This window comes from Hippocampus bargibanti, linkage group LG03, assembly GCF_051943395.1.
Source record: "Hippocampus bargibanti isolate YZ-2025 linkage group LG03, ASM5194339v1, whole genome shotgun sequence".
In the NCBI taxonomy this organism is placed as follows: Eukaryota; Metazoa; Chordata; class Actinopteri; order Syngnathiformes; family Syngnathidae; genus Hippocampus; species Hippocampus bargibanti.
Window position 1 is genome coordinate 5,317,727 of NC_142736.1, and position 141,896 is coordinate 5,459,622.

Genomic DNA, 141,896 nt, shown 5'->3' on the forward strand with positions numbered 1-141,896 from the left:
TGCAGTCTTCACGTCCATTTGGTGTAGGGTGAGATCTTCTTGCACAGCCACCTGCATCAGTGCTCGAATGGAAGTCATATTAGCTGTCGGCAAAAATGTCTCTCTGTAGTCAATTCCTTCCACTTGACCAAATCCTTTTGCCACAAATATGGCTTTACAAGGCTCAGATCCATGTGGGTTTTCTTTCACCGTATACACCCAGCGACCTCCCACTGCCTGTTTGCCCTTCAGTAGCGGGGTCAGAGTGAAAGTCCTATTTTCTGTGAGGGATTCCATCTCCTCTTCCATTGCAGTAGCCCACATTTTTGACTTTTCAGATTGGATAGCCTCTTTAAAAGTCCTAGGTACACCATAAGTTACTTTGTAGAAATAGTCAATATTTTCGGTTTTGTCACCATCACACTTAGTTTTACATATGTACTCCTTTAAATATTCTGGAGCATTTTTTTTGTCATTTAGGACTTCCCTGTTCTGTCTGAATATTGCCTGTTTCTACTGTCTCTTCAGCACTCGGTTCTCTGCTTTTCTCAAGTTGATGGCATCAGCCATCCACTATGGCATTGTCTGCTGGTCAGGCAGCATCACCACCCGGGACAGAAAAAGACTGGAGCGCTTTGTCAAGCGGGCCAGTTCTGTCGTGGGCTGCTCGCTGGACTCTCTAGAGGAGGTGGGCAACAGACGGACGCTAGCTAAACTAAAAGCTATGACGGACAGCCCCTCCCACCCCCTCCTGCCCATCCTGACAGCTCTGGGTAGCTCCTTTAGCCAGAGACTATTACACCCGCGCTGCAAGAAGGAGAGGGACCGCCGCTCGTTCCTACCGACTGCTGTCAGGCTTCACAATTCCCAATGATCACATGTGAAAAAAAAAAAAAACTGGACACTTGTAAATATTGGTTGTTGCAATATATCTAAATGCATTTCTTGATTCTGCACTATGTACAGTCTTGTTTATAGAACGGTTTTTGCACATCTACATTTGCACAGTATACAGTTGACATTTTTATTTTGTTATGCTTAGAATATCTTGTTTTCTATCCTTTCACTCCCACACCAACCCCATCCCTCTTCAATTGCTGCTGTGGACTGCAAATTTCCCCATTGCGGGACGAATAAAGGTATTCTGATTCTGATTCTGATCTTGACTCTGATTTCCTTTAGGGGTACTTTACTGTAGCTCTGAATATCGTCCCATCAGTCATAACCCGTTTGAGTTTCACCATCTGTGTTGTTTTTCATTAAAAATTTCACCAGTCTATGTTTCAGGACTTTCCTTGTCTCGGGGTAGTACACATTATAGGCTGGACTATACTTATCATAGCCTACGAAAATCCCCTTCTCATAGCCGGAATCTAACTTCTTTTTGTCCTGTTTATAAACGTAACATTCACAGCCAAATATGTGCATGTTAGAGAGGTTGGGTACCTTTCCTGTAAAAGCCTGGTAAGATCTCTGCTGTAGCCGCTTATTGTAGCATCTGTTGTGAATTTGAGCGGCCGTTTGTACAGCATATGTCCATAGTTGCTTGGGAAGGTTACTTTCCAACAGCATGCATCTCGACATCTCAAATAGTGTTCGCCAACCTCTCTTGGCGGTACCATTCTGATGGGGCGAGTAGGGTGCACTCGTGTCATGCCTTATCCCATTTTTCTTAGTAAAGATTGAAACTTTTGCCCAGTGAACTCTGTGCCGTTGTCGGGTCGGATGCATTTTATTTTTCCATATGGGGCTACGTCGGCTATGAATTTTTCTGTAGCCTTTGTCGTGTCAGCCTTCGCCTTAATTGAATATGTAAAAATCATCCCACTGTGGTCATCAGTGAATGCTATTGAGTACCTGTAGCCAATTCTATCTGTCGGTTCAATAGGACCGCACAGGTCTGTGTGCACTAGCTGTAGCGCAGTTGCAGCTTTAGCATCTGCATGTCTGTTCCTGCTCTGTGTCAGCTTGCCGTGTGTGCATATTTCACAGTTTTGATTAGGCTCGTGTTTCCCTCTAATAGAAATTCCTTTAACCACTTTTTCTAATTTAGCAACATCTTCACAAAGTTACAATGACCCAGTATTTTGTGCCAAGTTTGGATATCATAACAACCATGCGCTTCATCTACATTTTTCTCTTGAACTGTGTTTAGGTAATACATTGTACCAAACACCTCCATTTTGAATTTTGTCCCATCCCTGTGGACTAACCAGTCATCACTGTCTTTGAAGCAGACCTTTTGGAATTCCACATTTAGAATTCAGATTTTGTAGTTGAGTGGTGACTTCACAGTGTGGAAGTCGTGAGTTTGGCCTCCCTGTGTGGCTTTTGCGTGTTCTCCCGTGTGGGTCTTCTCTGGGTTCTCTGGTTTCCTACCACATTCCAAAAACACGCTTGCTAGGCCGATTGAACATGACAGAAAATGAATGGATGGATGAATTGTGTTTTTTCCAAAAGGCGTTTATCATTTCAATTCTTCATGTCCTCAAACATTAAGCATGCAAATATGTTTTCCCCAAATTGTGCCTTCTTACTGTATGTCTTTTGAAGAAGAGTCTCTGGAAAATGCTGGAGCACAAAAGGAAGAACGTGAAGGCTTATCTCCACAGTGTTGTCTTTTATGCCTTGTCCAACTGTCCTTTCGAGTGAAGCTTTGACCACAAACAGAGCAAGAGAAAGGTTTTTCTCCAGTGTGTATTCTCCTGTGCACATTCAACTGCACCTTCTGTCCGAATCGAGTTCCACAAATGGAACAGGCAAAGAATGTTTCCTCAGTGTGCGTTCTCGTGTGTTTGTTCAATTCACCTTGTGAACGAAAACATTTATCACAACTTAAACAGGCATGAGGCTTTACCCCAGAGTGAGTCATTTTGTGGAGTGTTAACTCTTTTTCTGTATAGAATGGTTTACCACACACTGAACAGGCACATTTTTTTTCTCCAGTGTGTCTTATGGCGTGGTTTGTTAAATCTGATTTTTGAAAGAATCTTTTCCCACAAACTGAGCAGGCAAAAGGTTTTTCTCCAGAGTGCGTTCTTCTGTGCACATTCAAATGCCCCTTCTGTCTGAATCGAGTTCCGCAAATGGAACAGTCAAAGGGTTTTTCTCCGGTGTGCGTTCTTCTGTGCACCTCCAAATGTGACATTTGAATGAATCGAGCTTCGCAAATTGAACAGGCAAAGGATTTTTCCGCAGTGTGGGTTTTCGTGTGTTTATTCAATTCACGTTGTGAACGAAAACATTTATCACAACTTGAACAGGCATGAGGCTTTACCCCAGAGTGAGTCATTTTGTGGAGTGTTAACTCTTTTTCTGTATAGAATGCTTTACCACACACTGAACAGGCAAATTTTTTTTCTCCAGTGTGTCTTATGGCGTGCTTTGCTAAATCTGATTTCTGAAGGAATCTTTTCCCACAAACTGAGCAGGCAAAAGGTTTTTCTCCAGTGTGCGTTCTTCTGTGCACATTCAAATGTCCCTTCTGTCTGAATCTAGTTCCGCAAATTGAACATGCAAAGGGTTTTTCTCCGGTGTGCGTTCTTTTGTGCGCATTCAAATGCGACATTTGAATGAATCGAGCTTCGCAAATTGAACAGGCAAAGGATTTTTCCGCAGTGTGCGTTCTCATGTGTTTGTTCAAGTCACCTCGTGAACGAAAACATTTATCACAACTTGAACAGGCATGAGGCTTTTCCCCAGAGTGAGTCATTTTGTGGCTTGTTAACTCTTTATCTGTATTGAACGCTTTACCGCATGTTGAACAGGCAAAGACTTTTTCCGCAGTGTGCCTTCTCATGTGTTTGTTCAAGTCACCTTGTAAATGAAAACATTTATTGCAACTTGAACAGGCGTAAGATTTTAACCCGGAGTGAATTATTTTGTGTCTTGTTAACTCGTGATGGATATAGAATGCTTTACCGCATACTGAACAGGCAAATTTTTTTTCTCCGGTGTGTCTTATGGCGTGCTTTGCTAAAGTTGATTTCTGAAGGAATCTTTTCCCACAAACTGAGCAGGAAAAAGGATTTTCTCCAGTGTGCGTTCTTAAGTGCTTGTTCAAATACAACTTTTGAATGAATCGAGCTTTGCAAATTGAACAGGCAAATGGTTTTTCGCCAGTGTGTGTTCTCATGTGTTTGTTTAAGTCACTACGTGTAACATAACATTTATCACAACTTGAACAGGCATAAGGCTTTAGCTTGAAGTGAGTCATTATGTGGAGTGTTAACTCTTGATCTGTATAGAATGCTTTATCACATTCTGAACAGGCAAATTTTTTCTCTCCGGTGTGTCTTATGGCGTGCTTTGCTAAATTTGATTTGACAAGGAATCTTTTCCCACAAACTGAGCAGGAAAAAACGTTTTCTCCAGTGTGCATTCTATTGTGCCTGTTCAAATACGACTTTTGACTGAATCGAGCTTTGCAAATTGAACAGGAAAAGGGTTTTTCTTCAGAGTGCCATGTTATGTGCCTCTCTAAATCGGTCTTAGCATAAAACCGCTTCCTGCAAATTGAGCAGGCAAAAGGTTTCACCTCAGTATGTGTTCTAATGTGGCCTGTTAAAATTGAACGCAGAGAAAATCGTTTCCCACAAACTGAGCAGGCAAAGGGTCTCTCCCCAGTATGTGTTCTGATGTGGTTTGCTAAATCTGATTTCTGAAGAAATCTTTTCCCACAAACTGAGCAGGCAAAAGGTCTTTCCCCAGTATGTGTTCTGATGTGGTTTGTTAAAATTGACTTCCTACCAAATCGTTTCCCGCAAACTGAGCAAGCAAACTGTCTCTCCCCAGTATGTTCTCTGATGTGGTTTGTTAAAGTTGTCTTCCGAGAAAATTGTTTCCCACAAACTGAGCAGGCAAAGGGTTTCTGCCCCGTATGTGTCCTGGTGTGCCTCTTCAAATTTGACTTACTGGCAAAGGTTTTGCCACATTGGGAACATTTCGGACGTCCGTTGCCCGCACGACATGTTGGATCATCTTTGGACTGTTGCTCATCCTCCGTGTCAGAAGAATGCGAGGTGACTTCGTCATCGTCTTCGGAAAGTGGAGCGAAGAGGCCATCCAAATGGGATCCTCCTTCTTGTTCTCCATCTGCTTCTTCTTTCTTCACACTGACGCCAGTCAACGGAAACTTGCTAATTTCCTCCTCCCGCTCTTCTTCTTTCACGTGAGGACGCTTCCCTGCTTCCTCCTCTTGACTTTGGGGGGGTTCTCGATCCTGATGCTCGAACCCCGAATCTTCTTCTTTGAGGTCTGCGGGGGTAACATTTTTGTTCCATAAAACACAACAAAGTTTAAATAAGATGAAGCATTTGGTAATGTTGCTTTGTGTTTGATTTTCCGAGTTGGCGTTCGCCGCCATTCACTTTAAATTGGATGATAAGTATCAAAGCAACAGCGTTTCCTATTGGCAGGGCCAGTCCTCGAACGTGTTCTTTGACGCCCTTATTGTCTAAATGTGTTTGTGCTCGTTCACTAGATTTCTGTGCTTATTTTATATTTTTAAACCTTATCATGCATTGTTGCTATTATATTATACTCAATCCTGAATATTTAGGTGCAAATTTATGATTTAAGGCTCTTGAACCTAACTTGCTACGTAACTACAGTGGGCGGGCGGCTCTGACACATTCAAAAACATTGGGAATATTGACGTACACCAGCAGATAAAGCAGCGGTTCTTAACCTTTTTTCCTCAATTTCCTACATTCCAATTCGCCAAGTCCCTGTTCCCCACAACAACAATGGTAAGTGAAAAATACAGTTTTAATGAGACTTGCGCTTGTTTGTTAGCTACTAGGGCATCAATATTTGGTTCAACTGAAGAAATGGCACATCATTCCACACTTGGCCAACCTGCTATTTCCCACTAGTGGGGAATTCCCCACAAGTTAAGAACCACTGAGATAAAGACTTTGAAGTTCTGTTTGTGAAGTAATGTAGGGAAAGAGATGCCAATTTCAAAGTAAGATCAGAGCATTGTCATCAAATGGTGAGTATACTTTTTGCTTTTTTGAATGTTGCTGTGCCAACAGAGCTGTAGTCGAGGGTATACGTACCGGCGTATACCCACTTTTTGGTCGGCATTGCGTATACCCACGCCCCCCCCCGCACACCCCCCATGCGCACTATTCAGTAATAGCTAACTGTCAGACTTCCTTTCTTTCCCTTAAAGGACAACCGACGTGTCCGGACAAGTTGTGTCCATAATTTGTAAAATGGCTTCAAATGACTATTTTATTTTAAAAAGATTCCACCGCATGTAGATATATTTTACATTTTAAGACTCGCGCTGAATATTCAGGAAGTCCTGTTTTTGAGTTGGTGACGAGTCCGTACGTGACGTCACTAAAGGAACACCCCCTGACCGAAAAAAAGACATATTGTAGCAGTCCTTCCATCACGTCAATGTATTTTGCTGTATTGTTTGGTCTGAAAACCTTGTGTTGCACCCAAAAGCCGACAGAAGAGGGTGGCTAAGCTCCATATAAGGAATTTATCAGCCTGTGGAAACGGAGGTGGCCACAGGTGGTCGCCATTTTGTGCCTCTTTTCTGGTGATAGTTTCTCCCCTGGAGGTGTAACAAGAAAGCATATTCTCCGAATCTGAAGCCATTGTTTTGATTCTCAAGCAATGCAAGACATCTTGGCATGACGTCATAAACTGGAGGCGGGACTTTCTGAAAATGCCCAATTTGCAGCTCAATTTTTTGCAGATTTTGGACACTTTAAGTCATTTTTATTGGTGTCTTGCATTTGAATAAAAATATCATACTGCGTGTTTTGGGTATTTTAGATGCTATAAAACGTTCTGATGTCAGTTAAGAAACAAAAAAGTGACGTTGGTTGTCCTTTAAGGATGGTGAAGCCATGACCCACCCTCCTCTGCCTCTAATTGGCTGGTACTCACTGCCTTCACTGATTAAATTGGTTAACTTTGGGCATGGTGACTGATGAGCCAATCAGAAGCGGAATCATGGTGGTCATTCGCGCCGCTAACACACATTTCAGCAGAGCAGACAAACAGAAGAAGCAGCAACTTTTAGGTAAGTTTTACGGTGTTTTCTAAATGAATCATGGTTTTAAACGAATGGCAATAATAGGACTGCACATTTAGAGGAGAAGAGATTTTGCCGCCAATAGTAAAACTGTGTGAGTCGGCTAGCGTTATGAAACGTAAGGGTAAGCTAGCTAGATGCCACGAAAGTAGCCCTAGAAGCCGAACCGCGGCCTCTCCCCCGCAGCCAAAGCGGAGCTGCAGCCGCTCCATACACCGGCCATGACCGGACAGCCGGCTCGCGCGTTCATGGTCGCTGAAAGGACCGAGCTTGATTCCACTTGATGCCGCATGGCAGCAGCTCCGTTAATGTTCGATGAAGCTGATTATGTCTATGAAGCTTGTTATTTTAAAGGTCTTAATTACAACGTTGTAAAGCTCTTAATTACAACGTTAGACAAGTTACTTAGCCTTAATTAACCTACATGATCTAGTTTCATTTTATAATAGCTGATTTTTAACTAAGTTAAAATACAAGAATGCAGTGGCGGTTCGTGCATTTCACACCAAGGCCTTCAATGAAGTCCTGCTTAGTCCGACTTGAACAAATATCCCTCGTAATACCGTAATTTATGACACAACGGCTGGAGATATCATTTACAAAAGCACACGCACGCAGTACTGGCCGTGTCATCACCTTAATCGTCTACAACACAGGCTACTGCAAACACTTAAAAATAAAAGGAAATTTAAAATCATTTGTCCACAAAGTTTTATGAAGTCCACCAAGTATATGCAATCTTTAACAAGATTTTACGCTAAATTACAAAATGTCAGTTTAATGTAAGAAAAACAAGACGTTCACAAAACGAACTATTTGTTGAAAATAAAAGTAAACAAATCTTTTTCATTTGTTCTTGAGAATAGGCCTACCTACATGCGACAGCGAGTTGTCCTCTCCTTCAGCCATTGTGGGTTAAAAAATAAATACTTGGTTTTTCTGCTAAAGTTTCCGGGTCTGATCTGTTGTAGCTTGGTTGATTTGCATAGCGCTGCCTCCGCTGAGGGCTGAGGTAAAGTGAGTATCCAATCACAGGACGCGTACATGTCATTTTCAACGCGAGGCCCTCTAGCTGGCCTTACTGTGCCAACTCGTGATGTGATTGGCTATCACAACTATGTATCAACGACATGTGCCCGTTCATGTACAGCGCACAGATGCCCTCACTGTTGATTCTGAAGGCGTCGGTCATATTTCATACAGCCTGGCGACACAAGCTAGCTGAATTCTGATTGGATTAAAAACTGTGACCTAAAACTACAACACTGAAAGGAGCATAACCAAATGGATATAATATAACATCAAGAAAACAGTATGTAGAATAATTATATATATATTTAGAAAAAAAATACTTTTTTAATGAAATTGACTTTTATTATAATTATGATAATGATGTCTGATTATGTTAGGCCAGCAGAGAAGGCCTTGCTGGCTCTGACGGCCCACCACTGCAAGAATGAGAGTAATAGTTTGAGATTTAAGCGAAAACAACACCGTGGTCTAACCAGGCTGTCTTTTTTGCATAGGGACAGATAGCAATGAAAAGAAAGGGAAGCATAGCAGACTTTTTTTATAAAGAGGCCCAAATCAGGCCCAGGCAGACCCCAGCCCAAAAATGTCATGGTGTGAGGAGGGGGTGATGTTGAATATCTTTCCTGATAATGAGCAGGTGATGTACTAGTAACAAAATGATGCTACATAATTTGATTTCTGCAGAAATGGCCTGGAGATGCCATGGAGAATGTTATGCTGCCTGCAACATCATTCAGCATGACCGGTTTGGTGATGGGTCAGTGATGCTCTGGGTGCAGTGGGACCTGGGTTCCTCCTTAGGTCCATTCGGCGCCACCAGGTTGCTCCTCAGACTGTCCAGGAGCTCAGTGATGCCCTGGTCCAGATCTGGGAGGAGATCCCCCAGGACACTATCCGTCGTCGCATTAGAAGCATGCCCCGACGTTGTCAGGCATTCATACAAGCACGTGGGGGCCACACAAACTACTGAGAGTCATTTTGAGTTGCTATAATGACATTTTGGCAAACTGGACCAGTCTGCTGCATCATTTTTTCACTTTCATTTTTGGGGTGTCTTTCATTTCCCCCCTCTATAGGGTGATCATTTTAATTTCTATCAAATTATGTAGCATCATTTTGTTACTAGTACATCACCTGCTCATTATCAGGAAAGATATTCCAGATCATCCCCCCCCCCCATTTAGAGCTGATGGTTTTTCAAAGTGTTCCTCTAATTTTTTTAGAGCAGTGTATTTTGTTGAATTAATCTGTTCAGCTGTTGAGAACAAATGTATTTCAATTTTATGACAGTGCACTTTTAATTTCATTGATTGTTTTTGATGTTTGGAAGAGAATGATTTGTGTTGTATTTTATGATAAATATGAACAAGAATGCATTGTCTACTTCAGATTTAAAGTATTTTTATTTAAATAAATGCTAAAAAAACCAAAACTCCATGTTTGCCTCATGATAAATACATTTTACATTCATTTGTGTGACCAGTAGTAACTAAAAACTGCTCTGAATTAAGTCATGATAATTTCATAATAGTGAGCGAGTAGAAATGACAGAATTTTGGGTAAATAGAGTAGTCTTACATGTCACTGGTTCTAAAACTGTTTTTCTGTACTACTTTCTGTGAATTTTTGTGAAATTTTAGAGTATACCCACTTCTCAAGGGACCACGACACCACTGTGTGCCAATGACCATTTTGTGTTTGGGAGCCTTAAACTGAGCATCGTCATCTTTATTAAATTCATCGAGTTGCTTGTTCTGTAGCCACAAGGGGACACAAGCCAGTGTCTTCTTGTGCCGGTCCCAAGCCCGGATAAATACAGAGGGTTGTGTCAGGAAGGGCATCCAACGTAAAAGCTTGGCCAAAACAAACATGCCAATCAAACCTCTGATGATGGAGGACACTGATTCGCTGTGGCGACCCCTTGAAGGGAAAAGCCGAAACGAAAAGAAGATTTGTGAATTAGAAGTGAACCGACCCGCTCTTGGGAAGACGACTCGAGGTTCCAACTTGCAAAGGTAACGTTGGAGCTCCACGTCGTCCATGGTTGGACAAAGTTCCTCCGTGTACTCTGCCGTCGTTCTTTCACTCATCTCCAGCGATACAAAAAATACACTCACGAGATCTGTTCAGACTGACGTATCCCAAACAAACGTGCCTCTTTGCTAGTAAGCGAACTTCGCCAGAGGAGCTTCGGCGCTCAAGGCAAGTTTGCCGGCGTATAAAGCTCGAATTAGGTCAGTTGGAGTCCAGTAAGATCGCACTGATGTCCAGTGAACACGAAAAGAAGAACGTTTTATGAAAAGCGTTCCGGTGACAAAATCTGCGGATCGAGTTCGGAAGGACACGCTGAAGTGCGCATGCGCAACGGGTCGGCCATATTTGGTCGCTACGGCGACTCCACTAAGTAAAAAGACGTCTGCGGTGCCTCGTTGACGCAGTATTGTTTAGTTGCAATGAGATTAGCAATTAAAAAAGAACTTGACTCAATGCATAAACGTCAACGTATACGTTTTCCCCGTATTTTATTCGTTTTACCATTTCTTGCGTGAAGGATAAATCTCCTGGATGCACTGGGACACATAATCCGTGAATATACTGGATTCATTGGGTATTTATTCAATGACGCCCACCCATAAAAAATTGAAAAGAACGTACAGCGAAGGGATTTGGAAATCATCCAGAAACTAAAACATTTTTCATTCATTTTGGAATTCCACATTTAGAATTCAGATTTTGTTGTTGAGTGGTTAGCGCGCCAAATTTACAGTGTGGCCGGGTCCTCCCTGTGTGTCATTTGCATGTTCTCCCGCGTGGGTTTTCTCCAGGTCCTCCGGTTTCCTTCCACATTGCAAAAACACGCATGCTAGGCCGATTGAACACTGCAGAAAATGAATGGATGGACGAATTGTGTTTTTTTTCCAAAAGGCGTTTATCATTTCAATTCTTCGTTTCCTCACAAATTAAGCATGCAAATGTTTTCCCCAAATTGTGCCTTCTTACATTTTGTCCTTTATAGAAGAGTCTCTGACAAATACTGGAGCACAAACGGAAGAACATGAAGGCTTATCCCCAGAGTGTTGTCTTTTATGCCTTTTCGAACTTTCCTTTCGAGTGAAGCTATTACGATAAACAGCAAGAGAAAGGTTTTTGTCCAGTGTGTGCGTTCTTCTGTGCACATTCAACTGCCCCTTTTGTCTGAATCGAGTTCCGCAAATTGAACAGGCAAAGGATTTTTCCGCAGTGTGCGTTCTCGTGTGTTTGTTCAATTCACCTTTTGAACGAAAACATTTATCACAACATGAACAGGCATGTGGCTTTACCCCGGAGTGAGTCATTTTGTGGATTGTTAACTCTTTATATGTATTGAACACTTTACTGCATGTTGAACAGGCAAAGACTTTTTACGCAGTGTGCCTTCTCGTGTGTTTGTTCAAGTCACCTTGTGAGTAAAAACATTTATCAACTTGAACAGGCATAAGGTTTTACCCTGGAGTGAATCATTTTGTGTCTTGTTAACTCGCGATTGATGTCGAATGATTTACCGCATACTGAACAGGCAAAATTTTTTTCTCCGGTGTGTCTTATGGCGTGGTTTTCTAAATGATATTTCCGAAGGAATCTTTTCCCACAAACTGAGCAGGAAAAAGGTTTTTCTCCAGTGTGCGATCTTATGTGCTTGTTCAAATCCAACTTATGCCTGAATCGAGCTTTGCAAATTGAACAGGAAAAGGGTTTTTCTCCAGAGTGCCATGTTATGTGCCTCGCTAAATCGGGCTTAGCAGAAAACCGCTTCCCACAAATTGAGCAGGCAAAAGGTTTTACCCCAGTATGTGTTCTGATGTGGCTTGTTAAAATTGAACGCAGAGAAAATCGTTTCCCACAAACTGAGCAGGCAAAGGTTCTCTCCCCAGTATGTCCTATGGCGTGGTTTGCTAAATCTGATTTCTGAAAGAATCTTTTCCCACAAACTGAGCAGGCAAAAGGTCTTTCCCCAGTATGTCTTCTGATGTGGTTTGTTAAATTTGACTTCCAACCAAATCGTTTCCCGCAAATTGAGCAGGCAAAGGCTCTCTCCCCAGTATGTGTTCTGATGTGGTTTGCTAAATCTGATTTCTGAAGGAATCTTTTCCCACAAACTGAGCAGGCAAAAGGTCTTTCCCCAGTATGCGTTCTGATGTGGTTTGTTAAAGTTGACTTCCAACCAAATTGTTTCCCGCAAACTGAGCAGGCAAAAGGTCTTTCCCCAGTATGTGTTTTGATGTGGTTTGTTAAAGTTGACTTCCAACCAAATCGTTTCCCGCAAACTGAGCAGGAAAAAGGTCTCTCCCCAGTATGTTCTCTGTTGTGGCTTGTTAAACTTTCCTTCCGAGAAAATTGTTTCCCACAAACTGAGCAGGCAAAGGGTTTCTGCCCCGTGTGTGTCTGGATGTGCCTCTTCAAATGTGACTTACTCGTAAAAGTTTTGCCACATTGGGAACATTTCGGACGTCCGTTGCCCGCACGACATGTCAGATCACCTTTGGACTGTTGCTCATCCTCCGTGTCAGAAGAATGCGAGGTGACTTCATCATCGTCTTCGGAAAGTGGAGCTAAGAGGCCATCCAAGTGGGATCCACCTTGTTCTCCATCTGCTTCTTCTTTCTTCACACTGACGCCACTCAACGGAAACTGGCTGATTTCCTCCTCCCGCTCTTCTTCTTTCACGTGAGGGTGCTTCCCTGCTTCCTCCTCTTGACTTTGGGGGGGTTCTCGATCCTGATGCTCGAACCCTGAATCTTCTTCGAGCTCTGCAGGGGCACAATTTTTGTTCCATAAGACACAACAAAGTTTAAATAAGATGAAGCATTTGGTAATGTTGGTCGCCATTTTGTGTCTCTTTTCTGGTGATAGTTTCTCCCCAATGTTGCCTCAAAATGGCATGGAATAAATTCTTTAATCGATTGCAAACATGTATGCTTTCCTCTTCAGAACTATTTGAATCATATTCATAACTGGAGGTGTAACAAGAAAGCATATTCTCCGAATCTGAAGCCATTGTTTTGATTCTCAAGCAATGCAAGACATCTTGGCATGACGTCACAAACAGGGGGCGGGACTTTCTGAAAATGCCCAATTCGCAGCTCAATTTTTTTGCAGATGTTAGACACTTTAAGTCATTTTTATTGGTGTTTTGCATTTGAATAAAAATATCATAATGCGTGTTTTGGGTATTTTAGATGCTATAAAACGTTTTTCTGATGTCAGTTAACAAAACAAAAAAGTGACGTTGGTTGTCCTTTAAGGATGGTGAAGCCATGACCCACCCTCCTCTGCCTCTAATTGGCTGGTACTCACTGCCTTCACTGATTAAATTGGTTGACTTTGGGCATGGTGACTGATGAGCCAATCAGAAGCGGAATCAGGGCGATCATTCGCGCTGCTTAACATATTGCACTTCAGGTGCCTGTGTGCCACTTGACTTGACTGTGAACAGCAGCAGAGCAGACACACAGAAGAAGCAGCAACTTTGAGGTAAGTTTTACGGTGTTTTCAAAACGAATCATGGTTTTAAACGAATGGCAATAATAGGACTGCACATTTAAAGGAGAAGAGATTTCCGGCAATAGTAAAACCGTGTGAGTCGACTAGCGTTATGAAACGTTAGGGTAAGCTAGCTAGATGCCACGAAAGTAGCCCTAGAAGCCGAACCGCGGCCTCTCCCCCGCAGCCAAAGCGGAGCTGCAGCCGCTCCGTACACCGGCCATGACCGGACAGAGCCGCCAGCCATGACCGGACAGCCGTGACCGGACAGCCGGCTCGCGCGTTCATGGTCGCTGAAAGGACCGATCTTGATTCCACTTGATGCCGCATGGCAGCAGCTCCGTTAATGTTCGATGAAGCTGATTATGTCTATGAAGCTTGTTATTGTAGAGGTCTTCATTACAACGTTAGACAAGTTACTTAGCCTTAATTAACCTACATGATCTAGTTTCATTTTATAATAGGTAGGCTGGTAGTTGATTTTTAAGTACACAAGAATAAGACTAATTGTTTGAGATTTAGGCGAAAACAACACTGTGGTCTAACCAGGCTGTCTTTTTTTGTATAGGGACAGATAGCAATGAAAAGGGAAGCATAGCAGACTTTTTTTTATAAAGAGGCCCAAATCAAGCCCAGACCAGGCCCAGGCAGACCCCAGCCCAAAAATGTCCTAATGTGAGGGGGTTGATCTTGAATACCGTATTTTCACGACCAAAGGGCGCACCGTGTGAAAAGGCGCAGTCTCATTTATGTGTGCCATTTCTGTATTTAACTTACTTACACATTGAGCGCACCGGCTGATAGGGCGCAAATTTTACATACCGGTACATATCCTCTACTGCCATACGTACGTCCGCCTCACAACAACACACAGGCATACAAGTCTGCGTATTACAGAAAACAGATCGGGAGCAAAACTGAGTTTGGTAGTACTTTATTTATTAATTACAAAGTAATAACATTTTGGAATCATCACTCAATAGGCGTCGACATGGTAAAATAGAGAACATTACCGGTACCGACTTTTCCGAAAGCTCGAACCACCGTGCGAGCAGACACGTTAGCCCAAGCATCCACAATCCATTGGCAAACTGTGGCGTAACATCCAGCCCTTTTCGATGAGAAGGTTTCTTCAGCCGTCATCTGTACAAAAGTGAAGGTTTCGGACGTTTCGCCTCCTATCCAAGAGGCTTCGTCAGCGAACTAAAGTCTGACTGGTCGTATCGGCCCCATTTATATATCCCTAATGTCCAGACATGGTGGCGCCGGACACAGCTATGATAGGTCCCTACTCTCAGGTTGGGGGGGGGCAGGGGACCCCTCCCTGGTGGGGTGAGGTTCAATTTGGATCGTTCATACAATAGCCTGCTTAGGCAAAACAGGTTAGGCAACTTTCGCAATGCTGATGAGGGTCGTTATGCTGATGAGGTGATACCGGGGGGAGTGGGGGTAATAGTCCAGTCGTTAGTCAGGAATGTAGGAACAATCAGTGGGGCCACGGGGAGGGGTCCCCTGCCCCCCCAACCTGAGAGTAGGGACCTATCATAGCTGTGTCCGGCGCCACCATGTCCGGACATTAGGGATATATAAATGGGGCCGATACGACCAGTCAGACTTTAGTTCGCTGACGAAGCCTCTTGGATAGGAGGCGAAACGTCCGAAACCTTCACTTTTGTACAGATGACGGCTGAAGAAACCTTCTCATCGATGGACCACTCCTGTACGACTGAGAGCTTACACAGACATCCAGCCCTTTTCGTTTGCCTTAATAATGACGCCTTCTGGAAATGTCTCTTTAGGCAAAGTCTTTCTTTTAAAATATCACAATCGGGAGTTTCTCTCCGTTAGCATGGTAGCCAAGCACAACAGGAAACAAAGCATTTTCGTGAGCTTTTCAGAATAATTCCCCGGCTGTTGCTGCGCTACCGCAGGACTACGGTAGCCCGGCGAATTATTCTGAAAAGCTCGCATAATGCTTTGTTTCCGGATGCAAAAATGGCACAGTTTCATAAAACGCCAGCACCAAGACGGACCTCCTTGGAAATGTTCAATTTTTATCTAATACGTCCACACTACAGGGCGCACCGCACATTTTGAAAAAAATCTGAGACGTTTATATGCGCCTTATGGCCGTGAAAATACGGTATATTTCCTGATAATGAGCAGGTGATGTACGAGTAACAAAATGGTGCTACATAATTTGATTTCTGCAGAAAGGGCCGGGAGATGCCATGGAGAATGTTATGCTGCCTGCAACATCATTCAGCATGACCGGTTTGGTGTTGGGTCAGTGATGCTCTGGGTGCAGTGGAACCTGGGTTCCTCCTTAGGTCCATCCAGGAGCTCAGTGATGCCCTGGTCCAAATCTGGGAGGAGATCCCCCAGGACACTATCCGTCCTCTCATTAGAAGCATGCCCCGACGTTGTCAGGCATTCATACAAGCACGTGGGGGCCACACATACTACTGAGAGTCATTTTGAGTTGCTACAATGACATTTTGGTAAAATGGACCAGTCTGCTGCATCATTTTTTCACTTTTGGGGTGTCTTTCATTTCCCCCCTCTATAGGGTGATCATTTTAATTTCTATCAAATTATGTAGCATCATTTTGTTACTAGTACATCACCTGCTCATTATCAGGAAAGATATTCCAGATCATTCCCCCCTCCCATTTAGAGCTGATGGTTTTTCAAAGTGTTCCTCTAATTTTTTAGAGCAGTGTATTTTGTTGAATACATCTGTTCAGCTGTTGAGAACAAATGTATTTCAATTTTATGACAGTGCACTTTTAATGTAATTGATTGTTTTTGATGTTTGGAAGATGATTTGTGTGGTATTTTATGTTAAATATGAACAAGAATGCATTGTCAACTTCAGATTTAAAATATTTTTATTTAAATGAATGCTCAAAAAATAACCAAAACTCCATGTTTGCCTCATGATAAATACATTTTACATTCATTTGTGTGACCAGTAGAAACTAAAAACTGCTCCGAATTAAGTCATGGTAATTTCATAACAGATTTTTGGGTAAATAGAGTAGTCTTACATGTCACTGGTTCTAAAACCGTCTTTTTTTCTGGACTACTTTCTGTAAATTTTTGTGAAATTTTAGAGTATACCCACTTCTCAAGGGACCACGACACCACTGTGTGCCAATGACCATTTTGTTTTTGGGAGCCTTTAACTGAGCATCTTCAGCTTTAGTAAATTCATCGAGTTGCTTGTTCTGTAGCCACAAGCCAGTGTCTTCTTGTGCCGGTCTCAAGCCCGGATAAATACAGAGGGTTGTGTCAGGAAGGGCATCCGACGTAAAAGCTTGGCCATAACAAACATGCCAATCAAACCTCTGATGATGGAGGACACTGATTCGCTGTGGCGACCCCTTGAATGGAAAAGCCGAAAGAAAAGAAGATTTGTGAATTAGAAGTGAACCGACCTGCTTTTGGGAAGACGACTCGACGTTCCAACTTGCAAAAATGACGTTGGAGCTCCACGTCGTCCGAGGTTGGACAAAGTTCCTCCTTGTACTCTGTCGTCTTTCTTTCACTCATCTCCGGCGACACAAAAAAATACACTCACGAGATCTGTTCAGATTGACGTGTCCCAAACAAACGTGCGTCTTTGCTAGTAAGCGAACTTCGCCAGAGGAGCTTCGGCGTTCACCAAGGCAAGTTTCCCGGCGTATAAAGCTCAAATTAGGTCAGTTGGAGTCCGGTAAGATCGTACTGATGTCCGGTGAACACGAAAAGAAGAACGTTTTCATGAAACGCGTTTCGGTGACAAAATGTGCGGATCGAGTTCGGAACGACACAATGAAGTGCGCATGCGCAGCGGGTCGGCCATCTTTGGCCCTACGGCGACCCCACTAAATCAAAAGACGTCCACGGTGCCTCACTAAAATATAGTCGTCGCAGTATTGTTTAGTTGCAATGAGATTCCAATTTAAAAAAAAAAATGACTCAAACTGCATAAACGTCAACGTATACGTTTCCCCGTATTTTATTAGTTTTAGCATTTCTTGCGTGAAGGATATAATCTCCTGGATTCACTGGGACACATAATCCGTGATGTATCATGAATTTATTGGGTATTTCGGGTCTGGCAATATCAAACCCCCTCATCTAGGCGACCCAGCCGGGGTGGATTAAATCCCGGCTTTTGTACCAGTTGCAACCCAGGGATCTGCCCTCTTCAGACACAACCAGCTTGTGGCTTTTTTCTGCTGCTTCGCTGGCAGTCTGAATGACCCTCTTCTTGGCCAGCCCTGTGATTCCCAGGCAGCCAAAAACTCTACAGAGGGAGCGTCCCGCGAAGCCACGACAGCCGACAATAGCCTGCTTAGGCAAAACAGGTTAGGCAAGTTTCGTAATGCTGATGAGGGTCGTAATGATGATGAGGTGATACCGGGGGAAATAGGCCAGTCGTTAGTAGGAACAATCAGTGGGGCCACAGGGAGGGGTCCTCTGCCCCCCAAACCTGAGAGTAGGGACCTATCATAGCTGTGACCAGTCAGACTTTAGTTCGCTGACGAAGCCTCTTGGATAGGAGGTGAAACGTCCGAAACCTTCAAATTTGTACAGATGACGGCTGAAGAAACCTTCTCATCGATGGACCACTCCTGTACGACTGAGAGCTTACACAGACATTATTAATATGAAAAGCAAATTGGTGACAGCTGATCATCAGACCAGAGTAACCACAGGCAAAGTGAGTTAGTGGATGCTCTCTGTGCACATAATAATAATATATACAGTAAAGTCTCCTTATATCGATATTCTCGGGAGTCCGACAAAATATCGATATAACCGGGACTGTCGATATATCCGACCCTGCGCGCATGTAATTTTCTCCTTGCGTTCATAGAAATAGTATCGTAATAAGCGGTACTATCGATATAACCGATATCGATATAACGAGACTTTACTGTATAATAATAATAACAACAATAATAACAATAATAATAACAATAATAATCCTCATCATCATCATCATTGATAAGCACCTTTCAAAACCCTCAAGGTCACTTTTCAGTCACATGATAAGTTTTTCTGTGGGTAAGCAGCAGCAGCCAAACGCGCCAGCGTTAACTCAACCCGGAAGTAATTCAAACAGATAGATAGTTAGCCAGTTAGCCAATAAATAGCTAGTAGCTAGTCAGCCAGCTATATAGCTCCCTGTGTGTCTTTTGCATGTTCTCCCGCGTGTGTTTTCTCCGGGTTCTCCGGTTTCCTCCCACATTGCAAAAACATGCATGCTAGGCCGATTGAACACTTCAGAAAATGAATGTATGGATGGATTGTGTTTTTCCAAAAGGCGTTTATCATTTCAATTCTTCATTTCCTCAAAAATTAAGCATCCAAATGTTTTCCCCAAATTGTGCCTTCTTACATTTTGTCCTTTGAAGAATAGTCTCTGGCAAATACTGGAGCACAAACGGAAGAACGTGAAGGCTTATCTCCACAGTGTTGTCTTTTATGCCTTGTCAAACTTTCCTTTCGATTGAAGCTTTTCTCACAAACAGAGCAAGAGTAAGGTTTTTCTCCAGTGTGTATTCTTCTGTGCACGTTCAACTGCCACTTCTGTCTGAATCGAGTTCCGCAAATTGAACAGGCAAATGATTTTTCCGCAGTGTGTGTTCTCGTGTGTTTGTTCAATTCACCTTGTGAACGAAAACATTTATCACAACTTGAACAGGCATGAGGCTTTTCCCCAGAATGAGTCATTTTGTGGATTGTTAAGTCTTTATCTGTATAGAATGCTTTACCACACACTGAACAGGCACATTTTTTTTCTCCAGTGTGTCTTATGGCGTGCATTGCTAAATGTGATGTCTGAAGGAATCTTTTCCCACAAACTGAGCAGGCAAAAGGTTTTTCTCCAGTGTGCGTTCTTCTGTGCACATTCAAATGCCCCTTCTGTCTGAATCGAGTTCCGCAAATTGAACAGGCAAATGATTTTTCCGCAGTGTGTGTTCTCGTGTGTTTGTTCAATTCACCTTGTGAACGAAAACATTTATCACAACTTGAACAGGCATGAGGTTTTTCCCCAGAATGAGTCATTTTGTGGATTGTTAACTCTTTATCTGTATAGAATGCTTTACCACACACTGAACAGGTAAATTTTTTTTCTCCAGTGTGTCTTATGGCGTGCATTGCTAAATGTGATGTCTGAAGGAATCTTTTCCCACAAACTGAGCAGGCAAAAGGTTTTTCTCCAGTGTGCGTTCTTCTGTGCACATTCAAATGCCCCTTCTGTCTGAATCGAGTTCCACAAATTGAACAGGCAAAGGGTTTTTCTCCGGTGTGCGTTCTTTTGTGCACATTCAAATGCGACATTTGAATGAATCGAGCTTCGCAAATTGAACAGGCAAAGGATTTTTCCGCAGTGTGCATTCTCGTGTGTTTGTTCAAGTCACCTCGTGAACGAAAACATTTATCACAACTTGAACAGGCATAAGGCTTTTCCTCAGCGTGAGTCATTTTGTGGCTTGTTAACTCTTTATTTGTATTGAACGCTTTACCGCATGCTGAACAAGCAAAGACTTTTTCCGCAGTGTGCCTTCTCGTGTGTTTGTTCAAGTCACCTTGTGAATGAAAACATTTATCGCAACTTGAACAGGCATAAGGTTTTACCCCGGAGTGAATCATTTTGTGTCTTGTTAACTCGTGATTGATATAGAATGCTTTACCGCATACTGAACAGGCAAATTTTTTTTCTCCGGTGTGTCTTATAGCGTGCTTTGTTAAATTTGATTTCTGAAGGAATCTTTTCCCACAAACTGAGCAGGAAAAAGGTTTTTCTGCAGTGTGTGTTCTTCTGTGCTTGTTCAAATACAACTTTTGACTGAATCGAGCGTCGCAAATTGAACAGGCAAATGGTTTTTCGCCAGTGTGCGTTCTCATGTGTTTGTTTAAGTCACTATGTGTAACATAACATTTATCACAACTTGAACAGGCATAAGGCTTTTCCCCAGAGTGAGTCATTTTGTGGCTTGTTAGCTCTTTATTTGTATTGAACGCTTTACCGCATGCTGAACAAGCAAAGACTTTTTCCGCAGTGTGCCTTCTCGTGTGTTTGTTCAAGTCACCTTGTGAATGAAAACATTTATCGCAACTTGAACAGGCATAAGGTTTTACCCCGGAGTGAATCATTTTGTGTCTTGTTAACTCGTGATTGATATAGAATGCTTTACCGCATACTGAACAGGCAAATTTTTTTTCTCCGGTGTGTCTTATGGCGTGCTTTGTTAAATTTGATTTCTGAAGGAATCTTTTCCCACAAATTGAGCAGGAAAAAGGTTTTTCTCCAGTGTGTGTTCTTCTGTGCTTGTTCAAATACAACTTTTGACTGAATCTAGCGTCGCAAATTGAACAGGCAAATGGTTTTTCGCCAGTGTGCGTTCTCATGTGTTTGTTTAAGTCACTACGTGTAACATAACATTTATCACAACTTGAACAGGCGTAAGGCTTTAGCTTGAAGTGACTCATTATGTGGAGTGTTAACTCTTGATCTGTATAGAATGCTTTATCACATTCTGAACAGGCAAATTTTTTCTCTCCAGTGTGTCTTATGGCGTGCTTTGCTAAATTTGATTTGACAAGGAATCTTTTCCCACAAACTGAGCAGGAAAAAAGGTTTTCTCCAGTGTGCTTTCTATTGTGCCTGTCCAAATACAACTTTTGACTGAATCGAGCTTCGCAAATTGAACAGGAAAAGGGTTTTTCTCCAGAGTGCCATGTTATGTGCCGCGCTAAATTGGTCTTAGCATAAAACCGCTTCCCACAAATTGAGCAGGCAAAAGGTTTTACCCCAGTATGTGTTCTGATGTGACTTGTTAAAAGGGAACGCAGAGAAAAACGTTTCCCACAAACTGAGCAGGCAAAGGGTCTCTCCCCAGTATGTCCTATGGCATGCTTTGCTAAATCTGATTTCTGAAGGAATCTTTTCCCACAAACTGAGCAGGCAAAAGGTCTTTCCCCAGTATGTGTTCTGATGTGGTTTGTTAAAGTTGTCTTCCAAGAAAATCGTTTCCCGCAAACTGAGCAGGCAAAAGGTCTCTCCCCATTATGTTTTCTGATGTGGTTTGTTAACGTTGTCTTCCGAGAAAATTGTTTTCCACAAACTGAGCACGCAAAAGGTCTTTCCCCAGTATGTCTTCTGATGTGGTTTGTTAAATTTGACTTCCAACCAAATCGTTTCCCGCAAATTGAGCAGGCAAAGGGTCTCTCCCCAGTATGTGTTCTGATGTGGTTTGCTAAATCTGATTTCTGAAAGAAGCTTCTCCCACAAACTGAGCAGGCAAAATGTCTTTGCCCAGTATGTGTTCTGATGTGCTTTGTTAAATTTGACTTACAAACAAATTGTTTCCCGCAAACTGAGCAGGCAAAAGGTCTTTCCCCAGTATGTGTTCTGATGTGGTTTGTTAAAGTTGACTTCCAACCAAATTGTTTCCCACAAACTGAGCAGGCAAAGGGTTTCTGCCCCATGTGTGTCTGGATGTGCCTCTTCAAATTTGACTTACTGGTAAAAGTTTTGACACATTGGGGACATTTCAGACGTCCGTTGGCCGCACGACATGTCGGATCATCTTTGGACTGTTGCTCATCCTCCGTGTCAGAAGAATGCGAGGTGACTTCATCGTCGTCTTTGGAAAGCGGAGCTAAGAGGCCATCCAAGTGGGATCCTCCTTCTTGTTCTCCATCTGCTTCCTCTTTCTTCACACTGACGCCAGTCAATGGAAACTGGCTGATTTCCTCCTCCCGTTCTTCTTGTTTCACGTGAGGGTGCTTCCCTGCTTCCTCCTCTTGACTTTGGGGGGGTTCTCGATCCTGATGCTCGAACCCTGAATCTTCTTCGAGGTCTGTGGGGGCACAATTTTTGTTCCATAAGACACAACAAAGTTTAAATAAGATGAAGCATTTGGTAATGTTGCTTTGTGTTTGATTTTCCGAGTTGGCGTTCTCAGCCATTAAGGTTAAATTGGATGATAAGTATCAAAGCAACGGCATTTCCTATTGGCAGGTCCAGTCCTCGAACGTGTTCTTTGACACCCTTATTGTCTTTTGAAATGTGTTTTTGCTCATTCATTGGATTTCTGTGCTTATTTTAATTTTTTAAACCTTATCATGCATTGTTGATATTATATTATATTCAATCCTGAATTTTTAAGTACAAATTTATGATTGAAGGCTCTTGAACCTAAATGGCTATGTAACTACAGTGGGCGGGTCTGACACATTCAACAACAGTGGGAATATTGACGTACACCAGCAGATAAAGCAGCGGTTCCTAACCTTTTTTCCTCAATTGCCCACTTTCCAATTGGCCAAGTCCCGGTTGCCCACGACAACAATAAATCAAAAATACAGCTTTAATGAGACTTTTGCGCTTTTGCATTAGCTCCTAGGGCAGGGGTGGCCAATCAGTCAGAGACTAAGAGCCACATTGTTTACTATGTTACGGCAAAGAGCCACATCAAGATGGTGGCGCGTGAACACGCAGCGGCTCCCCTCTCTCTCCCGGCAAATTGGCGTTTTTGTGTTTATTATGTCATTATAAGTGCCTTGCACGCTGGGTCTAAGAGCACAGTAATTTCATCTGTGCTGTATGTCATGCATATGAGCATACAGTGGTACCTCGGTTCTCGAACGCCTCACAGTTCGAACAAATCGGAGTTCGAACAAAATATTCGAGATATTCTTGCTTCGGCGATCGAACACCAATCGGTGTTCGAACGCCAATACGACGCGTGAGTGCGTACGCGGGGGTGGGGTGCTGAGCGGCGTACGGGTGTATCGCTCTCTCCGTGACCAACTGTTGTCGCTGCGGACGTGCTGCGTTTTGCTCAAGCGTTTAACCCGTTTTTTCCTAGATTAAAATGTTTTTCCAATTATCATGACATTGAAATAATAGACTCATTATGATGTAATTAAACTAGTTATGAAGGAAAAACAATTTTATTCCGCGTCATTTCTGAGAAATCCGGTGGTACCATAAGGTACCACTAGGACAATATGAATACAAAAGTAATAATATTTCTTAAAACAATATTAAATCCGTTGCAACCTTTATTACAGTACAAAACATGAATAAAACATCTCAAAATACAAAATAAATAACATTATGATTATACTCCGAACTGACAAGCAAGGTGGGAGTTCTGCTCAAGTACTGAAAACGTTTTGAACAAGATTTGTACAACTAATATGAAATTATGAATTAATATTTATTATAAATTTCACTGGTACCGTATCGTACCGCGAGGAAAAAACGGCATAATATAGGTGTACGAAGAGTTTTAGCCCCTAATCATGTCTCCAAAGAAAGTAAGTGCTGCTAAGTGACAAAAGAAAAGTAGTGCGTACAACTATTGCATTGAAGAAATAAATAATCGCAAAATATGAAGGAGGTGTGCGAGTGTCTGATCTGGCTAGGGAATACAGCATGGCGAAATCTACGATCAGTACGACATTAAAGAATAAGGAATAAGGAGAATAAGGAAATCTAGTGATGTGGCTGTGGGAGTGAGAGCAAGTGTCATTGGATAGATATCTTAAGAGAAAAGAACATCCTGTAGCCGAGTCATCCGTAGCTGTCACGTTCCGAGCGAGAGTGACGGCAGCTGACTCGTCGGAACGTAGTGGAATGTTTGGGATCCCAAAGCAGGCGGCAGAGATGTACTACCCAAGCAGGATGTTTATTCACAAATAAAAGAAAACAGGGGGTGATCCGACCCGCTTACTACGCCAAAAAGCAAATGGCACACGAGGGTGCAAAATTACGCAATCCCGGAAGATGACAAATTTACGGGACGCGGGGAAAATACCTCAGACCGGATACACTCGTGCATCGAAGGAAGAGTCCAGGTACGGTGGCGAGTTGAGTCAATCATCCGGCATTGGCGAGGTGATCGCGAACCGTATAAATGCCTCGTGTCCGTGATTAGAGAATTGACAGAAGGTTGAGGGCGGCCGGGAGAGGCAGCCCCCCCTGCTGTTAACTCGCAAGTGACAGGAGCAAAGAGATTGTTTCGCTGTTCGAACAAATCGCTTTTCGAACAGGGTCCAGGAACGAATTATGGTTGAGAACCGAGGTATCACTGTATTCGACAATAACGCTGACTTTGATAAACATGGGCACACATGAACACTCCATCGCCCCATCCCTCACACACACAGACCTCTGCTCAGACAGATTTATTATAAGTACCACCTTTTAAATACAAAATCAACAAATATATCGGAAATTGAGTCCTAGAGTACTAAAACCACAGGCAACAAAGAACACTGTCTTTACACACACAAACTCAGTTCAACCAAGTCCACAAACAAAAATGTAATAATTTACAATAGTTTGCATGTTGCTTAGTGGGACTTCTGGCATTCTTTGTCTTGGACAATCCTCATTAAATCTGGCTTGCATTCAGTTGTTGCCACTCGAAGCAATTCTTTTACATGAGTGTCAGTCAGAACCATGTCACATGTTTCAGGGTAGAAAACACAGACTCGAAGACGTATGTTGACCCAAACATTGACAGTATCTTCAGCGCAGCCGGTTTGACATTGGGGTATTTTTCCATTTCACCATTCCACGCGTTTCCAGAACTCAATGGTCTTTTCCCTTAAAGCAGATTTCAATTGATCTTCCTCACAAAGATCGATCATGTCCAACTCAGCCGCAGCTTCATCTGTGACTAGCGGGGCTTTCAAACAGTCCGTCTCCGCATTAAACGGGTCGACTAGGAACGTAGACCACGGAATCGGGTCATAAAGTTTTCATGCAAGTTTTCAACCAGTGTTGCATGTCTGGCTCTGTGCTTATTCAGGGCGGCGCTGATGACTTGCCCGCTGGCTTTTAGCAGAGTGGAAAAATGTGTCAAATCTCCCTTTTGAATATGCGCCCTGAACAGCTTCAGTTTGTTGACAAACGCAAACACACTTTGCACCAAGTCAGCCCGAATTTTTGACTTACCCTGCAGGGTTCAGTTTGTCCAAGTGACACAGCATGTCGACCAAAAAAGCCAGATCCATAATCCACACGAGGTCCGAGAGCACGGGATAGTCCTTGTCTTTCTCTTCCATGAACAGTTTCATGGCATCCAACAGCTCAAAAAAGCAAGAAAGTAATTTGTCTTTTGACAGCCACCTCACAGTGCAGTGCAGCGGCAGGTCACCTGGAAGCCCTTGGTCCAGCTCAGCGATGAGATTCTTGAATTGTCTGTTGTGAAGCGCATGAGTGCGGATGTAGTTGACGATTTGCATCACAGGCTTCATGACATTCTCTAAATTTAATGATTTAGACATGAGTTGCTCCCTGTGGATGATGCAGTGGAAATTCCAAAACTCAGGAAATGTTTGGTCAGCTTTGCACAGCCCCACAAGCCCGTTCACAGATCCGATCATGGCAGGTGAGCCATCCGTGGCTATTGCAATCAGTTTCGGTATGGGCAGATTTGGTTTCGCAAATGCAGCCATCATTGTTTTCTTCACATCTATGCCACGGGTTCTATCTTTTCATGGCACAATATCAAGGAGTTCTTCTTTGATCACACAATCCTTTGTCACAGACCGTGCAAATATTGCCAACTGAGGCTTGTCTTGTATGTCATAACTTTCATCCAATGCGACACTAAAATACTCACATGCTTGAAGGTCAGAGTGCAGCTGTGATTCAATAGCGGTGCTAATGTCTGAAATTCTGCGTTCAACAGTGTGGCGGGACAGTTGGACATCTGCTACCATTTGTTTTAGTTTGTCGTTTTCAGGAGACAAGATATCAACAACGTCACTGAGGCATTTCTTAATAAACTCCCCTTCGTTGTATGGCTTTTTAGACTGTGCAATGTTCCAAGCCAGTTGGTATGATGCAAGCGTTACGGTCTATGGTTGCTTTGTAAATTTTCGGAAAAAAATTATCTGCTTTTCAGTCTGAGTTTTTAAAGTGACCAACTTGTGCTTGGAAAGTTCAGTCCCTTTGGGGAATTCTTGGTCGATGTTTGCGTGGAGTGAGCTGAAGTGGCGCTGAAGATTTGACGCTTTGAAATGCGCCAATGACGCCTGACATATAAGGCAGAATGGCTTGCCCTTACGCTCAACAAAAAAATATAAACTCTCCCACTCGTGTTCGTCTTCATATTATCGTTTTGCTGTGCATTTTTTCCCTGCCATTTTGAGAGCGAACTTGACGCAAATGAATTGTTTACGTCGTACACAATTTGTGTCGAGTCTGACTGGTTGGCCACCCGCGGTCTACGGCATAAATGATTGATTTTCATCTCACGCACATGCGTGTTAACGTCACATGGTCAGCTTGATACCGTAATTTCACGACTATCAGGGGCAATTAAAAGTCTTACATTTTCTCCAAAATGTGCAGCACGCGCGATGGTCGCGAAATTACGGTACTTACAGGATGAATGGCAGCGGTAAACTTTTTTTTACGCTTGTCATGTGGACGGCCCTTACGAGTCGGCCCCTTAAGAGCCGCATGAAATCAGCCAAAGAGGCGCATGCGGCTCGGGAACCGCAGGTTGGCCAGGCCTGTACTATAGCATCAATATTTGGTTCAACTTGGCAAACCTGCTATTTCCCACTAGTTGGGAATTCCCCACAAGTGAAGAACCACTGAGACAAAGACTTTGAAGTTCCGTTTGTGAAGTTAAAGAGTTTGATGGTTCTCTTTATTTGTAAGTAGGTTCGTTGTCAGGTCTCCCAGGCAGGTGACGCGCAGAGCTTGATCGTGGCGTGGAGTCGAGCAAGTCGTGCTGTGATGCCCGTCCGACGCCCGGCATGAGCCGGGCGTTCCTGTGCGGGTCTTTGCAAGTCTCTTTGAGACTAAGTCCGAGATGAGTCTGATTCTCTCTGTCCCGCGACAGCTCCTTTTATACCATTTTCAAGCGTGTGATATGCAGGGTGAGACGCACATCAAGGAGATCAAGGAATTGAAAGACATGAAAGGGTTGAAAGACGCACTTCAAAATCATACACATGTGTGAAGCCACAAAGTAATGGAGGAAAAGAGATGCCCATTTCAAGGTAAGATCAGAGCATTCTCATCAAATGGTGAGTATACTTTTTGCGTTTTTGAATGTTGCTGTGCCAATGACCATTTTGTGTTTGGGAGCATCCTCATCTTTATTAAGTTCATCGAGTTGCTTGCTCTGTAGCCACAAGGGGACACAAACCAGTGTCTTCTTGTGCCGGTCCCACGCCCAGATAAATAGGAATCAGGAATCAGATAAATCAGGAAGGGCATCCGACGTAAAAGCTTGGCCAAAACAAACATGCCAATCAAACCTCTGAAGATGGAGGACACTGATTCGCTGTGGCGACACCTTGAAGGGAAAAGCCGAAAGGAAAAAAATTGTGAATTAGAAGTGAACCGACCTGCTCTTGGGAAGACGACTCGAGGTTCCAACTTGCAAAGGTGACGTTGGAGCTCCACGTCGTCCATGGTTGGACACAATTCCTCCTTGTACTCTGCCGTCTTTCTTTCACACATTTCCAGCGACACAAAAATACACTCACGAGATCTGTTCAGACTGACGGGTCCCAAATAAACGTGCCTCTTTGCTCGCAAGCAAACTTCGCCAGAGGAGCTTCGGCGTCCACCAAGGCAAGTTTCCCGGCGTATAAAGCTCAAAGTAGCTCAGTTGGTGTCCAGTAAGATCGCACTGATGTCCGGTGAACACGAAAAGAAGAACGTTTTCATGAAACGCGCGACGATGACAAATTCTGCGGATCGAGTTCGGAACCACACCCTGAAGTGCGCATGCGCATCAGGTCGGCCATCTTTGGTCACTACAGCGTCTCCACGAAGTCAAAAGACGTCCACGGTGCCCATATAAAATATATTTGTCGCAGTATTTTTAGCGACAATAAGATCCATTGTTGAGTTTGCGTGTGAAAATGTGTGTGTGTGAGGCAAAAACATGATTGGTGTTTTCTGGCAGCAGTCCTTTAAACAGTTACCAAAATGGTAACTTTTCGTAGCGAAAAAAATGATGCCCAGCCGTGTGAAACATTGGTCTGGGAACTCGACTGTTGAGAAAGTTACATTGTATCCTCATTTTATGTAATGCTGTAATACTGAACTGATCTGGCAACCTAGCCACGACGCGACATCACGTGACTTGACAGCGATAAAAGCCAGTTTGTGTGTTTGACTTCTCGTACGACGATGAACGCAGTGGTTGCTGTCTGTGCTTCGGCAAATAAATATCCTACTTGTATGATCTAAACAAGAGGACCTTCTCGACTCTTTATTCTCCCAAATGCATCGCGAAAGCGCTGAAGATCTCAACAGGTTATGGGCCCAGGAGACGTTTGGGAGATAAAGTGAAGCCAGAAGTGTATCCAGACTTGAAAGAGCGGTGAGCAAACGAGGCTATCGCTAACCGGCTAAACAGCGGTCAAGATGGATCAAGGAAGGGCAAGCAGGCACCTTCGACTGGCATTCGACGGAGATGAAGATAAGTACGAGATATGGGAAACAAAAATGCTCGGACATTTTCATTTATTGGGACTAAAGAAGACCGTGCTAAGCGAGCCGGCGACGAGTTCCGATATGGCGACGGATGCAGAGAAAAATGCCGATGCGTATGCCGAATTGATAAATATGCTTGATGACAAGAGCCTCTCACTAATAATGAGAGATGCACCCGATGATGGAAGAAAATCTTTGAAGATATTGAGAGAATATTATGCCGGGAAAGGAAAACCGCGGATAATAAATCTGTACACCACGCTCACGTCGCTTCAAAAGAGGAACGATGAAAGTGTTACAGACTATATCATCAAAGCCGAAACCGCCATCACAGCACTCCGAAATGCAGGTGAAACTTTGGGAGATGGACTACTTGTTGCCATGGTGTTAAAAGGACTACCAGCAAGTTTCAAGCCATTTGCAATCCATGTAGCGCATTCAAATGATGAAATCAAGTTTGCAGATTTCAAGACGAAGCTACGGAGTTTCGAAGCCACTGAGAAATTGAACACTGAGTCAGGGGACAATGTGATGAAGACACAGAGTCTGAGTGGACGACAAACCACCAAAACCAACACCCGTGACCAGCACAGTGATGACACAAGCATAGTGTGTTTCAAGTGTGGGATCGAAGGCCACAAAGCAAGAGAATGTCGACAAAAGACATGGTGCAGTCATTGCAAAAGCAAGACACACAAAGATGCAACGTGCAGGCGTAAGGACAAGGACAGACGAGATGACGCCAGTAAAGCGTCAGAAGACGGCGACACCGACATCGTGCTCAAGATGAGGGACAGCAAGACCAGATCCAGGGAGCAGTTGGGTCACGACATCAGAGAGCGAGGATTGATGGTGGACACAGGAGCCACTTCGCATATCATCACTGATGTGAACATGTTCAAGAATTTCGACAGCACGTTCAAACCGGAAAGACACCGCGTGGAGCTGGCGGACGGCACACAATGCAGCGGAGTCGCACATAAAAGGGGAGATGCTGAGGTCTCTTTGAAAAGGGGAGATGCTGAGGTCTCTTTGATTGACATCAAAGGACAAAGACATAAAGCAACGCTGAGAGGTGCTTTATACATTCCTTCATACCCCCAAGACATTTTGTCTGTAAAGAAGGCAACCACCAACGGGGCAACAGTGATATTTAAAGAAGGTAAACATTCACTGATTACGAAAGGTGGGACAAAATATGGTATACATGTGTATGGAAAGTTGTACTATTTGCATATTGAGAAAGAGACACAGATAAATGAAACAGATGAAAACACATATTATGGCATGAGATTACAGCCTAAGACTAGTGAGGTCTTTCAGGAGCCTAATAAAAGAGCCCAAGAGTCATGTGTACAAGACAGGGATGCACGCAAAAGTGCAGTCACAGAACCAAATGAACATAACCTCACACGACAAAGTGACACAAATGATGAACCTGAAAATAGAAGGTATCCTACTAGGGAAAGAAAGAAACCTAGTCACTTTGATGATTTTGTGATTGAGTACAGCGATAACGATGGGGCACACACCACAGTAGACTACTGTTACAGAGCTGTGTGTGGTGTTCCGCAAACATATGCAGAGGCAATGAGATCAAATAATTCTCAAGAATGGGCAAAAGCCATGGATGAGGAAATTCAGTCATTAAATGACAACAACACATTTACTGTGACAACCCTACCTGCGGGCAAGAAAACAGTGGGGGGTAAATGGGTATATGCTATCAAACGTGATGTAGATGTCAGAGACAAATATAAAGCACGATTTGTAGCAAAGGGCAAGAGCCAGGTGGAAAACATAGACGATGGAGAGACATTTTCACCAACAGCCAATCAAACAGGTATAAGAGTGGTGCTTCAAAAAGCAGCTCTGGAAAATGGAGAAAAGGATGATGGTCTAGTTTACAAACTAGAAAAATCACTTTACGGTTTCAAGCTATCTGGCCGAAACGGGAACAAGGTCTTACATGATTATTTAACCGATAATGAGTATAAGCAAAACCCAGGTGATTATTGTATGTATGCCAAAGAGTCAAGAAGTGACAAGATAATCAAAATCATATGGGATGGTGATTTCATTATTGATGACTACCAAACAATTGTGTTTAAATGTGAAATGTGTAAGACAGAGTTCACATGTGTAAGACAGAGTTCACATTGTTCTGTTTATCTTGGTTTACATTACAGCAAACTGAGTATAAGTGGGGGTGTTGAGAAAGTTACATTGTATCCTCATTTTATGTAATGCTGTAATACTGAACTGATCTGGCAACCTAGCCACGACGCGACATCACGTGACTTGACAGCGATAAAAGCCAGTTTGTGTGTTTGACTTCTCGTACGACGATGAACGCAGTGGTTGCTGTCTGTGCTTCGGCAAATAAATATCCTACTTGTATGATCTAAACAAGAGGACCTTCTCGACTCTTTATTCTCCCAAATGCATCGCGAAAGCGCTGAAGATCTCAACAGACCAACATTTTATTCTGCGCATGCTCTTAAGGCTTTACAATTGTAAATGTAAATTTCTCCACTGTGAGACTAATAAAGGTAAATCCAAATCCGATTTCCGGGTATTGGAGGCACCGCTGGGATATTTGCGTTCCAGTGTTGTCTACTCGCCGTGGGTATAAGCTCGCTAGAACCCAGTCGGAGTGGCATCGGTTTAGTGGTTTTTTCTACATGTGCTCTGGTTGCATCTCTGTGCGTACATCCACCACTAGAGGGCACCGGAAGTCTATGAAGTGAATCCGGCCAGTAGAACTGCGTGTACCATCTAGAAACAGTGAGACCTCAACTTACGAACGCCTTATAATACGAACTTTTCATCATACGAACGTCAAATTTATGAAAATTAAGCCTTATAATAAGCACTATTTTCATAATACACACCCACCACGGCCGGTCCATCAAGCACACGACCTTCGGATCTGGCGAAAGTGATCTTCGGCGGAAGCACACGACCGAAAAGCGCTCCAGCCGGCGCTACTTTCCATACCCCTTCTCATTGAATGCACATGTCGATCGCCTACTTGGAGCTTTTTGCTGATAATTTTACTATTATGGGACCGGAAAATAAACACCACAGGCTCGTGTTCAGCCTCAGTTCAAATGTGGTGCGTTACTATGAATAAATTGAAGGAACTACCAGCCGTACACGTCTATTCCGCTCTATTTATTTGTCATCCAAGACTTGGGGTGCGCTCAGCAAAGCAAAATTTAGAAAGTTACCCCCCCCCCCCCTCCCAAGCGATGAAAAGAATGTACAGCAAAGGGATTCGGAAAGAATACTTTGGGAATTATTCACATGCAGAGTCTACAACAAGGCGAAAATTCATAAAGGAAAATAAACCTTTTTTCATTCATTTTGGAATTCCCCATTTAGTTTTGATGTATTTTTTCTAAAAGGCATTTATCATTAGAGTTCCCCTTTCCCCCCAAAAACGAAGGAAGGACGTTTTTCTTCAAATTGTGCCTTCTTACTGTATGTCCTTGGAAGAAGAGTCCTCTCTAGCAAATGCTGGAGCACAAGCGGAAAACGGAGAAGGCTTATCTCCAGAGTGTTCTCTTATATGCCTTGTCAAATTTTCCTTTCGAGCGAAGCTTTGACCACAAACCGAGCAAGAGAAAGGTTTTTCTCTAGTGTGCGTTCTTGTGTGTACGTTTAAGTCACCTTGTGAACAAAAACACTTATCACAACTTGAACAGGCGTAAGGCTTTTCCCCAGAATGAGTCGTGAAGTGTCTTGTTAACTCTTGATTTGTATAGAATGCTTTACCGCACACTGAACAGGCATTTTTTTTTTCTCCGGTGTGTCTTATGGCGTGCCTTGCTAAATTTGATTTGTCAAGGAATTTTCTCCCACAAACTGAGCAGGCAAACGGTTTTTCTCCAGTGTGCGTTCTTCTGTGCACATCCAAATACAACTTTTGACTGTATCGAGCTTCGCAAATTGAGCAGGCAAATGGTTTCTCCCCAGTGTGCGTTTTTCTGTGCACATTCAAATGTGACTTTTGACTGAATCTAGTTTCACATATTGAACAGGCAAATGGTTTTTCTCCAGTGTGCGTTCTCGTGTGTTTGTTTAAGTCTTCTTTTGTAAAAAAACATTTATCACAACTTGAACAGGCAAAAGGCTTTTCCCCGGAGTGAATAATTTTGTGGCTTGTTAACTCTGGATCTGTATAAAATGCTTTACCGCAGACTGAACAGGCAAAAAATTTTTCTCCGGTGTGTCTTATGGCGTGCCTTGCTAAACATGATTTTTGAATGAATCTTTTCCCACAAACTGAGCAGGCAAAAGGTTTTTCTCCAGTGTGCGTTCTTCTGTGCACATTCAAGTGTGACTTTTGACTGAATCGGGTTTCGCAAATTGAACAGGCAAAGGGTTTTTCCCCAGTGTGCCTTCTCGCGTGTACGTTTAAGTTACCTTGTGAACGAAAACATTTATCACAATTTGAACAGGCATAAGATTTTTCCCCGGAGTGAATAATTTTGTGACTTGTTAACTCTTGATCAGTATAGAATTCTATACCGCATACTGAACAGGCACATTTTTTTTCTCCCATGTGTCTTATGGCGTGCTTTGCTAAATTTGATTTGTCAACTAATTTTCTTCCACAAACCCAGCAGGAAAAAGGTTTTTCCCCAGTGTGCGTTCTTTTGTGCACATCCAAATTCGACTTTCGATTGAAACGAGTTTCGCAAATTGAACAGGCAAAGGGTTTTTCTCCAGTGTGAGTTTGTGTGTGCCTTGCTAATACTGTCTTGAGATAAAATCATTTTCCGCAAACAGAGCATGGAAAGGGTCTCTCCCCAGTATGTGTTTTGGTGTGGTTTGTTAAATTTATCTTCTGAATAAACGTTTTACCACGAACTGAGCAGGCAAAGTGTTTCTGCCCCGTGTGTGTCCTGGTGTGCCTCTTCAAAGTTGACTTACTTGAAAAGGTTTTGTCACATTGGAAACATTTCAGACATCCGACGCCCGCACGACATGATGGATCACGTTTGGACTGTTGGTCATCCTCCGTGTCAGAAGAATGCGAGGTGACTTCATCGTCGTCTTCGGAAAGTGGAGCAAAGAGGAAGTCCGAGTGGGATCCTCCTTGTTGTTCTCCATCAGCTTCTTCTTTCTTCACACTGACTCCAGTCAACGGAACGTCTTCTTTAACACGAGGACGCTTCCCTGCTTCCTCCTCTTGACTTTGGGGGGGTTCTAGATCCTGATGCTCGAACCCCGAATCTTCTTCTTTGAGGTCTGCAGGGACACATTTTTTTGTTCCATAACACACAAGAAAGTTGAAATAAGATGAAGCATTTGTGAGTTGCAAATGAACCAACCCGCTTTTGGGAAGACGACTCGAGGTTCCAACTTGCAAGGATGATGTTGGAGCTCCACGTCGTCCGTGGTTGGAAAAAGTTCCTCCTCGTACTCTGCCCTCTTTCTTTCACACATTTCCAGCGACACCCAAATAAAAATTACACTCACGAGATCTTTTCAGACTGACGTGTCCCAACCAAACGTGCCTCTTTGCTAGAAAGCGAACTTCGCCACAGGAGCTTCGACGTTCACCAAGGCGAGTTTCTCGGCGTGCAAAGCTCAAATTAGTTCAGTTGGAGTCCAATAATGTCGCCGTGATGGCCGGTGAAAATGAGAAGAACGTTGTCAAGAAACGCCTGTCAGTGACATCTGAGGATCGATTTCCGTACCACACAACGTGTAGTGCGCACGCGCAGCAGGTCTCCCATTTTTGGTCGCTACGGCGGCTCCATTAAGTCAAAACAAGTCCGCGGCGCCTATTTAATAAACTGTAAAGGAACTTAGAATGTATCCTCCTTTTGTGTAATGCTGTAATACTGAGCTGATCTGGCAACCCAGCCACGACGCGACATCACGTTACTTGACAGCAATAAAAGCCAGTGTATGTTTGTGTTTGACTTCATCGTACGACGATGGGCGTCGGCAAATAAATATCCTACTTTTATGATCTAAACAAGAGGACTATCTCGACTCTTTATTCTCCCAAATGAAGATCTCAACATAAACTATACCTATATAACCTATATTCCACCGCGATTTTTTCTGTCCAGTGAACCGAGCGCACGCTACTCGCAGTCGTATAACATTGCATATGTGAATTACGTAATTGTTTTTGGTGGTTATTTCCAAGCTATGCATCTTATGATGACGTATTACACGTTTCCCTCCAAGCTAGTTGAAATTTCCGAATGCAACAACGAGAAACGTGGGGGAAAATTGAAGTTTCCGCCCATTTGCGAACACTATAGTTGAAAAGGTGAGTAAGTTGTATTTTCATAACTCATAGAAGTGGCAGTATATTGTAACGTTCAGTGCTTGTGTTATGCATGTTTGGGGGCTGGGCTTGTTGGGGTCCCGTGACGACACACACGGAGAGAAGGGAGGACCCAAGAACTGGGGTTAGGCAGTATGCCTGAGGGATTGTCTGCGCGTGACTTGTGGCGTAACAACAGCTCCTGTTTGTGTGATAAAACTGCTAAATTTGTTAATAAAAGACCGACTCGCTATACTAGCGACTCTGCGCATCATTTGTCACGCTGAGGGGCATTACAATATATATATTTCCTCGATAACTGCCAAGTTTCAAGCAAAAAGAGGCATTAGATTTCTAAAGGCCGCAACTTTCTTTCCTAGTATTCAGTGACAGCCATTTTTTATTTGTGACAAAAATCTACCTGCATTCGATCGTTGATATTTGCTAATTTATATTTTGAATCTTTTTTGGGGTTTCTGTTACTGTTTAGATTTACAAAAGCTTCACAATGGTGCCTTACTCGTTAAGATCTGCCAAAAATTAAGTAAATTAGTTTAAACTGTAATTAAAAACTCGGTCACAGATTTTCATTGTTTTAACTGTCTAATTACAAGCACAAAATCCCCTAATATTTCGAAAATTAAAACATCCATTATTTCCTTATTATTTGTCATCGAACAATAATATATCCATCATTTGAAAGCTACTTAAATGCACTTAAATATGGTATTAGAAAATGTGTGATGAATTATTATTGAACATTTTTGTCAAATCCCGACTGTATACTGTCGTTGTCGAGATGTGATAATGGGGGATGACTAATTCCTTCCCATTCCGAAGACGACTGTTCACGCCGTTTACTTTATAACGTTAATGTGTAGTTAATCTGTGTGGCCGCTAGATGGTGAAATTACCCTGTCATTCAATTCCCTCACGTTTGTACTGACTCAACTTTCGAGTTGACATCAATATTCAACTTTAGATTCACATTCTGGAAGATAAAACATTTGAAAGGACTTTGAAGTTCTGTTTATGAAGTAATGTAGGGTAAGAGATGCCTGTTTTACGGTAAGACAGAGCATTATCATTAAATGGTGAGTATAGTTTAGCTTTTTTGAATGCTGCTGTGCTGATGGCCATTTTGTGTTTGGGATCTTCATCTTTATTAAATTCATCCAGTTGCTTGTTCTGTGCGGTTGCGTCAGGAAGGGCATCCGATGTAAAAGCTTGGCCATAACAAACATGCCAATCAAACCTCTGAAGATGGAGGACAGTGATTCGCTGTGGCAAAAAGCCCAAAGGAAAAGAAGTTAAAGTCAGCGTTATTGTCAAATATGCTAATATGCATGACATACAGCACATATGAAATTCCTGTCCTCTTGAACCCAGCGTGCAAGGCACTTATAATGACTTTGACAAATATAAAAAACACGAAAACGCCAATTTGGCAGGAGAGGAGCCGCTGCGTGTTCACGAGCCGCCATCATGGAGGAAAAAAATAACAAACCTGACAATACTACTACTAAATCAGTAATATGATAATACTACGATACATAGAATATGAAGATACTGTAGTTGTTCGCAATATAGTTTAATAGATACAATCAAATTTTTGATTAAAATCCCACATTAAAAAGAATTTGACTCCAATTGTCCAAATTTTAGCAAGTTTTGTGGCCATCAAGGCTTCATCTGGGGGACTTGACCTGCCATGTACGAGCTACATCATGAACGAAAGAAACTCTTGAGCCAAAGCAGCTTTATTCGTCTTGCACATTTTCAGACAGTTGGCAACTCAACTTGCTTGACACAATCAAAATCACAATTGAAAGCATTATCAAGCAAACCAATTTCAGATCTACTGAAGCAAAATTCAGAAAGAAAAAGCCCGCCCTTACAAACAGATAAGTTAATACATTTAAGTTCCTCTTTTCCCCAAAACATGAGGCAGGCACATGTTTTTTTTCTCCAAAGTGTGTTCTCGTGTGTTTGTTTAAGTCACCTTGTGAACGAAAACCTTTGTCACAACTTGAACAGGCATAAGCCTTTACCGCATACTGAAAAGGTATTTTTTTTTCACCGGTGTGTCTCATGGCGTGCTTTGCTAAGTGATTTCTGAAGGAATCTTTTCCCACAAACTGAGCAGGAAAAAGGTTTTTCTCCAGTGTGCGTTCTGTGCACATTCAAATGCGACTTTCGACTGAATCGAGTTTCGCAAATTGGACAGGCAAAGGGTTTTTCTCCAGTGTGCGTTCTCATGTGTTTGTTTAAGTTTTCTTTTGTCAAAAAACATTTATCACAACTTGAACAGGCATAAGGCTTTTCCCCGGAGTGAATCATTTTGTGGCTTGTTAACTCTGGACCTCTATAAAATGCTTTACCGCAGACTGCACAGGCAATTTTTTTTCTCTGGTGTGTCTTATGGCGTGCCTAGCGAAATCTGATTTTTGAATGAATCTTTTCCCACAAACTGAGCAGGAAAAATGTTTTTACCCAGTGTGCGTTCTTCTGTGCACATCCAAATTCATCATCAGTATCACATGATCAGCTCGCAGGTGAGATCAATCATGAAATTTCCCCAATCGTGTCTTTGCCTCACCCACACATTTACTCACACACACTCAACAATAACATTCTTAACAAATGCATTTACTGCCTGGCATCTAAAAATTACCATTTTAGAGGTGGACAAAAGAGCCCTGTTTTTAATAACACTTTAATTTCGTCATCATCTGCTGAATGTCATATTTATTCAATGACGCCCACCAATAAAAAGATGAAAAGAACGTACAGCGAAGGGATTTGGAAATCATCCAGAAACAAAAACATTTTTCATTCATTTTGGAATTCCACATTTAGAATTCAGATTTTGTAGTTGAGTGCTTAGCGCGCCGAATTTACAGTGTGGCCCCGTCCTCCCTGTGTGGCTCTTGCATGTTCTCCCGTGAGGGTTTTCTCTGGGTCCTCCGGTTTCCTCTCACATTGCAAAAACTAGAATGCTAGGCTGATTGAACACTGCAGAAAATGAATGGATGGATGAATTGTGTTTTTTCCAAAAGGCATTTATCATTTTAATTCTTCTTTTCCTCAAAAATTAAGCATGCAAATATGTTTTCCCCAAATTGTGCCTTCTTACATTTTGTCCTTTGAAAAAGAGTCTTTGGCAAATGCTGGAGCACAAAAGGAAGAACGTGAAGGCTTATCCCCACAGTGTTGTCTTTTATGCCTTGTCAAACTTTTCTTTCGAGTGAAGCTTTTACTACAAACAGCAAGAGAAAGGTTTTTGTCCAGTGTCTGTTCTTCTGTGCACATTCAACTGACCCTTCTGTCTGAATCGAGTTCCGCAAATTGATCAGGCAAAGGATGTTTCCGCAGTGTGCGTTCTCGTGTGTTTGTTTAATTCACTTTTTGAACGAAAACATTTATCACAACTTGAACAGGCATGAGGCTTTTCCCCGGAATGAGTCATTTTGTGGATTGTTAACTCTTTTTTTTCATAGAATGCTTTACCACACACTGAACAGGCAAAATTTTTTTCTCCAGTGTGTCTTATGGCGTGCTTTGCTAAATTTGATTTGACAATGAATCTTTTATCACAAACTGAGCAGGCAAAAGGTTTTTCTCCAGTGTGCGTTCTTCTGTGCACATTCAAATGTGACTTTCGACTGAATCGAGTTCCGCAAATTGAACAGGCAAAGGATTTTTCCGCAGTGTGCGTTCTCATGTGGTTGTTCAAGTTACCTCGTGAACGAAAACATTTATCACAACTTGAACAGGCATAAGTCTTTTTCTCAGCGTGAGTCATTTTGTGGCTTGTTAACCCTTTATATGTATTGAACACTTTACTGCATGTTGAACAGGCAAAGACTTTTTCCGCAGTGTGCCTTCTCGTGTGTTTGTTCAAGTCACCTTGTGAATAAAAACATTTATCGCAACTTGAACATGCGTAAGGTTTTACCCCGGAGTGAATCATTTTGTGTCTTGTTAAATCGTAAAGGATATAGAATGCTTTACCGCATACTGAACAGGCAAATTTTTTTTCTCCGGTGTGTCTTATGGCATGCTTTGCTAAACTATATTTCCGAAGGAATTTTTTCCCACAAACTGAGCAGGAAAAAGGTTTTTCCCCGGTGTGCCTTCTTATGTGCTTGTTCAAATCCAACTTATGCCTGAATCGAGCTTCGCAAATTGAACAGGAAAAGGGTTTTTCTCCAGAGTGCCATGTTATGTGCCTCGCTAAATCGGGCTTAGCAGAAAACCGCTTCCCGCAAATTGAGCAGGCAAAAGGTTTTACCCCAGTATGTGTTCTGATGTGGCTTGTTAAAATTGAATGCAGAGAAAATCGTTTCCCACAAACTGAGCAGGCAAAGGGTCTCTCCCCAGTATGTCCTATGGCGTGGTTTTCTAAATCTGATTTCTGAAAGAAACTTTTCCCACATACTAAGCAGGCAAAAGGTCTTTCCCCAGTATGTCTTCTGATGTGGTTTGTTAAATTTGACTTCCAACCAAATCGTTTCCCGCAAACTGAGCAGGCAAAGGGTCTCTCCCCAGTATGTGTTCTGATGTGGTTTTCTACATCTGATTTCTGAAAGAATCTTCTCCCACAAACTGAGCAGGCAAAATGTCTTTGCCCAGTATGTGTTCTGATGTGGGTTGTTAAATTTGACTTACAAACAAATCGTTTCCCGCAAAATGAGCAGGCAAAAGGTCTTTCCCCGGTATGTGTTCTGATGTGGTTTGTTAAAGTTGACTTCCAACCAAATTGTTTCCCACAAACTGAGCAGGCAAAGGGTTTCTGCCGCGTGTGTGTCTGGATGTGCCTCTTCAAATGTGACTTACTCGTAAAAGTTTTGACACATTGGGGACATTTTAGAGGTGTCAGATCACCTTTGGACTGTTGCTCATCCTCCGTGTCTGAAGAATGCGAGGTGACTTCATCGTCGTCTTCGGAAAGTGGAGCTAAGAGGCCATCCAAGTGGGATCCTCCTTCTTGTTCTCCATCTGCTTCCTCTTTCTTCACACTGACGCCAGTCAATGGAAACTGGCTGATTTCCTCCTCCTGTTCTTCTTCTTTCACGTGAGGGTGCTTCCCTGCTTCCTCCTCTTGACTTTGGGGGGGTTCTCGATCCTGATGCTCGAACCCTGAATCTTCCTCGAGCTCTGCAGGGGCACAATTTTTGTTCCATAAGACACAACAAAGTTGAAATAAGATGAAGTATATGGTAATGTTGCTTTGTGTTTGATTTTCCGAGTTGGCGTTCTCCGCCATTAACTTTAAATTGGATGATAAGTATGTAAGCAACGGCGTTTCCTATTGGCAGGGCCAGTCCTCGAACATATTCTTTGATGCCCCTTTTGTCTTTTTAAATGTGTTTTTGCTCGTTCACTGGATTTCTGTGCTTATTTTATATTTTTAAACCTTATCATGCATTGTTGCTATTATATTCAATCCTGAATATTTAGGTGCAAATTTATGATTTAAGGCTCTTGAACCTAACTTGCTACGTAACTACAGTGGGCGGGCGGCTCTGACACATTCAAAAACAGTGGGAATATTGACGTACACCAGCAGATAAAGCAGCGGTTCTTAACCTTTTTTCCTCAATTTCCTACGTCCCAATTGGCCAAGTCCCGGTTCCCCACGACAACAATGGTAAGTGAAAAATAGTTTTAATGAGACTTTTGCGCTTGTTTGTTAGCTACTAGGGCATCAATATTTGGTTCAACTGAAGAAATGGCACATCATTCCACACTTGGCCAATCTGCTATTTCCCACTAGTGGGGAATTCCCCACAAGTTAAGAACCACTGAGATAAAGACTTTGAAGTTCTGTTTGTGAAGTAATGTAGGGAAAGAGATGCTTATTTCAAAGTAAGATCAGAGCATTGTCATCAAATGGTGATTTTTGCTTTTTTGATTTTTGAATGATTTTTGCTTTTTTTTAATGTTGCTGTGCCAACAGAGCTGTAGTTTCGGTCGGCATTGCGTAGACCCACATCCCCCCCGCACACCCCTCATGCACACTATTCAGTAATAGCTAACTGTCAGACTTCCTTTCTTTCCCTTAAAGGACAACCGACGTCTCCGGACAAGTTGTGTCCATAATGTGTAAAATGGCTTCCAATGACTTCTACTGAGCGTATTTTAAAAAGATTCCACCGTATATAGCTATATTTTACGTTTTAAGACTCGAATATTCAGGAAGTCTTGTTTTTGAGTTGGTGACGAGTCCGTACGTGACGTCACTAAAGGAACACCCCCTGACCGAAAAAAAGACACATTGTAGCAGTCCTTCCATCACGTCAATGTAGTTTGCTGTATTGTTTGGTCTGAAAACCTTGTGTTGCACCCAAAAGCTGCCAGAAGAGGGTGTCTAAGCTCCATATAAGGAATTTATCAGCCTGTGAAAACGGAGGTGGCCACAGGTGGTCGCCATTTTGTGCCTCTTTTCTGGTGATAGTTTCTCCCCAATGTTGCCTCAAAATGGCATGGAATAAATTATTTAATCGATTGCAAACATGTATGCTTTCCTCTTCAGAACTATTTGAATCATATTCATAACTGGAGTTGTAACAAGAAAGCATATTCTCCGAATCTGAAGCCATTGTTTTGATTCTCAAGCAATGCAAGACATATTGGCGTGACGTCACAAACTGGGGGCGGGACTTTCTGAAAATGCCCAATTCGCAGCTCAATTGTTTGCAGATTTTGGTCACTTTAAGTCATTTTTATTGGTGTCTTGCATTTGAATAAAAATGTCATACTGTGTGTTTTGGGTATTTTAGATGCTATAAAACGTTTTTCTGATGTCAGTTAAGAAACAAAAAAGTGACGTCGGTTGTCCTTTCAGGATGGTGAAGCCATGACCCACCCTCCTCTGCCTCTAATTGGCTGGTACTCACTGCCTTCACTGATTAAATTGGTTAACTTTGGGCATGGTGACTGATGAGCCAATCAGAAGCGGCATCAGGGTGGTCATTCGCACCGCTAACACACATTTCAGCAGAGCAGACAAACAGAAGAAGCAGCAACTTTGAGGTAAGTTTTACGGTGTTTTCTAAATGAATCATGGTTTTAAACGAATGGCAATAATAGGACTGCACATTTAGAGGAGAAGAGATTTTGCCGCCAATAGTAAAACTGTGTGAGTCGGCTAGCGTTATGAAACGTAAGGGTAAACTAGCTAGATGCCACGAAAGTAGCCGTAGAAGCCGAACCACGGCCTCTCCCCTGCAGCCAAAGCGGAGCTGCAGCCGCTCTGTACACCGGCCATGACCGGACAGCCGTGACCGGACAGCCGGCTCGCGCGTTCATGGTCGCTGAAAGGACCGAGCTTGATTCCACTTGATGCCGCATGGCAGCAGCTCCGTTAATGTTCGATGAAGCTGATTATGTCTATGAAGCTTATTATTGTAAAGGTCTTAATTACAACGTTGTAAAGGTCTTAATTACAACGTTAGACAAGTTACTTAGCCTTAATTAACCTACATGATATAGTTTCATTTTATAATAGCTAGGCTGGTGGTTGATTTTTAAGTAAGTTAAAATACAAGAAAGAGACTAATAGTTTGAGATTCAGGCGAAAACAACACTGTGGTCTAACCAGGCTGTCTTTTTTGTATAGGGACAGATAGCAATGAAAAGAAAGGGAAGCATAGCAGACTTTTTTTATAAAGAGGTCCAAATCAGGCCCAGGCAGACCCCAGCCCAAAAATGTCATGGTGTGAGGGGTGGGGGGGGGGGGTGATGTTGAATATCTTTCCTGATAATGAGCAGGTGATGTACTAGTAACAAAATGATGCTACATAATTTGATTTCTGCAGAAAGGGCCTGGAGATGCCATGGAGAATGTTATGCTGCCTGCAACATCATTCAGCATGACCGGTTTGGTGGTGGGTCAGTGATGCTCTGGGTGCAATGGGACCTGGATTCCTCCTTAGGTCCATTCGGCGCCACCAGGTTGCCCCTCAGACTGTCCAGGAGCTCAGTGATGCCCTGGTCCAGATCTGGGAGATCCCCCAGGACACTATTCGTCGTCTCATTAGAAGCATGCCCCGACGTTGTCAGGCATTCATACAAGCACGTGGGGGCCACACAAACCACTGAGAGTCATTTTGAGTTGCTACAATGACATTTTGGCAAACTGGACCAGTCTGCTGCATCATTTTTTCACTTTCATTTTTGGGGTGTCTTTCATTTCCCCCCTCTATAGGGTGATCATTTTAATTTCTATCAAATTATGTAGCATCATTTTGTTACTAGTACATCACCTGCTCATTATCAGGAAAGATATTCCAGATCATCCCCCCCCATTTAGAGCTGATGGTTTTTCAAAGTGTTCCTCTAATTTTTTAGAGCAGTGTATTTTGTTGAATTCATCTGTTCAGCTGTTGAGAACAAATGTATTTCAATTTTATGACAGTGCACTTTTAATTTCATTGATTGTTTTTGATGTTTGGAAGACAATGATTTGTGTTGTATTCTATGTTAAATATGAACAAGAATGCATTGTCTACTTCAGATTTAAAGTATTTTTATTTAAATAAATGCTAAAAAAAACAAAACTCCATGTTTGCCTCATGATAAATACATTTTACATTCATTTGTGTGACCAGTAGTAACTAAAAACTGCTCTGAATTAAGTCATGATAATTTCATAATAGTGAGTGAGTAGAAATGACAGAATTTTGGGTAAATAGAGTAGTCTTACATGTCACTGGTTCTAAAACTGTCCTTTTTTCTGTACTGCTTTCTGTGAATTTTTGTGAAATTTTAGAGTATACCCACTTCTAAAGGGACCACGACACCACTGTGTGCCAATGACCATTTTGTGTTTGAGAGCCTTAAACTGAGCATCTTCATTTTTATTAAATTCATCGAGTTGCTTGTTCTGTAGCCACAAGGGGACACAAGCCAGTGTCTTCTTGTGCCGGTCCCAAGCCCGGATAAATACAGAGGGTTGTGTCAGGGAGGGCATCCGATGTAAAAGCTTGGCCAAAACAAACATGCCAATCAAACCTCTGATGATGGAGGACACTGATTCGCTGTGGCGAACCCTTGAAGGGAAAAGCCGAAAGGAAAAGAAGATTTGTGAATTAGAAGTAAACCGACCCGCTCTTGGGAAGACGACTCGAGGTTCCAACTTGCAAAGGTGACGTTGGAGCTCCACGTCGTCCATGGTTGGACAAAGTTCCTCCTTGTACTCTGCCGTCGTTCTTTCACTCATCTCCAGCGACACAAAAAATACACTCACGAGATCTGTTCAGACTGACGTGTCCCAAACAAACGTGCCTCTTTGCTAGTAAGCGAACTTCGCCAGAGGAGCTTCGGCGTTCAAGGCAAGTTTCCCGGCGTATAAAGCTCGAATTAGGTCAGTTGGAGTCCAGTAAGATCGCACTGATGTCCGGTGAACACGAAAAGAAGAACGTTTTCATGAAACGCGTTCAGGTGACAAAATCTGCGGATCGAGTTCGGAAGAACACGCTGAAGTGCGCATGCGCAGCGGGTCGGCCATATTTGGTCGCTACGGCGACTCCACGAAGTCAAAAGACGTCCACGGTGCCTCAATAAAATATAGTTGTCACAGTACTGTTTAGTTGCAATGAGATTTCAATAAAAAAAAGAACTTGACTCAAACTGCATAAACGTCAACGTATACGTTTTCCCCGTATTGTATTCGTTTTAGCATTTCTTGCGTGAAGGATAAATCTCCTGGATGCACTAGGAAACATAATCCGTGATGTATACTGGATTCATTGGGTATTTCGGGTCTGGCAATAATAACAATCCATTTAATTTCCAAGCGCCTTTCAAAACTCTCAAGGTCACTTTATCAAACACCCTCATCCAGGCGACCGAGCCGGAGTGGATTAAATCCCGGTTTTTGTCCCAGTTGCAAACCAGGGATCTGGCCTCTTCAGCCACAACCACCTTGTGGCTTTTTTTTCTGCTGCTTCGCTAGCAGCCTGAATGACCCTCTTCTTTGCCAGCCCTGTGATTCCTAGGCAGCCAAAAACTCTACAGAGGGAGCGTCCCGCGAAGCCACGACAGCCGACTTTTATGGGCTCATAGAAAGTCCTGATCCTTGTAGTGATGTGTCATTCGCGAACGAGCCGGTTCTCAGAGCCGGATCTCTGAAGTGAACGAAGAGAGCCGGTTCCTAACTAGGAGCCGGAAATAGGAGCCGACTTTTTTTGTCCTCTATTCCCCGCCCCCAGTCTTCGGTTAAAGCCGCACGTGATTGGTCGATATCCGTGGTAGAGGAGGGAGGGGAGAATTACAGACACACACAGCAGTGAAGAGGAGGGGGTAGACAGATGGACAAATGTTATCACATTACGCTTTTATAATTATTGAATTATTACATTTTTTTACTAGTTGGTATGATAGCATTATTAATATGAAAAGCAAATTGGTGACAGCTGATCATCAGACTAGAGTAACCACAGGGAAAGTGAGTTAGTGGATGCTCTCTGTGCACATATAACAATAATAATAAATATCATTTATAAGCACAGGGGCGGCCCGGTAGTCGAGTGGTTAGCACACCGGCTTCACAGTGCAGAGGTCGCCGGTTCGCGTCCCGGTCCGGCCTCCCTGTGTGGAGTTTGCATGTTCTCCCCGGACCTGCGCGGGTTTTCTCCGGGTCCTCCGGTTTCCTCCCACACTCCAAAAACATGCATGGCAGGCAGACTGACCACTCCAAATTGTCCATAGGTGTGAGTGTGAGAGTGACTGTTGTACGTCTTTGTGTGCCCTGCGATTGGCTGGCAACCAATTCAGGGTGTCTCCCGCCTCGTGCCCGAAGACAGCTGAGATAGGCTCCAGCAACCCCAGCGACCCTAATGAGGAATAAGCGGTACGGAAAATGAGATGAGATTTATAAGCACCTTTCAAAACTCTCAAGGTCACTTTTCAGTCACATAAGTTTTTCTGTGGGTGAGCAGCAGCAGCCAAACGCGCCAGTCACTCAACCCGGAAGTAACTTAAACAGATAGAAAGTTAGCCAGTTAGCCAATAGCTAGCTAGTAGATAGATAGCTATATAGCTCCCTGTGTGTCTTTTGCATGTTCTACCGCGTGGGTTTTCTCCAGGTCCTCCGGTTTCCTCCCACATTGCAAAAACACGCATGCTCGGCCGATTGAACACTGCAGAAAATGAATGTATGGATGAATTGTGTTTTTCCAACACACGTTTATCATTTCAATTCTAAAATTAAGCATGCGAATATGTTTTCCCCAAATTGTGCCTTCTTACATTTTGTCCTTTGAAAAAGAGACTTTGGCAAATGCTGGAGCACAAAAGGAAGAACGTGAAGGCTTATCCCCACAGTGTTGTCTTTTATGCCTTGTCAAACTTTCCTTTCGAGTGAAGCTTTTCCCACAAATAGAGCAAGAGAAAGTTTTTTCTCCAGTGTGTTTTCTTCTGTACACGTTCAACTGCCACTTCTGTCTGAATCGAGTTCCGCAAATTGAACAGGCAAAGGATTTTGTCATGATCTGGTTGGCGACCAACGGGGGGCGCTGTCGGCCCCGCCTGCACCTGCACAGGTGCTGGTCGTCCCGATCAGATTGGCGACCAACGGGTAGCGACGTCAGCCCTGCCGGCAGCCTCGCAGGTGCTGGTCGTTATAATCACTATCACTTAAAAGGACACCCGGCACGACCATCCGTTGTCGGTTCTTGTTTGCTGCATACATTGTGTCTGTCTTGGCGGACTTTTACTTTTGGTCTTCTTTTGCTACTTTGTATTTTTTCCATTCAGATGATTTTGATGTTTTAAATTTTGTTCCTGCTGACTTTATTTTAATACAATTTGTCAAACAACCTCCTGCCTGCTTTTTGGGATCTGCACCCGCCATCACCACCTCGCACACCGTGACAGGCAGATTACCTTCGGTCAGGGAGTTAGTGGGAAAGAAATGTCTTATTCTGTGCTTTTTGGGTAACAAAAGGGTTGAAGCACTCTGGGACTCGGGGTCACAGGTGTGTGCTGTAGATGAGTTAGGGAAACAAACAAACTTACCTGACGTGTCATTGAAAAATGTGAATGAGCTTATTGACCCTGATAATAGTCTCAATATTGTGGCAGCTAATGGAACAGATATGCCTTATGTAGGATGGCTTGAGATACCATTTAAACTTCCCATTAATTCTTAGTAAAGATTGAAACTCTTGCCCAGTGAGGTCTGTGCCATTGTCGGATCGGATGAATTTTATTTTTCCATATGTGGCTACATCGGCGATGAATTTTTCTGTAGCCTTTGTCGTGTCAGCCTTTGCCTTCATAAAATATGTAAAAATCCTCCCACTGTGGTCATCAGTGAATGCTACTGAGTACCGGTAGCCATTTCTATCTGTCGGTTATATAGGACCGCACAGGTCTATGTGCACAAGCTGTAGCACAGTTGCAGCTTTAGCATCTGCATGTCTGTTCCTGCTCTGTGTCAGCTTTCCCTGTGTGCATATTTCAGAGTTTTGATTAGGCTCGTGTTTCCCTCTAATAGAAATTCCTTTAACCACTTTTTCTAATTTAGCAACATCTTCACAAAGTTACAATGACCCAGTATTTTGTGCCAAGTTTGGATATCATAACAACCATGCGCTTCATCTACATTTTTCTCTTGAACTGTGTTTAGGTAATACATTGTACCAAACACCTCCATTTTGAATTTTGTCCCATCCCTGTGGACTAACAAGTCATCACCGTCTTTGAAGCGGACCTCTGCTCCACTCGCTGTTGCTGCTTTGACGGAGAAGATGTTCTGCGGAAATGCTGGGATGTTGAGTGCTTGTTTGAGACTCATCTTCACGCGCCGTCCTTCGCTGTCCAGCAAGTAGAACTCAGCCTCTCCTCTCATCTTTGCCATTCCGCTCACCTTGGTTCCGTCAGCTAGCTCAATGATGTGGTCCTCGGGTTTGAAGTGCTTGTGGACTGTTTTGAACTTCGTGGCGTCGTTGACCATATGTGCGGTGGCGCCACTGTCGACCATAAAGCCTTTCTTGTTTCCACTTGTCGGATGGTCATTTAGATTGAAGAAGAAGGATGTGTGCTCTGACTCGATCTCTTCAGCAGCTCCCTTCATGACGTCGCGTCCTCGACTGCGTCGGCCTATTTGTGGCGTGTCCCACCTTCTTTCCTCTCCTCTCAGGTGGGAAGTGCGAGGACATTTCCTGGCCATGTGCCCTCTTTTACCGCACGTGTAGCACTCAATATCAGCCAGTTCCATTTTCCTTCCTCTGCCTCTCCCATGCGGTCTTGTAGTCCCGCTGGTTTTCATTACATTGTCTTCGTTGGCACTCTGGTTACCTTTTCCATAGTTTTCGGTTTTCTCAAAACTTAGTTTTGAGTTCGCCGAAAGTCATTCTGTCATTAGATTGGGTGACGTGCACAACAAACGGTTTGTAAGAGTCAGGAAGCCCTTTTAGCACCATGGCTATCTGAAGCCCGTCGCTAACGTGCTCTTCTGCTCTTCTTGGATTGGATATGCCTTTATTAGTCTCACAGTGGAGAAATTTACATTTCACAGCAGCAAAGTGATGAAATAAATGAAAGTAGAAAAACAAAATACATGAGCTGCTGGAAAGGCAGCCACTCTCGCGGCGCCGTCTTGAAGTCAAAAGAACAAAAAAAACCTAAATAACAAATAATATGACAGCATAGAGACAATATGACAAAACAAAGACACAGAGAGACATTCATTCTTTAGGACTTGCTGTACCCACTTTGTGATGACATGAAGCAGTTCTAGAAGAAAGAGGAGAGGATCAAAGCGTCTTTCCATCAGTGCATCAGGGACATCATGGTGGAATGTGCATGTCGACTACAAGCTAAATGTTGAAAGCAAACACGAAGCTGTAGCATCCATTGACGAAAAGAGATTGTTTGACATCTCCTGTTCCACATAAATCTGCTTCAATTCCAAGCCGCAACAGTTCCACATACGCATCGGCGCTCTGCGCTGACGCTCCTTTCTGCTTATCACGGGTTCCTCAAGCCATGCATCCATCCAGCCGCAGACTGTCCAACAGCACTGACCTTTCCACTAAACAAAGCGGGGCTGTGAAGATGCTGCCCATTACAGGCGCAAAAAAGCACAACGGCCCCTTTGGTGTCCAGCGATGGTAGTCAAATGGCTCCGACATTGCTCCCATTCAAAAACAGTGCTGACATATTCATGCAGCCGAAAAGGCGCAACCGCTCAGCACAGTCTCCTCCTTGATGAATGTCGTGGTCAAAAATGCTGAAAAACAATCTGTATCCGTTCCACACGATGCACAACAACACAAAGTGACAAAAGAAAACACAAAACAAGACAAAAACAACCAAAAAAAGCAAGGCTCATGAGAGCACTTGCTGAGGCTGCCTACTCGGGCGCCATCTTGGACTTAATGAGGTGAATACAGTCTCTGCTCTGATAACGTAGTCTGTGACTGTCTCGTAGCTGCATTCCAGCATAATGCTCACGGAGAATCTCCAGTGCTCTTGTCCCGTCACGTCTTGCGTCTCTCATGACCAGCAATAGGCTCTTATTGTCCAGACATTGCACCAACTCTGCATATGCCTCTCCATTCTTAGCCTTGTCTTCGGCGAGAGCTTCTTCGCTGCCTTCCTCAATGTTCGGGACGCCAAAAATAACGTCTCTGAGGCCTCTCCACTCCATGTGCGCCAGGAACCTCGTCTCCCAGAGCTCGTAGTTGTTCTCATCGCCACTGAACAAAAGTGTAAACCATCTTTGGCCTGTGGTACTGGGCACATAACCTGTTGCGCTAGTCATTCTGGCAGCAGTCCGCGCGTTTTAACAGTTACCAAAATGGTAACTTCGTAGCGATTGAAAACACGAGAGAAAAATGATGCACAGCTGTGTCAATCATTGGTCTGGGAACTCGACAAACATTTTATTCTGCTATTCTATTAATTCTTTTATTCTCTATCACATGATCAGCTCGTTTCGCAGGTGATATCAATCAGTGAAATTTCCCCAATCATGTCTTTGCCTCACACGCACACTCAACACAGTCGAAAGTCGAATTTGGATGTGCACAAAATAACTATGCTATAAATTAACTATAAATCGATAGCTAGCGAGGTAGCCATCAACGGGGACCCTGTTCAACTGGGAATAACCCGAATAGATCAAGCCAGCTAGCTAATAGATGAGTAATAGATATAACACACATTTCAGCAGAGCAGACAAACAGAAGAAGCAGCAACTTTGAGGTAAGTTTTACGGTGTTTTCTAAATGAATCATGGTTTTAAACGAATGGCAATAATAGGACTGCACATTTAGAGGAGAAGAGATTTTGCCGCCAATAGTAAAACTGTGTGAGTCGACTGGCGTTATGAAACGTTAGGGTACGCTAGCTAGATGCCACGAAAGTAGCCCTAGAAGCCGAACCACGGCCTCTCCCCTGCAGCCAAAGCGGAGCTGCAGCCGCTCTGTACACCGGCCATGACCGGACAAAGCCGCCAGCCATGACCGGACAGCCGTGACCGGACAGCCGGCTCGCGCGTTCATGGTCGCTGAAAGGACCGAGCTTGATTCCACTTGATGCCGCATGGCAGCAGCTCCGTTAATGTTCGATGAAGCTGATTATGTCTATGAAGCTTATTATTGTAAAGGTCTTAATTACAACGTTGTAAAGGTCTTAATTACAACGTTAGACAAGTTACTTAGCCTTAATTAACCTACATGATATAGTTTCATTTTATAATAGCTAGGCTGGTGGTTGATTTTTAAGTAAGTTAAAATACAAGAAAGAGACTAATAGTTTGAGATTCAGGCGAAAACAACACTGTGGTCTAACCAGGCTGTCTTTTTTGTATAGGGACAGATAGCAATGAAAAGAAAGGGAAGCATAGCAGACTTTTTTATAAAGAGGTCCAAATCAGGCCCAGGCAGACCCCAGCCCAAAAATGTCATGGTGTGAGGGGTGGGGGGGGGGTGATGTTGAATATCTTTCCTGATAATGAGCAGGTGATGTACTAGTAACAAAATGATGCTACATAATTTGATTTCTGCAGAAATGGCCTGGAGATGCCATGGAGAATGTTATGCTGCCTGCAACATCATTCAGCATGACCGGTTTGGTGGTGGGTCAGTGATGCTCTGGGTGCAATGGGACCTGGATTCCTCCTTAGGTCCATTCGGCGCCACCAGGTTGCCCCTCAGACTGTCCAGGAGCTCAGTGATGCCCTGGTCCAGATCTGGGAGATCCCCCAGGACACTATCCGTCGTCTCATTAGAAGCATGCCCCGACGTTGTCAGGCATTCATACAAGCACGTGGGGGCCACACAAACCACTGAGAGTCATTTTGAGTTGCTACAATGACATTTTGGCAAAATGGACCAGTCTGCTGCATCATTTTTTCACTTTTGGGGTGTCTTTCATTTCCCCCCTCTATAGGGTGATCATTTTAATTTCTATCAAATTATGTAGCATCATTTTGTTACTAGTACATCACCTGCTCATTATCAGGAAAGATATTCCAGATCACCCCCCCCCATTTAGAGCTGATGGTTTTTCAAAGTGTTCCTCTAATTTTTTAGAGCAGTGTATTTTGTTGAATTTATCTGTTCAGCTGTTCAGAACAAATGTATTTCAATTTTATGACAATGCACTTTTAATTTCATTGATTGTTTTTGATGTTTGGAAGACAATGATTTGTGTTGTATTTTATGTTAAATATGAACAAGAATGCATTGTCTACTTCAGATTTAAAGTATTTTTATTTAAATAAATGCTAAAAAAACAAAACTCCATGTTTGCCTCATGATAAATAAATTTTACATTCATTTGTGTGACCAGTAGTAACTAAAAACTGCTCTGAATTAAGTCATGATAATTTCATAATAGTGAGTGAGTAGAAATGACAGAATTTTGGGTAAATAGAGTAGTCTTACATGTCACTGGTTCTAAAACTGTCCTTTTTTTCTGTACTACTTTCTGTGAATTTTTGTGAAATTTTAGAGTATACCCACTTCTCAAGGGACCACGACACGATGTAAAAGCTTGGCCAAAACAAACATGCCAATCAAACCTCTGATGATGGAGGACACTGATTCGCTGTGGCGAACCCTTGAAGGGAAAAGCCGAAAGGAAAAGAAGATTTGTGAATTAGAAGTAAACCGACCCGCTCTTGGGAAGACGACTCGAGGTTCCAACTTGCAAAGGTGACGTTGGAGCTCCACGTCGTCCATGGTTGAACAAAGTTCCTCCTTGTACTCTGCCGTCGTTCTTTCACTCATCTCCAGCGACACAAAAAATACACTCACGAGATCTGTTCAGACTGACGTGTCCAAAACAAACGTGCCTCTTTGCTAGTAAGCGAACTTCGCCAGAGGAGCTTCGGCGTTCAAGGCAAGTTTCCCGGCGTATAAAGCTCGAATTAGGTCAGTTGGAATCCAGTAAGATCGCACTGATGTCCGGTGAACACGAAAAGAAGAACGTTTTCATGAAACGCGTTCCGGTGACAAAATCTGCGGATCGAGTTCGGAAGAACACGCTGAAGTGCGCATGCGCAGCGGGTCGGCCATATTTGGTCGCTACGGCGACTCCACGAAGTCAAAAGACGTCCACGGTGCCTCAATAAAATATAGTTGTCACAGTACTGTTTAGTTGCAATGAGATTTCAATAAAAAAAAGAACTTGACTCAAACTGCATAAACGTCAACGTATACGTTTTCCCCGTATTGTATTCGTTTTAGCATTTCTTGCGTGAAGGATAAATCTCCTGGATGCACTAGGAAACATAATCCGTGATGTATACTGGATTCATTGGGTATTTCGGGTCTGGCAATAATAACAATCCATTTAATTTCCAAGCGCCTTTCAAAACTCTCAAGGTCACTTTATCAAACACCCTCATCCAGGCGACCGAGCCGGAGTGGATCAAATCCCGGTTTTTGTCCCAGTTGCAAACCAGGGATCTGGCCTCTTCAGCCACAACCACCTTGTGGCTTTTTTTTCTGCTGCTTCGCTAGCAGCCTGAATGACCCTCTTCTTTGCCAGCCCTGTGATTCCTAGGCAGCCAAAAACTCTACAGAGGGAGCGTCCCGCGAAGCCACGACAGCCGACTTTTATGGGCTCATAGAAAGTCCTGATCCTTGTAGTGATGTGTCATTCGCGAACGAGCCGGTTCTCAGAGCCGGATCTCTGAAGTGAACGAAGAGAGCCGGTTCCTAACTAGGAGCCGGAAATGGGAGCCGACTTTTTTTGTCCTCTATTCCCCGCCCCCAGTCTTCGGTTAAAGCCGCACGTGATTGGTCGATATCTGTGGTAGAGGAGGGAGGGGAGAATTACAGACACACACAGCAGTGAAGAGGAGGGGGTAGACAGATGGACAAATGTTATCACATTACGCTTTTATAATTATTGAATTATTACATTTTTTTACTAGTTGGTATGATAGCATTATTAATATGAAAAGCAAATTGGTGACAGCTGATCATCAGACTAGAGTAACCACAGGGAAAGTGAGTTAGTGGATGCTCTCTGTGCACATATAACAATAATAATAATAATAATAATAATAATAATAATAATACATATCATTTATAAGCACAGGGGAGGCCCGGTAGTCGAGTGGTTAGAACACCGGCTTCAAAGTGCAGAGGTCGCCGGTTCGCGTCCCGGTCCGGCCTCCCTGTGTGGAGTTTGCATGTTCTCCCCGGACCTGCGCGGGTTTTCTCCGGGTCCTCCGGTTTCCTCCCACACTCCAAAAACATGCATGGCAGGCAGACTGACCACTCCAAATTGTCCATAGGTGTGAGTGTGAGAGTGACTGTTGTACGTCTTTGTGTGCCCTGCGATTGGCTGGCAACCAATTCAGGGTGTCTCCCGCCTCGTGCCCGAAGACAGCTGAGATAGGCTCCAGCAACCCCAGCGACCCTAATGAGGAATAAGCGGTACGGAAAATGAGATGAGAGATGAGATTTATAAGCACCTTTCAAAACTCTCAAGGTCACTTTTCAGTCACATAAGTTTTTCTGTGGGTGAGCAGCAGCAGCCAAACGCGCCAGTCACTCAACCCGGAAGTAACTTAAACAGATAGAAAGTTAGCCAGTTAGCCAATAGCTAGCTATATAGCTCCCTGTGTGTCTTTTGCATGTTCTACCGCGTGGGTTTTCTCCAGGTCCTCCGGTTTCCTCCCACATTGCAAAAACACGCATGCTCGGCCGATTGAACACTGCAGAAAATGAATGTATGGATGAATTGTGTTTTTCCAACACACGTTTATCATTTCAATTCTAAAATTAAGCATGCGAATATGTTTTCCCCAAATTGTGCCTTCTTACATTTTGTCCTTTGAAAGAGTCTTTGGCAAATGCTGGAGCACAAAAGGAAGAACGTGAAGGCTTATCCCCACAGTGTTGTCTTTTATGCCTTGTCAAACTTTCCTTTCGAGTGAAGCTTTTCCCACAAATAGAGCAAGAGAAAGTTTTTTCTCCAGTGTGTTTTCTTCTGTGCACGTTCAACTGCCACTTCTGTCTGAATCGAGTTCCGCAAATTGAACAGGCAAAGGATTTTGTCATGATCTGGTTGGCGACCAACGGGGGGCGCTGTCGGCCCCGCCTGCACCTGCACAGGTGCTGGTCGTCCCGATCAGATTGGCGACCAACGGGTAGCGACGTCAGCCCTGCCGGCAGCCTCGCAGGTGCTGGTCGTTATAATCACTATCACTTAAAAGGACACCCGGCACGACCATCCGTTGTCGGTTCTTGTTTGCTGCATACATTGTGTCTGTCTTGGCGGACTTTTACTTTTGGTCTTCTTTTGCTACTTTGTATTTTTTCCATTCAGATGATTTTGATGTTTTAAATTTTGTTCCTGCTGACTTTATTTTAATACAATTTGTCAAACAACCTCCTGCCTGCTTTTTGGGATCTGCACCCGCCATCACCACCTCGCACACCGTGACAGGCAGATTACCTTCGGTCAGGGAGTTAGTGGGAAAGAAATGTCTTATTCTGTGCTTTTTGGGTAACAAAAGGGTTGAAGCACTCTGGGACTCGGGGTCACAGGTGTGTGCTGTAGATGAGTTAGGGAAACAAACAAACTTACCTGACGTGTCATTGAAAAATGTGAATGAGCTTATTGACCCTGATAATAGTCTCAATATTGTGGCAGCTAATGGAACAGATATGCCTTATGTAGGATGGCTTGAGATACCATTTAAACTTCCCATTAATTCTTCGTAAAGATTGAAACTCTTGCCCAGTGAGGTCTGTGCCATTGTCGGATCGGATGAATTTTATTTTTCCATATGGGGCTACATCGGCGATGAATTTTTCTGTAGCCTTTGTCGTGTCAGCCTTTGCCTTCATAAAATATGTAAAAATCCTCCCACTGTGGTCATCAGTGAATGCTACTGAGTACCGGTAGCCATTTCTATCTGTCGGTTATATAGGACCGCACAGGTCTATGTGCACAAGCTGTAGCACAGTTGCAGCTTTAGCATCTGCATGTCTGTTCCTGCTCTGTGTCAGCTTGCCCTGTGTGCATATTTCAGAGTTTTGATTAGGCTCGTGTTTCCCTCTAATAGAAATTCCTTTAACCACTTTTTCTAATTTAGCAACATCTTCACAAAGTTACAATGACCCAATATTTTGTGCCAAGTTTGGATATCATAACAACCATGCGCTTCATCTACATTTTTCTCTTGAACTGTGTTTAGGTAATACATTGTACCAAACACCTCCATTTTGAATTTTGTCCCATCCCTGTGGACTAACAAGTCATCACCGTCTTTGAAGCGGACCTCTGCTCCACTCGCTGTTGCTGCTTTGACGGAGAAGATGTTCTGCGGAAATGCTGGGATGTTGAGTGCTTGTTTGAGACTCATCTTCACGCGCCGTCCTTCGCTGTCCAGCAAGTAGAACTCAGCCTCTCCTCTCATCTTTGCCATTCCGCTCACCTTGGTTCCGTCAGCTAGCTCAATGATGTGGTCCTCGGGTTTGAAGTGCTTGTCGACTGTTTTGAACTTCGTGGCGTCGTTGACCATATGTGCTGTGGCGCCACTGTCGACCATAAAGCCTTTCTTGTTTCCACTTGTCGGATGGTCATTTAGATTGAAGAAGAAGGATGTGTGCTCTGACTCGATCTCTTCAGCAGCTCCCTTCATGACGTCGCGTCCTCGACTGCGTCGGCCTTTTTGTGGCGTGTCCCACCTTCTTTCCTCTCCTCTCAGGTGGAAAGTGCGAGGACATTTCCTGGCCATGTGCCCTCTTTTACCGCACGTGTAGCACTCAATATCAGCCAGTTCCATTTTCCTTCCTCTGCCTCTCCCATGCGGTCTTGTAGTCCCGCTGGTTTTCATTACATTGTCTTCGTTGGCACTCTGGTTACCTTTTCCATAGTTTTCGGTTTTCTCAAAACTTAGTTTTGAATTCGCCGAAAGTCATTCTGTCATTAGATTGGGTGACGTGCACAACAAACGGTTTGTAAGAGTCAGGAAGCCCTTTTAGCACCATGGCTATCTGAAGCCCGTCGCTAACGTGCTCTTCTGCTCTTCTTGGATTGGATATGCCTTTATTAGTCTCACAGTGGAGAAATTTACATTTCACAGCAGCAAAGTGATGAAATAAATGAAAGTAGAAAAACAAAATACATGAGCTGCTGGAAAGGCAGCCACTCTCGCGGCGCCGTCTTGAAGTCAAAAGAACAAAAAAAACCTAAATAACAAATAATATGACAGCATAGAGACAATATGACAAAACAAAGACACAGAGAGACATTCATTCTTTAGGACTTGCTGTACCCTCTTTGTGATGACATGAAGCAGTTCTAGATGAAAGAGGAGAGGATCAAAGCGTCTTTCCACCAGTGGATCAGGGACATCATGGTGGAATGTGCACGTCGACTACAAGCTAAATGTTGAAAGCAAACACGAAGCTGTAGCATCCATTGACGAAAAGAGATTGTCTCACATCTCCTGTTCCACATAAATCTGCTTCAATTCCAAGCCGCAACAGTTCCACATACGCATCGGCACTCTGCGCTGACGCTCCTTTCTTATCGCGGGTTCCTCAAGCCATGCATCCATCCAGCCGCAGACTGTCCAACAGCACTGACCTTTCCACTAAACAAAGCGGGGCTGTGAAGATGCTGCCCATTACAGGCGCAAAAAAGCACAACGGCCCCTTTGGTGTCCAGCGATGGTAGTCAAATGGCTCCGACATTGCTCCCATTCAAAAACAGTGCTGACATATTCATGCAGCCGAAAAGGCGCAACCGCTCAGCACAGTCTCCTCCTTGATGAATGTCGTGGTCAAAAATGCTGAAAAACAATCTGTATCCGTTCCACACGATGCACAACAACACAAAGTGACAAAAGAAAACACAAAACAAGACAAAAACAACCAAAAAAAAGCAAGGCTCATGAGAGCACTTGCTGAGGCTGCCTACTCGGGCGCCATCTTGGACTTAATGAGGTGAATACAGTCTCTGCTCTGATAACGTAGTCTGTGACTGTCTCGTAGCTGCATTCCAGCATAATGCTCACGGAGAATCTCCAGTGCTCTTGTCCCGTCACGTCTTGCGTCTCTCATGACCAGCAATAGGCTCTTATTGTCCAGACATTGCACCAGCTCTGCATATGCCTCTCCATTCTTAGCCTTGTCTTCGGCGAGAGCTTCTTCGCTCAAAATAACGTCTCTGAGGCCTCTCCACTCCATGTGCGCCAGGAACCTCGTCTCCCAGAGCTCGTAGTTGTTCTCATCGCCACTGAACAAAAGTGTAAACCATCTTTGGCCTGTGGTACTGGGCACATAACCTGTTGCGCTAGTCATTCTGGCAGAACTCCGCGCGTTTTGACCGTTACCAAAATGGTAACTTTTCGTAGCGATTGAAAATGGATTGGATTGGATTGGATATGCCTTTATTAGTCTCACAGTGGAGAAATTTACATTTCACAGCAAAAATGAAAGGAATGCATGAGCTGCTGGAGCTGTGTCAAATAACAAATATCATGATGCACAGCTGTGTCAATCATTGGTCTGGGAACTCGACAAACATTTTATTCTGCTATTCTATTAATTCTTTTATTCTCTATCACATGATCAGCTCGTTTCGCATGTGATATCAATCAGTGAAATTTCCCCAATCATGTCTTTGCCTCACACGCACACGCAACACAGTCGAAAGTCGAATTTGGATGTGCACAAAATAACTATGCTATAAATTAACTATAAATCGATAGCTAGCTAGGTAGCCATCAACGGGGACCCTGTTCAACTGGGAATAACCCGAATAGATCAAGCCAGCTAGCTAATAGATGAGTAATAGATAGCTAGCTAGCTAGTCGGACAGCTAATAGATAGCAAATAGATAGCTAGCTAGGTAGCCAGCAACGGTGACCCCGTTCAACCGATGTAATTATAATATCTGAGGGATCAATGGTATAATGTGTATTGATATGTTTTCCCTGAATCAAAGCTATTTATAAGGACACGCTGCATGCACTTTGCTTGTGAAATTATAACCAATATAAAAGATATGAAACAGCTATCTATCTATTTGTTGTCTATTAGCTATTTAACGAACTAACAGGCTACCTATCTAGCTATTAGCTGGTCATCTAGCTAACTATCTCTTAACTAGTTATTAACTATCTATTAACTAACTATTAGATATCTGGCTAGCTATTTGCTGTCTATTAGCTATTTAACTAACTTGCTGGCTATCTAGCTCACCATATATTAGCTATCTATCTTGCTATCTATTAGCTAGCTATATACCTATTAACTATCTATTAGCTAGGTATCTATTAACTAGCTGTTGGCTAGCTGTCTATTAGGTATTTAACTAACTAGCTGGCTATCTATTAGCCTGCTGTCCAGCTTGCTATCTATTAACTTATTAGCTAACTATCTAATAATTAGCTATTAGTTAGCTATCTAGCTCGCTATCTATTTGCTGTCTATTAGCTATTTAACTAACTCTCTGGCTATCTAGCTAGCTTTTTATCTATTGGCTATCTAGCTATCTATATATTAACAATTAAGCTATTAGGTAGGTAGCTATTAGCTAGTTATCTATTAGCTATTTAACGAACTAGCTGGCTATCTAGCTAGCGATTAGTTATCTATCTTTCTATCTAACTCACTATTAGCTAGCTATTGAAGGAAATAAATACCTTTAGTTAGCCATTTTAACATTGTATGATGAACATTAAAATGGTGAGTTCATCAGTATAAATGGTGCTTTGTTTTCAGTGGGTGGGTGAAGGAACAGATGTGGAATGGTTGCATGTTTGAAGTTGTGGTTGTTTAGATACCAGGGGGTTAAGGGGTCGGCTGGTCTGCAATAAAGGAAGTAATAAATTTACTTAGCCATGTTAGGCACTGTGTAGGATAAGTGGTAAAACAATTGAGTTATTCAGCATTGATAGTGCTTTGCTTTCAACAGAAGGATGTGCAGGCGGGCATGGAAGGTTTGCATGTTTGTTTGTGGAGTTGTGTCTGTTCAGGAACCAGGATGTCAAGGGGTCAGCTGGTCCTCATCACCCAAGGAAAGATAAAAGAGCAACTCGAGACGTCTCCACGCTGATTCGTATCACCAAAAGGAGAGGAAAAGTTACGACCTGACCAAGGCTGAAGGAAGGAGGTGAAGGGATACAACATAAACCAACGCTATCTTGGCAAAGGCAACTGGAGCCGTCTCCACAACACCCCACCAAAAGGATGACGACATCAGAGGAGAGGGATCCAATCAACTGCTGATTTCTTTGTTTGAGCCAAATTTGAATATGCATGTGGGACACCTTTAAATCTGGGCTGCTCAGTCTCAGTCTTTGTCTTTTGTCTCTCTTACTGATTTGGGGCACACAAATATTTTCTGTGTCAGGGAGCTGAGACCCAGAATTCTGCATTAGATCAAATTGTTAGAAATAAATCATCTGTGAGTAACTTGCCGGCTTCTTTGGTGATCTCTCTCACAACGAACATGCCAATTGTTAGGTTACAACGTTGCGCAATAAGGTAAATATTTAATTCCAATCATAATATTTACAATTTTAAAGATAACCGTAAAATGCTAATAGTAGCCTGTAATATTTTAACCTAACACTATCTAGCTAGCTATTTATGAACTAACTATTAGCTAGCTATCTATTAACTAGCTATTAGCTAGATTTCTATCTAATTTATTCCGCGTTGAGTGAATGCTGGCGCGTGTGGCTGCCGCTGCTCACCCGCAGAAAAACTTATCCAGTGACTGTAAAGTGACCTTGAGAGTTTCGAAAGGCGCTTAGAAATGAAATATGTGATGTTAATGATGAAACACAGGGGGAAAAGTGTGGGAATCTCACCTGCAGTTCATTCCTGCGTCGGAGAAAATATACATATTGTTGGTTTCGAACTCGATGGCTACCAGATAATCTGTTTTTGATATAAACAGGAAAAAATATGGTGGAAATTGAGCCACATCTTGACAGAATCCCAATTTTATTCGTAGTTTTCACCTTGCATTACAAACAGTTCATCAAAGTGAATCGAACGAGTACTTTACGATGCAAATCCTAATTAAATAACTTTTGTCAAACCTTCATTATCACTACACACAGTAAACTTATAACAATTACTTAGCAGGTGCCTGAATCCTTTTGTCGCATCCTCTTAGTGCCCGTTTTGGCTTTGCTTGGTAGGCAAAATCTTTTGACTGAAACAAAAATAAATGTATGTATTAATATCACGCAAGCTGAGACAAAAAAACTAGAATGGAATTATTCATCAATATCAGTATGACCCGGCATATCAAGTGAATATTATTTGCATGATTTGAACAATATTTTTTAGCTTGTAAGAGCTAAATATGACATATGAAGCATACGTGAAGCTCCGTGAATAAGCAATATAGCATCAACTTTGTTGATATGTGGCATATAAGGACATGAACAACATAATAAGCTGCAGGATGTCAACATCAATGTAGATTGTTTCATGGGTGTGCATGCAAAAAGTTGTTTCAACTTTCAAGATGAAAAGTGACTAACTTACGTATGAATGACAGCGGTTATCCATCGCTAACTCTGGTTAGCTCCTCGTTCCAGCAGCTGGATGTTTGTCCGATCGGCTTGCTCCACTATTAAGGCGATTGCTCTCTTTCACCACTGGAAGCAACTTTCTTCCCATTGTCAGGCTGACAGGATGACAGCGGTTATCCAAGTGGTGAATCGCTAACTCCAGTTAGCTCCTTGTTAGCCTACGGCTGGTGCTCTTCTCTCCTCTACTGCTCTTGTTCGTTGGAAATGGCTGGTTTGTCCCCTGGGAATTTGTGTAAATTTATACCTTCTTTATGCGTGTTACCGCAATTGGTGTGAATATTATTTGCATGATTTGAACAATAGTTTGGCTTGTAATAGCTAAATATGACATATGAAGCATACGTGAAGCTCCGTGAATAAGCAATATAGCATCAGCTTCGTTGATATGTGGCATATAAGGACATGAATAACACATAAGCTACAAGATGTCCACATCAATGCAGATTGTTTAATGGTTGTGCATGCAAAAAGTTGTTTCAACTTTCAAGATGAAAAGTGACGAACTTACGTCGTATGAATGGCCTTCTATACAATGGAGTTCACAAGAAGAAAATTGTAGTGAATCGCAGTTCACATCAAATTGAGAATTTAATCACTGGGTCAAGAAAAGCATTAGTGTTTGATTGACAGAAAAGACTGACTGTCTGAATGATACGTACCAAGTTTGACTGTCATGGAAGCGTCAGTTGCGTCACACGTGTATGATTTTGAAGTGCGCTTTTCAACCCTTTCATGTCTTTCAATTCCTTGATCTCCTTGATGTGCGTCTCACCCTGACGCATAGCACACGCTTGAAAATTGTATAAAAGGAGCTGTCGCGGGACAGAGAGATTGGGCAGAATCATCTCAGACTCATCATCACGCCGGGCGTCGGACGGACATCACGGCACGACTTGCTCAACTCCACGCCACAATCAAGCTCTGCGCGTCACCTGCCTGGGAGATCTGACAACGAACCTACTTACAAATAAAGAGACCCATCAAACTCTTTATTGGCGAGCCAGCCAGGAGGATTTTTTTTCCGTCCTCCTCAGCCCAATCAACTCTCCAAATGGAAACAGCCAGATTTCCCAGCCGCCCGTGAACCCAGCATCTTCACAGCAAGACCCCTCCAGCCGAGCTCCCGATGGGCTGCCACCACCCGTGGGCGCCCCGACCCCACCGTGAAACCTGCCGCACCCTGATGGCCAACATCGTCCAATTCGCCTGGCGACTCTGCAACTAGCTGCATCGTATATGTCCACGATCGCACATCGTCGGACATCACTTATGTCCACGATCGGACATTGTATATGTCCACGATCGGACATCGTCGGACATCGCTTATGTCCACGATCGGACTTCGGGAAGACGGTTCATGGCCGACACGGCCGCCGACGTCAGCGTGCTTCCTCAGCGTCCTGCAGAGCGCCAGGGCAGCGCGATCAACGCCACCGTCGCCGATGACCGGCCTGTCTGTGCCCGGCAGCATGACCAACCCCAACGCTTCTTCGTCCTCACAATACCTCATCGATCGACTCAAACTGGCAGTCGTAGAGCACTCTTTGCCGTGCTCCCGTACAACGACTTCAGGCACCACGAAACTTCCGCGGGAACCACCCCACCGACGCCTGCCATGCCCGGTGACCGTCATCTTGCCTGGCCTCACCTCACGCAGAATGACTTTTGTTTTTATTTATTTTTCCTTCATCGCTTTCACCGACTTCGGATCCAGGAGGGGAGCCCTGTTGCGTCACACGTGTGTATGATTTTGAAGTGCGCTTTTCAACCCTTTCATGTCTTTCAATTCCTTGATCTCCGTGATGTGCGTCTCACCCTGACGCATAGCACACGCTTGAAAATTGTATAAAAGGAGCTGTCGCGGGACAGAGAGATTGGGCGAACCACGGGGCAGAATCATCTCAGACTCATCTCGGACTCACGCCCGGCTTATGCCGGGCGTCGGATGGACATCACGGCACGACTTGCTCAACTCCACGCCACAATCAAGCTCTGCGCGTCACCTGCCTGGGAGATCTGACAACGAACCTACTTACAAATAAAGAGACCCATCAAACTCTTTACGTCCTTTCGGCTACACCAAAGAGCTCGGTCGCCGTTCCGAAGAATGTCATCAAATTTGGCTTGTAAGAGCTCCATTTTACTGATGTATGTTCAACAAAATCATTTACGAGCTGGATGATCAGCCTCGAGAGGAGCAGAAAATACACGAGAGGATGACAGCGGTTATCCAAGCGGGGATTCGCTAACTCCGTTTAGCTCCTTGTTAGCCTCCGGCTGGTGCTCTACTGCTCTGGTCCGTTGAAAATAGGTGGTTTGTCCACTGGGAATTTGTGTCAACTTACACCTTCTTTATGCGTGTAACCGCAATTGGCTGCCACACAACTATTCACCTTCGCGTTATGTATGTAGTTTTCCTTCTAATTTCACAATCAACATGGTGTTTTCAGGCGAAAAAAGTACCCAAAATGCACCGTGTCGCTTTCTCGGTCAGGGGCGTTCCCAGTGTGATGTCACTTCCGGCATCGACACCAACTCGAAAACAAGACTTCATGAATAGTCACCGCAAATTTTAAAAAGTAAAAATTTAGCTATAGGCGGTGGAATCTTTGTAAAATGCGGTTAGTAGAAGTCACTTGAAGTGATTTTACAAATTATGGACGCAACTTGTCCGGATGTGTCGGTTGTCCTTGAAGGCTTCATCTGGGGGACTTGACCTGCCATGTACGAGCTCCATCATGAAAGAAATCTCTTGAGCAGCTTTATTTGTCTTGCACATTTTCAGACAGGAGGCAACTCAACGTGCTTGACACAACCAAAATCACAACGCTTAAAAGCATTTTCACACAAACCAATTTCAGATGTATCACAGGAAAAATTTGAAAATAACCCCCCCACCCCCCCGCAAAGAGATGAAAAGAATGTACAGCAAAGGGATTCGGACAGAATACATTGGGAATCATTCACATGCAAAGTCTACAACAAGGCGAAATTTCATAAAGGAAAAAAAAAACTTTTTTTCATTCATTTTGAAATTCCCCATTTAGTTTTGTTGTATTTTTTTTCTAAAAGGCATTTATCATTTGAGTTCCCCTTTCCCCCCAAAAATGAAGCAGGGATGTTTTTTTTTCAAATTGTGCCTTCTTACTGTATGTCCTTGGAAGAAGAGTCCTCTCTAGCAAATGCTGGAGCAGAAGCGGAAAACGGAGAAGGCTTATCTCCAGAGTGTTCTCTTATATGCCTTGTCAAATTTTCCTTTCGAGCGAAGCTTTGACCACAAACAGAGCAAGAGAAAGGTTTTTCTCCAGTGTGCGTTCTCGTGTGTACGTTTAAGTCACCTTGTGAACAAAAACACTTATCACAACTTGAACAGGCGTAAGGCTTTTCCCCAGAGTGAGTCGTGAAGTGTCTTGTTAACTCTTGATTTGTATAGAATGCTTTACCACATACTGAACAGACATTTTTTTTTTCTCCGGTGTGTCTTATGGCGTGCCTTGCTAAATTTGATTTGTCAAGGAATTTTCTCCCACAAACTGAGCAGGCAAAAGGTTTTTCTCCAGTGTGCGTTCTTCTGTGCACATCCAAATACAACTTTTGACTGAATCGACCTTTGCAAATTGAGCAGTCAAATGGTTTCTCCCCAGTGTGCGTTTTTCTGTGCACATTCAAATGTGACTTTTGACTGAATCTAGTTTCACATACCGAACAGGCAAATGGTTTTTCTCCAGTGTGCGTTCTCGTGTGTTTGTTTAAGTCCCCTTTTGTAAAAAAACATTTATCACAACTTGAACAGGCAAAAGGCTTTTGCCCGGAGTGAATAATTTTGTGGCTTGTTAACTCTGGATCTGTATAAAATGCTTTACCGCAGACTGAACAGGCAAATGTTTTTTCTCCGGTGTGTCTTATGGCGTGCCTTGCTAAATATGATTTTTGAATGAATCTTTTCCCACAAACTGAGCAGGCAAAAGGTTTTTCTCCGGTGTGCGTTCTTTTGTGCACATTCAAGTGTGACTTTTGACTGAATCGGGTTTCGCAAATTGAACAGGCAAAGGGTTTTTCCCCAGTGTGCCTTCTCGCGTGTACATTTAAGTTACCTTGTGAACGAAAACATTTATCACAACTTGAACAGGCATAAGGTTTTTCCCCGGAGTGAATAATTTTGTGACTTGTTAACTCTTGATCACTATAGAATTCTATACCGCATACTGAACAGGCACATTTTTTTTCTCCCGTGTGTCTTATGGCGTGCTTTGCTAAATTTGATTTCTGACTGAATCTTTTCCCACAAACTGAGCAGACAAAGGGTTTTTCTCCAGTGTGCGTTCTTCTGTGCACATCCAAATAAAACTTTTGACTGAATCGAGTTCCGCAAATTGAACAGGCAAAAGGTTTTTCTCCAGTGTGCGTTCTCGTGTGTACGTTTAAGTCTCCTTTTGTACAAAAACATTTATCACAACTTGAACAGGCATAAGGGTTTTCCTGGGAGTGAGTCATTTTGTGGCTTGTTAACTCTTGATCTGTATAGAATGCTTTACCGCATACTGAACAGGTTTTTTTTCTTTCTCTAGTGTGTCTTATGGCATGCTTTGCTAAATTTGATTCGTCAACGAATTTTCTCCCACAAACTGAGCAGGAAAAAGGTTTTTCCCCAGTGTGCGTTCTTTTGTGCACATCCAAATTCGACTTTCGATTGAAACGACTTTCGCAAATTGAACAGGCAAAGGGTTTATCCCCAATGTGAGTTTGTGTGTGCCTTGCTAATACTGTCTTGAGAGAAAATCGTTTTCCGCAAACTGAGCATGGAAAGGGTCTCTCCCTAGTATGTGTTTTGGTGTGGTTTGTTAAATTTATCTTCTGAATAAACGTTTTACCACGAACTGAGCAGGCAAAGGGTTTCTGCCCCTTGTGTGTCCTGGTGTGCCTCTTCAAAGTTGACTTACTTGAAAAGGTTTTGTCACATTGGAAACATTTCAGTCGTCCGATGCCCGCACGACATGATGGATCATGTTTGGACTGTTGCTCATCCTCCGTGTCAGAAGAATGCGAGATGACATCTTCGTCGTCGTCTTCGGAAAGTGGAGCCAAGAGGCCTTCCAAGTGGGATCCTCCTTCTTGTTGTTCTCCATCAGCTTCTTCTTTCTTCACACTGACTCCAGTCAACGGAAACTTGCTGATTTCCTCCTCCCGCTCTTCTTCTTTCACACGAGGACGCTTCCCTGCTTCCTCCTCTTTACTTTGGACAGGTTCTAGATCCTGATGCTCGAATCCCGAATCTTCTTCTTTGAGGTCTGCAGGGACACATTTTTTGTTCCATCACACACAAGAAAGTTGAAATAAGATGTATGAGTTGCAAATGAACCAACCCGCTTTTGGGAAGACGACTCGAGGTTCCAACTTGCAAAGGTGACGTTGGAGCTCCACGTCGTCCGAGGTTGAACAAAGTTTGTCCTTGTACTCTGCCGTCTTTCTTTCACACATTTCCAGCGACACCCAAAAAATACACTCACGAGATCTGTTCAGAAGGACGTGTCCCAACCAAACGTGCCTCTTTGCTAGCAAGCGAACTTCGCCACAGGACGTTCACCAAGGCGAGTTTCACGGCGTGCAAAGCTCAAATTAGGTCAGCTGGAGTCCAATAATGTCGCCGTGATGGCCGGTGAAACGAGAAGAAGAACGTTTTCATGAAACGCCCGTCGGTGACATCTGAGGATCGATTTCCGTACCACACAACGTGTAGTGCGCATGCCCAGCAGGTCGGCCATCTTTGGTCGCTACGGCGGCTCCATTAAGTCAAAACACGCCCGCGGCGCCTAATTAATAAACTTTAAGAAATGGAGATTGTATATTCAGGGTGTGTAATGCTGTAATACTGAGCTGATCTGGCAACCCACCCACTACGCGACATCACGTGACTTGACAGCGATCAAAGCATGTGTATGTGTTTGACTCCCTCGTATGGCGTACGCCGATGAGCGCAACGGCTGCTCTCTGTGCTCTGGCAAATAACTATCCTACTTGTATGATCTAAACAAGAGGACCATATCGACTCTTTATTCTCCCAAATGCATAGCGAAAACGCTGACAATCTCAACAGGTTATGGGCCCAGGAGACGTTTTGGAGATAAAGTGAAGCCAGAAGTGTATCCTGACATGCAAGAGCGGTGAGCAAACGAGGCTATCGCTAACCGGCTAAAACAGCAGTCAAGATGGATTAGGAAGGGCAAGCAGGCACCTTCGACTGGCATTCGACGGAGATGAAGCTAAGTCCGAGACATGGGGAAAAAATGCTCGGACATTTTCATTTATTGGGACTAAAGAAGACCGTGCTAAACGAGCCGGCGACAAGTTCCGAAATGGCTACGGATGCAGAGAAAAATGCAGATGCGTATGCCGAATTGATAAATATTCCTGATGACAAGAGTCTCTCACTAATAATGAGAGATGCACCTGATGATGGAAGAAAGTCTTTGAAGATATTGAGAGAATATTATGCCGGGAAAGGAAAACCACGGATAATAAATCTGTACAGCACGCTCACGTCGCTTCAAAAGCGGAATGATGAAAGTGTTAGTGTAGTAGTTGAGGAATGAGAACACACGGTCGATTGGAGTACGTCTTTATTCCAACTGCTAACAAGTAGAAAGATAACCAAAACGGAAACTGCAGTGAAATATATGTGATATAACCCCGCCCCCTCCCGTACACCTGCTGGGTGAGATGTCTGGTCCTAGTGCCCGCCACACAGCCCCCCCCAGAACACCCAGAAGGACAGTCAAGGCGAAAATCTTGCAGGGGGCTTGACCAGCCTGCCATAACGACTATGCAGCCCGTCGTTCGATGGTGAAGGTGAAATTGCTCGGGCAGGTGATCCGGGTGAGAACTGAGTGGGGGAACGACACTCAACCCTGGCATGCCGCGGAGAGGCTGGAGGTTTTGGAGGGCGTCCGCGACGTGGGACCTGGGCCGGCGAAACGTCCTCGCCTGCAATTATGTGAGCCGGCTTGAGTCTGTCTATTGAAATGCCCTCCCTTCTCCCACCCATATCGAGTACAAAACTCTTTTCCCCGTGTTCGAGCACTCTAAACGGGCCATCATACAGCGGCCGGAGGGGAGAGCGGTGGGCATCATGACGCACGAAGACGAAATGGGCTGACCTAAGAGCAGACGGAACGAATATTTTGGGGACGCCGTGGTGAAATGGTGCTGGAGCCAGGGGCTCCCCTGGCAAAAGGGGGAAAGAAGGTGCACCCGAAGCTTCAGGCAGAAATTCACCAGTGATGCGGAGTGGCTGACCGAGTACTAACTCCGCCGGAGCGGCGTTAAGGTCTTCTTTAGGAGCTGAACGTAACCCGAGCAGGACCCACGGAAGCCGGTCAACCCAGTTACCGTCCGATAGTGCGGCCCGTAGCGCGGCTTTAAGTGACCGGTGGAAACGTTCACACATCCCGTTAGCCTGTGGGTGGTCGGCCATAGTGCGGTGTACCTGCACACCCAAGGACTGCGCCATGGCCGACCAGAGCTCGGACACAAACTGGGGGCCTCTGAGATGTGTGCAACCCTGCGAAGGAGGGAGGGGCCCGACCAGATCCACATGGACGTGGTCAAATCTCCTGTCCGGAATTGGAAAAGTTTCCAGGTTTGCTCGGGTGTGCTTGTGGACTTTGGCGCGCTGACATGCCACGCATGCAGCTGCCCACTTCCTGACGTCCTTTCGTAACCCAGGCCAGACAAACTTGGCCCTAAGTAGTTTGACTGACGCCCGGACGCCAGGGTGTGAGAGAGAATGAATAGAATCAAAAATTCGCCGACGCCACTCCTGCGGAACCACGGGACGAGTGCGACCTGTAGACACATTGCAGAGGAGAGCGGGACCCTCTTCACACAGTGCCACCTTCTCAAGTTTCAGGGCTGTGCCTGCTGGCTTGAGTTCGTGGATGTCCGGATCCTCAGATTGGGCGGTGGCCATCTCTGAAAAATCCACCCCGAGCTGGACTGGACACACAATCGCGCGTGACAAGCAATCGGCCACAGGGTTACATTTGCCGGCCACGTGCTGAATGTCTGTTGTGAATTCAGAAATGGCCGCCAAATGCCGTTGCTGTCGGGCCGACCACGGTTCAGTCACCTTTGACATGGCGAATGTGAGTGGTTTGTGATCCACATATGCGGTAAACCGGCGCCCCTCGAGGAGGAAACGAAAATGGCGCGTTGCAAGATAGAGCGCTAACAACTCTCTGTCGAAAACACTGTACTTGCGTTCGTTATCTTGCAGCTTCCGACTGAAAAATGCAAGGGGCTGCCATTCGTTCTCCACAAGCTGCTCAACCACCGCCCCTACGGCAACATCAGACGCGTCGGTAGTCAAAGCCACCTGTGCGGTTGAGATTGGGTGGACCAGAAGAGTTGCACCCGCAAGAGCTTCCTTGGCCCGTTGGAAGGATTGTGCTCGTTGCGGTGCCCACTCGACGGGGTCGTTAGCCTTCTTTTTTCTCAAGGCGCCGTAGAGGGGTTGTAGGAGGTCGGCTGCGTGAGGAAGAAACCGGTTGTAAAAATTTATCATGCCCAAAAACTCCTGCAAAGCTTTAACTGTGGCTGGGCGGGGGAAATTCACCACAGCCTGCACTTTGGCGGGTAAGGGGATGGCACCCTGTGGAGAAATGCGGTGCCCCAAGAAATCGATCTTGGGCAAACCAAATTGGCACTTCACAGGGTTAACGATAAGGCCATGCGCATCAAGACGCTTGAAAACCATCCTTAAGTGCGACAGGTGTTCCTCTGGTGAAGGGCTGGCCACAAGAATGTCGTCGAGGTAGACGAACACAAAATCTAGGCCTCGCAAGACTGAGTCCATCAGTCTCTGAAAGGTCTGTGCCGCCCCCTTCAGGCCAAAAGGCATACGGAGGAATTCAAAAAGGCCAAAAGGGGTTATTACTGCAGTTTTTGGCACATCTTCTGCCCGTACCGGAACCTGGTGATAACCGCGAACGAGGTCAACTTTGGAAAAGATCACGGCTCCGGCCAAACGTGCGGAAAAGTCCTGGATGTGCGGAATTGGGTAACGGTCGTGTGTGGTTACATTATTAAGCCGACGAAAATCACCGCACGGCCGCCAAGAACTGTCACTTTTGGGGACCATGTGCAATGGTGTGGCCCACGGGCTGTTGGAACGCCTCACGATGCCCAAACGCTCCATCGTCGCGAACTCCCCTTTCGCCATTGCCAATTTTGCCGCGTCGAGGCGACGAGCGCGGGCCAACCGTGGGAATGAAATGTTGTACCCCGTGTTTTGTATCGTCATTGGAAAAGGCGGGTTTGGTTAACGACGGATAATCGGTCAGCAGGCGTTCATAAACGTTACCTGACGTTAAATAATTTGCGTGCGTCAACGCTCCAAGCCCTCCAGCCTCACATGGGAAAGTGGCGAAAGAGATGGCGTCGATCAAACGACGGTTAGCAATGTCCACAAGCAGTCCATGAGCGCATAAAAAATCCGCGCCGATTATCGGAACTGTAATCGAGGCCACAATAAAGTCCCACTCGAATTTTCGTTCGTGGAAACACACAGTTACCGACCTGGTGCTAAAGCTGGCGATGGGCGAGCCGTTAGCTGCGCGCAGGGGAGGCCCACATCCACCTGCCGTCTTGTCCGAGGCCGTGGGCGTCAGCAGGCTTACTTGTGCCCCGCTGTCCACCAGAAAACGTCTACCTGACGAGGAGTCTGTGATAAAAAGCAGCTCGCTTTCGTTGCCGGCACCCACGGCCGCTATTGGGTGCCGGCGCTGGCGTTTCCCGGAGCCTCGTAGGTGCAGGGTGGTGTGCAGCGTCGGGCCTTGGCGCCAAACCGCTGGTGGAAAAAAACAGAGGGCTTTCTCGTGTCGCTTCCGCGTGACCACTCCGGCTACTAGGGTCGGGTCGATGTTCGCTGCCGCTCCGCCGAGGGGTTCGGCCGTCACGCTTTGCACGGCGAACCTCCGTGTCGCCAGCAGCACCCGGTCCGCTTCTTCAGCCAAACCTCGGTAGTCGCCGGTGGCTAGGCACGTCGAGTTGGCTAGCACGGCGCGCACAGAGGCCGGTAGCTGGCGAAGGAACACGTGGGGGAACAGGAATCCGCCGTCATCCGAACCCAGTAGCGACAACATTTTGTCCATCAGGTCCACTGCTGTTCCGTCGCCGAGTCTGGGAAGAGAAAGAAGCCTGTCTGCTCTCTCAGAGGCCGATAACGTGAACCGTCGGAGCAGCAGGTGTTTGAGCACTGCGTATTTTTCGCTCGGTGGAGGTGCACGCAAGAGAGGCAGCACACGACGAGTCGTCTGTTCGTTGAGAGACGCCACGACCAGATAATATTTCGGCTCATCTGTCGTGACGCCCCGTAGGTGGAAAAGCGCTTCCACATGGTGGAACCACGAAGCCGGGTCGCTAATCCAAAACTCGGGCAGCTTCGCGGCGTAGGCGGCAGCTGCGAGCTGAGGCGCCGGTCGTGGCGGCATGGCCGTGGAAGATATCTCTTCGTCTGCTGCCATGAACATTTCGAACGTCGGGGTCACCAGTGTAGCGGTTGAGGAATGAGAACACACGGTCGATTGGAGTACATCTTTATTCCAACTGCTAACAAGTAGAAAGAGAACCAAAACGGAAACTGCAGTGAAATATATGTGATATAACCCCGCCCCCTCCCGTACACCTGCTGGGTGAGATGTCTGGTCCTAGTGCCCGCCACAACAGACTATATCGTCAAAGCCGAAACCGCCATCACAGGACTTCGAAATGCAGGTGAAACTTTGGAGGACGGACTACTTGTTGCCATGGTATTAAAAGGACTACCAGCAAGTTTCAAGCAATTCGCAATACATGTGACGCATTCAAATGATGAAATCAAGTTTGCAGAATTCAAGACTAAGCTACGGAGTTTTGAAGCAACTGAGAAATTGAACACTGAGTCAGGGGACAGTGTGGTGAAGACACAGGGTCGGCATGGACGACAAACCACCAAACCAACACCGTGACCAGCACAGTGATGTCACAAGCATAGTGTGTTTCAAGTGTGGGATCAAAGGGCACAAAGCAAGAGAATGTCAACAGAAGACATGGTGCAGTCATTGCAAAACCAAGACACACAAAGACGCCACGTAAGGACAAGGACAGACGAGATGACGGCAGTAAAGCGTCAGAAGATGGCGACACCGATAACGTGCTCAAGAAGAGGGACAGCAAGACCAGATCCAGGCAACAGTTGGGTCGCGATGTCCGAGAGAGAGGATTGATGGTGGACACGGGAGCCACTTCGCATATCATCACTGACGTGACCATGTTCAAGGATTTTGACAGCACGTTCACACCGGAAAGACACCGCGTTGAGCTGGCGGACGGCACACAATGCAGCGGAGTCGCACATAAAAGGGGAGATGCTGAGGTCTCTTTAATTGACATCAAAGGACAAAGACATACAGCAACGCTGAGAGACACTTTATACATTCCTTCATACCCCCAAGACATTTTGTCTGTAAAGAAGGCAACCACCAACGGGGCAACAGTGATATTTAAAGAAGGTAAAAATTCACCGATTACGAAAGGTGGGACAAAATATGGTATACATGTGTATGGAAAGTTGTACTATTTAGATATTTAGAAAGAGAAATTCAGTCATTAAATGACAACACATTTACTGTGACAACCCTACCTGCGGGCAAGAAAACAGTGGGGGGTAAATGGGTATATGCTATCAAATGTGATGTAGATGGTAGAGATAAATACAAAGCACGATTTGTAGCAAAGGGCTATAGCCAGGTGAAGGATTTAGACTATGGAGAGACATTTTCACCAACAGCAAATCTAACAAGTATAAGAGTGGTGCTTCAAAAAGCAGCCCATGAAAATTTACTCCTTCACCAGATGGACGTGAGAACAGCGTATTCACACGCGCCTTTGGAATAAGACATTTACATGAAACCACCGGAAGGTTATGAAGAAAAGGATGATGGTCTAGTTTACAAACTAGAAAAATGACTACGGTCTCAAACAATCTGGCAGAAATTCGAACAGTCTTGTGTTCGGTTCTATTCTTGTTTCTCATCTGGTTCGGTGTTCAACGAAGTTCTGTGATAAAAATATCAGCGAGGACGATAGATGGTGAACAAAAAGCTCCTTTATTCTAGTGAAACAAAAAGAGAACATCTCTCGTTGGAGCGAGAAGCACAAAAAGCACAAAGAGAGAAAGAGCCCTCCCGCTCAACCTAGTTTTGTAAAGGCACAGCAGCGATCTGTTGTCCAATCAGCTACGGACAAGTATTGGAAGTCACACAGCAGCGATCTGTTGTCCAATCAGCTACGGACAACTTTGTTGAGAGAACATTTAGACTGAAACTTGATACTTGTTACATCCTGCTTTAACAACGATTCAACTAATAAACTTCATAGATCCATGTAGACTAAATTAAACATGCAATAACATAATACAGTAAAGTCTCGTTATATCGATATTCAAGGGAGTCCGAAAAAATATCGATATAACCGGGACTATCGATATATCCGACCCTGTTTGCATGTAATTTTCTCCGTGCGTGCATAGAAATAGTATCGATATAACCGGGACTATCGATATATCCGATATCGATATAACGAGACTTTACTGTATGTACTGATCTAAACATAATATAACATAAAATGTACTAAGCTAAACATGGAATAACATAATGTTTACGAATGTGCATAAAAACACTATCATCTTGCATGCCTATTTAACCGCTAATGGGTACAAGCAAAACCCAGCAGACCATTGTATTCATGTTCAAGAGTCAAAAAGTGACAAGGTGATCATAATCATATGCGTTTCAACATGTATGATTGTAAGGTTCGAAAAACACCTTGTGAGCAAAAGTTGGAATATTCCAAAAATGCAATGAAGATGAGTGATGTCAGAACTTATATGGAAGCAGTGGGTAGTCTGATCTATCTGACTACATGTACCAGACCAGATTTGAGTTTTGTGGTAAGCAAGTTGTCGCAATACTTTGCTGAGCCAACAGAGGAGCAATGGAACACTGTGAAACGTGTGTTAAGATACCTCAAAGGCATTGCTGAGTTTCAAAAGAGATGACAGTGAGAAGCTAGGTACTACAGCGATGCGGACTGGGCATCTGACTCCAGTGACAGACGCAGTACTACAGGATACTGTGTTAGTCTTAGTAAAAGCAGCTGTTTTGTTTATTGGAAAACAAAGAAACAGCCAACAGTTGCGCTTTCCACCTGTGAAGCAGAATATATGGCTTTAGCTTCAACAATACAAGAGTGCTTATATCGAGAGCAGTTACTTGACGCTATTGATGACTACCAATACACGAAAACAACTGTATTTGAGGACAACCAGGGAACAATTGCACTTGCTAAGAATCCTGTTCATAGACAGAGGTGTAAGCATGTGCACATAAAATATCACTTGATCAGGTCAACTGTTAATGAGGGTAAAATTAACTTGGTGTATTGTCCAACTGAAGCAATGGTGGCCGACATCATGACTAAACCAGTCTCAAAGTCAAAGCTGATTGAGTTTGCACCAATTATTTTTGGAAGTTGAAATGTGTAAGACAGTCTAAATTTTTCTATTTACTTTTGTGTACATTACAGAAAATTGAGTATAAGTGGGGGTGTTAAGAAACTTAGATTGTATCCTCATTTTGTGTATTGCTGTAATACTGAGATGATCTGGCAACCAGCCACTACGCGACATCATGTGACTTGACAGCGCTAAAAGCCAGTGTATGTTTGTGTTTGACTTCTCCTACGACAGGGGTCGGCAATCTTTACGACTCAGAGCCATTTGGAGCCATTTCCCACAGAAAAGAAAAAACACTGGGAGCCACAAAATCCTTTTGACATTTTTTTTGACAATGAAGACAACACTGCATCTTTTCATCATCGTTTTTTTACTTTTATATATGCATAAACAAACTATAGTGTGTTGCATTTATGAATCAATGAACTGTTACAGAGAAGCGAAATTACATTTCTGCACGCAACAAAAACATTTTAAACTCAGAAAAAGAGACGTTGGGTTGAAGATTACTTTCAAATATAATACTCAATGTCTATTTGAAAAAAAAAAAGAATATTTGCAAAACGGCAAATACAATATTTATCACCTGGTTAATGTGATTTCTGCTCCTGCACCTCAGCGCAGGGCCTCTGCACATCAGGGCTGTATGACGTTACCTTCATCTTCACACAGGACGTCTGTGTAAGCTCTCAGTCGTACAGGAGTGGTCCATCGATGAGAAGGTTTATTCAGCCGTCATCTGTACAAATTTGAAGGTTTTGGACGTTTCGCCTCCTATCCAGGCTTCGTCAGCTAACTAAAGTCTGACTGGTCGTATTGGCCCTATTTAAATATCCCTAATGTCCAGACATGGCGGCGCCGGACACAGCTATAATAGGTCCCTACTCTCAGGGTGGGGGGAGCAGAGGACTACTGTATTTAGTAGTAGTATTGCCATGTTTGTTATTTTTTTTCCCCATGATGGCGGCTCGTGAACAAGCTGCGGCTCCTCCTGCCAAATTGGCGTTTTCGTGTTTATTACGTTTGTCAAAGTCATTATAAGTGCCTTCACGCTGGGTCCAAGAGGACAGGAATTTCATCTGTGCTGTATGTCATGCATATTAGCATATTTGACAATAAAGCTGACTTTATGTTGAATATTGATGTTAAATCGAAAGTTGAGTCAGTACAAACGTGAGGGAATTGAATGACAGGGTAATTTCACCATCTAGCGGCCACACAGATTAACTACACATTAACGTTATAAAGTAAATGGCGTGAACTCGAAAAAAAGAAACAAAGTCGTCTTCGGAATGGGAAGGAATTAATCATCACCCATTATCACATCTCGACATCGACAGTATACAGTAGGGATGTCACAAAAACGTTCAATAATAATTCATCACACATTTTCTAATTCCACTTGAACAGGCATAAGGCTTTTCCCCGGAGTGAGTCATTATGTGGCTTGTTAACTCTGGATCTGTATGGAATGCTTTACCGCATACTGAACAGGCAATTTTTTTTCACTGGTGTGTCTCATGGCGTGCCTTGCTAAAAGTGATTTTTTTAATGAATCTTTTCCCACAAATTGAGCAGGAAAAAGCTTTTTCTCCAGTGTGCGTTCTCTGCACATTCAAATGCGACTTTCGACTGAATCAAGCTTTGCAAATTGGACAGGCAAAGGGTTTTTCTCCAGTGTGAGTTCTCGTGTGTTTAAGTCTCCTTTTGTCAAAAAACATTCATCACAACTTGAACATATTTTTATATATTCTATCTTCTTTTCCTTTCGGCTTTTCCCTTCAGGGGTCACCACAGCGAATCAATGTCCTCCATCTCTCGTGGTTTTGTGCATCCTCTTCTCTCACACCAGCTACCTTCATGTCCTCTTTGACCACATCCATAAATCTCCTCTTCGGTCTTCCTCTCGGTCTCCTGCCTGGCAGTTCAAGGCTCCGCATCCTTCTCCCGATATAGTCACTCTTTCTCCTGTGGACATGTACAAACCATCTCAGTCTGGCCTCTCTGACTTTCTCTCCAAAGCCTCTAATATGAGTTGTCCCTCCAATGTACTCATTCCTGATCCTATCCAACCTGGTCACTCCCAAGGAAAACCTCAATATCTTCAGCTCTGCTACCTCCAGCTCTGCTTCCTGTCTTTTCTTCAGTGGCACTGTCTCCAGTCCAACCAAACATCATGGCTGGTCTCACCACTGTTTTATACACTTTTCCTTTCATCCTAGCTGAAACTCTTCTATCACACCTGACATTTTTCTCCAGCCGCTCCAGCCTACCTGCACACGCTTCTTCACCTCTTTTCCACACTCTCCATTGCTCTGGACAGTTGACCCCAAGTACTTAAAATCCTCCACCTTCTTTATCTCTTCTCCCTGTAGCATCAGTCTTGCACTTGGACCCCTCTCATTCGCACACATGTATTCCGTCTTGTTGCGACTGATCTTCATTCCTCTCCTTTCCAGGGCATATCTCCACATCTCTAGTTTCTCCGCCACCTGTTCCCTGTTCTCGCTATAGATCACAATGTCATCTGCAAACATCATGGTCCAAGGAGATTCTTGTCTAACATCGTCCGTCAGCCTGTCCATCACCATAGTAAACAAGAAGGGGCTCAGAACTGACCCCTGGTGGAGTCCCACCTCCACCTTGAATTCCTCAGTCACACCGACAGTGTCACATCACTTGAGGCTCGAGGGCAGGACTCGAGTGACGACGGAAAGCGGGGAGGTAGGATCCAAAATACACGGCGAGACAGATACTCAGGGACAAAAGTCTTTACTGAGACACACATGCAAAAGTAACAACAGGATGAGGTAAGTGACAGTACTTGATAAAGGCAGACCTGACGGCAAGGTAGTCGCGAGGGTAGCTTTCAGAATACTCCGACGGAGATGGTAATGTGCGATCGGCTGATATAGTCAGAAGGCACAATCAGTAAATGACAAACAGCTGTGGGAACCCAGGTGAGTGATGATGGGAGGGGCTGTCTACAGGGAGCAGAGGAGGAGGTGACAGGAAGGGCGGGGCGTGCCCGAGACGTCGACGAGATGTGACAGACAGCACACCTCACAACTGTCTTACAGTCATGATACATGACTTGCACCGCCCTGACATACTTTTCTGTCACTCCAGACTTCCTCATGCAATGCCATAGCTCTTCTCTGGGCACTCAGTCGTACGCTTTCTCCAGATCTACAAAGACACAATGCAATTCCTTCTGACCTTCTCTGTACTTCTCTATCAGCATTCTTAAAGCAAACACTGCATCTGTCATACTCTTTTTTTTTTTTTTTGGCATGAAGCCATACTGCTGCTCACAAATGTTCACTTCTGCTCTTACTCTAGCTTCAACTACTCTTTCCCAGAGTTTCATTGAATGGCTAATTGACTTTATTCCTCTGTAGTTAGTCCAACTCTGCACATCTCCTTTGTTCTTAAAAATGGGCACGAGTACACTTCGTCTACATTCTTCAGGCGTCTGTTCACCATCTAAGATCTTGTTGAATAACCCAGTCAGGAACACCACCACCACCTCTCCAAGACACTTCCATACCTCGATTTGTAAATCATCAGGCCCGAATGCCATTCCCCCCTTCAGAGCCCTCCTCACTTCATCCTTGCTAATGTTTGCTATGTCTTGGTCCACAACAGTCACGTCTTCTACTCTTTGTTCCTTCTCATTTTCCTCATTCATCAATTCTGCAAAGTACTCTTTCCATCTTGCCATCACACTACTGGCACCTGTTAATACATTGACATCTCTATCCTTAATCACCCGAACCTGCTGCAGGTCCTTACCATCTTTGTCTCTCTGTCTCGCCAGTCTGTAAAGATCAGTCTCACCTTCCTTGCTGTACAGCCGAGCATACAAGTCATCATAGGCCTCTTGTTTGGCCTTTGCCACCTTTACTTTAACCGTGCGCTGCATCTCCTTGTACTGCTGTCTACACTCGTCCGTCCTCTCAGTGTCACACTTCTTCTTTGCTAACCTCTTTCTCTGTATACACTCCTGCACCTCCCCATTCCACCACCAAGTCTCCTTATCTACCTTTCTTCCACTCGATACACCAAGTACTTTCCGACCTGTGTCTCTGATTATGTCTCCCAGAGCTCGTAGTTTTTCTCATCACCATCGAACAAAAGTCTAAACCATCTTTGGCCTGTGGTACTGGGCCCTTAACCTGTTGCGCTAGTCATTCTGGCAGCAGTTCTAGCGTTTTAACCGTGACCAAAATGGTTACTTTTCGTAGCGATTGAAAATACTCAGGAGAGAAAAATGATGCACAGCCGTGTCAATCATTGGTCTGGGAACCCGACAAACATTTTATTGTGCGCATGCTCTTAAAAAGGCTTCACAATTTCTGGGTATCACATGATCAGCTCGCAGGTGAGATCAATCATGAAATTTCCCCAATTGTCTTTGCCTCACACACACTCAACAATAACTTTCTTAACAAATGCATTTACTGCCTGTGATCGAAAAAGTACCATTTTAGAGGTGGACAAAAGAGCCCTGTTTTAATAACACTTTAATTTCATCATCATCTCCTGAATGTCATATTTATTCACATTGAATTCTTCTTTTCCTCAAAAATTAAGCATGCAAATATGTTTTCCCCAAATTGTGCCTTCTTACATTTTGTCCTTTGAAGATGAGTCTCTGGCAAATGCTGGAGCACAAAAGGAAGAACGTGAAGGCTTATCCCCACAGTGTTGTCTTTTATGCCCTGTCAAACTTTTCTTTCGAGTAAAGCTTTTACTACAAACAGCAAGAGAAAGGTTTTTGTCCAGTGTGTGTTCTTCTGTGCACATTCAACTGACCCTTCTGTCTGAATCCAGTTCCGCAAATTGAACAGGCAAACAACGTTTCCTCAGTGTGCGTTCTCGTGTGTTTGTTCAATTCACCTTGTGAACGAAAACATTTATCACAACTTAAACAGGCATGAGGCTTTACCCCAGAGTGAGTCATTTTGTGGAGTGTTAACTCTTTTTCTGTATAGAATGCTTTACCACACACTGAACATGCACATTTTTTTTCTCCAGTGTGTCTTATGGCGTGCTTTGTTAAATCTGATTTTTGAAAGAATCTTTTCCCACAAACTGAGCAGGCAAAAGGTTTTTCTCCAGTGTGCCTTCTTCTGTGCACATTCAAATGCCCCTTGTGTCTGAATCGAGTTCCGCAAATTGAACACGCAAAGGATTTTTCCGCAGTGTGTGTTCTCGTGTGTTTGTTCAAGTCACCTCGTGAACGAAAACATTTATCACAACTTAAACAGGCATAAGTCTTTTCCCCAGCGTGAGTCATTTTGTGGCTTGTTAACTCTTTATATGAATTGAACACTTTACCGCATGTTGAACAGGCAAAGACTTTTTCCGCAGTGTGCCTTCTCGTGTGTTTGTTCAAGTCACCTTGTGAATAAAAACATTTATCGCAACTTGAACAGGCGTATGGTTTTACCCCGGAGTGAATCATTTTGTGTCTTGTTAAATCGTAATGGATATAGAATGCTTTATCGCATACTGAACAGGCAAATTTTTTTTCTCCGGTGTGTCTTATGGCATGCTTTGCTAAATTATATTTCCGAAGGAATCTTTTCCCACAAAATGAGCAGGAAAAAGGTTTTTCTCCAGTGTGCGTTCTTATGTGCTTGTTCAAATCCAACTTTTGACTGAATCGAGCTTCGCAAATTGAACAGGAAAAGGGTTTTTCTCCAGAGTGCCATGTTATGTGCCTCGCTAAATCGGTCTTAGCAGAAAACCGCTTCCCGCAAATTGAGCAGGCAAAAGCTTTTACCCCAGTATGTGTTCTGATGTGGCTTGTTAAAATTGAACGCAGAGAAAATCGTTTCCCACAAACTGAGCAGGCAAACGGTCTCTCCCCAGTATGTGTTCTGACGTGGCTTGCTAAATCTGATTTCTGAAAGAATCTTTTCCCACAAACTGAGCAGGCAAAAGGTCTTTCCCCAGTATGTCTTCTAATGTGGTTTGTTAAAGCCGTCTTCCAACCAAATCGTTTCCCGCAAACTGAGCAGGCAAACGGTCTCTCCCCAGTATGTGTTCTGATGTGGCTTGCTAAATCTGATTTCTGAAAGAATTTTCTCCCACAAACTGAGCAGGCAAAACGTCTTTCCCCAGTATGTGTTTTGATGTGGTTTGTTAAAGTTGACTTCCAACCAAATCGTTTCCCGCAAACTGAGCAGGCAAAAGGTCTCTCCCCAGTATGTTCTCTGATGTGGCTAGTTAAACTTGCCTTCCGAGAAAATTGTTTCCCACAAACTGAGCAGGCAAAGGGTTTCTGCCCCGTGTGTGTCTGGATGTGCCTCTTCAAATGTGACTTACTCATAAAAGTTTTGACACATTGGGGACATTTCAGAGGTCCGATGCCCGCACGGCATGTCAGATCAGCTTTGGACTGTTGCTCATCCTCCGTGTTAGAAGAATGCGAGGTGACTTCATCGTCGTCTTCGGAAAGTGGAGCTAAGAGGCCATCCAAGTGGGATCCTCCTTCTTGTTCTCCATCTGCTTCTTCTTCTTTCTTCACACTGATGCCAGTCAACGGAAACTGGCTGATTTCCTCCTCCTGCTCTTCTTCTTTCACCTGAAGGCTCTGTCCTGCTTCCTCCTCTTGACTTTGGGGGGGTTCTCGATCCTGATGCTCGAACCCTAAATCTTCTTCGAGGTCTGCGGGGGCACAATTTTTGTTCCATAAGACACAACAAAGTTTAAATAAGATGAAGCATTTGGTAATGTTGCTTTGTGTTTGATTTTCCGAGTTGGCGTTCTCCGCCATTAACGTTAAATTGGATGATAAGTATTAAACAACGGTGTTTCCTACTGGCAGGGCCAGTCCTCGAACATATTCTTTGACGCCCCTTTTGTCTTTTTAAATGTGTTTTTGCTCGTTCACTGGATTTCTGTGCTTTTACATTTTTAAACCTTATCATGCATTGTTGCTATTATATTATCAAAGTCAAAGTCAGCTTTATTGTCAAATATGCTGATATGCATGACATACAGCACAGATGAAATTACTATATATATAATACATAATAATATAATATAATATACTCAATCCTGAATATTTAGGTGCAAATTTATGATTTAAGGCTCTTGAACCTAACTTGCTACGTAACTACAGTGGGCGGGCGGCTCTGACACATTCAAAAACAGTGGGAATATTGACGTACACCAGCAGATAAAGCAGCGGTTCTTAACCTTTTTTCCTCAATTTCCTACATTTCAATTGGCCAAGTCCCTGTTCCCCACGACAACAATGGTAAGTGAAAAAAATACAGTTTTTATGAGACTTTTGCGCTTGTTTATTAGCTACTAGGGCATAAATATTTGGTTCAACTGAAGATATGGCAGTGGTCCATCGATGAGAAGGTTTCTTCAGCCGTCATCTGTACAAATTTGAAGGTTTTGGACGTTTCGCCTCCTATCCAAGAGGCTTCGCCAGCGAACTGTTCGCTGACGAAGCCTCTCAAGTTTTCATTAAAGGGGCAAAGTTAAAGAAATCAACATTTATTGAAAAATGGAATCACTTTCAACATTCAAAACATTATTACACAACGAAATATTCAAGCTCAATAATACCTACTTGTGTTAAATTCCGCCAAATCATGGCTGGTTTGTCCTTACCGCGCGCTCAACAAACTCTCCACTGACGGCCTCGCCTTGACGCGCAAACAATACACGTGTACCGTCGTCGAGCACACAGACATAGGCTACCTGCAGTTGAAATTTGCATACTCGGCACGGCAGCCAATCAGAAGCCTGCTTCTTTCTTCCGGACTTTCGCAAGCGTTATAAAGTCGTACAATTGAATGTCATTTTCCAAAATAGATGCACAGAACCTCAGCCCAGAAGAAAGATTCAAAAGAAGCTAACAACATATGTGACGCTACAAAACGTAAATTTACATTAAACCGTGACTGTAAAGTGTACGTGACACTTATGAAAGGGGCTTAGTGGCTCGTAGGAGGCAATGCAAACCTTGCATTGTGCACCGCAATGACAATCGACGACTGCAGCAAAATCTACAGCCATGCACATTTACCGTAAAATTAAGTAAGGTAGCATTTGTAGTAGGTACATTCTTGATTTAAAAAAAACTTTATACTTTGTGACAATGTTTTTTAATGTGATTAATTGTCTCATTGTGCTTCAAGTTGTGAAAAATGGGGCAGGCAACTTTTCAGTTATCTGCCCTGTTGTGCGCTAACTTTTTGTCATGACTTTCAGACACTGTTTTTACTATAATTTGGGCAAGTTCGGCGGGCCGGATTAAAAAGCCTATGTGGCCCGCGGGCCGTAGTTTGCCCATGTCTGTCATATACAGTAAAGTCTCATTATATCGATATCAGTTATATTGATAATACTTCTTATTACGATACTATTTTAATTTCCCGTGCACATTCTAGTCTTTTTATGTATAATTAGTTCAGTTTAGTACGATTCATGGTTATTACGGTGCTCTTTTTCATCTCCCGCCTGTCATTTTCTATCGTCTTCGACCATGGCTAAACGAAAGAATTGTGATCTCGGAATGAAATACAAGGCAATCGTGGCTGTTGAGGAGAATCGAACACGGAGCAAATCCTCTATTACAAAAGAATTTGACGTGCTGCAAAATACTTTATCAACGTGGTTAAAGAGTAAGGATAAAATAAAGACGGCATACGAAGCGAAGCGTTGGACTTTGGACCTGGGTCAAAGAGGATGAGAAAGGCGGCGCACCCTGATGTTGAGGACGCGGTGGATACCTGGATGAGGCAAGCGAGGAACCGGAACATCCTGGTATTGCAACAAAGACACAAGCTTTGCAAGGTGTTACGGACGTACGATCTTACTTAGAATCCAGAGAAAATGCATCAGGTTTTTTCGAAATGTTAAACAAGATTGAAGCGTTTGTGTTAAAAGGTGAATATGGGAAGCAGAAGAAGATTGCAGACTTTTTTAAATTGCATAATATGATGTAAGCGTTGCAGTTTCCCTGTTGCAGTGTTATGTACATGTACACTGTACAATCGTTTTTTGCAACAATGTGTATTGTTTTGTCTGCTGAAGTGTGATGATTTTGAAAATTACTGTACATTCCATACTGTATTAAAGATCCCCCAGTCACGTAACCGGCTTCCGTGTTTTGACCTGTCTTACCGAGCACAATAAAAAAATTCATAGCAGAGCTCACGTCTTTCATTACTGCTGCAATAGCATCTGAAACATACTGTAATGCCCCTCAGCATGGGAAATGATGCGCACAGTCGCTGTTATAGCGGGTCGGTCTTTTTAAACACAAAACGTAGCAGTTATCACATACAGATACAAACAGGAGCTGTTGTTACGGTACAGCTAAGTCATTCTATTCAGGCACTCTCTCAAACCTCGTTGTCGGGTCCTCCCAAGCCCCAGTCACGGGACCAGCTTCCGTGTTTTGACCTGTCTCACCGAGCACAATAAAAAAATTCATAGCAGAGCTTATATACAGTACTGTTGTTTGAGACCAATTTAAACCATGGGGAAACGTAAGAATTTTGATATCCGGACAACGTACAAGGCGATCGTGGCTGTGGAGGACAATCCATCAAAGCAAATCCTTAATCAGGAAAGAGTTCGACGTGCAGCAGAATAATTCATCAACGTAAGTAATGTAAACATTGCAGTTTTTGTTTATCATCCATGTATTTAATTGTGTTTCATTCAGATATCTTTATCGCTTGCAACAATCACTGTTTTTCATGTTTGTACATGCTGGCGTTCGTGATTTCGTGTGAATAGAACAACGTGAGGATTTTGCATTGGTTGCATTTTTGAAAGGATGTCATTAAAAAAAGTGTAAAGACGTTTTTATTTTATGCATAACTTTATTTTTCCCTTCACTACTGTACAAAAAGTATGCTAAATACGCAATCCATGAACCCAATGATAAAATTACAGTAAAGTCTCGTTATATCGATATTCAAGGGAGTCCGAAAAAATATCGATATAACCGGGACTATCGATATATCCGACCCTGTTTGCATGTAATTTTCTCCGTGCGTGCATAGAAATAGTATCGATATAACCGGGACTATCGATATATCCGATATCGATATAACGAGACTTTACTGTACATGCCATATCAACGATCACCGATTTACGGATTGCCCCCCCCCCCCTTTTAATGCAGTTCGGCGCAGGACGGATATATCGATAGTATGGTTATATCGACATTTTTTCTGACTCCCGAGAATATCGATATAACGAGACTACTGTATTTTACTGGTACGTGGCGGTTACTGCTGTCTATCCCTTTTAATAATTGGACAAGATACATGCTTTCTTCAGTTGTGGCCGCCAGTGCCATAGACTCAGCTTCACAGGTTGATAATGCCACAGTTGGCTGTTTTCTACTCTTCCACGATATAGCTGGACCTTCCTTAGTTAGGCTAAAACAATATCCTGTTGTGCTCCTCCTGTCATTTATATCAGCAGCCCAATCAGCGTCACTATATCCTTCTAGTCTTAACTTCCCATCAAATTTTTGGAAATTAAGCTCTTGATCTGTCGTACCTTTTAAATATTTTAGTAAGTGTTTAACTGCAGTCCAGTGCAGTTAAACACTCAGATCCATCTGGGTTTTCTTTCACCGTATACACCCAGCAACCTTCCACTGCTTGTTTGCCCTTCGGTCGCGGGGTCAGAGTGAAAGTCTCATTTTCTTTCAGGGATTCCATCTCCTCTTCCATTGCAGTAGCCCACATTTTTGACTTTTCAGAGTGGATAGCCTCTTTAAAAGTCCTAGGTACACCATATGTTACTTTGTAGAAATAGTCAATATTTTCAGCTTTGTCATCATCGCACTTAGTTTTACATATGTACTCCTTTAAATAGTCTGGAGCCCTTTTTTCTCTTTTAGGAAACCTTCCCTGTTCTGTCTGAATATTGCCTGTTTCTACTGTCTCTTCAGCACTCGGTTTTTTGCTTGTCTCAAGTTGATCTTGACTCTGATTTCCTTTAGGGGTACTTTACTGTAGCTCTGAATATCGTCCCATAAGTCATAACCCGTTTTAGTTTGACCATCCGCGTTGTTTTTCCAACAGCATGCATCTCAACATCTCAAATAGTGTTCGCCAACCTCTCTTGGCGGTACCATTCTGATGAGGCGAGTAGGGTGCACTCGTGTCATGCCTTATCCCATTTTTTCTTAGTAAAGATTGAAACTCTTGCCCAGTGAACTCTGTGCCGTTGTCGGGTCGGATGCATTTTATTTTTCCATATGGGGCTACGTCGGCTATGATTTTTTCTGTAGACTTTGTCGTGTCAGCCTTCGCCTTAATTCAATATGGAAAAATCATCCCACTGTGGTCATCAGTGAATGCTATTGAGTACCTGTAGCCAATTCTATCTGTCGGTTCTATAGGACCGCACAGGTCTGTGTGCACTAGCTGTAGCGCAGTTGCAGCTTTAGCATCTGCATGTCTGTTCCTGCTCTGTGTCAGCTTGCCGTGTGTGCATATTTCACAGTTTTGATTAGGCTCGTGTTTCCCTCTAATAGAAATTCCTTTAACCACTTTTTCTAATTTAGCAACATCTTCGAAGTTACAATGCCCCAGTATTCTGTGCCAAGTCTGGATATCATAACAACCATACGCTTCATCGACATTTTTCTCTTCTATTGTGTTTAGGTAATACATTGTACCAAACACCTTCATTTTGAATTTTGTCCCATCCCTGTGGACTAACCAGTCATCACCGTCTTTGAAGCGGACCTCTGCTCCACTCGCTGTTGCTGCTTTGACGGAGAAGATGTTCTGCGGAAATGCTGGGATGTAGAGTGCTTGCTTGAGTCTCGTCTTCACGCGACGTCCCTCGCTGTCCAGCAAGTAGACCTCAGCCTCGCCTCTCATCTTTGCCATTCCGCTCACCTTGGTTCCGTCTGCGAGCTCAATGATGTGGTCCTCGGGTTTGAAGCTCCTGTCAACTGTTTTGAACTTCGTGGCGTCATTGACTATATGTTCTGTGGCGCCACTGTCGACCATAAAGCCTTTCTTTTTTCCACTTTTCGGATGGTCATTTAGATTGAAGAACAATGTGTGCTCTGACTCTATCTCGTCAACAGCTCCTTTCATGACGTCGCGGCCTCGTCCTCGGCCTTGATGTGGCGTGTCCCACCTTCTTTCCTCTCTTCTCGGCTGGGAAGTGCGAGGACATGTCCTGGCCATGTGCCTCTTTTACCGCAGGTGTAGCACTCGATATCAGCCAGGTCCATTTTCCTTCCTCTCCCTCTCCCATGCGGTTTTGTAGTCCCGCTGGTTTTCATTACATTGTCTTAATTGGCACACTTTCCGTACTTTTCGGTATTCTCAAAACTTCTTAGTTTAGTTTTGAATTCGCCGAAAGTCATTTTGTCATGAGATTGGGTGACGTGCGCAACAAACGGTTTGTAAGAGTCAGGAAGCCCTTTTAGCACCATGGCTATCTGAAGCCCGTCGCTAATGTGCTCTTCTGAATGATGTGAATACAGTCTCTGCTCTGATAACGTCGTCTGTGACTGTCTCATAGCTGCCTTTTCGGAGTGAGGAAAGTTCGCAATACAAACTCACCACCTGTGGTTTGTCCTTTCCAGCATAATGCTCACGGAGAATCTCCAGTGCTCTTCTCCCGTCACGTCTTGCGTCTCACATGACCAGCGATAGGCTTTTATTGCCCAGACATTGCACCAACTTTGCATATACCTCTCCATTCTTAGCCTTGTCTTTGACGAGAGCTTCTTCGCTGTCTTCCTCAATGTTTGGGACACCCAAAATAACGTCTCTGAGGCCTCGCAACTCCATGTGCGCCAGGAACGTCGTCTCCCAGAGCTCGTAGTTTTTCTCATCGCCATCGAACAAAAGTCTAAACCATCTTTGGCCTGTGGTACTGGGCCCATAACCTGATGCGCTGGTCATTCTGGCAGCAGTCTTAGCGTTTTACCAGTAACCAAAATGGTAACTTCTCGTAGCGATTGAAAGTACTCACGAGAGAAATGATGCACAGCACTGTCAATCATTGGTCTGGGAACTCGACAAACATTTTATTCTGCGTATGCTCTTAAAAGGGCTTCACCATTTCCGGGTATCACATGATCAGCTCGTTTCACAGGTGATATCAATCATGAAATTTCTTCAATCGTGTCTTTGCCTCACACACGCACACTCAACAGATGCCCATTTCAAGCAAAGATCAGAGCATTGTCATCAGTATACTTTTTGCTTTTTTGAATGTTGCTGTGCCAATGACCATTTTGTGTTTGGGAGCCTTTTACTGAGCATCTTCATCTCTATTAAATTCATTGAGTTGCTTGTTCTGTAGCCACAAGGGGACACAAGCTAATGTCTTCTTGTGCCGGTCCTCAGCCCGGATAAATACAGAGGGTTGTGTCAGGAAGGGCATCCGACGTAAAAGCTTGGCCAAAACAAAAATGCCAATCAAATCCCTGAAGATGGAGGACACTAATTCGCTGTGGCGACCCCTTGAAGGGAAAACCCGAAAGGAAAAGATTTGTGAATTAGAAGTGAACCGACCTGCTCTTGGGAAGACGACTCGAGGTTCCAACTTGCAAAGGTGACGTTGGAGCTCCACGTCGTCCATGGTTGGACAAAGTTCCTCCTTGTACTCTGCAGACTTTCTTTCACACATTTCCAGCGACACAAAAAATACACTCACGAGATCTGTTCAGAATGACGTGTCCTAAACAAACGTGCCTCTTTGCTAGCAAGCAAACTTCGCCAGAGGAGCTTCGGCGTTCACCAAGGCAAGTTTTCCGGCGTATAAAGCTCAAAGTAGGTCAGTTGGAGTGCAGTAAGAGCGCACTGGTGTCCGGTGAACATGAAAAGAAGAACGCTTTAATGAAATGCGTGTCGGTGACAAAATCTGCGGATCGAGTGCGGAACCACACCTTAAAGTGCGCCTGCGCAGCGGGTCGGCCATCTTTGGTCGCGACGGCGACTCCACTAAGTCAAAAGTCAATGGAGCCAAATATTTAAAAAAATCTTAGCTCCGTTGGTTGGTAACACTGAATATCACGTAGAGAACACCACAGGGATTGTAGAGAAGATCAAAGACCTCATATTGGAACCTGAGGAAACTTTACGGCATTTTACGATGTGACTTCTCTCTTTACATCTGTCCCAAACCCAGCAGCAGTCTCAGTGGTGAGGACGAGACTGCTGGCGGACGTTTCACTGCATGAAAGAACCAAACTTAAACCGGATCACATCTGCCAATTATTGGAAATCTTCCTGAATACTACGTATTTTCAATTTAGGGAGAAATTTTACAAACAAATTCATGGCTGTGCTATGGGCTCACCAGTTTCACCCATAGTGGCTAATCTGTACATGGAAGCGCTGGAGAAACAGGCCATCACATCCTTCCCGGGGACAAAACCGAGAGCCCTCACAAACTGTGGGTACCCTCAGTGGTCATTCAACAAATGTCAGAAAAAAAGAATAGGGAATGAAACCAAAAATTCTCAAGATACAAAAAGGAGAGGAGTAGCAGTACCTTACATTGCAGGAATTTCTGAAAAACTACAAAGAGTCCTTTGGCAACACAAAATTCCTACTTATTTCAAACCGATAAACACGTTAAGGCAAAAATTAGTGCATCCAAAAGATAGGCTGCCAAATGAAAAACAAAGTAATGTGGTTTATTCAATACATTGTAAGAATGAAAATTGTAAAGAGCAGTACATTGGGGAGACTCAACAAATTCTCAAAAAAAGACTTTATCAACATTGCACGGATAATACTAGTGGGCCTCAATCGGCAGTACATTTGCAACTAAAAGCTAGCAACCACTCATTTGACGACAATGAGGTTAAAATCTTAGTGAAAGAACAAAGATGGTTTGAAAGGAGAATAAAAGAAGCGATTCTCATAAAACAACTAAATCCTTCATTAAACCGGTCTGGTGGGGTGAGGTTCAATTTGGATCGCTCATACAATAGCCTGCTTAGGCAAAACAGGTTAGTCAACATGAGTAATGCTGATGAGGTGATACCGGAGGGAGTGGGGCTAGCAGGCCAGTCGTTAGTCAGGAATGTAGGAACAATCGGTGGGGCCGCAGGGAGTGGTCCTCTGCTCCCCCCAACCTGAGAGTAGGGACCTATCAAAGCTGTGTCCGGCGCCGCCATGTCTGGACATTAGGGATATATATATAGGGCCGATACGACCAGTAGGACTTTAGTTCGCTGACGAAGCCTCTTGGATAGGAGGCGAAACGTCCGACACCTTCAAAAAAAGTACAGATGACGGCTGAAGAAACCTTCTCATCGATGGACCACTCCTGTACGACTGAGAGCTTACACAGATGTAAGTCAAAAGACGTCAACGGTGCCTGAATAAAATATAATTGTTTAGTTACACTGAGAATCGTATTAAAAAGAACTTGACTCCACCTGCATAAAAGTTAACGTAGACGTTTTCCCGTATTTTATACGTTTTTAGCATTTCTCGCTTGAAGGATACAAGGAGATTCCTTGATGCAATGGGACACATCATCAGTGATGTATCGTCACGCGCAAGTGCGCCTTTCAACCCTTTGATGTCTTTGATTTCTTTCAAGTGAGCCTGACTCATTCCCACGCAGGCCAAGGGTATTAAGTAGCCAGCGTGGGACAGAGAGATTGGGGGGAATCACTGGGCAGAATCATCTCGGACTCAGACCCAGACAGACACGCAGCTCGCAGAGACCCGCTCATCATTGGACGGAGTTTCACAGCACGACTTGCTCGACTCCACGCCACGCTCAAGCCCTGGGATACATCTACGTGTCACTTGCCTGGGAGATCGATGAGAAGGTTTCTTCAGCCGTCATCTGTACAAAAGTGAAGGTTTCGGACGTTTCGCCTCCTATCCAAGAGGCTTCGTCAGCGAACTAAAGTCTGACTGGTCGTATCGGCCCTATTTATATATCCCTAATGTCCAGACCTGGTGGCGCCGGACACAGCTATGATAGGTCCCTACTCTCAGGTGGGGGGGCAGAGGACCCCTCCCTGTGGCCCCACTGATTGTTCCTACATTCCTGACTAACGACTGGCCTATTACCCCCACTCCCACCGGTATCACCTCATCAGCATAACGACCCTCATCAGCATTACGAAAGTTGCCTAACCTGTTTTGCCTAAGCAGGCTATTGTATGAGCGATCCAAATTTAACCTCACCCCACCAGACCGGTTTAATGAAGGATTTTGTTGTTTTATAAGAATCGCTTCTTTTACCCCCCTTTCAAACCATCTATGTTCTTTCGCTAAGATTTTAACCTCATTGTCGTCAAATGAGTGGTTGCTAGCTTTTAGGTGCAAATGTACTGCCGATTGAGGTCCACTTATATTATCCCTGCGATGTTGATAAAGTCTTTTTTTGAGAATTTGTTGAGTCTCCCCAATGTACTGCTCTTTACAATTTTCATTCTTACAATGTATGGAATAAACTACATTACTTTGTTTTTCATTTGGTAGCCTATCTTTTGGATGCACTAATTTTTGCCTTAACGTGTTTATCGGTTTGAAATAAGTGGGAATTTTATGTTGCCAAAGGACTCTTTGTAATTTTTCAGAAACTCCTGCAATGTACAGTACTGCTACTCCTCTCCTTTTTGTATCTTGAGAATTATTGGTTTCATTCGCTATTCTTTCTTTCTGACATTTGTTGAATGACCACTGAGGGTACCCACAGTTAGTGAGTGCTCTCCTGATATGTTTTGACTCCTTTTCTCTACCTTCAGTGCTAGTTGGTATTAGTTTAGCCCTATGCTGGAGGGTTCTGATAACTCCTAGTTTATGTTGTAAAGGGTGGTTAGAGTCAAAAAGTAAGTATTGGAACCGACAGATAGAATTGCGTAGCCTTCCTAAAGACTTCTGTTTTTAGCGCTCTGTCCTCTTTTAAAATTACTTTACAATCCAAGAAGGCTAGTTGGTTCTCTTGAATGTCCTCACGAGTAAATTTAATGTTGAAGTCCACAGAGTTGAGGTGATCTGTGAAGGATTGAATTTCTTGTTTCTTAATTATGACAAAAGTATCGTCCACATATCTAAACCAGTGTCTAGGTTTTGTCCCTGGGAAGGATGTGAGGGCCTGTTTCTCCATCTCTTGCCTGGGAGATATGACAACGAACCTACTTACGATTAAAGAGAAACGTCAAACTCTTTATATCCTGGATTCATTGGGTGTTTCGGGTCTGGCAATATCAGACACCCTCATCCAAGCGACCCAGCCGGCCGGGGTGGATTAAGTCTCGGCTTTTGTCCCAGTCGCAACCCACGGATCTGCCCTCTTGAGCCACAACCAGCTTGTGGCTTTCTCTGCTGCTTCGCTAGCAGCCTGAATGACCCTCTTCTTGGCCAGCCCTGTGATTCCCAGGCAGCCAAAGAGGGAGCGTCCCGCGAAGCCACGACAGCCGACTTCTATGGGCTCATAGAAAGTCCTGGTCCTTGTAGTGATGTGTCGTTCGCCAATGAGCCGGTTCTTCGAGCCGGATCTCTGAAGTGAACGCAGAGAGTAGGTTCCTAACAAGGAGCCGGAAATGGGAGCCGACTTTTTTTGTCCTCTAATCCCTGCCCCCAGTCTTCAGTTAAAGCCGCACGTGATTGGTGGATATCCGTGGTAGAGGAGGGAATTACAGACACACGCAGCAGTGAGGAGAAGGGGGCAGGGGGGTAGACAGGTGGACAAATGTTATCACATTATGCTGTTATTATTATTAAATTATTACATTTTTTACTCGTTGGTATGATAGCATTATTCATATGAAAAGCAAATTAGTGACAGCTGATCATCAGACCAGAGTAACCACAGGGAAAGTGAGTTAGTGGATGCTCTCTGTACACATATAATAATAACATCAACAATAACAATATAAGCACATTTCAAAACTCTCAAGGTCACTTTTCAGTCACAGGATAAGTTTTTCTGTGGGTGAGCAGCAGCAGCCACACGGGCCAGCGTTCACTCAACCCGGAAGTAACTCCAATAGATAGAAAGCTAGCCATCTAGCCAATAGATAGCTAGTAGGTAGATAGCCAGCTATATAGCAAATAGATAGCTACTGTTAAGTTAGAATATTACAAGCTAATATTAGCATTAACAGTTAATTTTAAAATTGTAAATATTATGAACGGAATTAAATATTTGCCTTATTTCGCAACGTTATAATTGTTTTATTATAACATGTTTGTTGTGCGAGAGATCACCAAAGAAGCTGGCAAGTTACTCACAGATGATTTATTCCTAACAATTTGATCTATCTACCTACCTATCTCATCTAATCAAAGTGATGACAAACAAAACACAAAAAGATGAAAAGAATGTACAGCGAAGCGATTTGCAAATCATCCAGAAACAGAAAATGTTTTTCATTCCTTTTGTCGTTCCACATTTAGAATTGAGATTTTTTGGGCGACTGGTTAGCGCGCCGACTTCACAGTGCGGAGGTCGTGAGTTCGAATCCAGGCCTCCCAGTCTGGAGTTTCCATGTTCTCGCCGGGCCCGCGTGCGTTTTCTCCGGGTCCTGCGGTTTCCTCCCACTTTTCAAAAACATGCATGGCAGGCTGACTGAACATTGCAGACAATGAATGGATGGATGATTTGTCCTCTCCATGAGTCGTCACCTTACCGTGGTGAAGGGGTTTGTGTGTCCCAATGATCCTAGGAGCTAGGTTGTCTGGGGCTTTACGCCCCTGGTAGGGTCACCCATGGCAAACAGGTCCTGGGTGAGGGACCAGACAAAGTATGACTCAGAAGACCCCGTATGAAGAGAAAGAAAAATGGATCTGGTTTTCCCTTGCCCGGACGCGGGTCACCGGGGCCCCTTTCTGGAGCCAGGCCTGGAGATGGGGCTCGTTGGCGAGCGCCTGGTGGCCGGTCCTACACCCATGGGGCCCGGTCGGGCTCAGCCCGAAGAGGAAACGTGGGTCCCCCTTCTCAAGGGCCCATCAGCCATGGGAGGGGCCAGAGGGGTGAGGTGCATTGTGAGCTGGGCAACGGCCAAAGGCGAGGATCGTGGCGGTCCGACCCTCGACTGCAGACGCTAGCTCTTGGGACGTGGAATGTCACCTCTCTTACAGGGAAGGAGCCTGAGCTGGTGCACGAGGTCGAAAAGTTCCGACTAGACATAGTTGGGCTTGCCTCCACACATCAGCCTGGGTTGCGGTACCAGCCCTCTCGAAAGGGGTTGGACTCTCTTCCACTCCGGAGTTGCCCACGGTGAGAGGCGTAGAGCAGGTGTTGGCATACTTATTGCCCCCCGACTCGCCGCCTGTACGTTGGGATTCACCCCGGTAGACGAAAGGGTTGCTTCCCTCCGCCTTCGGGTGGGGGGATGGGTTCTGACTGTTGTCTGTGCATATACACCAAACAGCAGTTCAGTGTACCCATCCTTTTTGGAGACCTTAGGGGGTGTGCTGGAGAGCGCTCCCCCTGGGGACTCCCTTGTTCTGCTGGGCGATTTCAATGCTCATGTGGGCAATGACAGTGTAATTGGGAGGAACGGCCCCCTCGATCAGAACAGGAGTGGTGTTTTGTTATTGGACTTTTGTGCTCGACACGGATTGTCTATAACAAACACTTTATTCAAACATAAGGGTCACCATATGTGCACGTGGCACCAGGACACCCTTGGTCGCAGTTCGCTGATTAACTTTATCGCTGTATCATCTGATTTGCGGCCTCATGTTTTGGACACTCGAGTGAAGAGAGGGGCTGTCAACTGATCACCACCTGGTGGTGAGTAGGTTCCATTGGTGAGTAGGTTCCATTGGTGAAGATGCCAGTCCGACCTGGAAGACCCAAACGGGTTGTGAGGGTTTGTTGGGAACGTCTGGCTGAATCCCCTGTCAGAAGGAGTTTCAACTCCCACCTCCGGTAGAACTATACACATTTCCCGGGGGACGTGGGGGACATTGAGTCCGAATGGACCATGTTCCGTACCTCCCTTGCTGAGGCGGCAACCCCCGTACTCGCTGGTGGACACCAGTAGTAAGGGATGCCGTAAAGCTGAAGAAGTAGTCCTATCGGGCCTATATAGCCTGTGGGACTCCTGAGACAGCTGACAGGTATCGATTAGCCAAGCGGAATGCAGCCTCGGTGGTCGCCGAGGCAGTAAGACAGAGCATTATCATTAAATGGTGAGTATAGTTTAGCTTTTTTGAATGCTGCTGTGCCAATGGCCATTTTGTGTTTGGGAGCCTTTTACTGAGCATCTTCATCTTTATTAAATTCATCGAGTTGCTTGTTCTGTAGCCACAAGGGGACACAAGCCAGTGTCTTTTTGTGCTGGGTTGCGTCAGGAAGGGCATCCGATATAAAAGCTTGGCCAAAACAAACATGCCAATCAAACCTCTGAAGATGGAGGACAGCGATTCGCTGTGGCAAAAAGCCCAAAGTAAAATAAGTTAAAGTCAGCTTTATTGTCAAATATGCTAATATGCATGACATACAGCACAGATGAAATTCCTGTCCTCTCAGACCCAGCGTGCAAGGCACTTATAATGACTTTGACAAACATAATAAACACGAAAACGCCAATTTGGCAGGAGAGAGGAGCCGCTGCGTGTTCACGAGCCGCCATCATGGGGGGAAAAAAATAACAAACATGACAATACTACTACTAAATACAGTAATATGATAATACTACAATACATAGAATAATATGAAGATACTGTAGTTGTTCGCAATATAGTTGAATAGATACAATCACGTTTTTGATTAAAATCCCACATTAAAAAGAATTTGACTCCAATTGTCCAAATTTTAGCAAGTTTTGTGGCCATCGAGGCCACAAAATCTGGGGGACTTGACCTGCCATGTCCGAGCTACATCATGAACGAAAGAAACTCTTGAGTCAAAGCAGCTTTATTCGTCTTGCACATTTTCAGACAGGAGGCAACTCAACTTGCTTGACACAATCAAAACCACAACAATTGAAAGCATTATCAAGCAAACCAATTTCAGATCTACTGAAGCAAAATTCAGAAAGAAAAAGCCCGCCCCTACAAACAGATATTTAAGTTAAGACATTTAAGTTCCTCTTTTCCCCAAAACATTAGGCAGGCACATGTTTTTTTCTCCAAAGTGTGTTCTCGTGTGTTTAAGTCACCTTGTGAACGAAAACCTTTGTCACAACTTGAACAGGCATAAGACTTTTCCCCGGAGTGAGTCATTATGCGGCTTGTTAACTCTGGATCTGTATAGAATGCTTTACCGCAGGGGTCGGGAAGCTTTTTGACTAAGAGAGCCATAAAAGTAAAATATTTAGAAATGTTTTTCAGTGAGAGCCACACGCACACACACACACACACACACACACACACACACACACACACACACACACACACACACACACACACACACACACACACACACACACACACACACACACACACACACACACACACACACACACACACACACACACACGCGCGGCCACTTTTCAACAAAATATCAGAATGTATTATTTAAAATAACTTTGTGATAGTACTCACCGTTAACATGAATGGTTTTCCGTTCCTCATGATTGGTAAAAATCCAGGCAAATGATCGGAATGAAATTCAATTTGTCGGTCCAGAGGCGAAGTTACTGCTAGCTAGCCTGCACACGGCTCATAAACTTTCACACTTGCTATCTGCAATCTACTTCTCGCAGAAGTATGTTGATGCTAACGTTAACATGGGGCTTGTTAAAATGTCACTGACATTCGACTGTTTCATCCATCGATGGTATTGTATCATTGCAAATTAGAATCAGAACATTTTCTCTCATCTAATGCTCCGGTGCATTAACGCTGAAGTGCACTAGTTGGGCTCATTTAAAGGGGCGTTTACCTGTTTCAACATGACGGCCACTATCATCCAATCAAAATGGCGCTTTCGGCCAACCTAGCTCAGTGACATCCAATCAAAATTGCGCTTTCCGCCAACTGCAGCCCCAACGGGAAATGAAAGGCGAAAAAAACGAAAATATGTATTTAGTTTTATCGGCGAGCCATATGCAATCATCAAAAGAGCCATAGGGGCCGACCCCTGCTTTACCGCATACTGAACAGGCAATTTTTTTTCACCGGTGTGTCTCATGGCGTGCTTTGCTAAAAGTGATTTCTGAATGAATCTTTTCCCACAAACTGAGCAGGAAAAAGGTTTTTCTCCAGTGTGCGTTCTGTGCACATTCAAATGCAACTTTCGACTGAATCGAGTTTCGCAAATTGGACAGGCAAAGGGTTTTTCTCCAGTGTGCGTTCTCGTGTGTTTGTTTAAGTCTTCTTTCGTCAAAAAACATTTATCACAACTTGAACAGGCATAAGGCTTTTCTCCGGAGTGAATCATTTTGTGGCTTGTTAACTCTGGATCTCTATAAAATGCTTTACCGCAAACTGCACAGACAATTTTTTTTCTCTGGTGTGTCTTATGGCGTGCCTTGCGAAATCTGATTTTTGAATGAATCTTTTCCCACAAACTGAGCAGGAAAAAGGTTTTTACCCAGTGTGCGTTCTTCTGTGCACATCCAAATTCATCATCAGTATCACATGATCAGCTCGCCGGTGAGATCAATCATGAAATTTCCCCAATTGTGTCTTTGCCTCACACACACATTTACTCACGCACACTCAACAATAACATTCTTAACAAATGCATTTACTGCCTGGCATCGAAAAAGTACCATTTTAGAGGTGGACAAAAGAGCCCTGTTTTTAATAACACTTTAATTTCGTCAACATCTGCTGAATGTCATATTTATTCAATGACCCCCACCCATAAAAAGATGAAAAGAACGTACAGCGAAGGGATTTGGAAATCATCCAGAAACAAAAAACATTTTTCATTCATTTTGGAATTCCACATTTAGAATTCAGATTTTGTAGTTGAGTGGATAGCGCGCCGAATTTACAGTGTGGAAGTCATAAGTTTGAATCCGGCCCCGTCCTCCCTGTGTGGCTTTTGCATGTTCTCCCGTGAGGGTTTTCTCCGGGTCCTCCGGTTTCCTCCCACATTGCAAAAACTAGCACGCTAGGCCGATTGAACACTGTAGAAAATGAATGGATGGATGATTGTGTTTCTTCCAAAAGGCATTTATCATTTCAATTCTTCTTTTCCTCAAAAATTAAGCATGCAAATACGTTTTCCCCAAATTGTGCATTCTTACATTTTTTCCTTTGAAAAAGAGTCTCTGGTAAATGCTGGAGCACAAAAGGATGTTTCCTCAGTGTGCGTTCTCGTGTGTTTGTTCAATTCACCTTGTGAACGAAAACATTTATCACAACTTGAACAGGCATGAGGCTTTACCCCGGAGTGAGTCATTTTGTGGAGTGTTAACTCTTTTTTTGTATAGAATGCTTTACCACACACTGAACAGGCAATTTTTTTTTCTCCAGTGTGTCTTATGGCGTGCTTTGCTAAATTTGATTTGTCAATGAATCCTTTCCCACAAATGGAGCAGTCAAAGGGTTTTTCTCCAGTGTGCATTCTTCTGTGCACATTCAAATGCCCCTTGTGTCTGAATCGAGTTCCGCAAATTGAACAGGCGTAAGGTTTTACCCCGGAGTGAATCATTTTGTGTCTTGTTAAATCATAACGGATATAGAATGCTTTACCGCATACTGAACAGGCAAATTTTTTTTCTCCGGTGTGTCTTATGGCATGCTTTGCTAAATTATATTTCCGAAGGAATCTTTTCCCACAAACTGAGCAGGAAAAAGGTTTTTCTCCAGTGTGCGTTCTTATGTGCTTGTTCAAATCCAACTTTTGACCGAATCGAGCTTCGCAAATTGAACAGGAAAAGGGTTTTTCTCCAGAGTGCCATGTTATGTGCCTCGCTAAATCGGGCTTAGAAGAAAACCCCTTCCCGCAAATTGAGCAGGCAAAAGGTTTTACCCCAGTATGAGTTCTGATGTGGCTTGTTAAAATTGAACGCAGAGAAAATCGTTTCCCACAAACTGAGCAGGCAAACGGTCTCTCCCCAGTATGTGTTCTGATGTGGTTTGCCAATTCTGATTTCTGAAAGAATCTTTTCCCACAAACCGAGCAGGCAAAAGGTCTTTCCCCAGTATGTCTTCTGATGTGGTTTGTTAAAGCCGTCTTCCAACCAAATCGTTTCCCGCACACTGAGCAGGCAAAGGGTCTCTCCCCAGTATGTGTTTTGATGTGGTTTGCTAAATCTGATTTGTGAAAGAATCTTCTCCCACAAACTGAGCAGGCAAAAGGTCTTTCTCCAGTATGTGTTTTGATGTGGTTTGTTAAAGTTGACTTCCAACCAAATCGTTTCCCGCAAACTGAGCAGGAAAAAGGTCTCTCCCCAGTATGTTCTCTGTTGTGGCTTGTTAAACTTTCCTTCCGAGAAAATTGTTTCCCACAAACTGAGCAGGCAAAGGGTTTCTGCCGCATGTGTGTCTGGATGTGCCTCTTCAAATGTGACTTACTCGTAAAAGTTTTGACACATTGGGGACATTTCAGACGTCCGACGCCCGCACGACATGTCAGATCACCTTTGGACTGTTGCTCATCCTTCGTGTCAGAAGAATGCGAGGTGACTTCATCGTCGTCTTTGGAAAGCGGAGCTAAGAGGCCATCCAAGTGGGATCCACCTTGTTCTCCATCTGCTTCTTCTTTCTTCACACTGACGCCAGTCAACGGAAACTGGCTGATTTCCTCCTCCCGCTCTTCTTCTTTCACGTGAAGGCTCTGTCCTGCTTCCTCCTCTTGACTTTGGGGGGGTTCTCGATCCTGATGCTCGAACCCTAAATCTTCTTCGAGGTCTGCGGGGGCACAATTTTTGTGCCATAAGACACAACAAAGTTTAAATAAGTTGAAGCATTTGGTAATGTTGTTTTGTGTTTGATTTTCCGAGTTGGCGTTCTCCGCCATTAACGTTAAATTGGATGATAAGTATTAAACAACGGTGTTAGTCCTCGAACATATTCTTTGACGCCCCTTTTGTCTTTTTAAATGTGTTTTTGCCCGTTCACTGGATTTCTGTGCTTATTTTACATTTTTAAACCTTATCATGCATTGTTGCTATTATATTATACTCAATCCTGAATATTTAGGTGCACATTTATGATTTAAGGCTCTTGAACCTAACTTGCTACGTAACTACAGTGGGCGGGTGGCTTTGACACATTCAAAAACAGTGGGAATATTGACGTACACCAGCAGGTAAAGCAGCAGTTCTTAACCTTTTTTCCTTAATTTCCTACGTTCCAATTGGCCAAGTCCCAGTTCCCCACGACAACAATGATAAATCAAAAATACACTTTTAATGAGACTTTTGCGCTTGTTTATTAGCTACTCGGGCATAAATATTTGGTTCAACTGAAGATATGGCACGTCATTCCCCACTTAGCCAACCCGCTATTTCCCACTAGTGGGGAATTCCCCACAGGGTTAGAACCACTGTGATAAAGACTTTGAAGTTCTGTTTGTGAGGTATTGTAGGGAAAGAGATGCTGTTGCGCTAGTCATTCTGGCAGCAGTCTTAGCGTTTTAACAGTAACCAAAATGGTAACTTTTCGTAGCGATTGAAAGTACTCAGGAGAGAAATGATGCACAGCACTGTCAATCATTGGTCTGGGAACTCGACAAACATTTTATTCTGCGCATGCTCTGAAAAAGGCTTCACCATTTCCAGGTATCACATGATCAGCTCGTTTTACAGGTGATATCAATCATGAAATTTCCTCAATCGTGTCTTCGCCTAACACACGCACACTCAACACTCCCACTCAAAGACATGTTCACAATTTCATGCAGCAAACAAACAGAAAAACACTGAAACAAGAAATACATTGTTGTAAAAATAAAAATATCCTACATATTTGCAACACTCTGCAAGCTTCAAAATATTCCCATTTCTCCAAACAAATATCTCTTGAATCTTTCAGGTTTCACTTTTGTCACCGCCTTAGTAAAAACATCCGCAACCATGTTTTCTGTCGGACAATATTTTATCGATATTTCCCCCTCAGTGTGCGCAGACCGTACAAAATAATACAGTAAAGTCTCGTTATATCGATATCGGGTATATCGATAGTCCCGGTTATATCGATACTATTTCTATGCACGCACGGAGAAAATTACATGCAAACAGGGTCGGATATATCGATAGTCCCGGTTATATCGTTATTTTTTCGGACTCCCTTGAATATCGATATAACGAGACTTTACTGTATTTAATATCTACGTGTTTACTTCTTTGCCTACACACTGGGTTTTTGGAGAAAGCTATTGCCCCCTGATTGTCCTCATATACAGTAAAGTCTCGTTATATCGATAACGGTTATATTGATAATACTGCTTATTACGATACTACAGTAAAATCTCGTTATATCGATATTCAAGGGAGTCCGAAAAAATATCGATATAACCGGGACTATCGATATATCCGACCCTGTTTGCATGTAATTTTCTCCGTGCGTGCATAGAAATAGTATCGATATAACCGGGACTATCGATATATCCAATATCGATATAACGAGACTTTACTGTATTTTAATTTCGTTCTTTCACTGTATACACCCAGCGACCTTCCACTGCTTGTTTACCTTCGGTAGCGGGGTCAGAGTGAAAGTCTCATTTTCTCTCAGGGATTCGATCTCCTCTTCCATTGCAGTAGCCCACATTTTTGGCTTTTCAGATTGGATAGCCTCTTTAAAAGTCCTAGGTACACCATATGTTACTTTGTAGAAATAGTCAATATTTTCGGCTTTAGCATCATCACACTTAGTTTTACATATGTACTCCTTTAAATAGTCTGGAGTCCTTTTTTGTCTTTTAGGAAACCTCCTTCCCCGTTCTGTCTGAATATTGCCTGTTGCTAATGTCTCTTCAGCACTCGGTTTTTTGCTTTTCTCAAGTTGATCTTGACTCTGATTTCCTTTAGGGGTACTTTACTGTAGCTCTGAATATCGTCCGATAAGTCATAACCCGTTTTAGTTTGACCATCCGTGTTGTTTTTCATTAAAAATTTCACCAGTCTATGTTTCAGGACTTTCCTTGTCTAGGTAGTACACATTATAGGCTGGACTATAGTTATCATAGCCTACAAAAATCCCCTTCTCACATTTGGAATCTAACTTCTTTTTGTCCTGTTTATACACGTAACATTCACATCCAAATATTTGCATGTTAGAGAGGTTGGGTGAGGTAAGGTGTCTGCTGTAGCCGTTATTGTCAGCATATGTCCATAGTTGCTTGGGAAGGTTACTTTCCAACAGCATGCATCTCTACATCTCAAATAGTGTTCGCCAACCTCTCTTGGCGGTACCATTCTGATGGGGCGAGTAGGGTGCACTCGTGTCATGCCTTATCCCATTTTTTCTTAGTAAAGATTGAAACTCTTGTCCAGTGAACTCTGTGCCGTTGTCGGGTCGGATGCATTTTATTTTTCCATATGGGGCTACGTCGGCTATGATTTTTTCTGTAGCCTTTGTCGTGTCAGCCTTCGCCTTAATTGAATATGGAAAAATCATCCCACTGTGGTCATCAGTGAATGCTATTGAGTACCTGTAGCCAATTCTATCTGTCGGTTCAATAGGACCGCACAGGTCTGTGTGCACCAGCTGTAGCGCAGTTGCAGCTTTAGCATCTGCATGTCTGTTCCTGCTCTGTGTCAGCTTGCCGTGTGTGCATATTTCACAGTTTTCTGCTATTCTTAATGAGGTGAATACAGTCTCTGCTCGGATAACGTAGTCGGTGACTGTCTCATAGCTGCCTTTTCGGAGTGAGGAAAGTTCGCAATACAAACTCACCACCCGTGGTTTGTCCTTTCCAGCATAATGCTCACGGAGAATCTCCAGTGCTCTTCTCCCGTCACGTCTTGCGTCTCTAATGACCAGCGATAGGCTTTTATTGTGCAGACATTGCACCACCTCTGCATAGGCCTCTCCATTCTTAGCCTTGTCTTTGGCGAGAGCTTCTTCGCTGTCTTCCTCAATGTTTGGGACGCCCAAAATAACGTCTCTGAGGCCTCGCAATTCCATGTGCGCCAGGAACGTCGTCTCCCAGAGCTCGTAGTTTTTCTCATCGCCATCGAACAAAAGTCTAAACCATCTTTGGCCTGTGGTACTGGGCCCATAACCTGTTGTGCTAGTCATTCTGGCAGTAGTCTTAGCGTTTTAACAGTAACCAAAATGGTAACTTTTCGTAGCGATTGAAAGTACTCACGAGAGAAATGATGCACAGCACTGTCAATCATTGGTCTGGGAACTCAACAAACATTTTATTCTGCGTATGCTCTTAAAAGGGCTTCACCATTTCTGGGTATCACATGATCAGCTCGTTTCACAGGTGATATCAATCATGAAATTTCCTCAATCGTGTCTTTGCCTCACACACGCACACTCAACAGATGCCCATTTCAAGCTAAGATCAGAGCATTGTCATCAAATGGTCAGTATACTTTTACTTTTTTGAATGTTGCTGTGCCCATGACCATTTTGTGTTTGGGAGCCTTTTACTGAGCATCTTCATCTTTATTAAATTCATCGAGTTGCTTGTTCTGTAGCCACAAGGGGACACAAGCCAGTGTTTTCTTGTACCGGTCCTCAGCCCGGACAAATACAGGGGGTTGTGTCAGGAAGGGCATCCGACGTGAAGGCTTGGCCAAAACAAAAATGCAAATCAAACCCCTGAAGATGGAGGACACTGATTCGCCGTGGCGACCCCTTGGAGGGAAAACCCGAAAGGAAAAGAAGATTTGTGAATTAGAAGTGAACCGACCTGCTCTTGGGAAGACGACTCGAGGTTCCAACTTGCAAAGGTGACGTTGGAGCTCCACGTCGTCCATGGTTGGACAAAGTTCCTCCTTGTACTCTGCCGTCTTTCTTTCACACATTTCCAGCGACACAAAAAATACACTCACGAGATCTGTTCAGAATGACGTGTCTTAAACAAACGTGCCTCTTTGCTAGCAAGCAAACTTCGCCAGAGGAGCTTCGGCGTTCACCAAGTTTCCCGGCGTATAAAGCTCAAAGTAGGTCAGTTGGAGTCCAGTAACATCGCACTGGTGTCCGGTGAACACGAAAAGAAGAACGTTTTCTTGAAATGCGTGTCGGTGACAAAATCTGCGGATCGGGTGCGGAACCACACCCTAAAGTGCGCATGCGCAACGGGTCGGCCATCTTTGGTCGATACGGCGACTCCACTAAGCCAAAAGACATTGTAGCGAAATAATTAAAAACTAATTTAGCCCCGTTGGTTGGTAACACAGAATATCACATAGAGAACACCACAGGGTTTGTAGAGACGATCAAAGACCTTATATTGGAACCTGAGGAAACGTTGGCATTTTACGACGTGACTTTTCTCTTTACATCTGTCCCCAAAGAAAAATAGATAGGTAGTAGAAGTGGCGTAGAGACAAGGTTGATTGCAAGCCCCGAAGTGACGTCACGAGTTGTAGCGTCCATAGTAACGTGGCGTGGTTTGGCATAGAAATAGGATAGTTTTGAGCGTATTTAGGTCTATTTAACGTATGGATGCTGTAAAAAGGAACAACAGTTGGGGGCCGCAATGTTTCGCTTACGGATGCTTCAACTACAAGCTTAAAAACAAAGCAATTTCGTTCTTCAAGTGAGTGAAAATGAAATTTCTATAAAAAGAAAAAAAAATAATTCGTTTTGCGATGTTTTAGCGACTAATTTTCGTCCTGTTTTCGATCTTCGACCGTGTATAAGTACGTTCTAGCTGTTCTTCATTAGTATGAAATTGAATTGGCTCTGCCTCCTCAAGCATGTAACTAATTCGACACTAAATTTGAACTGCAGGGGTGTGCGTTTCACTAAACATTGCTAACTTAGCAATATTGCTAATATATTGCTAAGTTCATTGTTAACGCTAAAAACGTGTCTCACTAAACATCATTTAGCAATATTGTTAACGCTTAGCAATATTGCTAAATAGCAAAGTTTTGTGAAACGCGCCCCAGGTTAGCCGACTCTGCTCATACAACATACTAATAATTACATCTTTTTTGATCCGTTGTAGATTTCCCAACCCGAAGGAACAGAAAGGTCGGTATGATAAGTGGGTAGTAGCTTGTCGGAGAGCGGATGGGCCACCTAGTGTCCATGCAGTGGTGTGTTCAGAGCATTTTGAACCTTCATGTATTAAGCGAGAAAAGAGTGGATGGTCAGAGAAGGTGAAGACCATACTAGACTGCAATGCCATCCCAACAATTTTCAATGTACCAGTACACCTACAGGTCAGTGAAATATTGAAGGAGGAGACAGATCAATCAACAAAACACGTAACCTCAGTGTAATGAAAAAAAAAAAACGTAGAAAAACGTAATGGGAATAATGCTTTTGTAGAAAAAAGTCAAACCCCGCACCACAGTGACTGCCAGGGCCGCGATGGAGCCTTTCGAACCACCAATTTCATCAAGTGAGGGAAAAACTGAGTTGGATGATATGGACACACCGGTTCCCCAAGCTAGCCATTCAGGGATACAGGTAAGCTTACATTAATTAATCATTATAATTCTCTAAACAAAAACTTCATCTGGAAAGATTCTGGTTCGAAATTATCAAGATTTTTGGTATTTTTTGAACAGGATCACTCCTACTGCATACCCTCTGACATGAGCCCGAGGAAGTTGAAGCGCCGATACGATGCGCTTCTGTTGTCCAGGGAACAGCTCCAAAAAGATCTGCGGAACGCCAACAGAAGGGAAAAAAGGGCGAAGAAGACCTGTCACACTTATTTAAAAGAGTTAGAACAGGCAAATTTCTTGCTCTGACTGTAAGAACCAACTGGTGAGTCGAAACCCAAGCGCCAACCGTTAAACAACGATTTTGATTGATGCAAGGGATGAGGGCGGACTCTTGTACCCATCTCCAGGTGTTGTAAAAGTGATCACTACAGCAGAGCATTTTCTTCGGGCAGAAAATCTAAGGTTGCTGTCTACTTCATTGTCCGAGAAGAAGATTGTCACTCGTGTTGTTGCTGCAGTTGGCCATCTAGCCCTTTTCGATTTGGAACACGAGATCATACCCGAGATGGTATTGAGAACCATACCATAGACCTCTTCAGAACCAACACTAATATCTTCCTATCTGTCCGTTTACACCATATCACTCGCCTACAGAATGATGACTTGATGAAGAGTTTTCTTTGATCAAAACTGAATCGCAGTGTAATTTTTGCAGGTCAATGAGCTTAGAAGTTTCAAAAAATTTCATCTCATTCAAGTCATCATATACAGTAAAGTCTCGTTATATCGATATCGGATATATCGATAGTCCCGGTTATATCGATACTATTTCTATGCACGCACGGAGAAAACTATATGCAAACAGGGTCGGATATATCGATAGTCCCGGTTATATCGATATTTTTTCGGACTCCCTTGAATATCGATATAACGAGACTTTACTGTATATGGTTGACTAATTAACCAGCTTTCATTGTTTTACTGGCTGTGACAATTGCACACTCAATGTTGCTGTAAAAGTAGTGGAATATCTTGTTCAAATTTCTGTGGTTGTATATTAACTGAAAAATTAGTTTAACAATGCCCCCAAAAAAGGAAATTTTAAATGAGTGATGAGGACAATTTAAATTTGGCATTATTATTGAAAAATAATTATTAATATAAAAGTGTTGGACTATACACAGTGTTACCTAATCCTCTACAATTTCTGATTTAGTCCAATTCCGATCACCAATTAAGTATGATCATTCTTTATGAATGTTATTTTTTTCACGTTTGAAGATTGGTTACAATCATACTCAAAAGATAATTATACTATGTATTTGAATTTTCTATCTTAAAGAGCTGTCATTTCTATTATTCATAACATTTTTAGACTCTGAATAAATATACATCAATAGTGGTGTATTTAATTGCAATTGTATGTTTTGGATTATTAAAAAAATTATAATCCAAAGCATATCTGATCTTGAAAGTTGAGGTTTTTGGACTTGTCCGACTTCACATAGCGCCGAAAGACGACGTGAGAGTGAAGTAGTTGTCTTCTAAAACATATTTAGCCACAAAGTATTAGAATTTCATCGAATACCGGAAGAAAATCGACGAAAAACGAGCAAAAATTATTCATATGGTACGGAACTGTGTCAGAGGCTCCAACTCGTGACGTCATCAGTGACGTCACGACCTGGTGACCGCGGGGCGCAATGCTATTGGCTCCTTTGGGCACTTCTAAACCTATCTATTTCTATGTCTGTCCCAACCCCAGCAGCAGTCACAGTGGTAAGGACGAGACTGCTGGCGGGCGTTTCTCTGCATGAAAGAACCAAACTTAAACCGGATCACATCTGCCTTAATACTACGTATTTTCAATTTAGGCTGTGCTATGGGCTCATAAATTTCACCCATAGTGGCTAATCTGGACATGGAAGAGATGGAGAAACAGGCCCTCCCATCCTTCCCTGGGACAAAACCTAGACACTGGTTTAGATATGTGGACGATACTTTTGTCATAATTAAAAAACAAGAAATTCAATCCTTCACAGATCACCTCAACTCGGTAGACATCAACATTAAATTTACTTGTGAGGACATTAAAGAGAACCAACTCGCCTTCTTGGATTGTAAAGTAATTATAAAAGAGGACAGAGCGCTAAAAACAGAAGTCTTTAGGAAGGCTACGCACACTGACCAATACTTACTTTTCGATTCTAACCACCCATCTAACACAAACTAGGAGTTATCAGAACCCTCCATCATAGGGCTAATCTATCCAACCAGACCAGTCTTATACAGAGCTGATGTTTTAGTTTGGGATAGAAGGCCTCTGAAAATTGAAAACATACCAATATTGTTTGTCAATGTTTGTTCACTTGTCAGAGGCCCATTAGTTCTACGTGACAGATGTCCGGTGAACATGAAAAGAAGAACGTTTTCATGAAACGCGTGTCAGTGACAACATCTGCGGATGGATTTCCGTACCACACCCTGAAGTGCGCAGCGGGTCGGCCATCTTTGGTCGCTACGGCGACTCCACAAAATCAAAAGACATCCGCGGTGCCCGAATAAAATATAATTGTTCGCAGTATTGTTTAATAGTGAGGCTTTAAAATTACATTAAAGAGGACTTGACTCCACTTGTCCCAATTCAGGTCATGACAGCGAGTTTTGTGGCCGTCTGGGGAACTTGACCCGCCATTTACGAGCTCCATCATGAAAGAAAAAATCTCTTCAGCCAAGGCAGCTTTATTCGTCTCGCACATTTTCAGAAAGTACGCAACTGAACGTGCTTGACACATCCAAAATCACAACGCTTGAAACCATTTTCAAACAAACCAATTTCAAATCTATCGAAGCAAAATCCAGAAAGAAATCCCCCCTCCCACCGCAGAAGAAATGAAAAGAAAGTACAGCAAAAAGATTCAGAAATAATACTTTGGGAATCATTCACATGCAAAGTTTGAAATTCATTTTAGAAATCCCCACTAAGGATTTTAGTATTTTTTCTGAAAGGCATTTATCATTTGAGTCCCTCTTTTCCCCCAAAAAAATAAGCAGGCACATGTTTTTTCTTCAAAGTGTGTCTTCATGTGTCTTTGGAAGAAGAGTCCCTTCGAGCAGAAGTTGGACCACAAACAGAAAAAGCAAAAGGTTTCTCTCCAGAGTGTGCTCTTTTATGCCTTGTCAAAGTGTGCTTTCGAGCGAAGCTTTTCCCACAATCTGAGCAGGCAAAAGGTTTTTCTCCAGTGTGCGCTTTTATGTGCATGTCCAACTGCGCCTTCAGTCTGAAGCGAGTTTGACAAATAGAACAGGCAAAGGGTTTTTCCCCAGTGTGCGTTCTCGTGTGTCCGTTTAGGTCACGTTGTGAACGAAAACATTTGTCACAACTTGAACAGGCGTACGGCTTTTCCCCGGAGTGAGTCAATTTGTGGCTTGTCAACTCATGATCTGTATAGAATGCTTTATCGCACACAGAACAGGCAAATGTTTTTTCTCCGGTGTGTCTTATGGCATGCTTTGCTAAATTTGATTTGTCTAGGAATTTTTTCCCACAAACCGAGCATGAAAAAGGTTTTTCTCCGGTGTGCGTTCTTCTGTGCACATCCAAATGCGACTTTCGACTGAATCGAGTTTCGCAAATTGAACAGGCAAAGGGTTTTTCCCCAGTGTGAGTTTGTGTGTGCCTTTCTAATACTGTCTTGACATAAAATCGTTTCCCACAAACCGAGCATGGAAAGGGTCTCTCCCCAGTATGTGTTCTGGTGTGGTTTGTTAAATGTGTCTTCCGACAAAATCGTTTTCCACAAACCGAGCAGGCAAAAGGTCTCTCCCCAGTATGTGTTCTGGTGTGGTTTGTTAAATTTATCTTCTGAATAAACGTTTTACCACAAACTGAGCAGGCAAAGGGTTTCTGCCCTGTGTGAGTTCTGGTGTGCCTTTTCAAATTTGACTTACTGGCAAAGGTTTTGCCATCTTGGGGACATTTCGGACGTCCGTTGCCCCAACGACATGTCGGATCACCTTTGAATTGTTGCTCATCCTCCGTGTCAGAAGAATGCGAGGTGACTTCGGCGTCGTCTTCGGAAAGTGGAGCCAAGAGGCCGTCCAAGTGAGATCCTCCTTCTAGTTGTTCTCCCTCAGCTTCTTCTTTCTTTACACTGACTCCAGTCAATGTAAACTTGTTGATTTCCTCCTCCCACTCTTCTTCTTTAACGTGAGGGCCCTGTCGTGCCTCCCCCTCTTGACTTCTGGGGGGATCTCGATCCTGATGCTCAGGCTCCAAATCTTCTTCTTTGAGGTCTGTGGGGGCACAATTTTTGTTCCATAACACACAAGAAAGTTGAAATAAGATGAAGCATTAGTGAGTTGGAGATGAAGAAGTGAACCGACCCGCTCTTACTAAGACGACTCGAGGTTCCAACTTGTATAGTTGACGTCCGAGCTCCACGTCGTCCGTGGTTGGACAAAGTTCCTCCTTGTACTCTGCCGTCTTTGTTTCACACATTTCCAGCGACACACAAATAAAATACACTCACGAGATGTGTTGCGAGCGACGTGTCCGACCAAACGTGCCTCTTTTTAGCAAGCAAACTTCGCCAGAGGACCTTCGACGTTCACCAAGGCGAGTTTCCCGGCGTATGAAGCTCAAATTACGTCAATTGGAGTCCAGTAAGATAGCACTGAAATCCGGTGAACACGAAAAGAAGAACGTTTTCATGAAACGCGTCTCGGTGACAAAATCCGCCGATCGAGTGTCGAGCCAACACAACTTGAAGTGCGAATGCGCACCGGGTCGGCCATCTTCGGTCGCTACGGCAACACCATTAAGTCAAAATCCGTCATCGCTGCCCGATGAAGTTTCGAAAATCGTCGTATTAAATTCAGAGCGGCCTGGTAGTCGAGTGGTTTCGTAAGCCGGCTTCACAGTGTTCGCGTCCCGCTCGGGACTGGTTCGTTGTCTTGTTATCCCCGGCCCGTGTGGCTTTTATCCGGGTACTGCGGTTCCCTCCCAAATTCCAAAAAAAATGCATGGCAGGTCACATTGAAAACTCCAAATTGTCCCTCGGTGTGAGAGTGATTGTTGTTTGTATTTCTGTGCCCTGCGATTGGCTCGTGCCTGAAGACAGCTGGGATAGGGTCCATCACCCCCCCCCCCACGACCCAAAAATAAGCGATATGGAAAATGATTCTTCAGCCGTCATCTGTACTTCTTTGAAGGTGTCGGACGTTTCGCTTCTTATCCAAGAAACTTCGTCAGCGAACTAAAGTCTTACTGGTATTTTGGGCCATATCTATTATCTCTCTACTGTCCAGACATGGCGGTGCCGGACTCTGCTATGATAGGTCCCTGCTCTCAGGTTGGGGGGAGCAGAGGGCTACTTCTTGCAGCTGCTACACTAATAGTTCCTGTCGTTCTGACTAACGACTGGCCTGATTGCCCCACTTCGACCGGTATCACCTCATCAGTATTACTAATCCTATGTTGCCTAAGCAGGCTATTTTATGAACGATCAAAATTGAACCTCACCCCACCAAATCGGTTTAATGAAGGATTTAGTTGTTTTATGAAAATCACTTCTTTGACTCCCCTTTCAAACCATCTATGTTCTTTCGCTAAGATTTTAACCACATTGTCGTCAAATGAGTGATTGCTAGCGTTTAGGTGCATATGTACTGCCGATTGAGGCCCACTAGTATTATAATACTAGTGTACTGCATACTTGAGGCCCACTAGTATTATAATACTAGTGGGCCTCAATCGGCAGTACATATGCACCTAAAACATAGGATTAGTAATACTGATGAGGTGACACCGGTCGAAGTGAGGCAATCAGGCCAGTCGTTAGTCAGAACGACAGGAACTATCTGTGGAGCAGCTGCAAGGAGTAGTCCTCTGCTCCCCCCAACTTGAGAGCAGGGACCTATCATAGCAGAGTCCGGCACCGCCATGTCTGGACAGTAGGGATGGAGATATATATATATATATATATATATATATATATATATATATATATATATATATATATATATATATATATATATATATATATATATATATATATATATATGGCCTAAACTACCAGTAAGACTTTAGTTTGCTGACGAAGTTTCTTGGATAAGAAGCGAAACGTCCAACACCTTCATAGAAGTACAGATGACGGCTGAAGAAACCTTTTCATCGATGGACCACTCCTGTACGACTGAGAGCTTACACAGACATACGGAAAAGGATGTTTAGTCGCAATAATAAAATCCACATTAAAAAGGACTTAACTCAACCTGCATACAAGTCAACGTCTTCTCCCTATTTTATTCATTTTTAGCATTTCAAATAATGTAGGCCGTACTCGAACTTTTATACAGGGAAAATCGTTCATACAACAGCCTACTTGGGCAAAATAGGATTAGGAATACTGATGAGGTGATACCGGTGGAAGTGGGGCAATCAGGCCAGTCGTTAGTCAGAACAATAGGAACAATCAGTGGAGTGGCAGGGAGTAGTCCTCTGCTACCCCCAACCTGAGAGCAGGGACCTATCATAGCAGAGTCCGGCGCCGCCATGTCTGGACAGTAGGGATATATATAGGGCCTAAACTACCAGTAAGACTTTCGTTTTCTGATGAAGTTTCTTGGATATGAAGCGAAACCTCCGAAACCTTCTAAGAAGTACAGATGACGGTGGAAGAAACCTTTTCATCGATGGACCACTCCTGTACGACTGAGAGCTTACACAGACGTACAGGGAAAATGTGAACCGATTTTACAACGACCAGTTTGGTTCAACCTCAGTTCGTCTCAAATGCTGATAGCCAACGACAATGCTGCCGCAGATCGCTATGATTGTCCCAGCAAACCAGCAAAAGTCATCCTCAATTGAATGCAGGATACAGGTGACATCCGACTTATGACCACCTCGACTTAAGACCACCCATACTTACGACCACAACCTCCAGATCCTATATTTTAAATTTTAGTTCAACGCCTGGCACCGCAACGCGCTAACAGGCCGGCAACGTGTACGACTATTTTAGCTAGCCAGCCAGCATCTCACTCTCGCACAGCAATCGACTGTGTGATGGCAACAGAGGGGGGAGTTTGCGAGTCATTTAGCCTCTGAGTCTCTATTCAACATTTTGAATGGATTTCAATTTACGACCATTTTGACTTACAACCGTTTGGTCGGAACGGAGCTTGGTCGTAAGTCAGATGTTACATGTATATATTTTTTATCGCTGCGTACGGTCGGTTTGATAAAAGCATAACGTGCGCATGAGCGGTAATCTGCATTTCCGCTTGTGTTACCATTTTATCATTTCAAATAATGTACGCCGTACAACTTTTATACGGGAATTGTCATCATTTCATCCATGTTAAGTTTCAGAAATCATAAATCGGTAGCTCTGGCCTATACACACTACTGTCCAGAGGAGGCAGTGGACGACCTCTGCTACGATAGGTCCCTGCTCTCAGGTTGGGGGGAGCAGAGGACCATTTCCTGAGGCTACACTGATACTTCTATGGTCCTGACTGATTATCGGGTCTACGAGACTGATCTTTACAGGCTGGCGAGACAGAGAGACAAAGATGGTAAGGACTTGCAGCAGGTTCGGGTGATTAAGGATAGAGATGGCAATGTATTAACACGTGCCAATAGTGTGATGGCAAGATGGAAAGAGTACTTTGAAGAATTGATGAATGAGGAAAATGAGAAGGAAGGAAGACTAGAAGACATGATTGTTGTGGACCCAGACATAGCAAACATTAGCGAGGATGAATTGAGGAGGGCGCTGAAGAGGATGAAGCGGGTGAAGGCACTAGGGCCTGATGATTTACCAATCGAGGTATGGAAGTGTCTCGGAGAGGTGGCGGTGGCGTTCCTGACTCGGTTATTCAACAAGATCTTAGATGGTGAACAGATGCCTGCAGAATGTAGACAAAGTGTACTCATGCCCATTTTTAAGAACAAACGAGATGTGCAGAGTTGTACTAATTACAGAGGAATAAAGTTAATAAGCCATACAATGAAACTCTGGGAAAGAGTAGTTGAAACAAGACTAAGAGCAGAAGTGAACATTTGTGAGCAGCAGTATGGCTTCATGCTAAAAAAAGAGGAAGACAGATGCAGTGTTTGCTTTAAGATATGGCTTTGTAGATCTGGAGAAAGCGTATGACATGGTGCCCAGAGAAGAGCTGTGGTATTGCATGAAGAAGTCTGGAATGACAGAAAAGTATGTCAGAGCGGTGCAAGACATATATCATGACTGTAAGACAGTTGTGAGGTGTGCTGTCAGTATGACTGAGGAATTCAAGGTGGAGGTGGGACTCCACCAGGGGTCAGCTCTGAGCCACTTCTTATTTGCTATGGTGATGGACAGGCTGACAGACGATGTTAGACAAGAATCTCCTTGGACCATGATGTTTGCATATGACTACATTACTTTGCTTTTCATTTGGCAGCCTATCTTTTGGATGCAATAATTTTTTGCCCTAAAGTGTTTATCGGTTTGAAATAAATAGGAATTTTGTGTTGCCAAAGGACTCTTTGTAGTTTTTCAGAAACTCCTGCAATGTAAGGTACTGCTACTCTTCTCCATTTTGTATCTTCAGAATTTTTGGTTTCATTCCCTATTGTTTCTTTCTGACATTTGTTAAATGACCACTGAGGGTACCCACAGTTTGTGAGTGCTCTCCTGATATGTTTTGACTCAAAACAATGGGTACCCTCAGTGGTCATTTCACAAATGTCATGTACAAGCTCCATCATGAAAGGAAAGAAATCTCTTGAGCCAAGGCAGCTTTATTCGTCTTGCACATTTGCAGACAGGAGGCAACTCAACGTGCTTGACACAACCAAAATCACAACACTTGAAAGCATTTTCAACCTAACCAATTTCAGATCTATTGAACCAAAATTCAGAAAGAACCCCCCCCTGACTAAAAAAGAGAAGAAAAGAATCTACAAAAAAGGGATTCGTAAAGAATACTTTGGGAACCATTCACTTGCAAAGTCTTTCGACAATGAGGCGAAAAGTCATAAAGAAAAAAAATGTTTGAAATTCATTTTGGAATTTTGCCATTTAGTATTGTAGTATTTTTTTCCAAAAGGTATTTATCATTTGAGTTCATCTTTTCCCCCCCAAAATGAAGCAGGCACATTTTTTTCTTCAAATTGTGCCTTCTGACATACTCAGAAGTCCTTGGAAGAAGAGTCATCTCTAGCAAATACTGGAGCACAAATGGAAAAAGGTGAAGGCTTACCTCCACATGGTTTTCTTTTATGCTTTGTCAAACTTTCCTTTCGGGTGAAACCTGTCCCACAAAGTGAGCAGGTAAAAGGTTTTTCTCCAGTGTGCGTTCTTCTGTGCACGTTCAACTGCCCCTTCTGTCTGAATCGAGTTCCGCAAATAGAACAGGCAAAGGGTTTTTCCCCAGTGTGCGTTCTCGTGTGTTTGTTCAAGTCACCTTGTGAACGAAAACATTTATCACAACTTGAACAGGCATAAGGCTTTTCCCCGGAGTGAGTCATTTTGTGGCTTCTTAACTCTCTTTTTAAATAGAATGCTTTGCCACAAAATAAACAGGCATTTTTTTTCTCTCCGGTGTGTCTTATGGCGTGCTGTGCTAAATTTGATTTGTCAATGAATCTTTTCCCACAAACAGAGCATGCAAAAGGTTTTTCTCCAGTGTGTGTTCTTATGTGCTTGTCCAAATACGACTTTTGACTGAATCGAGCTTCGCAAATTGAGCAGGCAAATGGTTTTTCCTCAGTGTGCGTTCTTCTGTGCACATTCAAATGCAACTTTTGACTGAATTGAGTTCCGCAAATTAAACAGGCGAATGATTTTTCCTCAGTGTGCCTTCTCGTGTGTTTGTTCAAGTCACCTTGTGAACGAAAATATTTATCACAACTTGAACAGGCATAAGGCTTTTCCTCAGAGTGAGTCATGATGTGGCTTGTTAAGTCTTGATTTAAATAGAATGCTTTACCGCAAACTGAACAGGCAAAACGTTTTTCTCCACTGTGTCTTATTGTGTGCCTCGCCAAATCTCTCTTGACATAAAACCGTTTCCCGCAAATTGAGCAGGCAAAAGATCTCTCCCCAGTATGTGTTCTGATGTGGTTTGTTAAATTTGTCTTCCGACAAAATCGTTTCCCACAAACTGAGCAGGGAAAAGGTCTCTCCCCAGTATGTGTTCTGATGTGGTTTGTTAAATGTGTCTTCCGACAAAATCGTTTCCCACAAACTGAGCAGGCAAAAGGTTTCTGCCCCGTGTGTGTCCTGGTGTGTCTATTCAACGTTGACTTACTGGCAAAGGTTTTGCCACATTGGGGACATTTTAGACGTCCGTTGCCCGCACGACATGTCAGATCACCTTTGGACTGTTGCTCATCCTCCGTGTCAGAAGACAACGAGGTGACGTCGTCGTCGTCGTCTTCGGAAAGTGGAGCCAAGTGGGATTCTCCTTCTTGTTGTTCTCCATCAGCTTCTTCTTTCTTCAACGGAAACTTGCTGATTTCCTCCTCCCGCTCTTCTTCTTTCACATGTGGGCTCTCTCGTGCCTCCTCCACTTGACTTTGGGGGGGTTCTCGATCCTGATGCTCGGGCTCAAAATCTTCTTCTTTGATGTCTGCAGGGACAGGTTTTGTTCCATAACATACAAGAAAGTTGAAATACGATGAAGAATTTGTGGGTTAGTTTGTGTTGGAAAGTAGCTACAAGGCGGCACAAGCCAGTGTCTTAATGTGCCGGTCACAAGCCAATCTGAAAACGTTCTGCTTCTCAGGACTTTTCTGTGATGTAGTTTGCTAACAACTGAGAGAAACAAGTTTAGAGAAAAAAAATACCTGCTCTGTGGAAGACAAGACAAGGTTCCAAGTAGCCAAGGTGACGTTGTGGCTTGATGTCCTCGTCCGCGCCACAAAATTCCGTCTTGCGTCCTTCTGTCTTTCTCGCAGACATTTTGCAGCACTACACACTCACTGCATCTCTTCTGAGCGACGTGGAGCTGATAAAACGCGTCTCCGTTTTAGCGGCTAGCTGGCTAGTTTCGCCAGATTAGCTTCAGCATGCACGCAGAAGATCTGAATCCGGTCACAATTCCAGCCTTGACGTCATAGTCCGGGTGACCCCAAAGCGACGGTCTGTGTCGAGGCTGGACTACGCGCAGGACTCATTCGGGCAGGATAATTGAGTGGCGCAGACCACCATACGTCGAGCCCTGCCTTCAAGCTGGGCAGTCCGCATGCGCAACGCGTCGGCCATCTTCTATGACGCGTTCTAAAAACGAAATTTCCTTTCTTGTCCTGTCCATAGCTCGCAAGAATTTTGTTTAGTAATAATAATAATAATAATAATAATAATAATAATAATAATAATAATAATAATAATAATAATAATAAATAGTCGTCGGCCCATTACATTACATTACAGACACTGATCTGTCAACACACATTTTAATCTTTGCAAGGTACGTAGCCCTGAAAATAAATAACAGAGATATATATAAATACATAAACAAAGAAATAGTTAAGTAAGTAAATATATTGGTGAATAAGTAAATATATTGGTGAATAAGTAAATAAATAAATAAATAAATAAAAAACTTGTAGCCGTTGAGGAAAGAGCATAACCCCCACCCCCCGTCCTGGTCCTAGTCCCCGCCACAAACTAAACATTTCGTCGTACTTTTATAACAATTTAACGCAATAAACCAATAATGACTAGGAACCCTGCATGGGTTTGCGTTCAAACATTTAACCTGGGCCGATTTACTCTTTTTTTTAAAATCACGTTATATTAAGCGACCAGTTCATTCAGAATAGTTTTTAAACGCGTACTTAAATATTAAATACGACCCAAACTTGATTTCCGCGGTGAAAAAGCAACACCCCCCGTCCGACTGGTAACGAATGAGATCACTTTGTTCACGTTACAAAAAAAGCCTAATTCTGTACTACAACGTCATTATTCGGCGATGCAGAACAGAATCCAGAAAGGGGGGAAAACTGTTGCTATTTTTTTACCGAACATTTATTACAATATGAACCTCCCGAAGTTGTGGTTTATAACTATTCTATAGTGAGTGTTTCGGTATATTTCTTTCAACGCAATGACGACGTAATCCCCAAAAGGTTAACAATGACTTCATAAAGAACGCACCGGTTCCCATAGCAACAGTGTTTCCGATAGTAGTCACGTGACTTTCTTAAAGCGATACGCGATCCGACATGGGCCCTGGAAGCTCGACGCACGCATCGACGCCTCGATGTCGCTGCACCCATCACCATAATTTATGATGTAACAGGAACGTCACTTGAGGCTCACGGGCAGGGCTGGAGTGACGAAGGAAAGCGGGGAGGTAGGATCCAAAATACACGGCGAGAAAGATACTCAGGAACAAAAGTCTTTACTGAGACACGCATGCAAAGATAACAACAGGATGAGGTAAGTGACAGTGATCGATAAAGGCAGACCTGACGGCAAGGTAGTAGCAAGGGTGGCTTTCAGAATACTCAGACGGAGACGGTAGTGTGCGATCGGCAGATATAGTCAGAAGGCACAATCAGTAAATGACAAACAGCTGTGGAGACCCAGGTGAGTGATGATGGGAGGGGCCGTCTCCAGGGAGCAGCGGAGGAGGTGACAGGAGGGACAGGGCGCGCCCAGGACGGCGACGAGATGTGACAGTGCCCCCCCCCCCCCCCCCTCAACGGACGCTTCTTGGCAGCCCACCAGGTTTGGATGGGTGAGCCGCATGGAACACCCGGATGAGAGACGGGTCGAGGATCCAGGCACCTGGGACCCATTGTCGTTCCTCCGGTCCATAGCCCTCCCAGTCGACCAGGTACTGCACTCCCCTGCCCACGCGCCTGGAGTCCAGTATCTCCCGCACGGTGTAGACCGGTCCGTCGTCCAACATCCGGGGGGGAGCTGGGGGGTGGGCGTGGGGGATAAGGAGCTGGTTTCCACTGGCTTGAGGAGGGAAACGTGGAATACGGGGTGTATCCGCATGGTGGGTGGCAGCCGGAGCCTCACCGAGACCGGGCTGAGGGTGGCCTCGATGGGGAAGAGACCCGTGAAGTGTGGGCCCAGTTTGGCTGACGTCCTCGCTAGCCGAAGGTCACTCGTGGACAGCCAAACCTTCTGCCCGACCTGGTAGCTGGGTGCCTGTCGCCGACGACAGTCCGCGACCCGCTGGTTCCGGGACGCCGTGCGTGACAGGGCGTCCCTGGTCTCCTTCCAGACTCACTGGGCCCGTTTGAGGTGGTGTTCGATAGACGGGACCTCCACCTGGCCCTCCTGGGTGGGGAACAGAGGCGGCTGATAGCCACACGCGGAAATGAACGGAGACCGACCTGTGGCTGTGGAGACCAGGGAGTTGTGGGCGTACTCCACCCAGGGTACGTGAAGGGCCCACGACGCCGGGTTGTGGAGGCACACGCACCGGAGGGCCACCTCCAGATCCTGGACTTCCTCTCCGTCTGTCCGTTGGTCTGGGGATGGTATCCAAACGACAGGCTCTCCGACGCCTCTAGGGACCGACAGAAACACTTCCATACCTCGGACACGAACTGCGGTCCCCGGTCCGACACAATGTTCGTCGGAATCCCGTGGAGACGGACGACGTGGTTAACCAGGAGTTGAGCCGTCTCGATGGCAGACGGCAACCTGGTTAACGGGACGAAGTGGGCCGACTTGGAGAATCGGTCCACTACGGTAAGGATGACCGTCTTGCCACGGGAGGGGGCGAGGCCTGTCACGAAGTCGACGGAGATGTGGGACCAGGGTCTGGACGGCACCGGTAGAGGCTGGAGGAGTCCTGCCGGGGGCTGGTGGGAGGCTTTCCCACGGGTGCAGGTCGGGCAGGCCTACATGAAGAGGGTGATGTCCCTCCTGAACCCCGGCCACCAGAACCGTTGGGCGATGAGTTGGATCGTCCTGTTGACCCCCGGGTGACAGGCTATCTTGGAGGTATGCCCCCAGATGAGCACCTCCGTGCGTAGAGGAGGGGGGACGAACAGGTGATCCATGGGACAGCCTCTGGGGATGGGGGCCGTCCCCTGGGCTTGCTGAACTTTCCTCTCAACCTCCCACCTCAGGGCGCCCAGGATGCGCTGGGCCGGCAGGATGTTGGCGGTGATCTCCTCCCTTTCTGCCGGCTCATGAATGCAGGGTAGGGCATCGGGCCTGGTGTTCTGCGACCCTGGGCAGTAGGTGAGAGAAAGGTTGAAACGGGTGAGGAAGAGTGACCATCGGGCCTGTCGTGAGTTAAGTCTCTTGGCAGACCGGATGACCGCCAGATTTTTATGATCCGTGTAGACGGTGAAGGGGTGTTTAGCTCCCTCAAACCAGTGTCTCCATTCCTGCAGAGCCAGGACGACCGCCAGTAGTTCCCGGTTGCCGACGTCATAGTTAGCCTCGGCGGGGCTGAGCCGGCGGGAGAAGAAGGCGCATGGGCGTAGCTTCTGGTCAGTGGGAGAGCGCTGGGAAAGGACGGCCCCTACTCCGGACTCGGACGCGTCAACCTCGACCGTGAACAGGTGGTCCGGGTCGGGATGACGCAGGACAGGGGGATTGGTGAAGGCTAGACGGAGGCGGTTGAACGCCCCCTCAGCGTCGGGCGTCCCCCTAAAGGCAACTTTAGTGGACGTGAGGGGGAGTGCCTTCTGACTATAACCGCGAATAAAGCGGCGGTAGAAGTTGGCAAACTCCAGAAACCGCTGGAGCTGTTTACGCGTCTTCGGGGTAGGCCATTCTACCGCCGCTTTGGTTTTGGCGGGGTCGGCCCTTGGCCTCCAGAGGTCACCGTGGTCGCCGTTTCGACGGGGACTTGCGGGGGCCTTGGGTGCGAAGAGACCCGGGGTTGGTGCGGTCGTTCCCTCCCCCTATGAGCATGGGTTCGGGGATTCTTCCAGGCGCCGCACACGCTCGCTGCCGGGTGTGGTCGTCCTGGGCTGGCTTCGGGGATCGTTGGACCGCCGGCCGATCTGCTCCCTCTGCCGCTCCCGAAGACAGTGATCCAGGCCGATGACTATGGCGACCAGGTCGTCGAAGGTGGTGCCAGCGTCGCGGGTAGTCAACTCGTCCTTGAGATCGGCGTTCAAACCGCGACAAAACACCCCCCTCAACGCTCGGTCGCTCTAGCCGCTGCCAGCGGCCTGGATACGGAAGGTGACGGAGTATTCCGTGGCCGAACGGGCCCCTTGGACGCAGTCAAGTAGTCTCCCCTCAGCTTCGACCTCCGTCACCGGTTGATGGAAGACCGTATCTCTGCGACGAAGTCCGGGTACGAGGTGCGCAGCTCCGGTCGGGACTCCTGGACGGCCAGCACCCAGGTCTCGGCTTCTCCCGTGAGCAGGCTGGTGATGAAGGCTACCTTCGCCTCATCGCTAACGTAGGCGTCTGGATGTTGCTCAAACACGAGCGTGCACTGCATTAAAAACTGAGCGCAGCGCCCGGTTTCGCCTGCATAGCGTGAGGGGAGAGGTAGTTGTAGAGCGCGCCTACTCACGGGCGGGGAAGACTGGGCTGTGAGGGCGGCAATGCGTGTCTCAGCCGCCTCGAAGCGTTGAGCCAGCGTGGTGGTAATTTGGCTGACTTCCGCGATGGCTCGAGCCAGCTGGCTCGAACGCTCCGCTTGCATGGTAAAGGCGGCGAGGAGTCTGTCTTCGCCGGCGGGATCCATGGGTGGTCGGAGTATTATGTCACGTCACTTGAGGCTCGCGGGCAGGGCTGGAGTGACGAAGGAAAGCGGGGAGGTAGGATCCAAAATACACGGCGAGACAGATACTCAGGAACAAAAGTCTTTACTGAGACACACATGCAAAGATAACAACAGGATGAGGTAAGTGACAGTGATCGATAAAGGCAGACCTGACGGCAAGGTAGTAGCAAGGGTGGCTTTCAGAATACTCCGACGGAGACGGTAGTGTGCGATCGGCAGATATAGTCAGAAGGCACAATCAGTAAATGACAAACAGCTGTGGAGACCTAGGTGAGTGATGATGGGAGGGGCCGTCTCCTGGGAGCAGCGGAGGAGGTGACAGGAGGGGCGGGGCGCGCCCAAGACGGCGACGAGATGTGACAGATGGCTCTCTCTACATGAATCCTAACACGAGCGAGCCTCCTCGCCGTCTCAATTTCCTTAGGACTGAGCTGTGACTTCCCTCTCGTAAAAGGCAGAATGGCCAGCGATGCAGCAAGATCATCAGCAGTTAAAAAAAATCACGATCTGCCAAAACAAGATCCCCATGTTCTAACAGCTGTAGAAATCCAGACTGTTGAGTGATGACTTTGTCGGAAATCCTTTCTCCAAAGGCCTTTGAAACAAAAGTTACAGCTCCAACTGGTGAAATGGCAATCAAAACTTTGACGGTGTTATGACTCTTATACTTAGACCAAGTCAATCCTTGGACAGGCAAATTGCCAGGTCTTTCTATGAACACCTCACAAGAGTCAATTATTACCCTGCAATCCTTAGATATCTCGAATTATTTTTGGCATGTTCATGAAAACTTCCCCCTTTTCTGCGCAGTGCACCAAAAATGACAACTTACTTGCTAATCCAGGAAGTGATTTGCTAACTACTTCATGAACAGTTTGTCGTGACAAATCGAACATGTAAGCTAGGTCTTGATCCACCAAATTAAGTCTTAGTTTCATCAGTACCATCAAGAGCACACTTGCAGGAGTATGTGTCATTGATACTGGTAGTATGTCAACACACAAGTTTACCAACCACAAGAAAGTGAGATGGTTGGGAACTCCAGTAAAGAACACCGTCCTTGCGTCCTTATTTCCTTGGCTAAGAAAAGTGTCCCCAAATTTGCAGGATTTAAGTTGGCGGTGAAACTCTCTCAGGTCATCTTGTAGTTTGGCCAGCTTTGTAAGCAACTTCTTCTTCTCACCATGTTGTTTTGTGATAACACTTAGACAAGGGTCATGAATTCCTGAGAGAAAAAGGAAAAAATGGAATCAGTATGTTGTTTGTCAGGGAATTAAATAATTAAATCGAATGTAATTAGCAGAGAATCCATACACACGCGCGCGCACACGCACACACGCACACACACACACACACACACACACACACACACACACACACACACACACACACACACACACACACACACACACACACAATATTCATTTAAAACAGACTTGTGAAATACATTGATACCTTCGCTTACGAATGCTTGAGCTAACAAACCTTTCGCCTTATCTCCGAACCAAAACTTAAATTAGCACATTCAAACCACACTAACCGTCATTATTTTTGACTTAACATTTGAAAACTAGTTATTCATTAACCCAATTCCCTTTCAAATTGCTGGTGTGGACAGCAAATTTCCACATTGTGGGATGAATAAAGGTTTTCTGATTCTGATTTGTTGTACGCTCTGTATGTAATATGTGGAGGAGATTAAACATTCTAATGGCTTCTCCTGATTCATAATGGCAGTGAAAATTGAACTTGTTTCAACTTTATTGATAGTTCAAAGGCAGAGTGTAGACTGCAAGGTTAAAATATCCCATCAATAAGGCTCCTCAAATAACCCGCACAAGCCATCTGTACAATTGGAAGAGAAAATACAAGCAAGGGAACCAGCTATGAATGAAGTTTGTACTGTGTCTGCCTGCATCTGTTGCTGTTGCAATATCACAACTTCCAAGATATACAACCCAGAGCTCCTTGAGAGACTTTATGCAAAAAGCTATCCATTCCATCAACCCATCAACGACCATCACAAAGGTAAATAAAACGACTTTATTAAACAGTGCAGTTTATTTCTTTAATTTCAATACAATAGCGCATTTATTATACAAAAAAATAAGGTATATTTTGCGTCGTTTTAAGGCTTATTTAGTTGAAAATGTTTTAGGGGGAACTGCGAATGGATTATTCGCATTTATTATACAAAAAATAAGGTATTTTTTGTGTAGTTTTAAGGCTTATTTAGTTGAAAATGATGTTTTAGGGGGAACTGGGAACGGATTATTCTCATTTTAATGGTTCCCTGGCTGACATTTTATATCCCATGGTCATACGTGGGACATAATCATGATCATTTGGAGTACTGCTTGTAGATCCTGGGAATGTAATACATGATTATTTAAGCAACATAATTTAAACGGCTGCAAAACAATGTACACAACTATGAAAATTAATTACTAAATTAACATAGTTTCTAAAACAATCTGGCCAAAAGGGGGCGCAAGCCAGTGTCTTATTGTGCCGGTCCCAAGCCCGGATAAATACAGAGGGTTGTGTCAGGAAGGGCATCCGACGTAAAAAAAAAATTGCCAAAACAAATATGCGAATCAAACCTATGAATCCCATACCGGATCGGTCGAGGCCCGGGTTAGCAACGGCCGCCATTGGTACTATTGACCTTCAGGGTGCCAGTGGAAAATGGACTACTGTTGGTCGAAGAAGGAGAGGAAGGAAGTGTGCCCGGAGGCAAAGAGAGAAATGGAACGCCAAGAGTATAGAACTAAGAGTAGGAACTTTGAATGTAGGAACAATGACACGTAAAGGTAGAGAGCTGTGATAGAGTGTTTATGCACATTAGTAAACATATTACGTTATTTCATGTTTATATTAAGTAAACATATGTTTTTTCATGTTTAGCTTAGTATATATTATGAATTGTGCACGTTTAATTTCAGTCTAATTTAGTTAAATAAAACTATCAGTCTTATTAGTTCAATAGCCGTTGGAGGAAAAAAGCAGCGGCTCCAACTTCAATCTAAGACCCGCCCAACACTGAGTTGCTCGTAACCGATTGGACGGGAAAGGTCGACTTGTTCGCAACTGATTGGACAACAGATCGCCACTCTGTACGTTTAAAAACTTGTCAGAGCGGGAGCTCTCTCTCTTGCTCTTGCTTTTCTCTTTGTTCTTTGTGCTCTTGTGCTCATGTCTTCGTCCCACCGAGACGAGAAGTGCTTTCTCTGCCTCATTAGAATAAAGTAGATGTTTGTCCACCATCTATTGTACTTGCTGATATTTTTATCAAGTGAACTCCAGACAATGCGCGAACCAGGAAAGAAAACGAAGTTTTACTCGGACATTAATTGGTGCCGAAAAACCCGTGCTACGTCGACCAGTCTTTGCTCGAGGACCACAACCTGGGTGACCAGTCAAGGCGAGACGGGAGCTAAAGAAGCTCCTGGTGGTTGACCCGTTTTATGATTTTTTGACGGGGGACCCGCATTGAGATGCGCGTCAAATCTGCGCTTTGATTGGGACGACCTACGGAAGAAACGAAGTTTTTTTTTTCGTTCTTCACTAAAGCCTGTTCGCGGAAAATCCTCCACGCGAGAGACGGAAAGAATCACAACTTTCTGGTGGCAGTTGTGCTCCTCGCGTTCTGGCTGAAGGACTACACGGCAGCATTCAAAAGTTCACTAAGTAAGTAGCGCGCTAGCTAGCAGCCATTGTTTGAATGCATTGTGAGACCTCCTGGCCAGAGAGTCTCTTTTCCACTTGACTCACGTACGGACCGGTGTGAAGCGATTTTCGTTAGGCAAGGTGGCCAAATGAGAATACGTGTGCCGGTGGAGGAGTGCATATTAAGGTGCACGCAATATCCACACGCCGAATTGTGAATCGGAAGTTTTCCAGCGAAAGAATATTGTTCACAAGGTGGTGATAGCTGGGATTCAGTTTGTGTGGTGGACCGCTTTTATTCTGAAAAGCGGAAGTGTTTTAGGGCAGCTGCTATTGTACTGAGTCGAGAGGAAAGAAATAAGATCAAAAATACATTCTTAACTTGGTTTGTCTATGCTAGCATCGTGGCACAGAGAAAGTTCTTTGTCTCGGAGAGAAAAAAGGGTGGGGGCGAAGTCATTTGAGCCGTTGGTGTGTGCGTGTGTGCGTAAGAGCATTCCTTGTGTGTGTGCGTGAACGCGCATCCTGGCTGAGGATTGGCGCGAATCACGCCCTTTGTTCTTGGGTTTGAATCAACATCGCGAGGTGTGCTTCCTTTCTTGTGATAGCTAAAGAAGGAATTTGTTGTTGCAATCGTGAAAATGGGTGCTATTTTTTCTAAAAAGACCCCAATTCATAGGGACGTAGAGTTTATGTCCAAAAAGTTCCCAGGTAGCGAACTTTATTGCAAGAAGTGGATGGACTGTAGTACGTTCTCTGGGTCTTTGCAACTACAGCCTCTGAAGGAAGTTTTGTTTCGATTGAAACTTCAGGAAGCATCCGCGATGAAAAAATCTCTTGGAAAGATACGTGCCGAGATAATTGCCTGCGAAGCTTGGATTGCGCAAGCAAAAATCAGAGAGAGAGAGATGGAAGCCAAACGGATGAAAAAAGAGGAGAAAGCGATAGTTGCAATGTCTTCCAAAGTGAGCTCTGACGATGAAACTGTGGCTTCGTCTGTTGCACGTCCCTATGAAAAGTTGGTGGAAAATGGGAAGCAGCCATTGTTTCAATCCCCAGGGCTCCCCCACGGGAGGCGAGGGGGAGAGGCGGGGGGCTGCCCCATCGAGGCGCCACGACCCCCCTCCTCCTCCGCGGAGCTGAAGAAGGGGGAGGACGCCATTTGTTCAACCCCTGTGGGGCGGGTGGGCCCCCCTGCGTGGGCCCCCCAGGTGATGACTCCAAATGTCTGTTGGGCAGACCAGCAGAATGGAGCGCTTATGACCCCTACTGGAGGAATACGAGGATTACAACCTGAGATGGCAAATCAGATTGCCGCTGATTGTGTCTCTTCGCGTACGAGGAGCAAAGCAAATTGTTCTGGACAATTGTATCCGTTTGAAGAGTTGAATGGAATTGAAATGAATAATGGAAGCGACTGTGACGTTTTGCCACTCATTCAGGTAGTAAATCCTAATTCTTCAAGCATACATGATCAAACTATCTTGGTTTATCGGCCATGGGGCGACAGTGATGTTGCAGAGGCGTGTAAAGGACTAGGTAATGTTGTTGAAAATGCAGAAAGTTGGACTGAGAATTTTGAGGAATTATGTGCTTCTTATCAGTTGAATGGACAAGAAACACTTAAGGTTTTCAGGAGATGCTTGGGACATCATTGGAATCGGGTGAAAGGTGACTTCACTGGGAAAACATCGATGGGAACAAATATGACGTACGAGGAAGCGTCAACCCAACGAAGATTGGTTTGTGAAAACATCCGAACATTATGGAAGAAAACACCAAACTTTGGCTTGATTCAGAATTGTAGACAGTTACGTGGGGAAGATATTAACATTTTTCGGGGACGCTTGGAAAATGTTTTTCGAAACCACTGCTGTATTCCTGAATCTGCTGATGAGAATTCTATATATGTCAACCAATTCAAGCAAACATTTTTGCAGAATTTGACGCCGGAAATTGGAGATTTCATTCGCAAACATTATGTCCAACACCGGACTGGAAGGTTGGTTGATCTCATGGAATGGGCAATACACGCCCAAGAGGTGGTGAGAAAAAAGTGGGGAAATGGTGCAGATTCGCCAATGGAACATGTGATGGCATCTACCATGGGTAACATAATGGAGAACGTGTTATACCAGGATCGGATGAAGAGACGGATGCCGCACAATGATCGATGCTACAGTTGTGGCAGTGTAGGGCATATGGCTCGCCACTGCAAAAAGAAACCTATACCGAAAAGGAAACATGGGAAATCTTACAGACCTCCACCATATAATACGCGATATGGTGAAGGACATAAAACAAAACATTCAGATTGACGCGAGGAACCCCATTTCAACACTGATGACAACAGTCACAACAGTGAGGAATGGGAATCAATAAAACCAGTTGAAATCTTGGATTTGACTAATGTGTTTGCCTTAACTTTACCGGAAAACGAAAAACCTTATTATTGGCTAAAAATCGGGAAAAAGGATGTCAAATTTCTTTGCGATAGTGGTGCATGCAGATCAGTGTTAAGAGACACCATTCCAGGTGTCACTCCGAGTCGACAACAAATTTCTGTGGTATCTGCAGATGGGAAAGTGACATTGTTACCGATTTCCAAACCAATAAAAATTTTAGATGAGGGACTAAGTCCATACAAGGTCACTATGGTCTTGAGTGGAGAGTGTCCTATAAATTTGTTGGGGAGAGACCTGTTACAAAAATTGCAAATAGCTTTAATACCAACAGAAGAAGGGTATAAACCCAAAAAAGTGAATTTTCTGGAGTCCTTCGTAGTTGACGCTATGGGGGACCCAGTAAAGGTCGATTCACTAGAATTATGACTGATGGCCACTTTAGGGGCGGAGGACTTTCCAGACGTCCCTGCCACCCTTTGGTCATCGGGAAAAACTGATGTGGGCTTACTTAAAACAGCGAAACCAGTTGAAGTATTGCCTAAAACGACTTATCGACCAAGACTTAAACAATATCCATTAAAACAGGACGCTATTATTGGCATCACCCCTGTAATACGGGATATGGTGAAAGCTGGTATTTTGATTGAAGACCCAACTTGTGAATGTAATACACCGATATTTCCTGTTAAAAAAGTGGAATCTGGAGTTTGGAGAATGGTGCATGATTTACGACAGGTAAATAAATCCATACAATCACGTGCTCCGTGTGTGCCAGACCCGCACACATTATTGAACAGTTTAAAACCTGACAAAAAATGGTTTACAGTGATTGATTTGAGCAATGCCTTTTTCTCCATTCCGTTACACAAAAATTCACGTCATTGGTTCGGATTTACATTTAATGGGAAAAAATATACATATACAAGATTACCACAAGGGTTTACAGATAGTCCTACAATTTTTTCACAGGAAATGTCTTCGTGTATTGCTGATTTTAAACATCCTGAATCTTCTCAGATTCTTTTGTATGTTGACGACATCTTAATTGCTTCACCGACTGAAGATGAGAACAAGACTGTATCAATAGCTTTGTTCCAATATTTAGCGAATACAGGTAACAAAGCTTCTTTGGATAAATTGCAGTTCTGTCAACAAGAAGTAGTTTTCTTAGGACATCTTTTGTCAAGAAAGGGAAGAGAGTTGACAACTAAGAGAAAACAGACAATTTTGCAGGTTCCTCGACCTAAGACGAAAAAACAGATGATGACGTTTTTGGGACTGTGCAATTATTGCAGAACTTGGATTCCGCATTATGCACAAGTTACCCAACCATTATTGACACTTATATACCAAGACGAAATGGCACTGAAAGACTCTATTCAGTGGACCGAAGAGGGCAGTAAAGCATTTACAGAATTAAAAAAAATTGATAGCAAACATTAGCGTCTTAGCTTTACCTGACTATGACAAACCTTTTGTTCAAACAGTTGACTGCAAAGACAAATACATGACTTCAGTCCTGTTACAAAAGCATGGACAAAAGCTGAGACCAGTTGCATTTTATTCTAAAAGAATGAATCAGATCCAGGCGCTTTGTTGGCAAAATGGTTGTGTGAAATGTTGTACAACAACAAAGAGGTCCACAGCACATGTACTGCCGCAGTCCTGTGTTCCCTTTCTAGGAACAGAGAGGCTGCTGGGCTCCCCGAAGGCGCTGATCAAGGTCAGCGCCAAAGTGGGAGGGGCCATTCACCGTGCTGATAACCACGCCAACTGCCATCAAAATCGCCGAGAGGTCCACCTGGGTGCATCAAAGCCACTGCAAAATCGTTCACCAACCAGATCCGGAGCAGGTGGAAGAGAGACGGAGCCAAACCACTCAATAGCCATGGGTTTGGTCCACATCATCTTGCTGTATGAATTAGTGGAGGCAATCCAGATGACGCACGTAAAGCCTCCCATTCCATCAGCCTGCCAAACTCCACCATTGCAACCAACGATGACAGAAAAGTGCCCGAGCATGGCACATCCTGTAGCCTGCTTGCCACTACAAGATGCAGGAATCATCTCATTTCCTCTTAGCATCCTCAGGAACGAAGCACGACAAACGGGAAGTGATTACCCTCATGGTCCTTGGTACGCTCGTATCAAGTCAGGGAAGACTTGGACCACTGGTTGGGACTCAGTTGTGGTCCATTCTGAGCCCAAAACAAAATGGGTTCAAAATAGCTGTGCCCAAGAAGCAAAACGAATTGTCAGAAAGATAACTCAAGGGAACTGGTTAGGAACTGGAACTGGCACAATGACAGATATCCAACTCGTTATCGTAACCCACAAGGTTGCGGGATGCATGGACTTGAGACTCTGTCCTGATTTTCGTGAACATCACACTGGTTTTCCTGTAACTATATGCATGTTGTCATCTTTGACAACACCAGTCGTGACATCGCCTTTCCAGCGCAAACCGCACATCAAACCGACAGCCTGGATGGAAACACCTGACAAAAAAGCCCAAAATTCAGATGTCATGGACGCATTATATCAACCATTTGCAGGAGAAAAACATGACTGGAATCCGTTGTTATCAAACACGTGGTATCGTTATGCTACATTAATTGCTAAACAAAATAGGAAAAGTAATTGCTTTGTTTGTTCTTTTATGCCACATTCTGTAACGCAACAAAGAGTGCATTCAAAGGTATTTGGAGATAAAATGGCTCGAGCTGCGTATATGTTAATATCTTCGCATAAACCTGATCAACATTTTCCAGTTCTTCGCAATGCTTCGAGAGGAGAGATTGTTCCAAGTTTGGATACCATTTTGGAAACTGAAAATCAGGTTATGACCGAGAGCGGATTGCGATTACCAGTATGCGTTGCAATGTACGGTACAGGTCAAAATCTAGGTTTTATAGATGAGAATAGATGTTTATACGTGCTACCGTTAAACACCAATGTCACCATTTTACCTGTATCTTCACATCTTTGGTGGTTATGTGGTTGGAAAGTATATTCTTTTATTCCCCCGAAAGCCTACGGTATGTGCGCACCTGTTACTGTGACTGACAATACTTTCATCATTACCAGTCGTCCAGCACACCATCATGTGAAAAGAAGAGTGTCGTTTAAGCCCCACGATTCGATCTGGGGAACTGATGTTCCAGAACAATTCAAACACCATAGCACGGGAAGTAAGGTAATGTTAGCTCTTTTTCCACAAATTGGAGTAGCTAAAAACATGCTACGAATTGAAACAATTGACTACAGGTTTCAAGTGTTTGTAAACGCCAGTTTGGAAGTAGATGAAATGCAAAACACTGAAATTGCAGCAATTAGACAAATGGTGCTGCAAAATAGAATGGTTTTGGACCTTTTGACCGCGCCACAAGGGGGCGTCTGTGCTATGGTGGGTGATACTTGTTGTACGTACATACCCGAAGAAGCGAATTCCATAAACATGACTGATGCTCTGTCTGTTGTCAGGGATCTCAGAGATGCCATGGCCAAGGATCACCGGCCTGATCAACCGTGGATCTTTGACGGGCTCTTTGGGGGCTCTTGGTATAAGACTTTGCTCAGACTGTTTATCCCATTCGCAATTGTGATTGTACTTATTTTCTTAGTCATTGGTTGTATTATTGCATGCTTAAGAACAATGCTAATGAATATGATAACTAATTCCCAGGTGAATTACGCAAAGGTTTTGTATCAACAAATGCGTGAAGGGGACCCAGTGTTGTAGCTAGGGATAGTACACCATGGCCAGAGAGTGGTTGCTCCAAAGAACAAAAGCAAAAAAAGAAAACGGAGAGCCGAGAAGGAGTTTTCCTCATTAAAAACCCCCAAAAAATGGAGAGGTTATATATCACAGCAGCAAAATTGTGATAGAGGTTTTTCGCCTTCTCCATGGTAAGTTAAATAATATTAGACGTTGGATAGATGAGATTAGAATGGTTCCCTGTGCAATTAGTATGACGTGCATGCATGAAATCTTTTGGAAATGTATGAACTGATGTTTAAATGTACAACAGGAGGGAATGATAGAGTGTTTATGCACATTAGTAAACATATTACGTTATTTCATGTTTATATTAAGTAAACATATGTTTTTTCATGTTTAGCTTAGTATATATTATGAATTGTGCACGTTTAATTTCAGTCTAATTTAGTTAAATAAAACTATCAGTCTTATTAGTTCAATAGCCGTTGGAGGAAAAAAGCAGCGGCTCCAACTTCAATCTAAGACCCGCCCAACACTGAGTTGCTCGTAACCGATTGGACGGGAAAGGTCGACTTGTTCGCAACTGATTGGACAACAGATCGCCACTCTGTACGTTTAAAAACTTGTCAGAGCGGGAGCTCTCTCTCTTGCTCTTGCTTTTCTCTTTGTTCTTTGTGCTCTTGTGCTCATGTCTTCGTCCCACCGAGACGAGAAGTGCTTTCTCTGCCTCATTAGAATAAAGTAGATGTTTGTCCACCATCTATTGTACTTGCTGATATTTTTATCAAGTGAACTCCAGACAATGCGCGAACCAGGAAAGAAAACGAAGTTTTACTCGGACAAGCTGGTTGACATGATGCAGAGAAGGAAGGTAGACATACGTGTGTCCAGGGGACCAGGTGGAAAGGGAGCAAGGCTAGAAGCTTAGGGTCAGGGTTTAAGTTGTTCTATCATGGTGAAGGCAGAAAGAGAAATGGAGTTGGGGTTATCTTAAAAGAGGAGTTTGTTAGGAATGTCTTAGAAGTGCAAAGAGTATCAGATAGAATGATGAGTCTGAAGCTAGAAATTGAAGGCGTGATGTTCAATGTTGTTTGTGGGTATGCCCCACAAGTAGGATGTGAGCTGGCGGAGAAGGAAAAATTTTGGTTTGACTTTGATGAAGTCATACAGAACATCCCGAGAAGTGAAAGGGTTCTAATTGGTGGAGACCTCAATGGACATGTTGGCGCAGAAAACAAAGATGATGAGGAGGTGATGGGCAGGTTTGGACTCCAGATGAGGAACGCTGAAGGACAGATGGTGGTTGACTTTGCTAAGAGAATGCAAATGGCTATTGTGAATACTTTCTTTCAGAAGAGACAGGAACATCGGGTGAACTACAAGAGTGGAGGCAGAAGTACACAGGTAGACTACATTTTGTGTCAACGGCGCCATCTAAAGGAAATCAGTGACTGCAAAGTAGTGGTTGGTGAGAGTGTAGCCAGACAACATAGGTTGGTGGTGTGTAGGATGACGCTGGCAGTGAGGAAGATGAAGAAACCAAAGGCTGAAGTGAGAGACAAAATGGTGGAAAATGAAAAAGGAAGAGTGTTGCATGGCATTTAGGAAGGAGGTAAGACAAGCACTGGGTGGGCAAGAGGTCCTTCCAGATGACTGGCAAACTACAGCGAACATAATCAGAGACACAGGTCGGAAAGTACTTGGTGTATTGAGTGGAAGAAAGGTAGATAAGGAGACTTGGTGGTAGAATGGGGAGGTGCAGGAGTGTATACAGAGAAAGAGGTTAGAAAAGAAGAAGTGGGACACTGAGAGGACGGACGAGAGTAGACAGCAGTACAAGGAGATGCAGCGCACGGTTAAAGTAAAGGTGGCAAAGGCCAAACAAGAGGCCCATGATGACTTGTATGCTCGGCTGGACAGCAAGGAAGGTGAGACTGATCTTCAGGCTGGCGAGAGAGAGAGACAAAGATGGTAAGGACTTGCAGCAGGTTCGGGTAATTAAGAATAGAGATGGCAATGTATGAACAGGTGCCAGTAGTGTGATGGCAAGATGGAAAGAGTACTTTGAAGAATTGATGAACGAGGAGAATGAGAAGGAACAAAGAGTAGAAGACGTGACTGTTGTGGACCAAGACGTAGCAAGCATTAGCAAGGATGAAGTGAGGAGGGCGCTGAAGAGGATGAAGGGGGGGAAATGCACTTGGGCCTGATGATTTACCAATCGAGGTATGGAAGTGTCTTGAAGAGGCGGCGGTGGTGTTCCTGACTGGGTTATTCAACAAGATCTTAGATGGTTAACAGATGCCTGAAGAATGGAGATAAAGTGTACTCGTGTCCATTTTTAAGAACAAAGGAGATGTGCAGAGTTGTACTAATTACAATAAAGTTGATGAGCCATACAATGAAACTCCGGGAAAGAGTAGTTGAAGCTAGACTAAGACCAGAAGTGAACATTTGTGAGCAGCAGTATGGCTTCATGCCAAAAAAGAGTACGACAGATGCAGTGTTTTGCTATAAGAATGCTGATAAAGAAATACAGAGAAGGTCAGAAGGAATTGCATTGTGTCTTTGTAGATCTGGAGAAAGCGTAATACAGGGTGACCAGAGAAGAGCTGTGGCATTGTATGAGGAAGTCTGGAGTGACGGAAAAGTATGTCAGAGCGGTGCAAGACATGTATCATGACTGTAAGACAGTTGTGAGGTGTGCTGTCGGTATGACTGAGGAATTCAAGGTGGAGGTGGGACTCCACCAGGGGTCAGCTCTGAGCTCCTTCTTGTTTGCTATGGTGATGGACAGGCTGACAGACGATGTTAGACAAGAATCTCCTTGGACCATGATGTTTGCAGATGACATTGTGATCTGTAGCGAGAACAGGGAACAGGTGGCGGAGAAACTAGCGATGTGGAGATATGCCCTGGAAGGGAGAGGAATGAAGATCAGTCGCAGCAAGATGGAATATATGTGTGTGAATGAGACCGTTCCAAGTGCAAGAGTGATGCTACAGGAAGAAGAGATAAAGAAGGTAGAGGATTTTAAGTACTTGGGATCAACTGTCCAGAGCAATGGAGAGTGTGGAAAAGAGGTAAAGAAGTGTGTCCAGGCAGGCTGGAGCGGCTGGAGAAAAATGTCAGGTGTGGTGTGTGATGTAAGGGTGAAAAGGATGAAAGGAAAAGTGTATAAAATGGTGGTTAGACCAGCCATGATATTTGGACTGGACACAGTGCCACTGAAGAAAAGACAGGAAGCAAAGCAGGAGGTAGCAGAGCTGAAGATATTGAAGTTTTCTTTGGGAGTGACCAGATTGGATAGGATCCGGAATGAGTACATTAGAGGGACAACTCATCTTAGAGGCTTTGGAGAGAAAGTCAGAGAGGCCAGACTGAGATGGTTTGGACCTGTCCAGAGGAGAGAGACTGTACCGGGAGAAGGATGCTGAGCCTTGAACTGCCAGGCAGGAGACCGAGAGGAAGACCGAAGAGGAGGTTTATGGATGTTGTCAAAGAGGACATGACGGCAGCTGGTGTGAGAGAAGAGGATGCACAAGACCGGGTTAGATGGAGGACATTGATTCGCTGTGGCGACCCCTGAAGGGAAAAGCCGAATGCAAAATAAGAAGCTCTGGTATCACCTCATCAGCATAACCACGCCTGTGTAGTAACGCTCTCGGGAGTGTGTTGAAAGAACAATCCAAATCAAACTTCACACCACCATGGCGATTTAGTGAAGGGTTTTGCTGTTTTATAAAAATAGCTTCTTTTACTCCCCTTTCAAACCATCTATTTATTTTCCCAAAGATTTTAACCTAATTTTCATCAAATGAGTGGTTGCTAGCTTTTAAGTGCATATGTACTGCCGATTGAGGCCCACTCGTATTATCCTTGCGATGTTGATCAAGTGTTTTTTGAGAATTTGTTTAGTCTCCCCAATGTATTGCTCTTTACAATTTTCATTTTTACAAAGTATTGAATTAACTACATTACTTTGTTTTTCATTTGGCTGCCTATCTTTTGGATACACTAATTTTTGCCTTAAAGCGTTTATCGGTTTGAAATAAGTCGGAATTTGGTGTTGCCAAAGGACCCTTTGTAGTTTTTCAGAAACCATTGCAATGTAAGGTATTGCTACTCCTCTCCTTTTAGTATCTTCAGATTTGTTTTGTTTCATTCCCTATTTTTTTCTTTTGTTTTTTTCATTTTTTAAAAGACCAGAGGACCACTCCCTGCAGCTCCAGTGATTGTTCCTATTGATCTGACTAACGACTGGCCTGATTGCACCACTTCCACCGGTATTACCTCATCAGTAATACTAATCCTATGTTGCCTAAGCAGGCTATTGTATGAACGATCCAAATTGGACCTCAGCCCACCATATCGGTTTAATGAAGGATTTAGTTGTTTTATGAAAAATGTTTCTTTTACTCCCCTTTCACACCATCTACGTTCTTTCGCTAAGATTTTAACTTCATTGTCGTCAAATGAGTGGTTGCTAGCTTTTAGGTGCATTTGTACTGCCGATTGAGGCCCACTAGTATTATCCATGCGATGTTGATAAAGTCTTTTTTGGAGAATTTGTTTAGTCTCCCCAATGTACTACTCTTTACAATTTTCATTCTTACAATGTATTGAATAAACTACATTACTTTGCTTTTCATTTGGCAACCTATCTTTTGAATGCACTAATTTTTGCCTTAAAGTGTTTATCGGTTTGAAATAAATAGGAATTTTGTGTTGCCAAAGGACTCTGTAGTTTTTCAGAAACTCCTGCAATGTAAGGTACTGCTACTCTTCTCCTTTTTATATCCTCAGAATTTTTGGTTTCATTCCCTATTCTTTCTTTCTGACATTTGTTAAATGACCACTGAGGGTACCTACAGTTTGTGAGTGCTCTCTTGATATGTTTTGACTCAAAACAATGCGTACCCTCAGTGGTCATTTCACAAATGTCATGTACGAGCTCCATCATGAAAGGAAAGAAATCTCTTGAGCCAAGGCAGCTTTATTCGTCTTGCACATTTTCAGACAGGAGGCAACTCAACGTGCTTGACACAACCAAAATCACAACACTTGAAAGCATTTTCAAACTAACCAATTTTAGATCTATTGAAGCAAAATTCAGACAGACCCCCCCCCCCACTAAAAAAGAGATGAAAAGAATGTACAGAAAAGGGATTCGTAAAGAATACTTTGGGAACCATTCACATGCAAAGTCTTTCGACAACAAGGCTAAAAGTCATAAAGAAAAAAATGTTTGAAATTCATTTTGGAATTTTGCCATTTAGTATTGTAGTATTTTTTTTTTAAAGGTATTTATCATTTGAGTTCATCTTTTCCCCCCCAAAATGAATCAGGCACATTTTTTTTTCTTCAAATTGTGCCTTCTGACTGAATGTCCTTGGAAGAAGAGTCCTCTCTAGCAAATGCTAGAGCACAAACGGAAAAAGGTGAAGGCTTATCTCCACATGGTTTTCTTTTATGCTTTGTCAAACTTTCCTTTCGGGTGAAACCTGTCCCACAAAGTGAGCAGGTAAAAGGTTTTTCTCCAGTGTGCGTTCTTCTGTGCACGTTCAACTGCCCCTTCTGTCTGAATCGAGTTCCGCAAATTGAACAGGCAAAGGGTTTTTCCCCAGTGTGCGTTCTCGTGTGTTTGTTCAAGTCACCTTGTGAACGAAAACATTTATCACAACTTGAACAGGCATAAGGCTTTTCCCCGGAGTGAGTCATTTTGTGGCTTATTAACTCTTTTTTTAAATAGAATGCTTTACCACAAAAGGAACAGGCAATGTTTTTTTCTCCAGTGTGTCTTATGGCGTGCTTTGCTAAATTTGATTTGTCAATGAATCTTTTCCCACAAACAGAGCATGCAAAAGGTTTTTCTCCAGTGTGTGTTCTTATGTGCTTGTCCAAATACGACTTTTGACTGAATCGAGCTTCGCAAATTGAGCAGGCAAATGGTTTTTCCTCAGTGTGCGTTCTTCTGTGCACATTCAAATGCAACTTTTGACTGAATTGAGCTCCGCAAATTAAACAGGCGAATGATTTTTCCTCAGTGTGCCTTCTCATGTGTTTGTTCAAGTCACCTTGTGAACGAAAATATTTATCACAACTTGAACAGGCATAAGGCTTTTCCTCAGAGTGAGTCATGATGTGGCTTGTTAAGTCTTGATTTAAATAGAATGCTTTACCACAAACTGAACAGGCAAAACGTTTTTCACCACTGTGTCTTATTGTGTGCCTCGCCAAATCTCTCTTGACATAAAACCGTTTCCCGCAAATTGAGCAGGCAAAAGATCTCTCCCCAGTATGTGTTCTGATGTGGTTTGTTAAATTTGTCTTCCGACAAAATCGTTTCCCACAAACTGAGCAGGGAAAAGGTCTCTCCCCAGTATGTGTTCTGATGTGGTTTGTTAAATGTGTCTTCCGACAAAATCGTTTCCCACAAACTGAGCAGGCAAAAGGTTTCTGCCCCGTGTGTGTCCTGGTGTGTCTATTCAACGTTGACTTACTGGCAAAGGTTTTGCCACATTGGGGACATTTTAGACGTCCGTTGCCCGCACGACATGTCAGATCACCTTTGGACTGTTGCTCATCCTCCGTGTCAGAAGACAACGAGGTGACGTCGTCGTCGTCGTCGGAAAGCGGAGCCAAGTGGGATTCTCCTTCTTGTTGTTCTCCATCAGCTTCTTCTTTCTTCAACGGAAACTTGCTGATTTCCTCCTCCCGCTCTTCCTCTTTCACATGTGGGCTCTCTCGTGCCTCCTCCACTTGACTTTGGGAGGGTTCTCGATCCTGATGCTCGGGCTCAAAATCTTCTTCTTTGATGTCTGTAGGGGCAGGTTTTGTTCCATAACATACAAGAAAGTTGAAATAAGATGAAGAATTTGTGGGTTAGTGGAAAGTAGCCACAAGGCGGCACAAGCCAGTGTCTTCATGTGCCGGTCACAAGCCAATCTGAAAACGTTCTGCTTCTCAGGACTTTTCTGTGGTGTAGTTTGCTAACAACTGAGAGAAACAAGTTTAGAGAAAAAAATACCTGCTCGGTGGAAGACAAGACAAGGTTCCAAGTAGCCAAGGTGACGTTGTGGCTTGATGTCCTCGTCCGCGCCACAAAATTCCGTCTTGCGTCCTTCTGTCTTTCTCGCAGACATTTTGCAGCACTACACACTCACTGCATCTCTTCTGAGCGACGTGGAGCTGATAAAACGCGTCTCGGTTTTAGCGGCTAGCTGGCTAGTTTCGCCAGATTAGCTTCAGCATGCACGCAGAAGATCTGAATCCGGTCACAATTCCAGCCCTGACGTCATAGTCCGGGTGACCCCAAAGCGACGCTCTGTGTCGAGGCTGGACTACGCGCAGGACTCATTCGGGCAGGATAATTGAGTGGCGCAGACCACCATACGTCGAGCCCTGCCTTCAAGCTGGGCAGTGCGCATGCGCAACGCGTCGGCCATCTTCTATGACGCGTTATAAAAACGAAATTTCCTTTCTGTCCCGGTCCATAGCTCGCGGGGATTTTGTTTAGTAACAATAATAATAATAATAACCCGCCTCGTGCCCGAAGACAGCTGAGATAGGCTGCAGCATCCCCCGCGGCCCTAATTAGGACTAAGCGGTACGGAAAATGGATGGATAATAATAATAATAATAATAATAATAATAATAATAATAATAATAATAATAATAATGGTTGTCGGTCCATTACATTACAATACAGACACTGATATGTCAACACACATTTTAATCTTTGCAAGGTACGTAGTCCTGAAAATAAATAAGAGAGATATAGATAAATACATAAACAAAGAAATAGTTAAATAAGTAAATATATTGGTGAATAAATAAATAAATAAATAAATAAAAACTTGTAGCCGTTGAGGAAAGAGCATACCCCCCCCCCCCCGTCCTGGTCCTAGTCCCCGCCACAAACTAAACATTTCGTCGTACTTTTATAACAATTTAACGCAATAAACCAATAATGACTAGGAACCCTGCACGGGTTTGCGTTCAAACATTTAACCTGGGCCGATTTACTCCTTTTTTTAAAATCGCGTTATATTAAGCGACCAGTTCATTCAGAATAGTTTTTAAACGCGTACTTAAATATTAAATACGACCCAAACTTGATTTCCGCGCTGAAAAAGCAACACCCCTCGTCCGACTGGTAACGAAGGAGATCACTTTGTTTACGTTAAAAAAAGCCTAATTCTGTACTACAACGTCATTGTACGGCGACGCAGAACAGAATCCAGAAAGGGGGGAAAACTGTTGCTATTTTTGACCGAACATTTATTACAATATGAACCTCCCGAAGTTGTGGTTTATAACTATTCTATAGTGAGTGTTTCGGTATATTTCTTTCAACGCAATGACGACGTAATCCCCAAAAGGTTAACAATGACTTCATAAAGAACGCACCGGTTCCATTAGCAACAGTGTTTCCGGTAGTAGTCACGTGACTTTCTTAAAGCGATACGCGATTCGACACGGACCCTGGAAGCTCGACGCACGCATCGACGCCTCGATGTCGCTGCACCAGTGACGTGCAGTCAGGGGAGGCAGGTGAGGCAGTGCCTCACCTGTCATCATGGAAAGCTGTCATGGAAATATCAAATGAAAAAAATAAATTAAACAGTTATATGTATTTAGTAATTTGTACTTTAAAGTTCTTGTCCATTTAACATTTAGGATTTTTTTCTAAATCGCTGAATTTTCACATTTACCGTTCAAATACTAAGTAGAGACGAGCGGTGAGGCAGCAGCCGGCTGAGTCTCACCATGGATTGCGCAATCACTATGCTTACTGTGCTGGCTTGCTCTGCAGTGAGACCGCATTGCTGTCCTTCTGCATATCGCTATTAAAGCGTTCAAACACGTTTAGTATATGAACTAAATTTCTACAGTTTAGCTGGTGTATATAATGTAGAGTCATTGTACATTATAAACACTGTACGACAGTGTTTATTTTGTTTTATTTTTATCAAAACGCTGTGCGTAGGTGAGGCAAACAGTTCTCCCGCCTCATGACAGGGGGCGCTTGTGATTCCAGAGATACTTCCGACTCCACATCTGCACAATAATAGAATTAGAGACAGAAAGCTACAGTAAACAATTAGCGAGTAAAGTGCAACCCTGCAGTCATTTTTTTCGTGTTGCTTGGCCTCACTTTCAGAATGGAGGATTACATATCTAAATTGAAAGAATTTTCTAAACTGGACTTTCAATCAAAGCAGGAGGTAATAATTAAAGGAAGACCAACACCGGAGGTAAAAGGTTTGCTTCAGACAACGGGACACAATACTCGCTCTTTTCAGGCGGACTGGTACACACGAAAAGGCTGGCTGTGTGGATGTCCAGCAAGAAAGCGCCTTTTCTGCTTTTCCTGCCTTCTGTTCTCAACTTGTGACAATGGGATATTGCGACCTGAAAAATTTACAACGGAGCCTCATAAAAAATGAGCGAAGACTAAACATCAGCATCCACAATGCTAAGGTAAAGGAGACCGGGAGATTTTAAAAGATCTCATCAATGCCACCTGCTTCCTTGCCAAACAACAGCTGGCATTTCGTGGAAATGATGAAAGTAAAGGCTCTGCTAATCCTGGCAACTATGTTGAACTATTACATGCTTTCGCTGAGAAAGATGACAGGCTAGCGAGTCATTTTGGGACATCCACTGTATTTTCCAGCCTGTGAAACAGAATACAGAACGATTTAATTGAAGCAGTTGGTGATGTCATTAGAAATGACAGCCCCATTTGTTGTTGAAGAAGTAGACGAGATTGTCATTCTCAGCACTGAAAACATACAGTCGGAACAGGACTGATCAAGGACGACTTTCTTCACTGGCAGTGATCTCCGTTGAGACAGAGAGACTTTTAAAACTGAAGAAAGATAAGGAAGGCTTCTACAAAGATGTTATCGATGCCTTTCTTCAGAAGGAGCGGCGCATGGACTTCATTTACAAGTAAAGGTAACACGATAAAAACGTTTTTTTTAATTATTTTTTTCTATGCTACAGTTTGTATATATAAAGAATGCTGACATGAAATTTTACACAAAATACGTTAACTGTTGCCAATCAAATGGTGAATAAACTACTCTGTAGAGTTCATATGTTTGTAAATCTGACTATGATGACGTCAGTGCCTCACCAGCCATGCACCTCACCGCATGTCACTGCGCTGCACCCATCACTATAATTTATGATGTAACAGGAACTCTAACCATGAATTGTTTTCAAGGTTTACTCACTTTTTTAATTTAACCCACAATTTAATTCCCTTATTTGGACCATTCAAATTAGATTATTAGAGATGTGTCAATCCTTTTTGTGTCATTTCTCATAAGTTTTGGTCAAAAAGAATATACTTTTTATGATAGTTGTGTATATCTAAAGAGTTTGATGTTTATTTATTTGTAAATTGGTAGATGTATCCCAGAGCTTAATTGTGGCGTGGAGTCGAGCAAGTTGTACATGTGAAACTCCATCCGACGCTGTGCGTGTCTCTGCGAGTTGCGTGTGTGTGTGAGTCCGAATGAAACTTGTCTGTCCCGCGACGGCTGCTTTTATGGCCATGTTCATGCATTAGAAAATGTGCACTTCAAATACATCAAAGGGCTTCAAAGACATCAAAGCCGCAGTGCGCACCTGTGACGCCACATATTACAAACCAAAATTTTAGCTGTTATTATTAAGCGTGAAACAATGAAGATGTGTTTGGATAATTTCAACATTATATTATTTATGCTCCAGTTCCAGTGTCTGTTGTACATAATATACTACTACTACTACTACTACTACTACTACTACTAATAATAATAATAATAATAACAATAATAAATTTCATTGATAAGTGCCTTTCAAAACTCTCAAGGACACTTAACAGTCACAGGATTTTTTTGTGTGGGTGAGCAGCGGCAGCCACACGCACCAGCGCTCACTCAACCCAAAGTAACAAAGTAAAAACAAAAAAA

The 141,896-nt window shown here is 43.9% G+C and overlaps 11 protein-coding genes and 1 long non-coding RNA gene across 17 annotated transcripts; 1 reads left to right on the forward strand and 11 right to left on the reverse strand.

The window, feature by feature from the left end:
• Positions 1-2,225: 2,225 nt before the first annotated feature.
• Positions 2,226-10,177, reverse strand: LOC148900152 (uncharacterized). The gene is made up of 2 exons (XM_088991563.1): positions 10,047-10,177; positions 2,226-5,235 (listed from the first exon to the last, which is right to left on the reverse strand). Exons 1-2 carry the CDS (start codon positions 10,159-10,161, stop codon positions 2,513-2,515), a joined length of 2,838 nt encoding a protein of 945 aa, XP_088847689.1. The 5' UTR covers positions 10,162-10,177; the 3' UTR covers positions 2,226-2,512.
• A 646-nt stretch (positions 10,178-10,823) lies between these two features.
• LOC148900153 (uncharacterized) lies at positions 10,824-18,981 on the reverse strand. 2 transcript variants are annotated; one of them, XM_088991640.1, is made up of 3 exons: positions 17,032-18,981; positions 12,589-12,858; positions 10,824-10,950 (listed from the first exon to the last, which is right to left on the reverse strand). In XM_088991640.1, exons 1-3 carry the CDS (start codon positions 17,144-17,146, stop codon positions 10,862-10,864), a joined length of 474 nt encoding a protein of 157 aa, XP_088847766.1. In that variant the 5' UTR covers positions 17,147-18,981; the 3' UTR covers positions 10,824-10,861. The 2 variants fall into 2 exon arrangements, with proteins under 2 accessions (XP_088847766.1, XP_088847765.1); XM_088991639.1 differs by lacking the exon at positions 10,824-10,950 and having other exon boundaries at positions 11,530-12,858.
• A 1,653-nt stretch (positions 18,982-20,634) lies between these two features.
• Positions 20,635-28,488, reverse strand: LOC148900154 (uncharacterized). The gene is given in 3 exon segments (XM_088991600.1): positions 20,635-20,893; positions 20,896-22,455; positions 27,980-28,488. Coding segments are annotated over 3 exon segments (1,785 nt in total). The 5' UTR covers positions 28,095-28,488; the 3' UTR covers positions 20,635-20,783.
• A 3,048-nt stretch (positions 28,489-31,536) lies between these two features.
• LOC148900155 (uncharacterized) lies at positions 31,537-34,833 on the reverse strand. Of its 2 annotated transcripts, XM_088991705.1 has the most exons (3): positions 34,421-34,831; positions 34,020-34,337; positions 31,537-31,856 (listed from the first exon to the last, which is right to left on the reverse strand). In XM_088991705.1, exons 1-3 carry the CDS (start codon positions 34,533-34,535, stop codon positions 31,759-31,761), a joined length of 531 nt encoding a protein of 176 aa, XP_088847831.1. In that variant the 5' UTR covers positions 34,536-34,831; the 3' UTR covers positions 31,537-31,758. The 2 variants fall into 2 exon arrangements, with proteins under 2 accessions (XP_088847831.1, XP_088847830.1); XM_088991704.1 differs by lacking the exon at positions 31,537-31,856 and having other exon boundaries at positions 31,869-34,337; positions 34,421-34,833.
• A 2,282-nt stretch (positions 34,834-37,115) lies between these two features.
• Positions 37,116-66,450, reverse strand: LOC148900156 (uncharacterized). 3 transcript variants are annotated; one of them, XM_088991589.1, is made up of 3 exons: positions 66,358-66,450; positions 52,508-53,647; positions 37,116-40,533 (listed from the first exon to the last, which is right to left on the reverse strand). In XM_088991589.1, exons 2-3 carry the CDS (start codon positions 52,620-52,622, stop codon positions 38,726-38,728), a joined length of 1,923 nt encoding a protein of 640 aa, XP_088847715.1. In that variant the 5' UTR covers positions 52,623-53,647; positions 66,358-66,450; the 3' UTR covers positions 37,116-38,725. The 3 variants fall into 3 exon arrangements, with proteins under 3 accessions (XP_088847715.1, XP_088847716.1, XP_088847714.1); XM_088991590.1 differs by lacking the exons at positions 52,508-53,647; positions 66,358-66,450 and adding an exon at positions 44,485-45,775 and having other exon boundaries at positions 37,116-38,388; positions 40,261-40,533; XM_088991588.1 differs by lacking the exons at positions 52,508-53,647; positions 66,358-66,450 and adding an exon at positions 44,485-45,780.
• On the reverse strand, positions 64,034-67,153 carry LOC148900157 (uncharacterized). Its single transcript, XM_088991574.1, has 2 exons — positions 66,781-67,153; positions 64,034-66,705 (listed from the first exon to the last, which is right to left on the reverse strand). Exons 1-2 carry the CDS (start codon positions 66,893-66,895, stop codon positions 64,562-64,564), a joined length of 2,259 nt encoding a protein of 752 aa, XP_088847700.1. The 5' UTR covers positions 66,896-67,153; the 3' UTR covers positions 64,034-64,561.
• A 13,187-nt stretch (positions 67,154-80,340) lies between these two features.
• LOC148900158 (uncharacterized) lies at positions 80,341-88,872 on the reverse strand. The gene is given in 3 exon segments (XM_088991665.1): positions 80,341-80,518; positions 80,521-81,644; positions 88,511-88,872. Coding segments are annotated over 3 exon segments (1,284 nt in total). The 5' UTR covers positions 88,626-88,872; the 3' UTR covers positions 80,341-80,473.
• An 8,441-nt stretch (positions 88,873-97,313) lies between these two features.
• On the reverse strand, positions 97,314-104,049 carry LOC148900159 (uncharacterized). The gene is made up of 2 exons (XM_088991607.1): positions 103,695-104,049; positions 97,314-99,733 (listed from the first exon to the last, which is right to left on the reverse strand). Exons 1-2 carry the CDS (start codon positions 103,807-103,809, stop codon positions 98,121-98,123), a joined length of 1,728 nt encoding a protein of 575 aa, XP_088847733.1. The 5' UTR covers positions 103,810-104,049; the 3' UTR covers positions 97,314-98,120.
• A 321-nt stretch (positions 104,050-104,370) lies between these two features.
• Positions 104,371-105,422, forward strand: LOC148900160 (uncharacterized). Its single transcript, XR_016114412.1, has 3 exons — positions 104,371-104,546; positions 104,961-105,177; positions 105,287-105,422. It is a non-coding gene; the product is annotated as an uncharacterized LOC148900160 (long non-coding RNA).
• Positions 105,423-108,134: 2,712 nt separating this feature from the next.
• Positions 108,135-110,547, reverse strand: LOC148900161 (uncharacterized). The gene is given in 3 exon segments (XM_088991678.1): positions 108,135-108,642; positions 108,644-109,704; positions 109,795-110,547. Coding segments are annotated over 3 exon segments (1,230 nt in total). The 5' UTR covers positions 109,910-110,547; the 3' UTR covers positions 108,135-108,588.
• A 3,637-nt stretch (positions 110,548-114,184) lies between these two features.
• Positions 114,185-116,657, reverse strand: LOC148900162 (uncharacterized). The gene is made up of 2 exons (XM_088991624.1): positions 116,252-116,657; positions 114,185-116,034 (listed from the first exon to the last, which is right to left on the reverse strand). Exons 1-2 carry the CDS (start codon positions 116,364-116,366, stop codon positions 114,593-114,595), a joined length of 1,557 nt encoding a protein of 518 aa, XP_088847750.1. The 5' UTR covers positions 116,367-116,657; the 3' UTR covers positions 114,185-114,592.
• Positions 116,658-120,251: 3,594 nt separating this feature from the next.
• Positions 120,252-138,372, reverse strand: LOC148900163 (uncharacterized). 2 transcript variants are annotated; one of them, XM_088991617.1, is made up of 3 exons: positions 137,957-138,372; positions 137,496-137,747; positions 120,252-122,356 (listed from the first exon to the last, which is right to left on the reverse strand). In XM_088991617.1, the coding sequence occupies exons 1-3, from the start codon at positions 138,069-138,071 to the stop codon at positions 121,884-121,886; spliced, it is 840 nt and encodes a 279-aa protein (XP_088847743.1). In that variant the 5' UTR covers positions 138,072-138,372; the 3' UTR covers positions 120,252-121,883. The 2 variants fall into 2 exon arrangements, with proteins under 2 accessions (XP_088847743.1, XP_088847742.1); XM_088991616.1 differs by lacking the exon at positions 120,252-122,356 and having other exon boundaries at positions 135,913-137,747; positions 137,957-138,370.
• Positions 138,373-141,896: the final 3,524 nt, after the last annotated feature.

Bases quoted from the DNA above. Each gene is read 5' to 3' on its own strand.
- LOC148900163 (XM_088991616.1), bottom strand. From the start codon at position 138,071: ATGTCTGCGAGAAAGACAGAAGGACGCAAGACGGAATTTTGTGGCGCG. The intron at 137,748-137,956 runs GTATTTTTTTCT...CTGCCCCTACAG, and splicing joins TCTTGTCTTCCACCGAGCAG to ACATCAAAGAAGAAGATTTT.
- LOC148900153 (XM_088991639.1), bottom strand. From the start codon at position 17,146: ATGAGTGAAAGAAAGACGACAGAGTACAAGGAGGAACTTTGTCCAACC. The intron at 12,859-17,031 runs GTCGGTTCACTT...GTGCCCCTGCAG, and splicing joins AGTCGTCTTCCCAAAAGCAG to AGCTCGAAGAAGATTCAGGG.
- LOC148900157 (XM_088991574.1), bottom strand. From the start codon at position 66,895: ATGTGTGAAAGAAAGACGGCAGAGTACAAGGACAAACTTTGTTCAACC. The intron at 66,706-66,780 runs GTTGGTTCATTT...GTGTCCCTGCAG, and splicing joins AGTCGTCTTCCCAAAAGCGG to ACCTCAAAGAAGAAGATTCG.
- LOC148900155 (XM_088991704.1), bottom strand. From the start codon at position 33,648: ATGGGAGAAAAAAAATGTGCCTGTTCAGTATGCGGTATAGAATTCTAT.
- LOC148900156 (XM_088991589.1), bottom strand. From the start codon at position 52,622: ATGAGTGAAAGAACGACGGCAGAGTACAAGGAGGAACTTTGTTCAACC. The intron at 40,534-52,507 runs GTCGGTTTACTT...GTGCCCCTGCAG, and splicing joins AGTCGTCTTCCCAAGAGCGG to AGCTCGAGGAAGATTCAGGG.
- LOC148900152 (XM_088991563.1), bottom strand. From the start codon at position 10,161: ATGAGTGAAAGAACGACGGCAGAGTACACGGAGGAACTTTGTCCAACC. The intron at 5,236-10,046 runs GTCGGTTCACTT...TTACCCCCGCAG, and splicing joins AGTCGTCTTCCCAAGAGCGG to ACCTCAAAGAAGAAGATTCG.
- LOC148900159 (XM_088991607.1), bottom strand. From the start codon at position 103,809: ATGTGTGAAAGAAAGACGGCAGAGTACAAGGAGGAACTTTGTCCAACC. The intron at 99,734-103,694 runs GTCGGTTCACTT...GTGCCCCCGCAG, and splicing joins AGTCGTCTTCCCAAGAGCAG to ACCTCGAAGAAGATTTAGGG.
- LOC148900162 (XM_088991624.1), bottom strand. From the start codon at position 116,366: ATGTCTGCGAGAAAGACAGAAGGACGCAAGACGGAATTTTGTGGCGCG. The intron at 116,035-116,251 runs GTATTTTTTTTC...CTGTCCCTGCAG, and splicing joins TCTTGTCTTCCACAGAGCAG to ACATCAAAGAAGAAGATTTT.